The following is a 112,435-nucleotide window of genomic DNA, read 5'->3' on the forward strand; positions in this document are numbered from 1 at the left end:
TCTCTCTCTCTCTCTCTCTCTCTCTCTCTCTCTCTCTCTCTCTCTCTGCTCCTCAAAATTCCACTTTAATTGCTTTCTTGTCGTAAAAATCAGGAAGCATTAAAAGCTATAGAGAGTCGGAAGTGTGAGCAAATATTTGAGATAAAGTGGTCGAAATAGGGAAAATCACAATTAAAGCTGTTTATCATTGATTGAATTTACGTACACGCATGCAAATGCTATGGGGTGCTTGATTATTATCGTTTTGAAAGCATAGACCTATAATACAGCATTGCATGAAAGCCAAATAACCGCCATGACATAGTAACATAGTGGCTTTGAATAAATGAATGCGTCGAAGTTAACAGAAAATGATTTATTCTGTGTTTTACATTATTTGCATTTGTAAAGAGAAACGGAGAAAACAAAACACACTATGGACAATGTGTGTGTTTGGGCGCGTGAGACGACAATGTAAATATGAAGTGATTGTCAACAGACTTATACTAACCAGATGCTATGAAAATTAAATAACTGTGAGAGATCTGAATGGCTGATTCAATTTCACCGGAACTCAATACATCTCTTCTCTCTTATCATCCGAGTATTATTCTCTTTTTTAATCTATTCGCAATACACACGCCAATTGTTCAAATAAAATAGTTCAGTTATATAAATGCAAATAAAATTGGATAATGGATTTTTGCGTGTTAACAAAACAAAAGAATCGCAAATAAAAATCGTTAAAACTTTTAACGCCATTCATTTGCCAATGGCAATGGCATTATCGGTGTTGATAAGCATCTGCTCTTGAATGACAATGAAATAAAATGCTGTCAGTTAAACCAAAGGAATGTATAATTAAAATTTTCTGTGAAAATACTGTAGATTTACCGCATAGAATCTCTACAGAGAAATACCAATTTCTTGATAATTGCAAACAAAGATTGAATTATACAAGAGAAAAGTATATCTCGTGGCTATTGATATTTGCAATTAAAGTGGAATTGGAAAAGTTGCAGTTTGCTTAGTACTTTGTAGACCTGTATATCGGCGAGAACCAATCATCTACAAAGCAAAATACAACAACAACTATGAACCAAATAACGTTTCGTTGACTGTAGTAAATTGATGTGTTTCACGGAAAATAGAGTTTTCGATTAGCCATCTTGTAGCAGAATAAACTCAAGCAAACAATCATCGAAATCACCATAAAACATCTAACTACTCTACCTGTTAAACAATATGACACGTTCACAACAGTTTATCAACCTGTCCATGTTGTGGTCAGATGTGTTGACCGATACTCAGGTAGCTACCGTGTATTATCTCCGCTTGAACTAGGTTCAACGAATAAAATTACAATTTTGAAAGGGAAGATAGTTGGCATCAACTAAAGCGCAGCCCATTATACCGGTGTGTATTGTTTGAGGGCAAAATGAGTCTATTGTCGTTGATTTTATGCTCGATTTTGCTTTGTTCAGCATATTCGATCAATTTGGGCATTTCAAAGTAGAGCCATCGACACGCGCACAGAAATTCACGTTATATCAAGTGTATCAAGCGTCGATTTATTGCTTGTTGATCAACAATGACTCTGCACAAATACAATAAATTATACAAACAGTCCAATGAAAATTCTGGAATGATTTCTTACGTCTCCCCATCCGCAATAGCTCCTTTATTCTCACTCGTAGTTTTTTTTATTCATGCATGCGATTCAATTACGACCAGGGTATTTCATTTAGTTGGCGTGATCCTCACAGTGGCGGAAAGGAAGAAAAAAAAAATGTTCAAAAGTAAACACAACTAAGCACATGCACGAAACCGATCGAAAATAAAACAATCGTAAAAACGTTTAGCTTGTTCTTCTTTATCTTCGTTTTCGCCACGTTCGATTGTACGCTTCCCTATTTTCTGCTGTGTATGTGAAACGTTGTGGAAAAAACGTAAACACAATGTAGGAGCAGAGTGTAAAGAAATGTATCGCGTTGCCGTAGCCAAAGCGACAAAAGAAACAGCTCATCTTTGTATTGAGCAATCTCCGTGGATAATAAAATAAATAAAAAGGAAGCATGAAATGCGAACGGGAAACAATTTCATAGTGTATTTTTCGATTTGATTCCTCCATTTCTCCGCCTCATCGTTCATCGCCTTCGGATTTCACTTTGCAAACGATTTCTTTTTTTTTGTTTCACTTTTCTTTCTTCTTTTCATCTCTCACTCTCTCGTTCTCATTCTCTTTTTCTGTGGGCTTCATTCCATTGTGCTTTTGTTTTGTTTTATTGCCATGATGTGAATTGCCTTTTAAGCAGAATCACATCATCATGTTGTCCGTGCTAAAATAGTGTGTGTGTGCACATTTTCGTTTCGGCGCTCTCTTTTTTCATATGAACCCAACAAAAAACCACATCAAACCAAACGTATCACACGTTAGACGTATTTATTCTCGATAAATAGCTCATGTATAACGACAATGACTGGCTTTTGCACACATAAACTCAAGTTTCGCACCATATCGGGTGTTGGATTTGTGGTCGCACTGGATACTGGTCGCACACACATATTTTTATAAATGGAAAATGATGGAAAAACCAACTTTTCCTCTGCACGCAACGTATATAAATTTAATGTTTCAAACTGCAGCAAACCATTTCGAATTCCATTACGTTGAGTATGTGTGTGGACTGTGTATGTGCGGCAATGTGCACACAATACATATTTTCTCATCAAACTCGACGGCCATCGGTCTTGTTGATTTAAAACCGTTTGAACTATCGGCAAATTTAAACTCGTCAAATAAATAACATTGATTATTACTTCTCTTTTTGTGTTTTCGCGTGTGTTTGAATGTGTTGACAGAAGTCAACGATGATGATGACAGCAATGCAGTTGCTTTGCGATATACCACTTGGGATCCAAAACATCATTTTTCTTCACCAAATCACACTCAAAAGTTGAAAACAATTTATGATCGAATAAGAAACGACTTTAAGCTTATGCTCTTAGTTTAGTATTTCGGTGCACATTTTTGCGGTAGAAAGTCATTGTATGGCCATCAATTTCTTGGAAACTATCTGGGAATTTTACCATTGCTATCCAGTAAGAACTGTGCAGTTTCAATTCAAAATGAAAACAGAGCACAGTATTACAGTATACGTTGTCGATTATAGCATTGTCGACAAATAAAATAGCAAAATCACATAAATTGAAATCCAACCAACCATAAATATTAGGTTTGCAAAAAAATTCAACGAACGCAGGCGTTTTGCACCACATGTGTATGCGTGCAAATTGTTGGAAGAGGAATTATTTTGATTTTAACATCAATTTCAATTTTACATTTTAGAAACTTCTAGAAACAACATTAATTCGATTTCTAAATGCTTTGTTAGTATGTAAATTGAATTCAAGAAACTTAAAAATATCGAATTAATTTTCGGATTTTGAAGCATTTACTTCCCAAATATACTATAAATTGTCCGTCCTGCTATGTTTGATACAAACATCCATAACTGAAAATTTGATTTTCCAAATATAGTTGAATTCTGATAAAGTTGAAAATCAATAATTTTACACAATGGGTTGAAATTTGTTTCATTGTATGTTTCACCCCAAGCACTCAATTTGCACTGTTCACCTGGGGCATTCGCACCGTGCGTCAGTTACGAAAACACGAAACAGAATACGGAACGAGACACGAAGAAAGTAGTGTATGTGCGTATACGCTTCATTCCTTGCGTCTTATTCGTTATTCTCCTTTTTCAGCTGTTTGCATGGCAAAGGCTGCTACACTAGCGTAACGCTACATAACAAAAAGATGAAAAAAGGGAATAAAGAATAAGACGCAAGGCACGAAGCGTATATGCAAATACACTAATTTCTTCGTGTCTCGCTCCGTATTCTGTTTCGTTTTTTCGTAACTGACGCACGGTGCAAATGCCCCGTGCGAACAGTGCAATTTGAGTGCTTGGGACGTTAGTAGATTATATAGGAAAGTTTTGTGTAAATTGAAAGCGATTTATAGTCAGGCATCGTATCAAAAATCGAAAAAGCTTATGCGATATTCTTTATTTCATCGATAAGTTTCCACTTTTTTGATGTATTGGGTTTCAAGGATTCCATTTTTCGGAATTTTCTGCAAAATTCCATAAAAAAATTTCAACTTAATTCTACACTATTATATAAGTTTTCATCGCTTTATGAAGGTTTAGAAGAAATTTCTTTGATTTCAGAGTAATAGAAAAACAAAAAATCACATCGATTGAATTTCCAACTATTTTTCTTTGAATACTAATTTCAACAAAAATCATACATCATTGACGCACGATATTCAAACTGAGTTAAAAGAACAGTCGCTTAGGTTTGGCGACAATACATATTTACTTGAACTTTTCCAAGAGAAACGCACAAAACTTACTCAACGCTATTCTTGTTACGTCTATTCTCTAAAATTTCATTGTATAACCACCAATGTGCGTATAAATGTTTGACTTCGTTGCGGCTGTTGGCATTGTTTTTCGAACAATGTTCATTGCATGTGCTTCAAGTTTCATTCCATATTTATAACATGTTTCTGTTTTTTACCACATCATATACCTTCCTATTTAAAATGCATTGTAGTATTTAGTTACATCATTCAGAGGTGTGTTTGATTCTCTCTCTCAATCTCGTCCATTATCTGAATCTTTATTCAATCGAATATCTCTCTCTCTCTTTCTCTTTGTGTGTGTATGTGTGTGTGTATTTGCACAAAGTTCCGTAAGTTGTTTCCTCCACTGTATGTTCGCCTGCAGTCATCGTTTTTTCATGTAATGTTACCATGTCGTTTCTATAAATTATATATAATAGCGAACGGAATTGTAACCAGTTGGTAAAAGTTCCATCGGAAGTTTTTACTTTGTCTTGTATATTTTCTTGTCACTCTCAAACTAAGTGTAGTACAATGGCAATTTTGGTTCCTTCACTTTCATGTATATCCATTTTGTGTGATCGGAATGTCTGAAAGCGCCAATTTGCGGAATTTGTTTTTATTTAGCTTGCAAAATGCGGATGCTAATAAAATGAGCAAAATATTTCTCTTTCACTTTTTCAACCCCGTCCATTTGAAAACCATTCAGTTGATCAATATTAAAAATTCGTATAGCGAGATATTGCTATACTATTATTTTTCGAAATTTTCAGTTGAGGTAAAAAAATTAATTGAATGCAATCCGTTCAATGGCCATTCGTAATTATCGCCGCATATTGAATTGCAAAAGAGCGAACGAATTTGCATACAATTCAATGGAAAGAAAAAGTTAATTTCAATTCCAAATAGTCTCTCAACAGCAAACGAGCAAAAACAATGGCAACAAACCGATCGATATCTCATATCATTTAAATTGTGTATTTCAAATGATTCATCTGGTCTAATGACTTGAAAAAACATTTACGATATTGGACTGATAGATGATATAAAAAAATCCATTGAAATGAGATGGAATACATAACGTCTGAAAATGCATTCCACGTTTTTTCGTGTAGCCAAAGCTCTTGTGTCATCGAATGACAGTCATCTATGGCTATGTCTTGTGGGTTCTTCTTATTAAGAGGTTTTACCAATGGTAAATAGTTTCAATCAATTTCTCTGTTATTTTAAGTTAAACATTGTCATTGCTCAAAAATGAAGAATGATAGGGCGATAGATATTTGATACGTTAAGAAGTACGGATATCCGTCGCGCAAATGATAATCTAATTATATTAAAATTAAACTACTATCATATTAATCATGAATTCGATTTTTTTTTATTAAAATTTACACAGTCACATATTTTTTAAATGGAAATATGTAATATCATTTTGAAACTGAATTGGCAGATACAGAAATGTCTGTAGTTGCTGAGCTTTCAGCAATTGCTGCTGGGTCTAATGCAGATGAAGATGCAGACGAAGATGCAGATGAAGATGCAGATGAAGATGCTCCAGCTACATTGAAATTGTTGTTAAAATCATTATTGGATGCCAATCCTCTGAACATTGGACTGTTCAATTGCTGCAAAAATCCATTTGATTGTCCAAGACTCGATGCTCCACTACTTGCACTACTAACAGCCTGACTTCCACTGTTTGACCCGATATTTCCACCAACAAAACCGCTTTGGTTAATTATTCCGCTTCCAGACAAACCATTTACTCCAATTGATGTAACACCGTTTGATGAAGCGACTGCGTTCAAAATACTGTTAAGAACAATAGAAATGTCTACATTTCCGGTTGTGGAATGCAAATGTTTCAGAATATACGATAAATCGATCGATTGATCCAATTGTGATAGTTGCATTTTGTTAAAATTAACTGAAGAACCATATGAATCTGAAACGGCTTGCAAAGCAGTGCGCACTGTAGGATTTGATAATCTGGACATTGCATTGCTGAGTGTAAAAGCGTTAACTGAGGCACCAGCTGGGAACAAACCATTGATCATACTGCTTGCGCTGCTACTAGCGCTGCTCGATGCTTGGCCACCTACATTTCCGTTGAAAAGTCCGCCTTGTGCGTTTATACCATTTGTATTTTGTCCAAATCTTGATGTGAATCCCCTAAATGAAGGTAGTACTGAACTTAAAACACCAGCAAGTGATACACTTCCGCTTGAAGTACGTAATTGACTCAACAGAGATGAAACATCGCATGACTGATCCAATTGTGTCATTGGCATTTTACTAAAATCAGTTTGAGCGCCAGCTACATTTGAAATCGATTGTAAAACAGTTCGTAGTGTGGGGTTGGGCAAAGCAGATACGGAGCTCCTAAGTGCTGTAGCATTGATGGAATCAACATTCGGAAACAAAGAGCTGATCATACTACTAAAGCCGCCACTACTACCGCCTGTTGTTTGGCTACCTACATTACCGTTGAAAAGTCCGCCTTGTGCGTTTATACCATTTGTATTTTGTCCAAATCTTGATGTGAATCCACTAAATGAAGGTAATACTGAACTTAAAACTCCAGAAAGTGACACACTTCCGCTTGAAGAACGTAATTGACTCAACAGAGATGATACATCTAATGACTGATCCAATTGTGTCATTGGCATTTTAGTAAAATCAGTTTGAGCGCCAGCTACATTTGAAATCGATTGTAAAACAGTTCGTAGTGTAGGGTTTGGTAGAGTAGATATTGCACTGCTGAGTGTTCTAGCATCGACGGAAACAACATTCGAGAACAAAGCGCTGATCATACTACTAAAACCTCCGCTACTACCGCCTGTTGCTTGGCCACCTTCATTTCCGTTCCAAAGTCCACCTTGTACATTCATTCCATTTGTATTTTGTCCAGGAAAATCAACGTTGAAATCACCACCTTGTGCGTTTATACCATTTGGATTTTGTCCAATTCTTGATGTCAATCCACTTAACGAAGGTAATACAGAGTTTAAAATACCAGAGAGTGATACGCTTCCCCTTGAAGAACTCAATCGCTTTAAAATGGGTGACAAATCGAACGATTGATCTAGTTGTGACATTGGCATTTGGCTGAAGTCAAAAGGTGACTTGGCAACTTTTCCAATCGATTGAAGAACATCGCGTATTGTTGGATTTGATAAACCAAGCAATTCATTGCTGAGTGTTGAAGAGTCGACTGATTCGACGTTTGGAAATAGTCCATTTACTAAATTACTAACACTTCCAGCAGCATTCGATACCTGTCCGCCAAGATTGTCAAGGATATTTCTACCACCACCGAAGATTGAACCACCGTTTTGTCCAGTTCCTTGAATTCTGCTTGTGATTAAGGGAAGTGGTAACCCATTGAAGAAATTGGTTACGCCACCGATTCCAGGAATCGAAAAGCCATTACTGGATACAGTGCCGTGAACGCCTGAAATTGAATCGCCGGAATTGCTGTTTTGTCCCATTCCAAATGTGCCACCATTATTATTAAAGCCTGGCAAAAATCTACCAAAACGTCCAAAAGGACTTCCACCTTGACCGCCCAGGTTGCTATTTAGATTTCCACCTTGGTTCATCAATCCGTTAATGATTGAGCCTCCACTTTGTCCGATTCTTGATGTGATACCACCTAAAGATGGTAATAATGAGTCAACAATCTTTGAAATACGAATATTACCGCCTGAAGAACGCAATCGATTCAAAACAGATGAGTCAACGGGTTGATCTAATTGAGGTATTGGCATTCTACTAAAATCAGCCGAGGAACCAATACTATTTCTAATCGTTTGTAACAAAGTACGCACTGTTGGGGTTGATGTACCAGAGATTGAATTTGTAAGTGTTGATGCATCGATTGAAGCTCCGCTCGGGAACATTCCGCCAATCACACTACTAATACTTCCTCCGGGCATTTGAGTGCCTGAAATGCCGTTTAGTCCGATTCCAAGAGTGCCACCATCACTACTGAAGCCTGGCATTAAATTACCAAGATTTCCAAATATTTGACCACCAAATCCGGGTAGTCCAAATGAGGATCTTGCGCTGTGGGAAGAATCTCCAGAAATGCGATTTCCAATATCGGAAATCCCATGTCCAACTCTGGATCTGACTGCCTGAAAAATGTGTTGAATATTTCCGAACAAACCATTATGGTCACTGCCATTTGGTGAATCATTACTTGATGTTGAGAAAATGTTATTTATGATATTTGAAACTGGTACATTTCCATTTCCACTTAAGTTTCTTAGTTGTTTCAAAATAGTTGGAGCGTCTGGTGCCAATTCCTCTAAATGTGGCAAATTTGTGGGCAAATTAACTGCGTAATTTGCTGTGTCACCAATCAATTGTAACAACATTCGATTTGTGAAAGGTGTTTTGAAGCGCGAAATTGCTTTGGAAAGCGATGAAACATCAACGGAGAGGTCACTTGGAAATACATCATTGAACAAATTACTAGCACCAGCAGGATCGACACCAAGACTTGGACCAAATTGTTGCAAAACCGATAGTATGTCAACGTTCTTTTCAGTAATCAAGTTTGCAATATCCTTGGGAGAAATTTGACCACAGGTATCGAAACAGCTATTTCGTGAAGATGCCGAACCGATGACAAACACGAAAAATAAAGCCAGAACGTACTTCATTTTTCTTCTTTTGTCAAACACAAAAATTGAATAAATTTCTACTTTTCTTTGAAATAATCTGTACAAATTCTTCAATTCAACTGATGCTTTCTTCTAAATTAATCCCCGTATTTATACGATTTCGAATGAGATAAAATCATTTAGGCGACATGGAGCGAATTATATTTGAGCATTACCAATTGATCAAATATTTTCTTGGTTTCATAGAATTCTATTGTTGTCCAAGTCGTGTGAAATTCTTGTTGATTTAAAGTCGTAGGTAATTCAATTTATGCAGAAATACAGAATTCCTAAAAAAGAAAAATAAACACCTTCTGTTGTCTCTGCAACAATAAACTCCGCAGTAGAATTGTAAAATGTAATAATTGGCCAAATTTTTAAATTCTAATCATATAGATTTTAACAATGTAAATAGGTGATACTATATTTGTACACGATTCGTTTGAATAAGGCGGATATTTGTTTGAATCGATTCTTTGAAATCGAAAGCATATGTTCCTCTTCTTCAAATTTTGAATCTAATGGATTTGAGCAGAACTGTTTCTTTCACATTGCTTGCATAAAATTGCCAAATGCTATTTTATGATTGGATTTTGTTCGTTTTTTCGTTCGATTCACAAACATTTTTTTGAATTTATTCATAATCATCATGAAAACACAAATATATATTGTGTGTGTGTTAATGTGTGTGTGTGTCAGTGAAAAATTCTCAATTTTCAGGCCCAATTTTCCATATATATTTGAACTTTGCGGTTAATGCTGTCAGAGAGTAATCGATTTTTATGTACTCAGAGTGTGAATAGTTCAGCACTTTGATTGAGGTAGATTTATTACTATATATGTTTTACAGAACGCAATTTGTAATACAAATGAAGACTCAGTCGGTTTTTTGTGCACAATATTTTGCGTGGAGTTTTATTTGAACAAATATTTGTCTAAAAGAGAATCAAAATAAACGACTTTTTGTCAAACATTCGCATTTTTTACTGACAGTACAATTGTTCCGACGTTACTATAGTCCAGTAATGTGCGAGCTACATTGTACAGGGGGGGGGGTTGATTTTTCAAAAACTAAAAATTCTCTCATCTGAACAACAAATTTCGTTTCTTTTTTTTTTTTTTGCACTTCACTTTTTTGGCGAAAATTCCTAGCAAATCGAAAGAATTTTCTCCGCGCAAAACCTCAGGAAATTACAATAAAATCGTTTTTTTTTTTTGGAAGTCACTTTTTGAGGCGAAAAGCCCTAGCGAATCGGAAGAATTTTCTCAGCCAAACAAAGTGAAGAGCTAAAAAAAAGGTCTTCACTTTTTTCGTGAAAAACCCTAGCAAATTCGAATAATTTAAGAAAAAAAAATTCTCATCCAAATCACAGGGGGGGGGTAAACCCCCCCTACCCCCCTTCGCACATTACTGCTATAGTCATAATCAGTTGCTATGTTTCGACTCTGTAATAATAACAGCTACAATGGCGCTAACTGCGTCAATAAGGCTGTTCAATTAATAAAAAGTTTTGAATTCCAAACAAAGAGTTTGCTATTGATTCTCTTTGAAAAAAAAAAATCATATAAAAAGAGCAACAAAATTATCAGGTATTTGTCTTACTGTAAGTTATTACTGCGCATTATCATTTGATTTCAAATCATACTGTTATATGATAGAGTTTTGACTGTCCAATAAACACTGTAACTGTAAAACCATAGGACGAGCCTAAAAGTGTCTTTTACATGTATTTATATGCAAACGTCATTCTCTGAACTTTAGAAGAATCCCCCTACACTAATGTAAGAGGAACTAGAAGAAATGGTGAGGAACTAGAAGAAATGGTTTGTGCATTGGATAAATTTCCACTATTGTATATTAAATAAGACATGAACCACCACACATTTTCATTAGTTCGATGTTTATAGGATAGATACAGCGCCATTCAATGTCTGACAACTATACTTGTCCTATGTGTAAAACAAATAAGTTATTTTGTTTATAGGTAAATATTCTCGATAATAATCGATCAAATAAATCTATTTGAATATCATTGTATTTAAATAAACTGGTTGTTGTTGTAATTAATTGATTATACTTGTACTTGTATTTAGTCAATTGGATAAAATGATTGTGAGAGTATACATCTATTGAATATATCGAGAAGAGAGTATGTTATTCAGCGATTATAGCTGAGTAATGTCTGAATAAAAACATACTCTCCTCTCGATATTTTCAATAAACTTAAAGTGTATTACCCGAGTGAAAAATGGCATTGAATTTTTCAATGCGTAGTGTCAAACGGCATTTAAGCAATAAATCGAGACCGCATGGTCCGTGCGCACGTTGAGTGCATACACCACATCGCTATAGCCATGCGGTGTCGATTTATTGCTTAAATGCCGTTTGACACTATGCATTGAAAAATTCAATGCCATTTTTCACTCGGGTACATTATGGATAAGAAAATGACATATATATTTTTTTTTATTTGCTAAAGAATTTGATAAAAAAAACAATGCATATTAGATTTAGATTCTTTCCACTTCTTTTCGCTGGAATAACTGTATAGGCAATTATATATTTTATTTGTAACCTTTATATTGAAATCGTATGTTTAAATGATTTCATGAAATCAATAATGACGGGCGTAAGTGTTCTATTTTTATTGATGTTACAATGGAAAAATCTGTTTGCATTGTGCGTGTCTGTTTGGACTTCCATTAATGTGAAGAAAATTTTGTTTAAATAAATTTGTCACGTACACCATTTTTAGGCAGCACAATATTTAGATTTTACCAGATCGTTCAATTCGAACAAATACTACAAAGTTATACAGAATTATTTATTTTTATTATTTATCATATGAATATTTGATCATTTACATTCCAACTTTAATGATAAAATATAATTTTATAGCTTTAAAAGGTCGTATTTTAAAAACATGTTACCGAGTGTCATTTAAAATAAATCCCCCGAGGATATATTGATTTGAAGATTACCCATCCCATAATTCACTTGTCCTTAATAAACAAAAGACCTTATTTGCTGTCCACAGAGACGGTCCCTTTCATGTGCCAAATGGAATTAACTTTTTCCATTTTAATATTTTTCAAGTGAATGTCAATGGTACTTTTAAAAAAATCCACACCACCATTAAGATCAGGAGGCTTGATCATGCTCCATATAACAAATGAAATTGTTCTTTTCTTTTTTCTTCATTAGTTAAATTGTATTATGTTCGTTAGCTTTTTTCCAGTAAAAATGAAAGTTTGAACATGAAAAACCTTTTTATACCCACATCCATATATTCATTACGTTCAATAGATACAATGAAATAACTACTTGTTCTCGCATTTATCAATTCCACACAACATAAATCTACGTATATACATATTTAATCAAATTAAACATTGGCATATCAATATCAGAATGCATTGTGATACAAAACGCATCACTGACCTACTCTACATACTTTTCTTCGTTTTTATCTGTATCGCTGTGATGTTCTCCTTCCATCTCTCGGAAATACGACGGATTGTTCTACAATTACGAGGATAGTGATGTGAGTCTGTACGATACAAATACGCCGCTCTTGTAATCTGTATCACTGTTTGATATACATGCATATATACACACACACGGGGTGCTTTAATGCATTCCGTTACATATTTGCTCTCTTTTTCTGCTCTAGTGAAGGCAATTCACCATCAAGTGGAGGAATACTATATCTTACTTAAGTGAATTTGAATTTGGCATGTTATTTACGTTTTTCATTTGTTCAATATTGAGTTAAAGTGATTCTTTTCTGGATTCATTTCTATATATGAAACGTGAATATTTTATGCGCATGACTGTTGACCACATTTTTGAAATCGACGATAGCAACATAGTCGTCCCTTTCGATCTTTGTATTGAATTTCTCGTATATGTTGTAAGAAACGTGACGTGATTCCAGTCATTTCCCCGCCGCATTATGACTTTACCGAATATGTTCACGTTGATAACTTCTCCACATTGGAGATGGATAATCCAGTTGCCGCAATTTCAGGGGTTGGCATTCCAATGGATTTCAAACACAAAATTCATACATCGCATAAAGTTACACATTTGTAACCGTTCACGCTGCTTGATTCCGTTCAGTTGTATCTTGGCACTTGAAAAAGGCGAATGCAAAAGAATTCATCGTCCGCAAAGGCCACCTTAACTGACGGATCAACTTGAAAATTCAAACAGAGTGGAAGGTTCAGTTTAGAATGTTGTTTTAGTTCCATTGAATAGCTCTTTAGTTACTGTGACTTTGTCTACAAAACCAAAGAAAACAAAAATTATCAATCTCTTTATCTGTCTATTTCGATCAAAATAAACCCAGACAATTGACATGTGAATGTAAACTTTGTGTTTGAATAGTGAAACGCACGAACTCAAATATTTGTTTTATTTTTTCTTCGAAAAGATATACACACCCAAAAAAATACAAGTCTGCCGTAAATGTGTGATTTGTAAATCAAACTGTAAACACCAAAGCCTACCAGTAGATAAGTTAGAGAATAAAAAAACGAAACATTTTAATGCGCAAAGAAAAGGGTTAAATTGTGTCGAGTGTGAAAATACAGTGTGTATTAAGTGATAAGAAAAATACATTTTGCGTGCATTTTCAAGCATATCGTAAATAAAATAGACCATTTCCTTAACAAAACAATTGCATTCGAATTGGTTTGAACAAAATAAAGTAGAAAACATCTACTTTGACGATTAAGAAAATAATTCAAAGGAAGAGTGTTTCGCATTCTACGTGATATGATTAAAATTCCGGGGGAATCGAAAATAATAATTTTTGTTGTTGTGCGTGTGTGACTGAACTGGTGACAATTTTTTTGCATTAAATTATAATCGTTGAGGCAGAACTTTTGTTGTGTTTCTACGCGAAAAAAAAGGGATCGATTTTTGCCTGACTAGAATATTATGCTTTTTGACTGTCTTGAATTTATGCGCACTGGATGTCAATGAATGAGCATTCATTCAAACGAATAACACAGCAGAAGGTTTGAATCACGTCATCGATATATGTATGATTTCATATTGTTCTTTCTTTTTGTCGTATTTCTGTGTGAGGGTGTGTGAACATATCCGGTGCCATTAACCCCAAGTGACACAATAAGCAAGAACAATAAATAACCAGAAAGACAATAGACAACCAAAATGAACATTTTTGTGATTGTGAAATGAATAGGAAAGAGCTGAAACAGTAACGTATCTAATGAAAATCGGTAACGCACGTGAACTGTATGCACTGGTTGCTGTGTCTGTTGTTGAAAATCTTCAGATCCATTGTGTCATTTCCTATTGCCAACGGCAGCGGTAATAATAGCAAACAGAAACAATATACAGCTCTTGCTCTCACTGTTTGCTCTGGTCAAATATCATATATATTTTTTTGGTGTTATGGATAATTCCATGATTTTAATGGATTAAATACAAAGCTTATGGTTTATGGATTAATTAGAAGCAGAGTTCAGGCCACAATTTAAGTACTTCTGGTAGATATATTCGTGGGGAAATTTTACGATATTAAACCATAAGTGTGCAAACAATTCAGTGGCTGACCCTTTTGTGTACGTGAATGCCAACCACTAATTTCAGCTTTGTTCGATTCATTGCTTGCATCATTTACTCGAACATCTACAACTGGCATCCATTGACTATATTTAGCCATTCGATTAAAACATCATTGTTGAGCGAAGTAAAAAATAGACTATTTGCTGGGCCAACATTGATACCAATTACTTTTTGATCTATTACAACGAAATTGAATCTATAGCAGAAAATAGATTTTATACTGCCAGCGAATAACGTAAAAGTAAGTAACATTTCACAATTTTTTATGAACAAAAAATCATTTATTTTTTTTGTACAAAACTTTCCTTCATTAATTTGTAATGTTGTGAATTTTAATTTGATTTATATTTCATTTAAAAGAATATTCTCTTTCATGTAAGTACTACGTGTAACGAAACTGAAAACCGTAAATAAAACGATAAATTCTTGTTAAATAGCTCGAAGAGCTGTTACGGAGCTTTTAGATAAGATTGAACGAGAGTATCGATCGTAAAAAAAGTTTTAACTATTTTAAACGGATGAGAGGGGGACTTTCGCATTGCTTCCATTTCGATTGGAATTAAAATGTCCACAAACTTCGTGCGAGCGAATGAAACAGAAGCCGAAACAGAGAGATAGTAAGACATGCGAGCAATGCTTGCATGAGCGCGTAAACACAGCTATAAACGTTTTGCAATTAACCTAGCTTCTCAAATAAAATAGCGGTTTCATGTAATGTATCATTTAATCATAAACTTGAATTCGACAGACGTGTCTTTGATTTGAATCGGTTTGCCTGAAAAATAATACGAATTCACCCTGAACACATTACCAATCCCTTCGACAAATTCCACGAGGCTATTGCCTTCAGGCACACACACAAACTTTACACTTTCTCTCACCGAAAAAAAAATACTTCAACATTAAAACCGCTTTTCATTTTATTACGGAACGAAAATGTTTACGACAAAAAATAATGTTCCGTTTGCCAGAGTTTTACTTTTCATTTTATAACGATGACGATATAAATTCACTTCTTCCGTTTTATATTTTGAATTTATTTATTTATCGCTGTGATACTTTTTGAAATGACTCACGATCTGAATTATACTTCTGACATAATTTTAATTCATTTGCCTAGCTCGTTCCAATAAATGTGTGTTGGTAGCGAGTTGTTGTAATTTCACTTATTAAAATCACTCATATTTTCTGGAATTATTTAGGGGTTAAAATCTCCAATTTTGAAAAGTTAAATAAATGTTCATCCATCGATAAGATCTCGGTCTCTGGGCTGTGAAAAAGTGTAGCTCATGAAAAATGCAAATATAGAAGAATGGAACATCGCAAGTTAATAATGCATAGTATACATCATTTGTGTACAGAATGATTGATTGACAATCAAATTACAGTGTGTACTCTCTCGGTTAGACTATCATTACAAAAATCAATGTATTGCTTATCAAAGTAGCTGTCACTTAATAAATAAAATCACAGGTTTCGTTTGAACGATGAAGTGTGCCTATTGTGTTTGCCTTTCGAATTAACTATGGATGAATAAAAAAAGAGAAAAAAATGCGCAGCACCATCACCATTGCCATCACAATGATTTTTCGGGTAGTTACAATGTAACAACAATTCATATTTGTTTCCATGCAAACGAATTGATATATGATAGAAAACAATCGAATGACGGCTAGCAAAATGCCGTCTCATAGTCAATTGAAAGATTGATGGTTTATTGAAATCGGTTTGCCATCAATATATAGAAATACCTATGCTGTATGTGGCATTTTCATCCACGCGATGTCTAATTGCAAAAGGAAATGTATCTACATGGCCTTGATAAGCGTGCGCTTTGCTTCGTTTAACTTAAGCAAACCCAATCGCTGATGTCAAAAAAACTCCTTAATATAGCAATTCTATCGAACCATTTTCCAACGAAACCAGTGTTTAGTCTCATGGTTGTTCGTTGTTTGGGTAAACAAAACGTGCGTATATTAATTTTAGACATGCTCATTAAATGCTCGCATTGTTCGTAACCGCGGAAGCAATATTGCATGTCAGAATAGACCGATTATATGGGATTATGTTTGGTATGCGAACAGAGCAACACATCACATTCATCAATAGCATTCATTTCAATGGAATCGTACATTAATTATAATATACTCTCCTTGTCTCACTCACTCAATCTGCGTAGGCACTCGTTCAATCATAGGCCAATGTTTTGTCAAAAATTCGACAATGTTGGCCATTTGGTCATGATTTATGAATTGATGACTTAATGCGTTATTGATTATATACGGAAATTTTTTGACAATATTTTCCTGACCCCAAAAAATTGTTGTCCCATGATAAATGAATTTTTGCCAATGCCATTTGCAATTCAAATTATTTTCAAAATAGTACACATTTTGTCCGCAAAAATCGTGAAATCCGATTTTCAATATCAAACCCGTTTTCTGATTGGCAAGGATACGTGAAGTGCGTGTGCCGGAAAATCAAATTCAATGAAATATATCATCGTTTTCACCAAGAATTATGGACAAATTATACATGTTAGTTTACTAGGCTGCTCTGCGCCTTTTTCCCTCTTTCGCTATTGTTTATGTCAAAGTATTTGAATATCTGTTTCATCGGATGAAATTCAATTTCTTTGCATACTCGTTCATTACATTGCCATTCTACATCAATGTCAACGGCATATGACGAAAATTTTCATGAAAAATATTATTTTATATGTTCGGATATCGCACAAAAGGATGATAACTTCAAAAATTGAACGCTATGATTTATGAATTCCGGGAATGATGCAACACTTTTTCGATTTGAGTCAAATAAATAGTAAACGATTTCACGCTATTTCACCCATTGACCTGTGTTGATAACGATTTAATTCATCTAGACGCTTTTTAAAGCCTTTTGTTAACGTTGTTGACAGCGTAATCGCCTTTTGTGAAAGCATGTTCAATAGAAGCGTAAAAATCACCCTAAAAAAATCGAAGAGAAAAAATCTTGAAAAATAGTTGAAGAGACGGAAATTTGTAGACATAGACTTCCATTTTTTTCTTGCATATAACATAAGCCTTTTTTTAATTGTACAGGCATTTGATAGATTAACAATTTATCAATATTTGTTGTCTATAAAATTGAATTTTTAATGATATTCTGTCGAGTCACTCAAATAACAGTGATTTTGTTATAATAACAAGTTGTTTGTTATCAACACCTCACAGTCTGTTGCAATTTAAAATAATAAAAAAATCGTCTACGGACGTCATGTTGTTAATAGTTCTCGCCTTTGGAAATAAAAACTTTTCACTTGAGAGCGACGTACCTCTAAATATATGCATGGAAATGGTAACGAATTTCAAGTGAGAAACAAACAGTTCTTAAAAGGAAATTCGATAATGAAAAACCATTTACCAATGGCCTATGTATTGATTATGATCATAGATTTTTGACGAAAAATGTTTTATAATTCAATCATTTGAATAAGGTTTTAAAGTTTGTAAAATGATTTGTTTGTTTAATGTTTGTTTGTGACACAACACAAGTTTGATTTCAAGTCGGTATTTTCCAACTAGTAAAAGTTTTCCCAAACCAACGAAGAAAACCGTTCGAATTTGAGTTCATTTCCCTGCAATTTAGTAACATTTCCGTTAAATTATGATTTCCCTTGCATGCCACACGCAAGATAAAAGTGTTGCTTGCGTGTTTTTAATATTATTTTTTTCCGAAAAAGTCTAAACAGATAAATTAAAATGATTGATCTGAAATAGAAAGGTTATTTCCAAATGATGGATACGCTTCGGTGCCTGTTATTTCCTTTTTAAATGGGGTAAAATAGCGGTAATTCGCCCAATTTGTTCAATCGACCGATTCAATTTTGGTATTTGTGATTCTGTGATTTCTCTTTCACTCATCTATAATAAATAAATTAAGTTCCAAACACGGTTTGTTGTTTCTAAACTGAAAACATTATCAAATTGAATTCAAGCAATGGTCATTCATATAAAACTGAGCTTATGGCACTTTTTTAGTCAAACTCACATGCTAATATTAACTGATTGTTGATTGTTTAAAACATCGCAACACCGTTCTCCCCAAAAATTTTCCTTCATAGTCAAGTCATGAGATTAAGAATCATATGAAGCTAATATTGAAAAGTTGTTCAAACAAAGTTGCTTTTAGCGCAAAAAAAATCTTGCAGCCCGAAACGTTTCTAGAAGAATCACAAAGATTTATATAAATATTTGTGAATGTCACTAGACTCTTCTTGATGATGCTTGCGAAAGTTCGATGAAAAATATTTAAATTTTTCTTCTTTTTCTCTGAAACATTGTTTGTTTAAAATATTGTCGGTTGTTTGACGACGGAAAAAAGTTGCACATATAAATCTAATTACTGCCATTGAAAGTTTTCAATCGGCTTTTAAACGCGATACAGCCACCAGATGGGCTATTGAAAAGGTAAAAAAGCTGCTTAATTAAATTACAAATAACGGTTGAATTGTTTTAATCCATTATTTATTCAAAGTTGACAGCAAGTGGACCAGAAATTTCATGAATTATATGTTTAAAATGTGGAAAAATATTCAAACAAACACAATTTATGCCGTATATATTTTCTGCATGCATGCTTTGGAGTTTGATTTGGAATCGTCAGCTGAGCGCCCCCGTTAATTTCAAAGCATTTTTCTCTCGATGATCGGATTGTTTTTAGGTATTTGAACGCAGCAATTCTTTTAAGCTGAGAATTATGAATGGAATAAATTTTTCGTGAAAAATCTCGGATAAAACTGAATAAAATTTAATGCATGTCTCGATCTAAATGATTCGTTTGATACCGAAATGATGTGGATAAATACTCATGTACTGTGCAAATTCAAGCAATGTCAGTGGAAAATGTGTGTTGCCTTCGAAAACGATGTGAATAAATAAAGTATTTCGTGAGTTTGAAATGTTGATTTCAAAATAATTTGGTGCTTCATTTAATTTTATTATCGTTGCGCATTCATGTGGAGATGAAAATCTTCACTTTGCGTCGAAATCTATCAAGTAAATAATTTTAATATGAAATATTTAACATCTTAAGTAGAGTGTGTGTACTGAGTATAAGTTGTGGAATGAATCGCAGTCCGATACTTACTCATTCTTTACATTTATCTTTGGCAAGTTTAGTCCGACCCACAATCTGCGAAGCGCATTGCTGACGAAATGTTTCAATTTTATCTGCACGACTTACTGAAGAATTTCTTGAAGCTGATGAATTTGGTTGTGCAAAAATTCGCACTGTCATGATTTATTTGCTCTTTTTTTATTCTCTACACTTCACTACTTCTTTTACATTTGCCAACTGGAGAGAGAGAGAGAGAGAGAGAGAGAGAGAAACGAGATATGCTCACGATATTTAAACAGCTTTAATGGCATTTGCAAAAGTTTTCGTCCATCTTGAATTTTGAGCGAATTTGCGCAACATTGCGGCGGCCATCCAAGCTTCATTTCATTTATGAATCGTTGTAAATGTAGCATTGGCGAAATGCTTAAAACTAATTAAAAATCTTGCCAAATCCAATTTATACAAATGACATTTTTGATGATGTTTTTAGTTAAATGTTGCAATGAACTCTCTCTCTCTCTCTCTTTTGTTTTGCTTGACAGGAATTTCCAATTAAGCTACCAAAGATTTTCATCTTTTTCGTTCGGTACAAAATTAACATTGACTTGAATTGTTATGAGCATTGAGCAACGCTGAAAAATGTCGAACACAACATAGTACTGGGAGAAGAAGAAAAATTGAGAAGTTAATACAAATGGTATGATTGTGGGATCAGGTGGTGTTGGTCGCTTATGTTACGCTCAATGCTGTAACGGCAATGCGTATAATAATAATTAAAACGATTTGATTGCTTAAAACGTTCAATATTCGGTGCCGAATTTATTTTGAAATCAATGGATCTCTTCTCGGTAACATGGATCTTGTGATGAAAGCAATGAAAACAATTTAATCACCACTGTCACTGTGAAAACATTATTTCAAATTTAAATACATTACAAACTTTTCAACAAAATTTTCTCCAGATTGATTTTCTTCATTTTGTTTTTCATAAAATTTCAGGTTGAACATCATTCATGGCATCGGAGCATCAAAGCAAATACTGAACACGTCAACACAACCGAATTATAATGAATCGGCCAACAACTTCATAAATGTCATAATTTAAGCCACAGAATCGTTTTGGAAACGCCGCAGCATTTAATGTGGCTGTGATTTGTGGCAAACATTTCCAAGTTGGTTTGCAACAAAACGACAAACGGTATACCAATAAATTTGAACAAACAGTTTCTGTTTGTGACAAAATATCATTCGTTGTCTGTTTAATATGATTAGTTGCAAAGACTCAAGTTACCTATAAAGCGGATGCGAAGAACAGAGATAGAATTATAGCCGCAGATTTATTTGCTACATTTGAATTGCTGTGTAAAGAGCTGTCGAAAGAGATATAGAGTGAAAATAGCAATTTCACATAAATGTTACAGAAGTGAAGGCATCAACGTAAACCGAATGCGGTTAAATTCCTCTGACGATTCGAATATACATCAAAATACCACAGGTCAAGTGATACACGACACAGATAAATAAAGGGAGGAACATTGCGAGAGCAATAGAAACATATAAACATTGTTCGTCGAAGTCGAAGCAAAACCGACCACTCCGAAATTAAACAACAATTGCTCATTTTGGTGAGTGGGTGTCTTAATTAGACAGCTCACAAAAGTCACTGTGCACATTTTGCAACATTGGTGGATAATAAAGAATTCATAAAACGCAATTCACATCGGTATTTTGCCATCAAACAAAATATTTGTAAGTTTGAACGTGCAGAATTTTTGGGAAAAAAACTATAGAAACAACGTTCTGCTTCATTTTGTGAACCTGTCAAATGTGACTTTTAGCATTTTGCGATAAATTCGAACGGAATGGAACGAGAATCAGTATATTCAAAGTATTTTATATGTTTTTGGTGGAAAATATGAAATACTCTATTATAACGCAACCAAACTATAGCCATTTCAAATCACACAAACTACTTTATATGCAAACTGCGTCTGAAATAAATAACAAATAGACACACACAAGTTTGTAGACAGACATAAGCTACCCGCTCTCGACTGGACGCAGTTGCAATATTTTTTAATAGACAATTTTCAAACGAAAATTATTTAAAAAAAAACCGTACATATTCAACAAACAACGACATCATGTGTTTCCCAGCGATTGTGTCGTCCATTCTACTGCTGGCGCTTTTTATTGGTAAGTTTTGCATCCGCTTTTATCCCACTTGATTTTATGTTGTTATTTTTTTCTCTCTGAAGTTCTTGTTGTTATATTGCTGTGAGGACAGAATATAGAATTTCATGGATAGCTAGTAGTAGTTTTTTATATCACATTGTTTTGCCATACTGGTTAAATGAATTGAATACACTTTTTTGTGCTTCATTACTGCTGAGTGGACATGAAATTAAAACAAAAAAACAAGCAACAAATGTAAATCAATCGGAATTTACATCGGATTAAATTGAAAACAATATTGCGATTTAAATGAATGACTTTTAGTGCCTAAGTTTTTTTATGCGACCTAGTTAAACAAGCATTTATTGAAAGAAAAAAAAACAACTACCCTTCAGCACAAATTCCCTTTGATCCTACTAAATTTTTGCGAATAATTCTATTAAACCGTATGTACATACCATCAGAATGAAAGAGGGGGACAAAAACAGGAAAGAAAAAAAATCATCCGAGTAGATAAATGAATTCAATAGTGCTTTCTAGAATGTTCGAATTTTAAATTGATACAAGCGACTCGTTGAAAATTTATGTCGACAAATATTATGTTAGAAACACTTAACTCTGATTAAATTCTTTGTATTTTCTTTATTTGATAGTGCGTTATGTGTATGAAGCTTTCATCGTGAATGTGTTTCATTAAAATGTTACGTCGTTTCAAAGCTCCGCTTGGGTCAATGCTCGAGATTGTAACAAGTCTCAGGTGGTGCCATTCCAGATATGGGTCTCTTTTGCGTGAACAAAAAAAAACAGACATGATTTTTTTTTGCCCCAAAATAAGCCTACCTTCCTGCTGCGTAACCCATCAGTTATGCGACGCAACAGAGTTTCAATTAGGGACAAATCGAAAAAATGTAAAATTGCAACCAAGCGAAACCTTTTTTAGTGTCTGAATAGCAAATGTTGTGGCCCAAGTCAAGCGACAACGACCATTTACGCGTAATCTACCATCAAATAGAAACTGGTAACATTCAATGTAATATGATAATTTTTCGAATGGGCGGCCGAAAAATGTGCATGGTGACAGTTAGCGTTTGAAATAATTAAAAGCGATAAATTAAATTCCAGAATTTCTTACTTCCGTATCCGAGTGGCGCTAACTGTTTTTTTTTTTGTTCTTGAGAGCACTTCGCTTATTTCTTTTCCAGTGTTGATGAGTGTTGAATTAATCCGAAGTCGCTCTCTCTCTTTGGTCACCTTCCGCATTGAAAGAAAAGAAAAGTTTTACCATACTTTTGATGCATTCGGAGTGCCTTTGAATCAATTGACGGTAATGAGCAAACACGTCATCCGGAACGTGTTTACCGAAAAATATGCTTGAAGTACTTGTACATGTAAATTCAGGCCGCAATAGACATGTTGAAAAATTTCCGCCTCAACGGAACAGCGGGATATGAATGTAATCAAATATTTAATTAATCCCATAATGGGCCAACAACGAATTTAACGAAGCGATACCACGAAATGCCCTGCCTCCATCTCGATCGTTTCATTTATAGACATTTCATTACCACGCATTCCGACTTACAAAACGACCGTAGAAAAAAAAGCACAACAATGATGATGAGCATAAAAATTATATAAATTTTTGTTCAGCTCCATTTTTTTCCTTTCTGCGAAACGTTGCGAAGTGACACATACGCTCACGCATTCAAATTGTCGCAGGTTTTGTAAAGTTCGTAAAGGGCAAATATCAAAGAACGACAAAACTGTGAATATTCAATGACTTTGCTGTTATGCAAGTCTAGCGTTGTCTTCTTCACGAATAAGAAGAAGTAGAAACGAGAAAGAATTAGCAACATAAAGTCGCAGATGAAAGAAGAGCAAACGCAAACACAGAAAGACAAACAGAGAGGGAGCGAGAGAGGAATAAGGCGATAAAAAATGTATAAAACGCCTTAAATTAACATTAACGTAACAAAATGCGACACGAGTTATTTGTAACGATATTTAAATTAGGCTCGTTTTTTTATTTCCTAAGTTCACTGTACTTGGCCTTGCTGTCGAATTATTCCATCCTGTTTTTATTCGATTTATATTTTGCGATTGTGCGAATCTTCAACGCAATCCGATAACGTTTGAAATTCGCGTGTTTCATTGTGATGACTTGAATATTTTGGAAAATGAGAAAATTCAAAAAGGGAAAAGTGAGTAAATGCGACGATTTTACAATTTTAAAATGCTTTGTTGACACTTGTCATTGAATGGCATAAAAAATTACACTGATGCTATTGAATGACAGGATTTTTCCATTTCATCCATTTCATTTTTTTGCTGCTCCTTTTCTTTGCAATGCCAAAGTAAAACCATTTTGTCGTGCATGCATGTGTGCGTGTGCAGAAGCAGATGTTGTTAATGCGTGAATTTGAGAAGATGTCTCAGCAGATTTTTCCAGGTATTCATTATTTCGAAATATGTGAGTCTGCAGACACCGGAATATTGTTTTCTACATTACACGAGTTTTGTCAATATCCTCTATAATCGATGAATCAAGAGATACGTTCACAGTTTTTTTCTCGTTTCTTTTTTTTTGTTGTTGAAAAAACATTGAAATTATTTTATATGTATAAAAATAAACTAAAAAAGTCTTTGTGCGTGTGTGTGTTTTTGTATGGCAACTTAAACTTTTTCCATTAACATGCGCAAATTTTGTTTTTCGAAACAGAATGCAGTGAAGGAAATTCATTTCCGCTCGACTGCATTCATCTGAATTTCTCGTCAACAACAGAAATATCGCCATAGAAACAAGACTAATTCGAAGGTTACATTTTGCCATTTGCATTTGTACATATATAATTCATTCTCAAAACAAAACTTTTTTGTCGATTCATTTAAAGGAAGCCATCTCGATACAATTACCGTTTCTTTTTTTACCTTTCGGTTATCCGATATAATCGAAGCGTGTGAAAATTGTTGTTATTCGATAATAATTTTGCAACGATAATTCTTTTTCAATTTAACAAGCAAACGGAATTGTTATACGCCAAATAGAATAGAAGAAAATTCGAATAATTTTGAGTAAATCATTGAGTCGAATGAGATGAAAAAGAAACTTTGTTGCAACAGCAAAATTGAATTTGAGTTAAAGGATGAGAAATTGTTGTTTGCTAAGCTTTGAGCTTATGTATCCTTTTCGAAATTCAATTACTTATTATCGAAAAGCATCTTCATTTCAACCATGAAATGGTGTTCATATTATTCGCAAAGTATGGCCATTGAAAGCGAACAACAAAGAAAGAAAAAAACGAGCTATCCAAAAACTTTCAAACATTGAATAGTGCCATTTGGAAGCATTCTAATCCAATGATATTGAAAGATGCGTGATTGATGTATGGAAAAGACTTATGAGTCTCTAGGGATAAATTGTAAAAATGTGCCACCAGTTTTTCAACATCGATGATTTTGTGAATGCGTGTGTACCCGTCCGAAAAACGGTATCTCCTTTTACAACACAAGCGTAAAGGGCTAACAACAATTGAAATCCGTTAAAAAAGACTTGGCTCATTTCAAATAACAATGACTTGTTTTTATTTTCGGTCTCGAGAACAATGGAATCAAACAAACAACAACACTTTAAATGGATTTGCATAAAGAAAAATGTTGGTCTGAACTTTTTTTTTATTTGGTTTCATTCAAGTTATCTTTTCGCTTTGCAGTTGGCCTGTGTTTACAATGTATAGTGATGATGTTTTGATGCTTTTTTTTCACGCAATACTTAAGCACCAACAGAATCATAATAGCATTAAAATGTGAATTTTCAGTTTAAGTTGTGGTCACAAATGATCGAATTCTATTTTAATCATTTTTTTGTACTGAAGAATTATTTAGCGTCAAAATTTTTATGGCCTGGAAAAACGAAATAATAATAATGATTTGAGATACAGAGTCAAATATTTCAACAAAATGGTGTCGATAGAGAAAGGAAGAGTGGAAGCGGTGAAAGTGTGTAACACACACTCCTTCTCTGTATATTGTGGGATTTGTGGACCGAAAAATTCGAAACTCGTGAAAAAACAAGTAATAAAATTCCAGTCATTTCCAGACATGAATTATGCGATTTGCCTAACTTTATATTGGGCCCGCAGCTACTTTATAAATGTTACGTGAGTATGTGTGAGTTTCATATCAAGAATGGAAAATTTACTCCTCCGCAAAGCGAAAACTGTAACTGATACTGAGTGAATTGCCAGATTTTACTCCTTTTTTTCGGGAGCAGATGGAGGTGCTGGTAAATTATTTTCGGTGCTTGATTTTCACTTAAAAGTTACAACATTGAATAACAGCACGTTTATAGATTTTATGGACATGGTGTGTATACATAACGATATGGTGTTATGCGTATTATTGACATATTATAGTATAATGTGGCAAGTAGATCCCAGGTGGTTTTTATTCGAAACTTAATGCTTGTGCTGCCGCAACAGATCGAAAATTTATTTATACTACGAATGAGAATGGCACATTGTATATCTTTGGTGTGACAGGCCTTTGGATGGTTGCCTTTCGGTGTCTGTGCATAGGTCAAATGTGTTACATACTATAACAAGGCGTGCGCAAGAATGAGACGGTCCTTAAACCAAATTCAAACTAGAAAGTATTTAATAAATTTTTTGATGGGTTTTCACACTTGCACAAGTTCAAAGAAGTTGAGCAATTTTAGTGTACCACGCCGTAATATTTGGCACATAATATCTCAACAGAATTTGACTCCATAATAAATGCATATCGTCATTATAGACTACGGATACATAAATACGCCATAATAATTTCATGTTAAAATCATTTTATTAGCTATAATATTATATTATGTGATATGGATGCGTAAAGGCATCAGCGATTTGGATTGAAAACAAGCGGGGGAGCTATAGTGGTAATACCATATAAGGGAAAAGTTTTTTTTCTTTTTAACAGCGCTTAAATCGCTGTTAGAATATCGATTCAAGATTAAAATCTATCATTGATATGAAAATGAGTGTTGAGAATAGGGAGTGGCTCTTCATTTTATCAAGCTAATAATAATAATTGGCGAGTTGAAAGCATACAACCAAGGTCATAAAAGATCATCAATATCACATCATCACAGTTAACCATTGAAAAGTTGCCATTGTATTTGTTGTACGCTTCCGAGTATTTTTGTAGTTTTCATTTCGTTCGATTCTATCAGCACTTACTACCATTATTATTACTATTATTACATCGTTTGCTTGACGTCAATGTCATCATAATCGTTGTATTTTATAACCGCACTTTGTCATCGATCGTCAAAAAGTTCAGAGTTGACGAGCCAATGGTTTATAACTTATCGTCGTATCGATTCATCGCTCACATCGACTAATACATATTTTGTGTTTTGACAAAGTCATTTATAATTTTATTAAGGAGTAAACTATATGTAGTATGTGATGTGCTTACATACATTTAGATATATTCGTACTCGTTTGCTCATTCAGTCTCGCTTTACTCGCTCGTTCAGTCAGTTTGTTCACTAGAATTGACTGTGTGTCTCAATTTATTTGCATGCATGAGTTACCATGCATACATACAACATAATTTCATTCTCGTTTCTTCGTTATGAGCACGTTCACACTGACGAACGTCATACACAGCATACCAAATTTTCACACAAGCTCCAGCACTCATGCATAGAACAAATTGAATTTATGATGTTTTGCGCTTCAGGTACTATCCCATTTTTTTCGCACTTTTCACTCACTATATCATTTAAATTGGAACATTTTTTTAGTGAAACACACATAACAGAAACAACACACCAATATTTTTGACGATTCCAAAAAATGAAACACAAACTCTATTAATGACATCTCATTGTTAACTTTCCTTTAGGGAAAAAATGAAATCCAAATTATACCCATTTTCGCACGCAACCACACATTTATGCTTGTAAATTATGTTTGAAATTGAAAATAATTTTAAGAAACGAGCCATTGAATATAAGCGCAAGATGCTCAGCCCATGTGTGAGCAAAACTGTTTCGGGATTTTATTACTTTGACACATACACACACATGCTGAAAGCCTTTTAGCACTTCATTGACGACTACCAAAAATTATCCTTTTATCGTTCGAACGCAATGTTGCTAGGCAAACTAGAGCTCGTCAAAGCTCATTAGGCTCCAGGCCAGAAAATGTTCATGCATGAAAACAGATTTTAGTCGGCTGTTAAAATATCCTTACACTTTTCAGTGTGTTTTTGTAATACGGTAACATTTTGTAAATCATCTTGCAAAACATGTATCAAGTTGGGTCAGTTTTACGAAGGGATTCCATCATTTCAGCTATGTTGATCAATTTTGGTTATTATCTGTGTTTTGTCTCGTTTTAATCGTATTACGATACATGTTGTTTGATATAAAGACATGTTGATCAATCGGCTTAAAATTATACGGTATGACTAGCATGAAAATCTCATATCGTCTTGTCTACTTACATGAGTCGATGACTTCATTTGAATGTGACATACATCATTTTTCAAAAAATCTCCCAACTAATACCACTTCTATTCTGTGTTGATATTTTTCATGGCATTTGATTGTGTCTAATCCGTTTTAGAACTTCCTATTGGTCAGCAATATAAACAACAATACCACTGCTGATGGTTTTCTCCATGACCAATCCACATGAATGGCTCGATATGGATACAAAACAGTAATTAATTCGGTTAATGTTAATACAGCCTGTTTGTGTATTTGTGCGTTTGCAATTCTTTACATTGTTACAGCATTGTTCGATGCTTTTGTTCTCAACTGGATTACTGGCAAATTTACTATGTCAACCATAATGCCACGAAATCAGTTTTAAGGGTATTATGTAATGCGCCAAAATCACAAGTTCAATGTTGAAATGCTTCCTGTTAATGCAAATCTGATTATAGCCAGCAGTGCGACACACAAGGGCCTCATTTGACGCCACCAAATGGCGTTCACTTTCTTATTTTCATTCTCATATTATTTTCTATCCGATGCTCTTTCGGATTTTTCGCTTTTATATATGTTCTTGCAATCAAACACGTCTTTTCCTTCTCTTACTTTCTCTCTGTGTCTCAGTGGGAGTGAATTCAGTCCATAGAAAAGCAATTTAATGACAACGTACATTTACTGTACGAACCATGACCGCACTAAATTCAAATTCAATTGGTCGGAAATTTTATTTTCCGGCTTCTTTTAGTAAAGCGTTACGATATTGATAGCTTTTAAGTCATTACCGTTTGTGATTTACAAGCGAAATAAAAGGATGAATAAAAAGCGAAATGAGCGTGCAAAGCAACGTAGAAGTACATATTGACGAAATGAAACGATTGAATATATTTGAAACTTTGTATGCATTCATGCGTGTCATTCGGTCATAGGAAAAAGTTTTCGGGACAGTGCTCGTCCATGCTTGGCTAGGTCATTTTCACTGAACTGCGAAAATGAAAATTCTATTTTCTTCCTTCGTTGAATAATTCTTTCATAATCTTTATACGTTTATTCAATGGCCTTGTAACACGCGCACCATAAATAATTTGTAGTAAACAAAGTGAAAGAAATCACAAATTTCATGCTTATTCGTTGTGTGCGCGCGAGAAAACTTGATTAAAAAGCAACGCATAATTTTTTAAGTGACAAAGTTTATTTCTGCAACGTGAATCGCATTTGAAACCATTAAATTCAGTTTTATCCATATTTTCCACATGTTGACATACATATTCAAATGCGAAATATACAGCAAGTTTTATTTGTTAATAACTAACTTTGTGAATTCGTTTAATTCGGATTTCGAAGTAGCCAAAGGATATTATACATCTGAGAGAAAGTGTGGCATACACAAAAAAGGGAGTGAAAAAGCGATGAAAAGAAAACTGCGCCACATAAATTATACAGTGGAACAATCCCATAAAATAAAATGAACAACTATGATGCGGGAAAAAAAAAACAACTGGCGATAGAGAAAAAATACCGAAGAATAAGAAGAATTATGATGCTTTCAGGCTGCGACACAGTGTAGACAAGCAGCCAACAGGCTTGTTGGCATCCGAGAAATTTAATTTACTGAACCGTTGTAAAAATCAAGAGCGGCTAAAAGCGCATTAAAACATTTGCATAATAAAATGCTTTCTCTCTTTCGTTCACTGACTACACTGTTATAGTGCTGTTTGCTGTCGTTTCTGTCTACTAGGAGTATCTTATTTTCAATGTTTAAATAGTTTAAAATCGTGACAGCATATTCAAAGTCAAAAATAAGAGCATCGAAAGAGGAATTAACAAGAAACACACAATCGAATGAATTTCCCAGTATAAAAAAATCCAGAATTTTGTCTCTACTTTTATTCAGCTTGTTCTCATTGCGATTCGTTCTCGTCTTTTTAATTCGTTTGAATGAACCGCAGAGCGGACATAAAACGGAGTATCGAACACAACTGGATATGCTGAAAAAAACGTTGGAACAATCCGGTTGGAAAAAATTGCGAGCCGGAAGTTGTATTGTATCATTTGAAGTAAATCATTCTGGATAATGTTTAATGTTTATCAACAACAAAAAAGAAAAGAGTGGATTTGGCATGTTAAACAAAAAAAACACAGCTAAATAATAAATGTCCAATGAAATGAATATTTATTTGGCCGCCAAATTTTAGCGTATTTGAATAAAAGCGTATGCACTCATAACATTTGAAACTGTCCCCAAAATAATAAAAAAATCAGTCTTTCGTACATGTTTCAATATACTAAACATTATATTTTCTCATGTATTCTGTGTGCACTTTCATTTTTTGAGATCTTTTGACATTTCATCGCATAGTTCCTCGAAATTCCAAAACGCCCATTCTACAAAATTTGGGTGACCTTCAAAAGTGCATCCTATTTTTGCGACCGATGCAGAGTCAATTTTGAAATTGAAAGAGGTGAAAAATCAAAATATATTCTCAAGACGATAACTAGAAAGAAGAATGAAAAAAAGAAGATTCAATTGATATCGTGCATTTTTATATAAAACTTCATTTTGTAAAAAAAATGTCCAAATGTTGGTGAAATTTTTAATTTTAATAACTATCACATTCTGACTGTTTTCGATAATTCTATAGGATGGTTGCAAATCTTCATATATTTTTGGTGGTGATATATTGGGGGTTTTGTAGATCACAATTTTTCTGTTTTTTGTGATTAGCCTTGTCTGAGTTCGGTTCCATCACAAGCATTGTAATAAAAAAGAGCACTGAACCTAAGATAAACATTGAATAGTTAAGAAAAAATTCTTTTGAAATTAATTCCACTAAATACTTACTAAGAAAGTAGAAACATTCAGTCGGGTTATGTCGCGCAAATTTTTCACAACGTTGACAGCATAATCAGGCTTGTGTATGCTATTGAACATGAACCACACTGATTTGATAATTTTGAAAAGTCAGAAAGGTATACTTGGCCAGTTTTTAGTCTAAAATAACAATTTGTGCTCGGCAAAAAAAACTGAATGCCATTGTGATTAGGCTTGCCGGATTTTGTTCCTCTCTAAGACTTTATTTGACTGAATGAATGAATATAATGAAATATGAATAAACTAACAACATAATAAATCAGTACTGCCTATTTCCACTCACAAACCTTGCGCTCGTTTTGTGATGACATTATGTCAGCTCCCATTTGCATAAGAGACACGACATTGTCAAATGTGAAATAGAGAGTAACCAAATAGAGATATCAACCAAATAATTTTGTCGATTTCAACGAATAAAATGTATATGCATTGGTCGCATGGACAGCACGGACACGCATTGATTAGAGTGATATATTCACTTTCTAAAACTGTGTAACACTGTCTGTGTTATACCCATATCTTTATTTTTCGAGTTTTTGCGTTAAATATTTTAATATCAAAATATTCAATTATACTTTAAAAAATAAACACAAAATGAATAATACCTCTCAGACGTAACACATCAACTTGAACAAAGTTGAAAATTGTTATAAAAATGTGAGAAATCACTTGTTAATCAATTTGAGAATGAATAAAGAACGAAGTCCACGAATGTTAATTCCTGCTTTTATACATTTTTACGTATCGATTGCTTTTATAATGTTAATTAATGTCAATAAAACCCTAATGTTTTGTGTAAATATGAAGACTTATCGGATATTTATCAAAACTGTTCTAAAGTAGCACTTAGTAACTAACTCTGTGTGAAGCATTTGAAATACGATCAATTTTTCTATAGTTCTATTTAAAACTTGAATAGTTTCGAAAAAGCGACACATACATCGAATAATTAATATTGAAAGAATAAATTATTTGAAAATGACACCCAAACATACATTGCTAATATGATCCGACTTGCTCGTGTTAATTTGTCGACTTAATTACAGTCATATGATTACACATAAATATAGACTACTTATCAAAATAATAATAAAGAGCGTTCAAGATCAAATGCAAGAGGAAACAATGAGAGAAAAGATTCGTACGACTCGATATGATTGACAAAATCAAGAAGAATTCACCCATACAAATATAATCATTTTTATCATAAATAAAATATAATTAACTGTTTTCTGTTAACAAGACAATTGGCTTTCAATCGCATAAATACTTGTCGCAATGACGTTTCGATTTATTTTTAAATTGCAGCGAACACAAACTGTAGCGTGCAAAGGAGAAAGGGAACACGTCAGCCTCTGCGTCAGTAGAGCCTCAGAGCAAACGCACACAATGACATTAACACTGTCGCCAGTGCTATACACTGTTATATTGCTGTTCACTGTCATTTCTGTCTAATTTCAATGTTTAAATAGTTTAAAATCATAAGTCATCGAAAGAGAAATTAATAAAAAAACACACAATCGAATAAGTTTTCCAGTATAGAAGAATCCAGATTTTTTTCTTTTTACTTTCGGTAACGGTCGTTGCTATTCGTTCTCGTTCTTTAAAAAATCGTCTAAATAAACCGCGCAGAGAGGAAATAAAACTTAATATTGAAACGTTGAAATAATTCGGTTGGAAAAAGAAGTTGAACCGGAAATTGTGTTGTATCATTTGAAGTAAATCATTCGACCTTACGTTATCAACGAAAAAAGAAGAAAAAGAAATAGAATGTATTTGGCATGCTTTTTAATAAAAAAGAGAGACCTAAATCATAAATGTCCAAAGAAATGAATATTTATTAAGCGGTAGAATTTAGCATTGTTTAATGGAAAATCTATGAAACAAAGCGCAAGCACTCATAACATTTACTAGCTTAGTTCATTTTTTTAAATTCATCACAGAGCTCTAGCTTCGAAGTGAGCCAAGTTATTGAATGAATGAAATTTCATTTTGGGCCAATTCAATGTATAGCAAATATATAATATCGAATAAAAAATTCTCATTAGGAAAACTCGAAATTGCCACAAAGAAACGATTGAAAGCGAAAAAGTCGTGCGACGATAAAAACCAAAGTTACAAATGTAATGACCCAAATTTCGGGGGTAATGTCAAAAGTTTCCGTCTTCTTTAGTGTTGCGGAGCTAAAATGAACACGCGCACAAGTGTGCATAATAAACTACTTTGTTTTTTTCTTCTTCCAGCACCGAACAAACTCTCTCGTCTCCGATATGGCCATTGGCAAACAGTCATATTTTATAGTTATGACTCTTTGCAGCATTCGTTTCCATCTTTTCGTTTGGAAAATTTCGTTTCACATTCAAATCTTCTGCGGAACACCAAATGCTAGCTACGCCACATCCAACATCCAACTTTGCAACGTCACAAAAGGAAGAAAACTGCAAGTGAAAACCATGTTCTTGCTGTATGTTTGTTTTGGTCCTTTTTTCCGTTCTCTTTTCTCTATCTCAACAGAATGAGACACGCATACAAACGGAACATACATAATGCGATAAAAATATCAAAAACAATGGTTCTCTTATCAAGATTTCGTGCTTTTCTTTCCCTCTACGTGATTATGTGACAAACAAAAACGGGTCAGCAATTGAATAAGTCGCTTTTTATCTTTTCATATGAATCGAGTCTCCAAACAACCAACAAGAATACTTTGTATCGTTATTCGCACAAAAATGGAGTCGTTCACAATGAACGACTTTATACAGAGTTGTTTTGGAAATAGAAAGGAAGAAAAAAAAAACGAACCAATTGTGCAGAATAAACAAACGAGCAATATAACAGGAATACCAAATTTTCGGGCAAATACATCTGTAAGCGGCAGCAACATAGTACACTGTTAAGTCGCATAAATATATGAGCTTCCACAAAAACTGAACCAATTTTGCACAAAGATACAAACATTCGCATCGCCCGACTACTTGCGAGTATTGGTCAACAACCAGACAAAGTTTATGTTAATGAATAGATAAATCTTTGGGCTTGAATTGTTTTTTTCTTCTATTGCTTGGGTGTGGAAATTTTTCGGTTGAGAAAGTCATTCATAAAAAAAAATTGAGAGTGCGCATCGCATTCAACTGATTTCACAACATTATTAGTGTGTTTACATCGAATACAACTCAATTTATTTCTCCAGAAAAGCATAATAAACGTAATATAAAAAAACAAACACATTGCTCCATGTACGCGGCATGCAAATGTTGAGTGAATATATTCCAATGGCTATCACAATGTAAATAAAACTTTTCAACGGTAAACAAAGTTTTTAGCAGATGAATGATGTACAGTCACTTGCTTCGCTTATATATTTTGGCAAGTTTTGGTGTGGCTTTCTTTTCTTTTGCCATTCACGCTTCACGCTGTGCCGTTTGTTCAGTCGACAACAGATACAATTGCGGAATACCATATGCCAAAAGCGATACAAAGTCCTAGGATTATTATCATTGTCATAATGAGGACTCATTTTGAATCATCAAAACTTGACTGGTTTTGTCACTTATTGCCTTGTATTTGATTCTTATGGCAACAACATAGGAGTACGTGAAAATAAACATGACTTTCATGGCTTTTTTTGAATTTTTCCTTCTAATCAAATATATGGCACTTCTTTGGGGTGTAACCATTTTGATGTGGGGGAATGCGGTAATATTTCAGTCAAGCTAGAAAAAAAGCGGTAGCATGAAAAAAAAACTCCCCCACCTTTGTTTTCAATTCTTTCTAACATGCCGATGTCAATTTATACGCATCTTTACTCTGAGGGTGCCATATGTTAAAAACACTCATATGCACACAAAAAAAACAAAACAAGGGTAACATCTAGAACGGAAAAGAATTTAATCTGCTGAAACGAAGAAAAGTGAGGCAAAAACATAAGTAATAATCATATGAGGGCAATACAAAAACAACATTACCAACTCGAAAAAAAAAACAAAGTTTGTTTGGGGCTTGTGAGTTTTCTCGCTACACGAAATAGCGCGTAAACATTGTGCGAACATTTAACGCTCACATAAATTCACTGTTCGGCATTTCGAATATGAATATATAAGAATGTTGACGTACTTAGGGAAAGAAGATAGAACTAGCATCAAGTTCCTTGTTTTTCTAACAACAAGAAATACAAAAAATTTGAATTTTTGCCAATTCACTGTAAACATTTCAGCACTTTGATTGAACGAATACTACGCATAATTTTTAACGAAGTTTAAAATTTTTACTTTGTACAATATTAAAAACTTTGGAAAAGTTAAAAGTTTATGAATGATAATTATTGTTACTCTTTTAAATAATAATAAGAAAGAATACTTCGAGGAATAACTTCTGAGCTGATGTGTGCTTGTTTCACAATAGTGTTCTCATTTTCGGTGCATTACAATTTGTTTGGTATTTATTGAATAATCCAAAGCTTTCCATGAAAATGACACGATAAAGTTAGACAACACTATTTAAATTCTCTTCAGTAAAATGGTTGATATCTACCATTCTCGTATCATGTTAAAAACGAGACTAACAAACTTCGGAGATTCCTTGAATATTCAGTCATATTTATAGCATAGGCTTACCTTTATATTTCACAATTCGTTCCATGATATAAATTTTACAAATTCTCATATCGATCCAAAGAAATAGCATTTCTTTGGAAACCAAAGAACGTTCACTATTGCCAAAGCATACTTTTAATACAGTTCCATTCATTGAATATTTCCACAGAGAATAAATAAATATATTCAAACTTCGAGTTGTGAATATAAAAGTATGATTTTCTTTCTTCCGTTATTCAATTCGTATCCACAGATATGTGTGCAATTTGTAAAAGAAAAAAATCCTTTTATGTTCACCAGGAGAAAGAATGTCAACAACATATTTTTAAAAGAAACCTCTTTTCATCTTTGTGATAAACAATAAATACAAATAATCTTCTGTGAACGATGGTGACGCTATGGATTTAGAGAGAATGCACGAAAATGAAAAGATAGTCCAAAAAAAAATAAGTAGCTGCAATAACCGAAAATGAAAATTTCAACTGGGTTTGATTTATATGCGAGTATATTGTGCTCGTTAAGGGTGCCCTTCGTATAGTTTATATTCAACGATAAACACAATATGTTACAGCATATTTTGCTTACGCCTTGAATGTTGGAAGGCAACGCGACGACTAAATCTCATTGCAGTACATAAACAGAGTATTTGCGTGCAATTTCACGCACATATTTATCGTTGCCATTATTATTTCGCTTACCTTTTCGAGCCCAGAATGTTTCGGTCTAGCCACCGAAATTATAATAGACTATCAACATTTTCTGTGTATATTAGTTCCACAATCTACATCGTCAGCAAACTACCGTGGTTGCAAAAGAAAAAATACAATACGGACGTTATCTCGATCAAACTGGATGAAATGTGAAGCAACCAACAAATATTCGATTCAAATTGAATTGACTCGAGTCTTTATTATTATGACACATAGCACAAATCAACCGGAAATGTATAATTGAATTGAACATTGAAATTGAATCGTTTCATTCCCCGCTGTCACTCTCTGCGAGCGAATCATATAAAGCTGCATATGTGCAAAAAAAACAACTGAAATGGCCATTGCTAGTAGCTCCCTTTGCAATTGTATTTGGCTGCGAAAGCATTTTCGATTTATATATCTTGTGTACGATAGCAAGATAAAAAAAAGAACTCAGGGTGAAAATACCAATTCACACAGAATTTATTCTATTCAATTGCTTTCTAGATAACAAAAAAATTTGAAACGTATGGTACACGAAAAAAAAGCGCAATCGAACATAATTTGAAAAAGTTTATTTCATCGTGGATGTGCATTTGAAAACGTGCTTTGCCGTCGGTATCATGAAAATGATAATAATCGACTGAATATTTATGAACAGGAGCGCCATATTAGATTCATATTTTTACAAACTATATTGCAAGTGAACCCCATATGAAACTCATAGCGCTCGTTCGCTCGTGCGCTCACTTCACATATCATCAGTGATAATCAAACAAACACTCAAACACTGAAGCGCTTGAAAAGCGTTGCCGCAATCCTCACCGATCCTGGTCTATCTAACAGAGCTCATCATTGCAATGTACATTTTACGCAATTTCTGTCGTCGTATTTTCTTTTCTCATGTCGTCTCGATGTGTGAAATGTTATTTGTTATTTAGATGATTTTACAAACTCATACAAATGCGAATGAACTAGTATATTTGAATGTTTGTCGGGAAATTGCCTTTACAATTCAATCACACTCCACTTGATGCAAGCACACATTTTTTTTACAACAGTCATTTTGGTTTATTTTCATTTTTTTTCTCTCTTATTCTTTTGACGACGCCATTTTGATGCGAATTTAAAGTCTGATTTGTAATACTACTACTAGACAAAATTATTATCTCAATAGAATACATTTTCTATTCCAGTTGTTGGCAGAAACTATATTCAGACATTTTCATTTTTTGTCGACTGTGGACTAAAATCGATGTCGGTAGATGTCAAAAAGGGCTTTCGACAGCAAAACCAACTCTTTTTGTTCGTCGAACCCGTATTTATTGTTATTGCTTTTCAGCAATAGTTCCAATGGTGCTAAAGATGCGCATAAATATTACGATCTGTCTCATAAGAGCGATCCCTCACACCAAATGACCCGAAAATGCCTTTTAATAAAACGACATTCGCTACAACAGAATGACTATTTTGTTCAACGATTACTTTTATTGGTGATCGATCGAACGAACGAACAAAAAAAAATCAAATGCGAAACAAATGTGACAATCGACGATTAGCATTGTGGCCAATGCCCAACATGTTAAATCGGTCGCGTCAAAATCCTCATCGTCTGTGTATAACGTGACAAAAACACAAAAGCAAAATGAAAAATGTGGTAAATTATTGACGTCGAGACAAATTTATGCATGAATTTATCGTGTTTCAGGGAATGACATTATACATTTTACTTTCGATGCGTGTGTTTTTTCCTTCGTGTTCAGACTGAAAGCTATTTCTCAATAAAATAATTCGAATATTCAAATGACCCGGTCGTTTACGCACTCGTACAATAAAATAAAGAAGAACAATAGAGAGATATGCAAACGAATCAAGTTTTGGACAGCGAACACAGACACTCAATTGGAATGAAACATTTGCTGAGAAATCGAATGCCGACATCAACCGAATCACGTAGCCAAGTCAGGAAAGCCATGTTTGTCAAATGTTATCAGAAAACATATATCACAAACATTCTAATAGAAGATTTTGTTGAGTAAATAACACTGAAACACATCAATATGATATGGCTGAGCAAATGTGCATCAAGAGTTACAAATGAATTATTAACACATATGTATAAACATGACATGTGGAAGAACCGTAACATGAACACAGCAAGAGGCGAACAGAAACCGCACTTTATCTCAATCTAAGAACACGGCTCTTTTACCGGTTATGCATTCGAACATTTATAGCTATGAGGCGGTGGCAATCATTCGCTTTTTCATCCCATTCGCTTTGCTATTCATTTCTTTTGCCTTAGTTTGGCGCATGTTTTAGTAAAACATAACAAAACAGTTAAGATTTATTTTCAATTTAAACTGAAATATTCTGAAAAGTTACAATACTATTTGCTTTTATGTTTGGCATACAAAATTTAACTGTACAGTACTTTCATTTCACTTTGCTTTGTTTATTCGGCTGAGGATGAAAGAGAGAGAGAGAGAGAGAGGGAGAGTACAGTTATAGCCTACACACCCAGGTTACATTCCCTATCAAAAGGTTGATAGAGTCGACAACAAAAAGGATACGCCGTTCAAATAAATAAATCCATGCTCCTTTTTTCTGCTGTTTGATTTCTTTTTGAATATTTTTCGATCAAGACCACAGATAACGGAATGAAAAAAAAGTATTCCGCATGGCGTAACTGACAAATATAAAGCAAAAACGAAAATCCGTACTCTTCACCTCTCTCTCTATCTTTCTCTATTTCCAAAGAAACACGGTCATCGACATTCAATTTTTCTGTTTGTTCTCTTCCACTCAGAAATCGGTTTCAACACTGAATATTGTATGACGAAATGGTTTTTCTTCGTTAATTTCATACAAGAGGTTCATTTTTCGTTCAGTTCATACATTTCTGATTTTTCTTCTGCTCTCATTTCAATATTATAATCAGAATCGTGTATGAATGGATCATTCAAATAAATGCTTTCGTTTTATTCAAACAGTCGCTTCAGATTTGATATCAGCGCAATAAGACGAATGAATGCACCGACTTCTTTCTTTATCACAATCGGCATGACCGAAATTCCCATCGAAGTCCGTTTGAAGTTTCAATTTCATTTACTCACAAGAAAGGGAACGGCCTAAGAATAGAGAAGTCTGCTGAATATGATAAGAATTTCGTTTTCTATCCACCACTTAATGGCTGGTTCAATAATGTCTTTTGTGTAGTTTGATTGTGTGCTGTTTTTACACAATGTAGTTATTTTCAATGTAGTGACAAAAGGATCGACAAAAGAATCAAACCGAATAAATTGGAATGTTTTTCGCTTTTGTTATCGAAATGACTCCGTAATTACAATTGTCGATTGAATGAACCGATTCATTTCATTTCTATTTATTTTGGAGTTTATTGCTTGGCCATGAGCTCCTTTGGTTTCGTTCTCTGTATGTTTATTCTTATCAATTAAGTATGCGATTCGATCCGTCATACACCTATAAGCATAAATATTGTAAATGGTTATCGAAAGCTGTTTATTTGTTCAGTAATTATGTATGTGAAAAAGTCAATTTCTTGATGTATGATAACACAGCTGAAAAATTCGATTAAAATATAATTATATAGTAGACATTCGAATTTGTTGCTGTAGGTTGTCATTTTAGATCAGATACATAATATGTTTGTTGACAGAATTTTAATTAAAAGTTTTATAAATAGGTTTTTCAAAAACGGAAATTTAATTTTACGCCGATTGAAAAGTGGCATTTTCATCATTAAACACACGGAATATTCACAGCCATCAATTACATGAATGTTCTTCAATTAATTACCGTTAGGCCAAGATCGATCGATAAATAAAATAATCACATTAGTCGATGTCTAAGTTTTCCAATAAATCAAATCCATCGAAACGAACGTATAAATAATCAAATCCTTTACACATCATTTGCATTTATGTTGAAAATTTCGGCGAGCATATACACTTGTTACCGTACAGCAACATCTGGATAGAAAATTAGATGCTAATTTGTACCTATCAATTTGTTGTTAAGGCATGCGGCGCTACAACACAGATTATTACTATCGAATGTGTATTTTCTCTTTTGTTTGTTTTTCAAGCACTTGGTTCATCGAAAGCGAAATTGAACGGAAAGTAAAATGTTGTCAACGAATCAAACAATGTTTGGGTATATGTAGTATGACATGCTGATTCCTGCAGAGCCTCGCACGTCTACGTTTCGAATGTTGTGGTAAATAAACCAAAGAAAAAATGATGACGAAGCGAGACAAGACACGTTTCAACCCCAATGTAAAGATGCATGCAATTTATGTTCAATTTGTCGCTGAATATCATTTGGTATCGCGTATAAATTAAGAAAACACCAGAGAATACACGCATTTAATATTCAGTACATAAATAAGTGTTTGTTCGACGACCTGACGGTATGTCTAACAATGTCACACATAAGAATTTCGTCAACGATGTTGCTGCCGCTGCTTCTTTTGCCACTTACGACTTTCGGATTTGTGATTATTTACTTTGCTTTCAGATATAAATAATGATGAGAACGCGACCGAATTACATTTTTTATCACTTCCGATGTTTCTTTTCACATTTATTATAACGCACACTCACACCAAAGCGCCGACTTACCAATTCGCCTACATGAAACTTTTACTCATTGTTGTCGTCGTTATTCATAAAGTAATAAACATGCGTGCTTCTTTTCGATCATTACGAAGATGAAAGAAACACGACGCATGAATACATATTCACTGAAAGATAAAGAAAGAGTGTGCACGGTGTGAAGATGTTGTTATTTCACCTACAAAAATTATGCCTGGCAGCTAGTACTTTACAAGTACATTTCGAGTGCTTAGAAGCGTATACACAAAAGGAATATCAAACATTTTCATCTACCGATACGTAGCGATTGAAATCAACGCCGATAAATTCCGTTGTGCGAATTTTCATGTCAAATGTTTTCGCTTAAATTCGCAGTTCGATGCGTTGCTATTTTCTAAGCAAATTCACACATAGATAAATAGACCACAATTCTCATTAGAACTTAATTATAAATGTTTCACATGAATTTTGCTTTGGAATTTTTGCCATCACTTGAATATCTCGCGGCTAAATATCGAGTGAATTGAATATGAATAAAATGAGGTAAATTTCACTCTCAGACACATTTTGTCTGCGTGCTCATGAAATATAAGTTAGCATTTAAATATTTACGCATGAAATATACTCATACTCGTTGATCAACATACAATTTTTTTTTCTGGTAAATTTTACCGCCAGCAAAAAATGCATTAAAGGACAAAACCGTCTGAATCGTTGATGTTTTGGAAACTTTTTCTCAGATTTTCCCTTTGAAATCGTTTCGGTTCGTTTTCGGTGCAGAGTTTTTTCTTCTTCGCTCATTCGAAGTGAATGTACATTTTTGTACGCGAATTTTTGATTGGGTTTACCTTTCATTTGCCATTTATCTCGCGCGACGAAATTTGATTCATCTTCTTATTCTTGATAGCACATGCCTGTCGGTGTCAACATTAAGGCGAATATGAGTCTAACAAAATGTGCAAACCATAAAAAGAAACAGAAGAAGAGAAGCAAAAAAAATATATGCAAAACACCAGAGGGAAGAAAAACCCTTTGTGTCGGACACACATAATGAGACGAAATCCGAGAACATTTACCGATGAGCCTTCGTTTTGAGTTTAATGAATTTTAAGCCAAATTGATGTCATCCAAATTTCATTGGAAAATTCTTACGCTAGACACAACGATTGGGTTCAACAAAAAGAGTATTCAAAGGTTCTTATGTCAAGTTTCTTCAACAACATTCGATACAACAATAGACCGTTTTTTTTTTCTTTAAATTTTTATAAGTTATGACCTTTGATACCTACTAAAACTTACTAAATGAGAACGCTTTTGCATAGAAGACCCGAATCGTTCATTCAGACAGAAAGTCATCCAAAGTGAATTTGTGCGTTTGACAATGTAACTCTGGGAATTGAGTGCTTTCGTTTAATAATTTGCCTTCAAATGATTTACTCAAACATAATTTCCTGCCAAATCATTGGCAGACGAGACGAACATTTTGTAAAGCATAAAAAATGATAATTTAATGAAAAATAAAACATTGTAAATTGAACATGTGTACGTTGAGCATGTTCGATAAGTCTATGCATACGCCACGAAATGAAGAAAAAAAAAATAGCGGGGAGCACTTATCGTAATTGTGTATCATTTATATGAATTTCCGTTCTAAATTTTATTTAATGATGCGCTGGCTTTGTTATTGAGCGTGAGAAAACTCTCGAAACGTATACGTTCATTCCACGAACATTCATATTGTTCGTCGTATTAGATAGCTCTCGCATTTGGGCGAACGCTGCAAACGAATTGAAATGAACACAATTTTCCTTTTTAATTCAGCATTACCACGAATGCTACAAAATTGTGAGAAGAGCGTTCCTCGCAAAAGCGAACGATTTTTTTTTTCTCTTTATTTCCAGAATGAGTGAACATATTTTTACAAAGAGCGTATTTGCTGTATGGCGAAGAGAATATAAAGAAGCTTCTTTAAACCATATATGAACTGTTTTGAATGCGAAAAACATGAATCGCATCGATGCGTACAAATACACGACCAACAGAGCAACAGCATTATCATCGAAGCAAATGTTGAATTTGCGTTCGTTTTTTTTTCTTCGTTTGTTCAAAATAGAGTACTTTCGAACTCAAATGAGCAGAAATGAATTCATACCAACACTATTACCGAACGAACCACCTCATGCTCACCCGCAATAATTTTTATGATGTAAAAAGATGCAAAGCGAATTGAGGGGCTTCAAATAAAATGAAAAATTATTTAAAGTAGGTAAATGCCATTGACATTCATGTGCAGTGAGTCGATGTATTCCTTTTCTTTGGGAACTTTACGTTTGTTCATTTTATTGAGGGCACGCTATAATAAAAGAAATGAGACACACAGAATATATACTCGTGATGAAGCACGGTACTTAGACACAAAAAGAAGATTCTCTCAATCATCCAAATAAAAATAAAATCATTTTCATTTGATTGCACGTAATGCAAAATGTTATGTATATTCGGAATATTACAGTTCACCACTCGCACCGACGCATTTTCAAATGTGTGCAACTGAAAGTGAAGTGATTTCTTCTGTTATTTATTCACAAGCAACTCGCTTTGAATTAAATGATGCAAACGGAATTTTGAGATTTTTCGGTTGTATGTCTGAGTTTCTTTCGTCTTTTATTCATAATTTTTTTTCGGGAGATTTTATCTACTGTCTTCTAAATTTTATAGATCCAACTTTATAATCCATTGACTTGAAGTGATTCATCAGTGATGTTGAAAGTAGTGTGAGGGAGAAGAGATAAAAAAAATGTGTTGAAAAACACAACCCCCAACGGAATGGAATATAAAACTCTTTAGCTGACATCAAGATTGAAACTGTGAATCTAGTGTTGCGGTGCAAATCACACGCATACATAAAGTTATTCTTTGAATAATGCCATTCAGATGGATGCTCCAATAGAGCAATCCAATGCAGACAGTCTTAAGAAAGAATGAAAGAGAAAAATATAAAAAAACCAACATTTGTTCAATTGACCAAATCACAAATGGCATTCCATGCGTACACAGTTCTTTTGATGGTTTCGTAATGAAATTATCTTGTCAACAAAATGATTTACACGCATATTCATCATGTTTATTCGGGAGACTTTTATTGCATAAAATAAACTTAACGACTTAATCAAGACTGATGTTTTAGCAATTTTCCACGCAAATGTTTTTCGTCGCTCTCTGATTCATTTTCGTACAATTGTGTACGCAGTAAAAAAGCAACGATGATGATGACGACGTCAACGAAAACATGTAAAATAAGCAATATTTTCTTGGCATTGATGTTCATTCTGAAATTTCCATTTGATTAACATACTACACATTTTGCATTCAAATTGTGTGCATATCTCGTGGTACAATAACCATTTTCACCACTTTCACTCGCTTCGAAATGCAAATCAAAATGTTAAATATTATGAACATTTCGGCTACAATCGAAGACGGAATAGTTCGGTCTGTTGCGATTACGTTTAAGGTCATGGTCATATTTCGTCGAAGGCAATGTATTTCTACACACCATTAAATACGGTGGTGGTGGTCATTTAAATGCCAAAATTAATGTTAGGTTAGACGGTTGTGGTTCTACATATGTTTGTTTCGATTTAAGTGAATTCAAATTGAAATGTGCGTCTTAAGTAAAATATTACGGTATATGTGTTGGCCACACACGATATGGTGATGGCGGCGAATGTGTTAACATGTTCATTTTTGTGTCTTGATTTGCTCATGGCCGAATGGGCTATTTTTATTTTTGTCTAAGTGGACGAGCAATTACTCGGCCGTTGAGCCGTTAAAATATCGAAGAAAATACCAAAGAATGGTCATAATTAGATTCGCTGTGCGGGTTTCACAGCCACACAAATGCTCGATTGTGTTGTCTGCAAGCCATTTGATAAATAGACAGACGTAAATTAAAACATCAGCTCATGAAATTAATGACAAGACAAAAACGGAAGAGAATTATCCCAAATTGTTCAACGAATTGCTTCTGTTGTGATAGATAATGAGAATGAGAAAGAGATAGATAGGAAGATGGAATGTGGAGGTGATAGTGAACAAATGATCCGAAATGTATGAGCTTTTTCCTAGACTTTTTCCGTTTCACGTACGCAATGTTGCGGAATAATATATGGTGCGTCATTTCGGCAGGGTCAACATGAAACGAAGAAATAATACAAAACCAAATCGAAGCAAATTCGAAATGGAATGCCAAAACTAAGACAACAACGTAACGCACACATAAATATTTATTTTCTGAATTTCTGTTGTAATTGCTTCTCATTAGTAGATATAAGTGTATTATTCGACATCCAAACTACTATACAACTAGTACAAATATTATTCGCATTTTGTGTTATTTGAATACTGAATCATGAAATGTTCGGATGTAATTAATTCTGATGTTTTGAGGCGAACGCACTTGCACAACGAAAAAATTTTCGAACATATGCCCCAGTTACTCAAAATATTAACGAATTTATACAATAATATGATCACAATGATGCTTCCAATTTCAATCATTTAGTGTTGAGTGCATGAGTGTATGGCAGAGTAACCTATGAAGAGGATGTGTTTTGTGATTAACAATTGTTTGTACATGGAAACGTTGATTGTGTACATTTGAATATTGATTTTACCTTCAAATATGTTGATAAAATCATTTATTAAGCAATACATTGCAATGTTACTTTGCCAAGCATGCTCTGTTTTCAGTTAATACATATATCAAATCATAATGGAAAATTATTTGTAGATAGAAGGAAGTGCATCACTCATTCTGTCGTTTAACTTTTCTAATGATTGGGTTAGAATATACAAACTCGACATATATGTCGAGTCTATAAAAATGGAACAACTCCATACAAAATATGCTCAAATTTTAAATATCTTTCAATTTTAATGTGTAATTATTATTGTTGAGCTAATGAAACTTTAAAGCACGCGTGTACCTAAGTCAAAACCGAAAGGTTGAATTTAACAAATACCCTTCCCCTTAACATCTCATGAAACTTACACGCACTGTTTTTTTTTTTTTAACTACCCCATTAATGGAACCCACATATAAAAGTTATCATTCCCGAATTAAAGTTAAACTGCTAAATCTGTTATACATCTGTTAATTGAAGCGATTTATTATTCATGTGGGATTATTTAATTGTTTGATAATTTTCATTTAAATGCTTGATGTTAAATAAATAACGGAATTCATTAATTTTTTTTTGTCCACATTGATGATTTAAAATTTATTTGTTTATTTCTCTCTTTCATTAGGTATGGCAAGCACGATTCAACGCCCACGCGATGGATACAATACATTTACAGATGGCAGCACAACACAGCCACCGTTTAATTCATTTTTAAATCCAAAATGGAATGAACCATATTTTGACAACAGTGTACCGAATAATGTGACAGCATTGGTGGGAAAATCAGCGTATTTAAGCTGCCGAGTTCGGAATCTAGGCAATAAAACTGTATGTTAACAATTCTATAGCTGTGGTTTTTCTCGAATATGCACTATCTAAATATTTCGCTGTTTTTTGTTTAGCATTCGTTAGCAAAAAATACTAAATTTAAATATGGGCTTTCGCCCACGGGTAAAGTTTTTTTTTTCGAAATGTGATCACTTTCAATCAGACACATGCAGCCAAATTATTCATCAAAAAATTAAATTATTGATGAAATTTTTTTAATGGAATATTGGTTTTCATTTGATTATTTAAATATGGCTATGGTGCCCACATTAAAGAAAATATAATATATACAATTATATTTTGGTTCTTCAAAGAATTTACCAGTCAAAAGCGATTACAGTAAATATTATCAATTTCATTATCTGAGGTACCGATATATTAACAATAGTAGTACAATGTTAGTTTGTATAAAAGTGGAGATAGGGGTATACTGATTCATTCTCTTTTTTCTGGTTTTCATTATCAAAATTTCAGTTGAATCGTCTTCAATGGAGAGGCTTCAGTACTATTATGAAGTTGATTTTTTTTGTTGATATTTGTTCATTAACATATTTATCTATTAAATACGGCCAAACCACATCATGTGATATTCACCACTGCAAAGAAAACCATTAAAATGAAATGAATAATCAAAATATACTAGAGCAAAAAAATGTGACCACAGCCTAAAGTAGAAATTGTCACGAGAATGGGCGGTTTGTTGAATTGACACATTGCTACATTCGCAAGACTGATTTTTCCGCATTTTCATGCATTGCTTTTATGAACCAAAATGTTATTTTGTTTTTGGAAATTTCAAAAATGTTAGAAATGTCAGCATGGACCAAAAATCAATTTTTCAAACTACTCTTAAGAACTGTAGATTTTTCTATTTTTCTTTGCAAATACGATTTCAAGGCTTCGGGGTTGGTTTAATACCTTTACCTTACGTGAGCGAAAAGCTAAAAATGATATCATGACAATAAAAACTTCTTTATGTTGTGTGAACGCGATTATGCGTATGGGAATAACCACAGACATTTTGTTTGGTGTGACCGTGGGGGTTGTAGATAAATATTTATTAGAAATTCGTTAGTTGTTTTTCAACGACTGACCTCATCCACCATGATATTAATTACATAGCATAGTTGCTGATGTAAAATAAAAACCGAACATGTAATGTCACTGATATTTTTCACGACGAAACCTTTATAATTTGAACCCTTTTCATGTTTTGCTTTTGATATTATTACAAAGGCTCCATATTATTTATTAATAACACATTTATCTTTCCCTGCAATCAATTACAATGAATTTTTTTTCTTCGATATTTTCAATATTTGTATGTAAAATTTCTGTGAAACTTTCCTTTTTTCAAACGAACACATCATAATTATTCCAAAACTCTGACGGCTTTAATTCAATAAATAAATATTTATATAATAAAAGAAAATACAATTTTTTATGCAAAAAATAATATTTTGAGCTATTCCATTTTATACAATTGTAAATATCGGACCTCATGGGATATTAATATGCAAATAGAACATACATTTCACACGCATTAGTTGTTTGAATGCATCAACAGTCCTTTCTACATTCCACTTTATCTGTTAGTGCTGGCACAAAAAATCCATATGATATTGAATCATTCACAAAGTTTCCCTAAGTGTTTCAAAAAAAAAAAATAAGTTCGCTCTTTGTAATGAGCCACATTTCAAATCTCATTTTAACCTTATTTCCGTAATTGATGTTGTCTGTGCACAAATTTTAATCTATTCCGGTTCTCTTCTATATTCGATGTGAACACGACGCATTGCAAGCGCTTTTTAATCATTATTTCATTACAGGTTTCATTCATTCGACATAGAGACGTGCACATCCTTACAGTGGGGACGTATACCTATACAACAGATCAGCGCTTTCAAACAGCATACCATCGCGAAATCAACGAATGGACCATGCAAATTAAATGGGCTCAAAAGCGTGATGCTGGATACTATGAATGTCAAATTTCAACCATTCCAATCAAAAGCTATTCGGTGAAATTGAATGTAGTTGGTGAGTATGTTTTATCTCTCTAAAACATTTAATTTGGTATTTTTGGTTCGAGTAATTTTGGGTCGCTGTAACGTTTTGGTTGAACGGACACCAACACATGCAACTGTAGTATTCGGGTTAAAGGTTTCGGTAGCGAAAAAAAGGTGTGAACCGTTTGTTCAGAATGGAAACGCAAAAACGTGCATAATTTAATCAATTTGGTGTCATGATGAAATTTCAAAGTAAATTGTAGCCACAAATACGTATTTTCAAAGCCCATTCAAACGGAAGAGAATTTATTCGATTTGAACAGAATTTTTGCGATATCTTGCACATTACGAATGCAACGCTAATTACCTCATTAATTTGAATTGATGTCGAAAATATACGACAAATAGTGATACATCATGCGTAACTAGAATTTTCATTTATTTAAAAACATCGTGTCTGCGTGATAAATTGCGAATGAAATGCGATCTCATTTTTTCTACTCTTCTCTTGTTGCTATTGAATTAAATGTCATTTTCTGAAAATAGCTCATTTTAAAGTGACTATGTGTCACTTGAAATTAACGCTCGGGAAATTCAATGTGGTATTTGATGCATGTATGTTTGAAAAATTGAGTTTTCAAATCAAAATGAAATGAAATATCGCTTGATGAAATTGAATAATAAATGAATAAAATATTGAATTTTAATAATGTGGGAACAAACACGCTGCGCACGAAAGACCAAATGTCGACCAATGAAACAAATGAAATATATTTTTAAACAAACACACATAATTGAATTCAATAAAAAATATTGTGACTGTAATTTGAGCCGCACGGTATAGATTTACTATCGACTCAAGGCATCTCGAATTATTGAAGTGAAGACTGATTTCAAACATGGGTGTTTATTTGATTGCTTACTGCATGCTTTGCACACAATACCGCATAATTTAAAGGGTGCATCCATCAGTCATGCAATAGTGAATCAAATTACATAGGGCGTCCACATCAAGAGGCTATTAGATAAATTAACTACATAATTGGTTTGCTTTTCGTTTTTATGCTTCCTCTTGTTCTTCGAATACTACCCATTTTACAAAATAGAAATAAATAATATAATATGGACACTGGATCTTTATCAATCGACCAAAATGAACATGCGTCGTTAAAAGCAATAATCAACGACAAAGGAACTTCATGGAAGCTTATCTCTGAAACCGTATTAACTGAATGGATATACTGTTGCTACTGAAGTTATTCTATTTTTTAAAAAAACTAATTTCACGTACTTAACGGATTTGTAATGGTGCAAATTCCACATTTCATTTACAACATTAGCGTCATTTATACTGAAAAGAATTCCCAATTTCACGTATTCTGTCATTTACGTTAGTGGAAATGCCATACAACAATTGCGTATAAAAAAAACCATTATCCATGTAACAAAACTTTCATTTTCATTTCACGTGAATCCAGTTCGTTCGCATTATAATTTGAGAGCAGTGATAGACAGAAAAAATTGTGTTAAAGAGACTCTGTTCCATTTAAACGGGATTCAATTGTACCGTTCATTTAGTTTTTGCACTGTTTTATATGTCTTTCGAATAAGCTGACATATTTTAATATTGAATTGTCCTCATTTCGAGCATATTCTCTTTTTTTATGTTCTGTGCGATACTTTCTGAAATGAGCCGTAATGCTGTGACACACGAAAAAGAAGTGACTGCTTTGTCATATGCTGAGCAATCATAATGGAATTGAGGATGACGTCATGGTGAGTCTTTCATAAGAAATGGAAATGAAGAGAAGTGAAATGATCGATCAAATCCGTTGAGGTGTGAAATGTCTCCATGGGATTAGGCTTTTTGTCTTCAATTCTGCCACGGTTAAATGGAAAGTAGGGTTACCACATTCATGTTATGCGTACAGCCCCTGCTTTTAATAACGCTTTTATTGTTCTCTGGGGACTGAACCGAAAAAAAGGAAGCGAAATACAGAAATTTAAGAAAAACCAAAAGAAGTGTCAACTTGCATCCCCATATCACCAAATCAGCTGAGGCATTAAATATGATACCGTACAAGTTACCATAGCATTGAACGTTGAATTTCAAAACTTCATCATCACTAAGTGGTTTTATTCGATTTGAACGTGCAGTGGCGAAACACTTAAAATACTGCATTATATCCGGTTTTGTTAATAGAATCAATCAATGCCACAGCCAGGCATAAGTTTCTGTCATCGGGTTATTATGTCATGTCCTGAATTCCTTTTTTTTACTCAATCGAAAACCAATGTGGAAGAGTGATGATTCTATTCCGTACAAAACCATTTGAAAATGTCACATGTCTTTTTATAATTCCAAACGAAATGACATTTTTGCCACATTTAATTGCTATTCGAAAATAAAAAAAGCTAAAGGTGAAAATGAATGAAAAAATTCCATTTTGTGTTGGCCGCACTGAGATTTTGCATACAAGTTACCATTCATGATGACTCTTATGGCTTGGGAATTATTTTTAATACAACCCCTTCATTTTCAGTGTAATGTTTGCGTTGAACCACAAAAACCAGTGATGTATTTAAATTGTCAACACATTTCTCTCATCATTCGCTCTCTTGCTCACACTGTCTTCTTCATCTTTTGGCTATGGCTTTTGTAGCATTTTTTTCACAGTCGTTGTGCTCTAATTATAATTTTTTTCTCTCTCTCTGTGCATCTCCATTCTCTATGCACCATCAATTCGAACGTTTCCATTCACGAGGTGAGACATGCAAAACTGAACGCCGACAACACAGAGAGACGAACACAAACGTTTATTTTCCACATGAAAGAATCTTTTCCATGGCATTTTCTGTTTCCTCAAAATGTCATTGACTCTGGTTGCACGCTTCACAGCTTTATATTGCTTGTGCCGGCACACACGAACACACACTCACAGCAACATTGCATAATACCAAATGAACGAACGAACCCTTATCTTCTTCTAGTTTTTTTTTTAATTTGTTGTTTACCAAATACAACCATCAATGTAGAGCCATTGCACATGCACACAGTATGTGCCTGACATTATTCCGGGAATTCATTTACTTGTTCGTACCACATCGGCCATTTCTATTTTCTCAACTTGTGCATATTGAATGCACTTTTTGTTCCCGCACACTCTACATTCATTCACATATTTTTCCTTTTGTACGGATTTTATACAATATTCGGCTCACTTCACCACAGCATTCAAGCGCACATAGAAAATTGCATATGAAAACACAAAAAAAAAAAATCGAGAGAATAACAGTGCGACAGATAAAGCTCACAAATTCTTTAGTTAGTAATTATAAAACGAAGAAAACACGTGTCAAACAGAATGGAATAAACCTTCTTGTTAATGCAGATGGTGAAAAGAGAATTGTCGACAACTATTTTTTTTCTCTCTCTTCTCATTGGATCAAAGAACCTCATCAAAATAATGAGAATACAAAACATTACGAATGAATGTTTAATGAATGAAATGCAGGTTTTACCATTTAAAAATATATATATCCACATTTGAATTTTTTATATTAGACCAGACGTGTACTTTAAGTAGAGCACCAAGCTTATGCATTTATCCATTTTAAAATGCTGTTTTCAATGCTTGCTGCTCATTCTCCATTTGTTCGAGTTTTCAATGCATTGAGCTTAAATATAAGTGAGAAGATCTAATGAACCAATCATGAGGATATACGATGATTATCTGCTCTTATCAATGAGCGTGGTCTCCAAAAATGAAACTATAGGAAACGCCGCAAAAAGCACTTAATTTATCAAAGTAAATATTCACTCTGTTTTGCTGTTGCAACTTACATTTGGCTTTTGATTGTGTGATCTAATCACAGTCATTTTAATGCGTTTCGATTGGAAAAGTGACAAATTATTTACGAATAGTGAAATAGAACATTTTCCGTTTTTCAAAGTTCAATTCAAGATTGTTCTTATATTTTAGAAATCCCTTTTCTCCGATTTTCAAATCAAATCCACACTGAATATATCGTGATTCTCATTCGGTGATTTTCCATACATTCAATTTCACCATAAATTTGTATTGGATTGTACTGCATATCATTTAGTGTATTCGATTCGATGGTTGCGTACCGTTCGATGTGAATAAGATTAATGAGCTTCGTGCTCTGTTGTATGTGGAAAACAGATCGAATTACATCAGTAACAACTTCTGTGGTCTTTTCGAAATCTGAATGCATCACAAAAAGCGTTTATTTATTCTAAAAATATCCGTTTCACTGGAAGGGAGATTAATTCACCACAATTCGAAATGTGTTTGGTTGTCGATATCAATGAAACTTCGAATACATCCTGTACAATATCATCTAGATTTAGCATCAAAGTGATTTTATTTCTGTTTTGTTTATTTTGGTATTTTTTCTATGAATTCCATTTTGGCATTGCTATCCATCAAATCCGTTCGAAATTCACTTGATGATTTCTCTTTGTCAGTGTCGAAAACTAAACCAACGAAAAAATTGGAGTAAATGAAAACTAAGTAACATGGATTGTGTGTTTAGCTAATTTCTGTTTGTGAGTATTTGTGAAAAGTAAAACAAAAACCTCGTTTGTGAACTTGCTTTACGGTTTTCGTTTATTAAATTTGATTCAGACCCTTGAGCCACATAGTAGAGTGTGGCCGTCACCCGTCAGTTACACACACCGGCCATTTTAATCGACCATCGAATTCCACAAAATACAAAAACACATTCGAGTTTCATGTGAAACGATTTTAGTTAATCGATATTGTTTGGTTTCTCTCTCTCTCTCTCTCTCTCTCTCTCTCTCTTTCTCTTTATTTCGGTGTATTTGTTTTCATCACAAAAACTTTTTGTGGCATTCTCTTTTATTCTATTTACTCTCGCGACTATTGATTGTGCCTATAAAAGGAAAATGGGAAAATTGGCGAAAAAGTAGCGAGTATATGCGAATGGAATTGGAGATGAAAAAATCGACTGAATAAATCTCCTTCTCAATGCTTTGACGTTGGTTATTTATTGCGATGAGTAACTCTTCATTGTCTTTATTTTTCTTCTTTCTCCCTTTTTTTATTGTCTATCTCCGTTTCTTAGCTACAATTCATATGTTTTCTTCAGCCGTAAATCGATTTACTTTGTTCGATTCGCTTGCCTTGGCAATTTTGTTTATTCAACTGTTGTGCTCATGGGGGCGTGCGCCATCGACTTCAATGATGCTTATCTCCCTTGAATGTGCTTATTTTGATTTCATTTCGCGTGGACGACGAAATGAGATGTAAATAATAATAACGCTAGTCGCTTCATCGTACTTCAATTTTTCGCTCATTTTCAGGCACTTTTGCCATTTCAATTTTCATTAAATTTGCACAACCTGTTTCCCAGAGAGTGTGTCATCTCTCCCTCTCATTCATTCAAACCCACGCTTTTTTTCTCGATTTATTCTATTTTTCAAATCTAAATAAAGTTTACATTACACTCATTCTTTACACAAACTGCATTTCGAAGATATAGATTATATGTACAATGTTCATCTATATCTGCATATATAACAATAAACCAATCTATTGGAACATTGTACCAGGCAATTGTATTCCGGTGTTCCGCTTATAAAATGGAATTTATTTATAAATATAGAAAACGATTTCTGGCGCGAAAATACCTGTGCCAAGAATTTATTTAGAAAATCGTTTCGCTTTTTCATTGTATATTTGCGCGCAAAAAAAAAAATATTGCTACAACTCACTGACTGGATGGTTGGCTTTCAGACATTCTGAGAATACAAAATATCAAAATAGATACACTAGACGAAGGGAAAAAAATAAAAGAAGACATAGTATATGTTGAATTTGAATTTTATTAGGAGCTTGCGACTCACACAAAATACTGTATAAATTTGATCAGATGAAATGAAATAAGAGCAAGCAAATAAAAACGAAAGAATGAGAAACGAAGGATTTATTTGCATTTCACATTTTCCTCTCCTCCCACTGTGCACTCCTCGTTCACATGCGAATGCAATGGTTATTTCAAACGCGCTGGCATTCAATATACCACACGCTGCTCTTCAGCTACACCGTTCCACTCTCACCGGTGCGAACGACAATCACAATACAACGAAAGTAATGTCAGCAAATAAATTGAAGGTGAAATGCCAAAATGAGCGCAAAGAAGCAGAAGATGAATAAAAAAAACGAACTCCAAACACAATGATTGATTGGACTCGATTTGATTTCGATAAGTTCGTTTTTGTCCGCCACGTTCGCTTCATTGCCAGTGGAAATAAATCGACTATCTGATTTACATAAATGTCTGTTTCGTTCCAATGAATTTTGATTTTTCTCTACTCGTACAAAATGATGTGTTTAGATAGTGTATGTATGTGCAACTATACAGAGAAGTAAATATAATGCACACACTCAATCGAGCAGCAATCTCGATTCGGTATTTTTCTTTTTTTTTGCAATGCTCAGAAAATGATGGTACTACTGTGCACATTCCATAATCTTATTTTTCGTGGGCGTCTGTGAACTTACAATGGATGCTGCCATTCAATACAGTTGAAATTGAAGTGAATCAGCAGCGAGTACATAAAATGTTCACATTTTCTTGAAAATTGAGTTAGGTCCATACATATCGAACAAGCCCCTCTTCAAAACTTACATATAATAATTTTCATAATTTACGATTTTTTTCTTCTTTTTGTTGCAATGTGTGTTGTACAAATATTATTTGATGAATGAAACCTTTATTCGCTTGAAGCAGTGCACGTAGAAATTGCATTGATTTTATCGTCGAAGAAAAACCAAAAACCAGAAATATTTTCTTTTGAAACAAAACGAATGTATTTTTTATGGCTCGAAGTAAATTGTGTTATCGAAGGTTATTGATTTACTGGCAAAAAGCATTTATTATAGTTTTACATGGTAAGTTTATTCGGTATGGTCCAGAGGAAGAGCGGTAGAGAGGAGACATACAGCTTTCGGAAAAATATCCCGAAACCATCATTTAAAATAGCTGTGTAAAACCATTGCAAACAGAGACACAAGAGAAAAGAAGAGAGAGAGAGAGGGTAAAATTTCCAATTCCCGAACTTTTTGAAAACACGAAAGAAAACATTTTGTTTGAGTTTGTGTCGTATTTTTGTGTGTTGTTTTTGCTTTCTTTAATTTCAAGTTTTCGACGGAATTGGTGATGGGAAAAACACACACACATACACATGGAAGGAGAGATAAGCTAAAACATATCGACTGAGAATAAGTTTAACGTAAAGCTTGTGAGAGAGACAAAAAAGTGTACGTGAACAAACGGAAGTAAAATGCGATAGCAATGGAGAAAAAAAGCAAACTATGGCAACCGAATTACATTTTCTAATCGAAAAGTTTTCTGTCTTCCGTGTTTTTCACTTTATTCGTTTTTTTTTTTTTATTTGTTGTTTGAGGTTTTTACTTTACACTAAAACTACCTGGCTTCTGTGATTTTATGTTCGTCTTTCACATTCCATCAGTCAGGAGTTCATAATTTATGTATGGTGAAACACGCCTTGCGCTCCCACATTTTCCGCTGCCACCGTTACAGTCTCTCTTTAACACTTATATTTGATTTTTGTAAAATGTTCACTGCATTCGGGTTCTTCACTTGGCAAAATCACGCGCGTTTGCATGCAACCGATTTAGCAAATTGCACGAAGTGAAAAATTAAATCGATGAATGGTGGAGGAAGAAGAAGAAACAATTTTGCGGCAATTTCAACAAAAGCTTGCTAAAATTCAATTTAACAAAATCAAAAACTAACCGCAACATTAATTAATGTTATGTAGTTTTACATTAAACATATACAACGATTTTAATGCATAATACAAAGCATTGCATTCATACATAGTTCTCTTTAGCTGAATTTCATGTGTTTTCCATCGGAATTTCAAAAGCTTTGATGCATTTTCGAGGAATCGGGAATTTTCATCGACAGATGCGTCTATGCGGAAATGGTAAAACCAACAACTTCCCGGAAAAAAGGCATACAAATGAAATATTCCATACTAAATGCATGGGTATGATTGAATTTGAGGTATATGTAAGCTCGTTGAATATTTATGTCATTTACATCATTTTTCATATGAAACTAATGAACACAGATTCATGTTGATGAGATGAATGCACTTACACTGTTCAGCAATAAAATGATGATTTCTTTTATGATAGATGATGATTTGTTTCATAAAATGTTTGAAATGAATGCTCTTCGTGTTTTTTGCATAACTTTTCATAAATACTTTTGTTCGAACATAGTCGTGGGGGAATTTCAATCAGAAAACAAGAACCGTTCGTTCTTCATTAAATAATTCATGAAATCTTGTTTTTCTGTTGATTTTAGAGAAAATTTAATAATCTGAATTATTCACAGATTTGCTTAGTTTAAAAACATCGATTCACATCATCGAAAAAACAAAACAAATACGAATGGAAAACAAATTCGTGCTGGAAATAGAATAGTCGGTGAACGGTAAAAAACGAGAGTTTTATTTTTAAAAGGGAGATTATATTTTCATCTACTTGGAATTTTAGTCGTAAAAAAAATATTTAATAAAACATATTATGGTACGTCACGTATTTTTAAGAACGAACAGCCCAAAAAAAAACATAAATCCAAAACCAATATTTTTCATTGGACTTTGGTTTTCGATGGACATATTGAAATATTGTGCATGTTACTTACTTTCGTTTCTTTATTTGTTTCATCGTGTAATTTTTCTTTATTTGTTTCATTGTGTAATTTTGTACAAGAGATTCTCACACACTCATGTTTTTTCTTCTCGTTTTTTCTGTGCTTTTATATCGGTATGTGGCGGATGTTTTGGATTACAGAGCCAGCAGCTAGCATTCTGGGTGGGAATGATGATATGTATGTTGACAAAGGCAGCACAATAAACCTAACGTGTACGATTCGTTTTGGTCCCGAGCCGGGTCATATATTTTGGTATCATGAAAATAAGGTAAGCAATCGTTTGTCTACATTTTTACCCAACATTTTGGTTTTACATATTTTTCCATTGCAATTGACATTCATTCCCATTGTGGCATTACTTAATTTAGCACACACATAGTCGGAGCAATAATCTCTCGGCGTAATAACGAAAATATAACAACGGTACTGAAATTATTATCATCATTTGGTTGTTTGGTGCGCACGTATTATTCCGTGTGTGTGTGTGTGGTGCACCATCTTATATGAAATCAAAAACCAAGATACGAATATCAAGGCATTTACATTTATATGGCTGGATGATGAAACGACGGTAGAATTTCCAGTGACGTATCTGTAAATAGGATTAACTATTGGCCAGAGCTTGAATCATTGTCGTTGGGTAAGCACGAATGCTGTGAGGAAGCGAATGAAAGAGATTTGATGTGTTTGGTATATTCTTGTGGTCGAAAATCGTGTAAATTCGCTGAACACTATCGCCCCAATTTCAGTGGTGCGTGCAACTGAAATATGTGTAGGTGCGGTCGCATCGGATAAACACACAAGATTTTATTTATTTCGATTGCAAGTGGTAAATAACAATCACAGGTTTTAGTTTTGTTCGGTTTTCTTCTCGCTTCTTCGACTGATTCCATAATTTATATCGCAGTTTCGTTCTTTACTATCTATTTTCCTCTTTCTTTCTCTCCTTCTTTCTATCTCTCTTTATATTCTCCCTCCTTTTTCTAGTAAATTTCTGTGCGCTCCGCAGTGCACATGGAATTTCTTTTTCCATTTCAATGAATGAAAACCGCAACACATACATATCTGCACAGTATTTCAGTATCTGTTATTTCATTATGTGCTTTACTTGTTTCATATCCTGTTTATCCAATTTGGATCTGTCATTGGTCTGTGTGCTTACCGTCTTTGCCAATATTTATCCGATGCCGAAGCGTTTTTGGATTTCATGAGCAATTTTTCGATTTCTCGTATTAAAAATAAAAACATCGAAGCGAATAAAAATATCTATATATAGATTGAATCAATGAGGATGAGGATGACTCAATTGTCTGCGTGTATGTGGTAACGAACCAGAATTTATTTTCTGTCAAAAGACCTATTCGCAAGACTTAAAACCAGATACATGCCGCACAAACACACACACACATATATATCCCGGTGCCAATATGCCATATTATGTCATTTTATTGTGCATTTTGTTTCAACAAAGAGAAAAAAGCACAGAATGAACAATACTGTAGTCTATGCGCCCAAATATAAACGTTGATGATATTTTGCTCTCGCATTTAGCACGGAAAAGTCAATTTCGAATGCCTATTTATCGACCGGCAAATAGAACTTTACTGTCGGCAAACTTATATATGTTTGTCGATGTTATCATGAAAACCACATTAGGCAGAAAATATCTCTTGTGCACTACATACCATTTGATTTGATTTATTTTCGCCCACAATATAACACACTACACGCACACTTAGTGCTCTGCATCGAAGCAATAAATAAAACTTTGCCAACGATTTTGATGCTATATGGGGGCTTATCATCACTGTGGCTCGAGGTGCCAACAATACACACATATTCACATCAGCAAATGCGAATTAATCTCTTTCGTTCTCTTTCTCTATCTCGTTCAACTGTGCTTCAAGTGCTATATCCATCGTATATACGTATTGAAAATATCTAGTATTTAGATAGTATCCATTATTAGATCTAAAAGTACATATAATTTAAAGACATTTTATGAGATTCGATTTTCAGCAAATAAATCTCTTCTGCTTCCATTTGCGATTCGGTATGGATGCCGTACAATTTTGCGGAAAGGATTTTTTTTTTGCTTCGGAAGTTTTTGATATACGGAAGAATTTTTCAACTATCTCAATAACAAAACTATTAAACTTATATCAAATCTCAATTTTAATTGCGAATTCTTTTCTCGCTTAAATTAATTTTCGAATGATTGAAACACTTAAGTTTCATCTCTCGCGTTTTTTCTTCTCCATTGTTTTTTTTTTTTCTTCAAATATCAAAGTAAGAGAAAAAGTGCAATGCCAGCAATTAAGTCAGCTAATGAAAATTGCATCGTGAAATGAAATCGTACGAATGAAATGTTATTGCATGCGATAGTGAGATGAAAATTGTTTTTGTGAACTGCGATAAAGCGGGCAACATGCGCAAATATTCGAACAGAGAAGCGAGATTATTTTGCAGAAATTTTTTGTTTTTTTGTATGAGCTAGTTTTATCTGAAGTTTTGTGCGAATGATACACGTTATTCGGTTGATTTCTTTTCAATTTCAATCATATAATCAAGCGCATACCAGCGCACTAACTATCAAACGTTACAATATTCATTTTTTTTAAAAAAGAAAACACTTTTTCAAACTTTGTGTGCTTAAGAAATTGATGTGTGGTAGCTGGAAGATTCACCATGCACCGAGCGAACGAATTCTAAAGAGAACGAAAAAATGCACCAAACAAAAGACTAGACATGAAGAATGCGAACGGATAAACAACAAACGTAAAACGCGCTCATTTTTGTGTCATCATCAAAAGTTCCATAATTTTAAAGCATTAAACTTTATCTTTTATTCGCTAAGTTTACTTTATATTGTCATGTAATTCATTATCATTCTTCATAAGTAAGTGGATTTCTTTCGTTTGCTTGATGAAGATAATGCCTGATGATGATAAACTGCTTTCAAATGAACACTGACAAACGACTTTCTCTATCACTCTCACTTCACAACAATCGAAACTATGACAAGAGAAAATGGATGCCGGTGCAATAGCTATGCATTACATTGGTGTAGAGCATCTCAAGAAACCGCACAAAGACACGGTGTGTGATAGTCACTTCTTTCCATAGATTTGTATCGCATTTCGACCGATGTGCATAGCTCGACATCATCTGCGATATAACAAAGTTTGCCATACTGTCAGTGTGTAGAACAATCGTCGTTCTTCTGGGATGCATTAATTATTGTTGAACATTAATTTGTTTCAAAATTAAGTACATATTCTTCAATTTCTCATGCATGAACCCATTCTTCTTCTTATTGTCCTAACAAAACTTTGAACGTGCGCGCGCACATCACGGAAATGAGTGTATCGAGTGAAAATAGAAGAGTAGTAATTAGATATTTTTGTTGTTTTTATTCGCCTTATATTGATTTTACTATTTTAAATTCTTACGAATTTACAATCCAGATACTTGCTTTCGGAGCGTTTACGCACCATCATCAATATAAGGCGAATAACAACAACAAAAATATCTAATTGTTAAGGATTTTACGACAGTTCATTCAATAAATTAATAGTAAAAGAGTAGTATATTTGGAAAAAAAAATCAGAATGGGATCGCTCAATGAAGAACTTATATTTTTCACTTCATTTTTGCAACGGTATTAATTTTGAAAAATGTTGTAAACCATTTGCCCAACATTACCGTTCATTATATATGTTATAAAAGGTGGAGCACTTTTTGTGCGTTGTACTTGTGCCATGCTGTGCAATTTTTTTTATTGCTGATTTCATCATATATAAAATGAAGAGTTGATGTTTTTTTATTATTTTTATTATTTCACCTCTCGCACTTAATATCTTTTGGGTTTCTGTGTGTGAATATTATCCAATATTTCATATAAAATATAAACATACAATATAAAGTGCTGTTCCTGCAGTATGCACTTTTTCATGTTTAGTGCATGGCCACATTTTAAATGGCAAATGAAAAAAAAGTCGAAAGAGTTAAAGGGTTGGAAATATTATACACACTTTTGCCTGATGTACGTTAGCACAAGTGTATATGTACTTGAGCTTGGGTGTATTTTGAGGTATTGTGTCAATGTTTGATATTTCTGCAGAATTAAATTGAAAATTTATGATCAACAGGGAGGGAGGGAGAGAGAGGAAGAGAGCGAGGAAAATGCATCGAGATGTTCTTATGTACATTGGTCGGTGATAACGATATCATAAAATAATTATAATTCAATGCATGGAAATATTTTCAAAAGCTCTCGATATACATTGTACATTCTCTTTCCCCTTGGCTGTTGGATTTTTCCCATCAAACAAATTGTAAATGTGCATTGTAAAAGAGTCGTGTCACCAATAATTCTATATTGGAAAGTTAATAAACAGGCAATATGAAGCAAATGAAATATTTAAACAACTGATCGAAACATAAATTAATCTCACTATGCATTCGAACAGTGCGGTCACTGCAGATGATCTATAAAAAAGAAACAAAATATGATTGATTTCTATATTTGATGGGACATATTCCAACTGTGTTGGCTGGTACGACTATTCTCTAATTTGCTGTACTAGTATAACCGAAAATAATTGTTGGTTCTATTTTCAGTCTTTCGACATCATTTACCTTTGCACATTTCAAATAAATAAATTTGTCTATTTATAAATTTAATTAAAATCTGCGAATGGTTTTAACATTTTGCGCATTGTTAAAATTCATTGCAACCCATTAAAATTGCATTTTACACAGAAGCTTGCGGTCTGTTAATGCTGTTGACAGCTGATGCCTTTTTTTCCCTTTCGACTGATACAATACGTATTGAAATGCGATTCGAACCGTTATTCATATAGCTCTATGGTAAATTAATTTTTAATGCACACCCACAAAAGACTTCGACATTCGAGTTTAATGAAATTTGATGTGAATTTAATTATGAAATTGATGTTTTTTTTGTCAATTGTTATTTTCATTTTAAATGGAATTTATTTCATTGTTTCTGAATTGTATGAATATATTAATTGACAAAATTGCCAATCGGTTTATTGTATTCGTCCATTATTTTTTTCTGTACATGCTATCAATTCGATGAATAGTTTTATAATGATTAAATGTTATTTGTTGAATGTCATACTTTAATTTCAACGTTGATAAAGTTACATGCTTCCTTTGAATGAAATAAATTAGTCAAATTAAAGAAATGCTAAAATAAAGAGACAACATAGCTCGTTAGATATTTTAATGGCAAATTGACAATGTATATGTGTTTGTAGCAAATAAATTGCTTAGTACCTTATTGCAATGGCCAAGCATTGGTGGTAGCTTTAGTGTTCATTGCAAAACGTCCCATTTTTCTTGTAAGTACCCCTTGATCTTGTTTAACTTTCGCTTGACTTGAAATTAAACGATGTGAAATACTCAAGAGACATGCTTTGTTATCTTTTGCAACGGTTGTGTGGTTTACGATAACATGTACACACAAGAAACGTTACACCATATCAAAAACTTTTGCTTCGCAACGGTCCTGCCAACTACGAAAAGACTTTCAACCAAGGAGTGCATGAGACACACACACACACACTATACAGTTTTCAGTATAAAAATTTCGTTCGTCATCTTTTCCACATAGATTACAAAGTCTTTTACTTGCATAATTATCATTTATTTTATGTGTATGCACTAATATTGTTGCCAATAAACTCAAGCTCATTGAGCACGAATTGCGTAAAATGGCAATGTATTTATACATATATGAATAGATACGCATCAAATGAAAGAGAAAGAGTATGTGGAGAGCACACACGTATACACAGACAAACGAGCGAGAGAGAAAAAGCGAGAAGACAATTGTTGCAAATCGACGTAAAAGGCAGCGATGTTACAAAGTGACAAAGTTTCTTTGTCATTTCACTTATCTATGACGCATCGTTTCTGTAACTACAAAGAAATACTCATGAGACATCCCTAGCATATTGTTATATCGGTTATCTCCCTTGTCGTGCATTTAATTTAGGGAATTAAATTCTTTGGTAATAATTCAAGTTGATTTGCTAAACTCTTATGCAACCTCATTAAAAACATAATTACTGCTGAATTCTAACGATGCAAAAATGCATGAAGCTCAATTGTTGTCTATATTACTTGCTCATTTCATATTAATACAATGCAAATGAGTAAGTTTAGTTGCACATTTTCATCGCTACCAAAAATTCATAAAACTTTTCTACAAACGAACGAACTTGGTTTTTTCGGAGCAAAGAAGAAAATGAAATAAAATATATTTTGAAAAAAAAAAAATGGTTCATTTAAAATTGATACACCTCAACTAAACTAACATGTGTTTGTGTTCGCTGAATTTCTAAACGAACGAGAACTATAAACCAAATATGATTTTCACCGAAGCGGTAAATGAACAAACCAAATGCACGAGCATAAACACACATACGATTTTTCTCTGTCAAGTGGTGGAAAACTTTTCGTAAATTCATGAATACATGTACAAGTTTTTGTTAGATGCGTTTGCCTCATGTGAATTCATTTAATATATCCACCCAAAAACTATTTCATATGCTCTGAATTTTTCCACACTTCGTCATATCGAAAGTGTTATAACTTTTTGTTAAAAAAAACGCCGTTTTTCCCTTGCCGTCGTATAGCGATGTGTTTTTCGTTATTTTTTGTAGCATGTCGTGCATGAAAGAGTGTGTAACAAAATCACAGAAATGAAGACGATGCGAACACTACGATGTGAATCTATTGACAATCTAATGTAAATCTAGTGATTTCAACTATGTCTCTTTACTCCAAAAATTTTGGGGTGCAATTGACACAATTTTTGTACAAAAAAAAATGACGAGTGAAAAATGAGATAGACGAGTGCTAACAGAGCTCTAGAGAGAGAGAAAGAGAGTAAAAAAAGGAAATAAAAAAACACCATGAATTCCATCAAAATTGTGTATAGTTGGAAATATAGTTAAATTTGATATTATATAATATTATTTGAGTTTCAACTTTAGCAATGCCATGTGATAGCATCTTTGCGACGAAAGCTGAAAAGTTTTCGGTTGCAAACTGAAATTCAATTAAGTTTAAATTGATTTGCCGACGGTAGAAGTTTTGCAAATCTGGCGGCTTCTGTAAATCTTATTTGTATATGACATACATAGCATGTATATGCAATGATATGGTATCTTGTGCTCATACCAGCTGATGATTTGATTTGTGAAGATGTGAAGTATTAAAATTTTAATAATAACAATAATAATCATTTTTGACTCGGCAATGTCATTCCATGTAGTACGATACGTGCAGCTAGATTTCATTATAACTTCAATCTCAATGACTTATATAATTACGTACAAGGTAAATTTTTCGCATAAAACCACACGAATGGGAAAATTAATTTTTCCACATTAAATTGTCTGATGAAATTACTATGAGGAAAGTGTTTCCGGCGATCATACATTTTTTACTGCTTGTGGTCATCATAATTTTATGATTCTCAATGGATGACAGTGGTCATACCCATCAATGCCAGAGGATATTTCATGATATCCATTCCTTTGCATTGTTCGAAAATCGATCGAAATTGGCAAAATAATGAATTAATGATGTGCCTCAAGCAATTTTTATCCAACTTCATCAAAAATGCATTTACCTGTTGATGTAAAAGCGTTTAAATATATAATGATTATTTAAAAATGTACGTGTTGTGTTAAAATTTAAGGTTTTGCCTCATTACTAACGAGGTAAATTATAATTACATTTTTTTCGTGATGATAAATGTTGCCCCCCTTTTTTACATGAAAATATTTTTGTAAAAAATATATTCCGTTTCAGATCAAGATTTTAACGTGATTTAAAACAGAGGTCGTGAAAATACATTTATTTTTTCACTATTGAATTGAAATGTGTATGAATATTCTGTAGTCAATGACAACGACAATAAAACATACTTCGCATTTCACTTGTCTACATTGAAATTTACATTTATTATTCGATATGGTAACTAAAAAGAGATAACGAGACAAAACCAATATAAAATATACGATTCAATCAAATATTTGAATAAAATACGAGCGAAATTGTTTTGTTGTATTCACTTCGAATTGATAAAATAAACATTTTCCTTGATCCGGTTTAGAGATAAATCTATGTACACACACTGTCTCTTTATGCACACAGAACGAGAGATTGCCAAATGGAACTAGCATTTCTGTTGTTTATAGTTCAAAATACAAGCATCAAAATGCAAACATTGACGAAAACGCAGAAACAACGTTTTATCTTTGAATTCGCATTTATTAAGAAATTATTGTTTGCACAAGTACATGGAATGTCATTTTACGGAAATGTAATTTACTTTGATAATAAAAACAAAAAAAAATAGATTTTGCTATAGAGAAAGAGTTAATAGTATGTATACATTCACTTATTTGCTCAGTAGTAACTCGTTCAATAAATTTATTTTATTTTGCTAAAATAAAGCTCCATTTGAATAAACAAACATGCAGCAGTGACGCCATGCCAATCCAAATAGAGTAAAATTGAATATGTTCATTTTTCATATTTAATTTCCTCGTGTTGTTGAGCTGTGGAAAATACGTATTTTTTTCTATTTCTGATGATGAATCTCATCGTTTTAGAATAAGTTCGTTTTGTTCTTTAATTTGCTTGATTCAATTTTTCTACGTTATTATTGACTTTGTAGATCCGACAGTTTATCTATTATCCCTAAATCCAATCTCAGTTGGAAATAAAACAATTCGGAAGCACACTTCATTTATCTTTATATTGGATTCTCTACATTTTCAATCTCCGGCAATATTATTGAATCGCACTGTTCTATTGAAAAATCATATTGAAAACATTTTGAGCAACATGGCATTTACAAAAAGAGCTAATATTTCACTCACATTTTATTACCAGCTTGAAATAACATTTCAAATTTTTCTCGTAATTAGTAAGATTGTGGATAGACAGACAGAGAGATAGAAAAGAATATTTTCTCACAAATATCTAATATCATACTTAAGAATTAAATTACTGTTATTGAGCTGGGTGATTCCAACAAAAAAAAATGCATGTTCATTGTTTACTTTCGAATGAAATACAATATTGTATAATGTATGTTTATATCGTTGAATATTTTTATACAGGAAATCAATTACGATTCGCCACGAGGTCGTGTTGCGATGAAAACACATTCTAGCGAATGGACAACATCATATTTATTAATCCATGGAGCAGATATCACAGATTCTGGAGTCTACGTTTGTGCGCCGACTAGTGGTGGACGGGCCAGCATCAAAGTGCACGTTTTCCTTCATGGTAATTTTCATCATCAACCAAATGCCCTAAATGTTTATTCATCATGTGATATAATATGTATATTCAATGATTTCTAGGCGAACGACCAGAGGCAATGCAAACGGGCACATCGACTTACATAGCAAATAACATAAAGCAAACTATTTTGATTAGCATCATCATTAGCACATACAATATATTCCAAAATTTCTACACCAGCATACTATTCTCGAGGCGAATACCAAACGAAATAACATGACATACGATGACCGTTGTACCGAAAATTCTCGCACATACATCATCGGCATTGCGGCTACCATATGAGATGTATGCCTATCAACGGTGATAGAATTGGCATTTGGAATTTTCTCGTACTTGATTGAAATTATGCGATTTTACCTTTTTTCAGCTCCGTTGAAATTCTAATTTCCTTTTCAATTTCGTTGAAATGTTAAAACAGAAACGAGGAAATATTTGACGGCACAAAATTGCGGATAATAAACGCATCGAGAATAGTTGACAGTTTAAGCGCGAAATATTTGTCACTTGTGGTCTCCTTATTTATGAATCTTTTACTGTTGTCACTGTACAACACAATTCCGCAACAACATTTCTATTACGAGTTGCAAGCTTGACACATTTGTAAATAGTTAATTTAACTTGAATACGTGTTAATAACAGAAACCAACCACAACCAAACACATTTAGTCTATTTGTAGTTATATAATATATTAATGAAATTAAAAATTTATCTCTATATATGATGTTCAACACTCATATGACGTGTTTATCAAATCAAAGTATTAGCAGAGACACAAAAAATGCAGTTTCACCCCCTTAAAAACAAACAATGTTAAGCATATTTATTACAATTGAATGTTTGAATGTAGCCATACAACGTATACAACACAATAGATGTAACATAAAATGAAATTCCATAAAAAAGCATCACAGTAATAAAAATGATCTTTGTCCATGTACGATATAATATACGTATATATCTATACAAATTATATATATAAAGAAGTTGCGTTTCAATTGGCCAAACTTTGTACATTTAAGCACGCTTATTACAATTCATTATGATAGAACAAAGAAGTGCAATTATGTATTATGCGGATGAATAGAGATGATTCTTGGCTCAATATCACACAAAATGGTTTGTATTATATTCATTGTGTAAGTATTTTATGTATAGAATATTCGTTCGTTCATTGTTCTATTATAGAAATCTGTGAGAATCTTTGCAAGAAAATGACATTGTTTATTTACTTTTGCTGTACATTTGGACGATATCAAAAACGGTATTCGGTTTCATTCGAAGGGTTTCTTTTTCATTTGAACTTTACACCACATTCCGAACACAATTAACAAAATTTCACAATTGTCCTCTTCTGTTATGTAGTCCGGAAATTGAGGGAAAAAAAACTGAAATCAAATTACTCAGCGATATGGTAAAGTTTGTGGCAAGGATAATGAAAGATACTGCTTGTGTCATGAATGCACAATGAAGGTGCAATCTGTGCAGAAAATGAATTCCATTCAATTCGGTGTACCGCATAGTACAAAATTGGGAGATTACAAATAAAGTTACACTACTTGTAGTCTGTACACGTTTCCTTGCATTCATCTACCTGGAATGAATAATTTTTCATTCAAATATCTTAATACATTTCACATTCTGTTTGTCATTCGATGGGTTGGGCCATTTCTCTTCATTGCAATCGTTTAATAGTATGAACGCTGAATTTTTAATACATAATTGACCACAACATTTATTCAGATGCGGATCATTTCTCAACAAAGGCAAATGATATGTTTTGAAATGATGTAATGTCTGTTTCTGGCATATGATTTACATTTTCTCCTTTGAAATGATTTTCTCTTTAATCCCGTCTGAACGGGACACAACAACACGATGACTACATTTTAAACATAAACTCTTAGCATACCACATTGTTATTAATATTTAACACATGCATTCAACTCAATTGGCTTGCACATATACATACACAATGTGTGTACCGCACACATGTGATGGAATTCAAAAGCGGTTAATTCTTTGATGCCTGCACTGAATTAAACATGAAGAATATTATTTGGTCTATAGAACCATCGCCTCCATCGTATCCACTTTGTTCACGGGTTTCTTTTTTTTCTTCAATGACACACAAGCTCGTCCATCAAACGTGGATAACAACATAATCGACATTAAATGATCCAAGAATGGAATCCAATCTATTTTCTTTGCCATATCATTGAATGCATGTCCTGCATGTAATTTTTTCGCATTTATGAATAGGAGCTGGCAGAGAGATAAAAAACCAATAAAAAAAATACATAGTACCAACCATAGGTGTTGTTCTTGTTGGTGGTGTTTTTTTCCCAGTGATATGCAATTTAAAAAGGCCAGAGCCAATGAAAGAGGGCATTTGTATGAGGTTCATGCACAAAGCAAAGAAAATCAAACACATTCACCGTGCATGAATGTGATCTAAAAAAAAGGTGTAATAACGATGGGCGAATAAGCTATTCAACTTTCACTAAACCCATTCCGATTCATATCGAAACATGAGTGGAGACTGCGTTTAATAGCATATTTGCTGCTTTTGCACATACATAAGGGAAATTGAGAGCTGCCTTCACTCATATCACCTAATTGTTTGCAAAAAGAGTTTTTTTTCCTTTTTATCTTTACAAGTTTTCGTTGCAAACTAACAAAATACGGGAAAAAAGACGATCTGATGGACGAGCTACATCGACCGATGAATGAGTTACTTTTTTAAGAATTTATTAAATGTGTACCACATTGCTTCGAGGAGATTGTTGAAAACTTAGCTATTTTTCAAAATATACATTTTTAATTTTATTTTAATTTAACCATCAGAAATAATGGGAAAAATATATATTTTTTTAAAAGAATAATGATTTTTTCTCATTGAAATTCCTTTATTCATTTTTATTCAAAGAAATCCACTTTGAACGGTTACTCGCACGCTTTGCTTCGGTCGATGATATCTTATATCTTATCTTATCTTTGACGAATATATCTCATCTTATCTAGATAACTAAGTTTTCTTTCGATATCTTGGTGGTATCTTTAGATCTTTTTAAGATATTTTGAGATTTTTACGAAAAAATTCAAAAAAATTTGAAAAATATATCTTATCTGCTTATAAAATTATTTATATGAAAAGATAATGAAATTATCTAGATACTTTTGAGTATCTAAAGTCCAAAATTTTTGTGATTTTTTCTGCGTAAAAATATCTTTGAAAGTATCTAAGATACACCCAAGATATTATCTTATCTTTGCGTTTTTTTAAGATAAGATATGGTATCTTACCTAGATAAATTTTTTGCCAAACTAAAAAAATCTCATCTTATCTAGATACCAAAAATTTTACAATTACCCAACACTGCACCCTCTATCAAAAAGACGCACTGTAAATGTGGTCTTTAGTGTTATCTCACATGTAAATTGTCAACTCCATTCATTTGATTCTAAATATGACTTTTGCGATAATTTTAATACTATAACACAATATAGTTTTCAGTTATAAAATATAGAGAAATATAAGGCGAACATTTAGTTTCGATCTTTGAAAACAAATTATTTTGAAAAATGTTGAATTTGCAATAATGCAATATTTTTCTATTCATATCACATACAGGGTGTCTCATATATCAGGCTCACTATGAAGGAGTGAAAATTTCTAAAAACCCTTCGTGGGGTATGTTGGGGGTAAAAAATAGAAAATTTCTATCGGAGCAGAATTTTGAATTTTTCCCCAGGGGGGTTGGGGGTGACCCCAATTTTACAAAACTTCATCTGATCAAAAAATAATGTACTACAAAGTTGTTCAGAATGACGAGAGAAATTTTTTGTGGCCCCTGCCCTCCAAGTCCCCCACCCCTTAAGGGGGTCGGGGGGTCAAAAACCCCCAAGATGTGATTTTTTTGACCTGAAACCCAAAAATTCGGAATCAGCATGAAAAATTACCTTAGAATCTATAATTTTCTCATGCACGTTTTTTCACAAATTTTGGACCAAAAAAGTGTAAAATCGACTTTGTAAGATTTGAGGAGCCAATTACTATTTATTTCGACAAAATACTCAGCACGATCAGAGCTGAAAAATTTTGTAAGATAGTATGCGCACATGAAAACATATTTTACATACGACGTACGCAACACAATGTACATTAGAAATATGAGATTTATATGAATAATTATTATATTTTTATTGATATTGAAAACAACAAATATTACACTATTAAGAATTATAAAAGTCTCAAATGCGCATTACGGTGTCCCTTCTCGAACTTTTTCAAAGTTTCTCCCTTTTTGAAATGATCTTATATTATTATAAAAAATAAAAAAAATAAATGAAATAAAAGACATTTTCTGCATCATTCAAATGTATTTTTTAAATGTTTTTAATCGAGGTTTTTTATTTCATTTAAGGCCATTTAAAATATACAAATATGTTTTGATAGTAGATTTCAATATTTAGTTAATTATCTTAACTGTTTTTTTATTTCTAACGATGATACAGAACATTACACACAGAAAAATTTGCAATGAAAACTAGATGACATGCCTTCCAAAATTCGGAACTAGTTAACAATCCGTCTAAAATTGTATGTGTCCATGTATTTTTCGTACAAAATATCGTTTTGTGTATTCTCTTTTGTGCAGGTTTTCTTCGTTTATGAAGTAAATTTTATGAAGTTTGCGATTTGATGCTATTTGACTTCTTCTTGTTTTTGTTAATTAAGGTTTTACTACATAAATATATTGGAACTTTTGTGGAAAAATAATAGAAAATGAGAAAAGATTCGTAGAATTATATTTCCTAAAGGAGTTGGTGAAAAAGTGAGTCTAATGTCAAATTTAAATATGCATTTTAATGCGAGTAAAAGAGACAACCATATAGATTTCACCAACTCCTTTCTATCAGAGCAGATTTTTGAAAAAATCCACCAGCAGAAAACAAAGTCGACATTTATACTTCCAATAGTGGTCCTATTATATGAGACACGCTGTATTTATGAATTCCAATTCCGGTATTTCGAAAATTCACGTGCTGCAAGGAGAATTCGGAATAAAGTCAAATTTTATCCATGTCATTCGTTTTACAAGTTTTATAAAAAAAAAATCCATCTACACGCGTATAATCTGATATGGAATGAGTTTTGGAGTTTTTAGTGTTCGTGCCGTAAGTTGGGTTGTAAACAAAGCACCGAAGCAGAGATAAAAACAATAAATCAACTTCGACGAAAACTATTACACTGGCGTTATTACTGCTGCAGCAGCAACAACAAAAGATTGGAATAATCAATAAAAATCATTAATTTTCGGAGCGGGAAATTCATTTTCTTTGGAAATATTTTCGGCATAAAGATTTCGCAATAATATGCTGCAAGTCGATATTACATAAGCACGTAAAGTACTCTCACTTCACTTCAATTGCACATAGCATGCGCTCGATTTGACCAATTTTGTTCGCTACATTTTTACCATTTGTTCTTCTTCCATCGAAAATCTTCTAGATTCTTTTAGAGACTTGCATTACTTACTTTATTCCAAGAATGTTTCCCATCTTCTTTTTTTCGAGGAAAGTTTGAAGTTTGCACTACTTGATACCGAAAATTGTTGCAAAAGAAACGAATTTCTAAGCGAAAGAAAAATAAGCGAAAAAATAGAGGGGGGAAAAGGGCGAAAATGAAATGCAGTCTCATGTAATTTTATTGCAAATAGTTTTTTTCTTTTCGCTCGCTTTGTATGCGCGTGTTGGTCTTTAATGTACGATGTGCGACAACGAAAAGCAAATGGGTGAAAAAAAAACAAAAATCTTCACTACTAGTTCGTCGTTGCAAATAAAAAAAATTTCGGAATTGACTAGTTTTTTTTATAAACGACCATATTGCAATCGTTCATTGTGATTGCACCAAAATAATATCAAAATTTTTGGAATCTCAGCCAAACCATTTTATTTTCACCCTCAAATGTCCATAAAGATCTAACGGAAATGGACATGCTATTAAAAAGAAGCGCAAAGCGATTCATGAAAAAAAGCACATGTTTAGTTCACAAGTTTACACGGAAGCGGTAAGGTAAATAGAAGCCATGAAACCTGACAACTCAACAAATAGTCCAAAGCGATGCTTTGAGTATCTCAAATAAAAATCAAATTAAATGAATTTCTGTTTGTCGAGAAAATTCCACAAGACAAAAATTTATTTCTTCAATTACAATAAACGAGGGAAAGATGAAAACGAACAGTAGTAACAATTTGCGAGCTGCTTTCTGGAAATAATAGGCGTTTCTTTCTGTTGTCTTTTTCTTAGTAATTTTTCTATGCACATTTTCCTAATATGGAGCCTAATCTATAGAGACTAGATGGCAGCACATTGCAGTTCTCATTTCATTTATATTGTCTTTTAAGTACTAATAGTAGTGTACTATTCGTGCTCTTCAGATGAGAAAAAAATGGAATGTGCTATATATAGATCAAAGTTATTTGTAATTTAAAGGAAATTGTTATCGAATGAGCAATTTGGCATAAAAGTGTTTTATGAAATTGTTGAGTTTGTAACGTAAACGATATTGATTGGATTTCCACGTGTATTTTCTACCGCAGAAAAAATATATAAGGAAGCCGACCATGGAAATGGAATGGTTATTCCGCATATTGATGTGCTGTGAATGCATTTCCCTGATATATACATTTATGCAAACGAAAATGCATGGAATTGTGCTTTTTTTGAAATATTTCCGGAGAAAATTGCATAGATATTCGATCGATTTTTCTACTTTGATGTGTTGTTCTGAAGCCAAATACCAACTACACAACAATTGCTTGTGCAAATATTTGGAATTTTCCAATATGAAATCTATGCATAAACTTCTATGCTAATGTTATTTTGGTTTTGGTACGTTATTCGTACGGAGAAATTGGAATGCAACAAATATATACGCAAAATTTGAGAATTGCATCTCCGATGGTTGTAAATCAAAATATTGCGATCCGTAAGCTATTACATGGCAAAGTATAAATTCGGTTGAATAGGTTATAGTAATTGTGTGAGAGAGATAGAAAAAAATCAAGCGAAAATGTATGACCTGAATTCTGAATTTGGATTTGGCACCAACAAAGTGGTACATAGTGCCATAGTTTCATGAATCAAATTGATCGTACATGTAATGTTCGTGAAAAACACCTTTCACATGACCACATTCATACAATTCATACTGCACTCGGACCATTCACACTGCCACTTTACGGGAATGTGTCGAGCTTGCAAAAAAAAAGTCGAAATGAACACCATCTACTCTCCTCTTCATCCCCCGCAAGCTCAATTTGATATTCATAGATTTTCTTCTCAATATTTCCAATCGAAATTAAATTCGATTTGCGATTAGTGAAACAACAATGATGATTCGTTTGTGTGTGTGTGTGTGTGTATGCATGTTGGATAGTATCGCAACATGAGTGTGGAAATTTTTTACCACAATTCGAACAAATATCGATTTACATATTTTCAAGTGTGTGAATAAAACATCGAACGAATTGGTAGCGGTAATACCCTTTTCGCTGTCCCTTCTTTCCTTATGCCGATATCTGCGTTGCAATTGAAACCAAATTATTATGAGGTCGACTTACGTAACGAATTGCCTTGAGGTCCAACGTTCAAATGACCGTGCAACACTCTCGACTCCAAGAGCTGTTGGCTAATAAATTTTTTGTTGAGCCTGTTTTCATTTTACATCGCCACAATTGACGTTTTGTTTCTTTTGCTTCGTTTGCTACTTTTTCCGCTTGCAATTACACAATTATCCATGCGATATGTACCTATGATTTCGAACGGCGATGCGTTGGTAATTCGATAAATATACGTTTGCCCATTTTGAACAAACATGAACACAAATACTGGAATGTTTCTGACATGTACCAGCATATAAGCGGCAAAAGTAACAGAAAAAAAAGCGGCCAACAATTTATGAGTGAGAAACCAGCAACCCCGAACAATTGTTTCATCATCAACATTCGTAGTTGCGATAAGAGTGGCTTCGATTTGGAAAAGAGACTTTGCTTGTATACACACATGATTTTGTTTTTGTGGGGCATAGAGAATTATGTGCAACAAGCGTATGTTCCCATGGCATCGAATCATTTATATAAAGAACTGACGTTCATGTGCGATACTTCGTTACAATTTACCGACATAAATGTAAATCTGTTGTCAGCAACAACCACTACTACCACCGGAGCTCGTTTAATATGTGAATTACTTAACGGTCGAAGAGTTGCACCGTTGCGATATCTAATAACGACCTTTTATTTTCAAAGCACCTAAATCGCACAATAGTTATGTATGTGTGCGCTTGAGCATAATCGGTTCGGTGCACAACGTATAATTGATAAATACCAGCGTTTAAATACAGCGATAATTCACGTGAAGAAGGAAATCTTGATAATAGAAATACTTATGCGCCAAATGATTGCCGAGAGTTGGTTATTTACAATTTTCTATAATCAAAAGAACACTAAATACGTTCACTGTGAACGAAGGTCTTTGGTGGCAACCTTTTCGGAAAGAGAAATGTTCAACGGTTGCACGTTTTTAATACTTGTCAATTTTGATGATGCGACATATGATGTTTGCTTGTATTGCGTTCCCATTTTGTAGACGAAGGTCCAAACGCGTGTACGATATTTTCGACTCTGACTTTTGGGTCGATTGAATTAACACAACCATTACCATCTTGAATCTTGAACTGATTGACTACCTGCTGAGTGACGCAAAATAAATGAATGTCTTCGTGTAATTGGATTGTTTTCATGCATTTTGCCTTTTCCTAATACAGTATACACCAGAACATGCAGGGCTTTTGTACTCGGCCCTGTCGTCAACACATTCCCAACATCAAAATTTAATACCGACTCTGGCATTGTACACATGCTCCAACATCCACTGTGTCGGGTGTCGGCCCTGCATTAGATTATGTCACCAATGGAACATGCTGGTTTGGATTTTTCTTTTTCTTCCACTATCTACTTTTATCACTGATTCAGTCAATGGACACAACGGCGTACGTGTGATTTTCTGGCGACAGGCACGCATTTTATATACCAGCAAGTCACGATTCAATACTCGTTTCAATTTATAAACAATGCGAGCACACAAGACTTCTGCTGTGCGTATTTTATCTATGTGCATCGTGCTTTCTTCAAAGTCAGTGCCCGTAAGATAGGAAACAAACATTAGTATAACTATGAGATTCATTAATAAATTAAGCAATGCAGAAAAGAGCATAATAGAAATCTCTCAGTATGCGAACAATTTTCGATGCAATCAACAACATTTGCATACACTTTAAACTGTATTTCGAAAGCCAAAACGAAATTAAATTCAAACCGATATACAAATAAAGTAGATGTGTGTGTGGAACAGAAAATTACGATAAAGACACAAAGTGGCATATATATGTATCGGTTGCTTTTACGATTCGAATTGCGTTTGGTGCCATATTTAGACAACATGTGTACTCACTTTAATATTTATGACATCGAACGACTGGTCAATGTGCTCTCACATGTTCAATGTTCAACTGCTTATTAGCTTAAGATCACCAAACAAACTGGTTTTTGTATCGTGTCTGTATATTTGCAATATTGTGAGCACGTACGTACGAAAAGCACCAACGAAAAGTTCAATGCAAGACATTTCAATCGGTTTTGAAGCGAATAAATTGAACGTCAAGTGCATTTCAGAAAATGTGCTCCGTTAAAGATTTCAGAAAGCATACAATACAACATTTCGACTTTCGTATTAAATTGAAACAACAACCAGAAGAGACAGTTGCGCTTCGTTTCGTTGATAATGCAAACAGTGTGTCATATGCAGTTGAAATCCGCATGCCAATAAAAATCAATGATTCTTAAGAGCTACAGCACTTGGTCGTGTGTGTATGTGTGCTTGTGTCTGCGTTACGTATGATTTGATTGCCTCATATCAGTTGCACTTCGAATTGGTTATGACAAATAAAATCGGACGACAATACAATCACTTAACTGTGACAGCGATTTGGTGCCATGTGACCATGCGACCATCGACTTATGTAGAATCTCAATTTCAACTATGTACCCGCATAAAATTGAAATGATATCGTCTTTCTTGATTCGATTAAGCCAATGTTGGATTTAGTTAGATCATTTTGTATAATCTTTTTATTAGTATTAGTTGTCTTGTTTCTCTTGCTCGGATATCATTTTCCGTCTCATTTTGAGTAAAGTGCAATAAATCAAAATGATTTTCGAGCTGTGACTCTCGATACGTGGAGATTGCTTTGCACCACTGAATAACATACAAACATAATATATATCTCGGTTGTTTGTTACAAGATTTTAAGACATAACCCAATGTGACTTTTTTTTAACTCAAGCTTTTTCATTATTATCCTTTCTACTTTACTCGCTGGAATGTTGTGACAATATAATATCAAGAAAGAAGAAACGATGATGTTACTAACACAGAGTCAATATTTTTCATTCGTATTTTTATTGATAAAATACTTGAACAGTGCGAGATCGGAGAGAGAAAGAGCGGCAACGACACAGCAATATCCATCATTTTCGTTTATAAATAACATCCAAATTATAACTCATAATGAATTTCATCTAGTCAAGGAAGAATAAATGGAGTTTTTGTCTAAACTATCACTACTGGGCTCTGCTTGAATGAAACCGACAAAAAGTCGACAAAAGATCGACTAAAAAGGAGAGTTGTGAGCAAAAAAAAAGAGAATTTGCTTCATTTGCATATAGCAAAACTCGTTTGTATCACTCTGTATCATTTTGTATATTCAGATCTTTTGATGTCTTTTTCGCTGTGTGTACACTCATAGCGATGAAGGACCGACATTGTTCGTTTTGATTACATTTCGAAGTTTGTTTACATATTTTTGTTATCGTATGTTTTTTTCGTTTCTTTTTTTTCGATTATTTCCTACCATCACTTGCTTTCTATATCACCTGTATATTTTTTTTGAGCTTCACGTTCCGAGCGACATCTCTATGTGCTTGGCATTGAACTCGCGATCCAAACGAGCACCAAAGGCAATTAAAACATTTTTTTTTTGGTGCGAAAAAGTCAAAAATGTCAACTGATTTTGTGTGAAGAAAAACCATGTGATATGCAACGTCCTCGCAGTTAATTTTGATGACACAAACTGTGCAAAGTAATTTCAATTTATTTTCCATCACAAATTCACTAAATACAAATAATAAATCGGTTTTTGTTCAATTTACACGGTATATCTTTATCGAGCGTAAAATGACAGACGTCACAACAAATGATTCCGTATTCAAACTTCAAACAATTAACATTATACACAAACTTTTTGTTCTAATTTTCATGAGCACATAGAGATGGCGCCATCATGCAGTTTTTTACATTATTTGCCATTGTAAGTGATGGTAGATTATTTCCCACGCTCTTCATCGCATTTCCTTCTTGAAATTCAAATTTCCAAACAAGAGTGCTCTGAGCGCATTATTTGCTGTCTTTTTTTATATTTTTTACTACATGATCCATATACGAAGACAATAAAGTAATACCATTTATCTTGTATTTTCACTGTCCGGACTAGTTCGAGCGAACGTCTCTTGATGATGCCATCATTGATGCTTTTGATTCTGTTACCAATGTTTGTCATTCTATGCTTTCTCCCCTTCTTCTTTTATCATGAATTGAAAAATATCGAATAAGCTAGAGAGTTTGTTATGCTCTCGAAATTGAATCGAAGTATTTTTTTTCTTCGTTTTGGTCATTTTTGGGTTTAACTTGAGTTCTTTCTTTCTTTTGGCTATTTCACTATGTGTCCTCCATTTACACACATGGGTATTACAAATCTGCGGAAAATTTATTAAAAGTTTTTTTCTTTATCTATGATATAAATATCTCTATCTCAGTATAAATAGTGAAAAGAAAAGGGAACAAAATTTTTCCACATATGAATCGATGAGAATGAATCTTGAACTTAGATTTGGTTTAAATTAGGCAACATTTGGGAGATTAAGCTTATTAGAGTTTTCCACTTAATCCGCCACACCGGTTACTTTACTAGAAGGTGCGCGCTATATCCGTGTGTATCTTATTGTATTCCTTATCAGACTATTTCTTAGTTTCTTCGTGCCCAATACCGGGTGCCGTATGGATTTTTGTCCTATATTTATTAGTACATATAAAATATGCAATGTTACCGCACAACACAGGATCATATCGTTCACTTAGCACTATGATCGTCCAGATTGTTATTCCTTGTTAGGAGTATGGTTATTATGCGCAACTCGTTTCAACCCCTACATATAAGCTAATTTGTTATGGTATAGTTCGGATGTGCAGTATATCTTATGATTATAGCTACACTCTCTGGATGTTCCTTGCAGACTAATAAAATTCCCGAATTTATTCTCAATGGTTCAAATAAATGGTAAAACTGTGAATGTTTCTGTTCAGAGAATACTGAATATTGAATGAAACTGAAGACATTCAGAATCATCTTGATAACGAAAAAACATTTTCAAAATATGAAAAATCTATAGTTGAAAACTGAAAAAAACTATAGAATTTCAATTGATTTTAATGTATGGCAAAAGATTTAACATTCAGTCGAATGCAATGAAAGCAAAGCTGAAAATTGTAGAGGTAACAGAACCACACATATTATTTGAGACGAAGATTTGCCATCACCATTCCGAAATTGCATAATGATTGAAACGAAGTGATGTACTTTTTTGTCTGTATGGTATTTCCGAACTCTATTCAATCCGAAAAATCCGTATTCGAACGATAGGATAATGCGCGCAATGTTAAAACAAACATTGAGAAAAAGCATTTTGTTTGACATCTGTATAAATGTCGCAAGCTTTTAAATTGGATTTTCTTGTGCAGAAATACAGGAAGAGAGAGAGAGAGTAAAGGAAGGAACGAGGTGCATCAAATGCAAATGCAAATACAAATTTTGACATCGCACAAGGCACTAAGTAGTTTTATTTAAATAAATGTTTTGATACGATTTCATTTTGAGCGCATTTCAACAAATCATTCTTGCTCAAGATACACACTACACAGGGAATATTCAAGCAAACAGGAGAAAATTCAGTTGAGTACATTGTACCATTTTGAATTTACTTTGAAGTTATCTTAGTTTTACCATGCGTTCACGTTGTTTGTTTAAGAGTTTTCGGTTACCCACATTTCTCTCTCACTCACTCGCCCCCTCCCTCGCCCTCTTTTCATTCACATTACACTATGCACATACATTTTTGTGCTTTTATTTGACTGTTTGAAGTTTTGAGATTTGATTTTTAGAGTTCGTCGCATGTCTTTTGCTATGATTGTGTATGTCGCGCGTCGTTATTCTCAGCGCTCAACAAATCAGAGCCCGTTCAATCGTTCGCGCTCACCAAATGCACACATACAATTACACTAAAAGTATATATACATTGAATCCTTTCATACGGTGTTTGTGTTTCTGGCTTTTAGTCAAGTTCAATTTGATTTTTAAATTAGAAATAACTTGTCGTTGCCGCCAGACATTCTTTTCTTTCCATTTAAAACGGTTCCTTTACGAATTTTCTTTTGTTTGCATTTCTAAAAATACACACACATACTCAAACATACATAAAAATATGGGAATACTTCTTAAATCAAGCACGTTCCTTATTGGCGCAAACGGAACGGGCAAAAGTGTGCAATGTTTTCCGATGAAAAATTCAATTCGATTGAATTTAAAATCAGCGATAAAATATAATGAGAATGGGTGACATAAAAGAACCATTGAAGGTTTTCGGATTCGGTCTTTGTGGTCCCTGGTTGTTGGTATCATTAGTATTTCGCATGAAATCGAGAATAACAGCTTCATGCAGTGAATGGGAAATAATATGTGTGTGGTATAAAAGAGTGAATTGTCGTCGACAATAACATTCGTTCAATTTTGCGAGTGCAAAGGCACATATAAATCGGTTTGAAACGACAAACATTCGTAACAGTAAAACAAGATTCTTGCCAATTCATCTTTTTAGTTGGCAAAGTGTAAGCGTGCCGTAAAGAATGGCGAATGTCATCACTACATGCTTATGCTCAAGTGTGACTTCGTGTTAAAGACGACGAAGGCGTCAACAAATACATTGCTTGTGATTTTTCTCGCTTTTGGATCGACACATCAAATGATTGCGATGAAATGTGTTTTTTTCCCAAATGTAACATTTTTTTTTTGTTTTGATTCAATGCGATTCCAGAAATAGCATAAAATCACAAAATTGAATCATTTTATGAATTTCGATTTGACTACTCGTCACTTCTAGATTCAACGACAAAATTAAACTTGAATTCCGTGCAAAATTTGTCGCACTGTGATTTTGCTCCTCCATATTGCCTATGTGCATAAGCTCTAGTAATCAATTGGCGCAAAATTTCACATTCCGACTGAATCCATTCGCATTTCAGGAAATTTACATTCAAAAACACTTGAACAGAATACACATACATTTATAATTATTACTATTTCAAATGGAATTGCATTTTTGGCAATAATAAAACGACAAGAATGTTTCAACAAAATTTACGAGTGCAATTTACAGCGCATTAACATCAAATTTTGCTATTTAGTCCGCAAAATTCACTTGAAGCTTAACATTCACTGCACAAATACGTCATTACTTATTTTTCGGTTCAACGGAAAAAATACTATAGTATCGACCCCATTTTCTCTCTCTCTCTCTGTGTGTGTGTCTCTCTGTGATGGTTTGAATTTCCATTTCCATTTCGGATCCAATTCGATGCAAACTCCAAAGATCTAATCGCATTTGAAACATTTAACGAACACACATAAATTACAAATCCATTCATTTTGACTAAACATCTAGCATGTAATTTAATATCCGATTAATTGCCGATTAAATTTCCTACATATTCAAATCCACCAATTTGAATAAATATATTATTGTGTAATAGTTTATTTGGATTTCGCCTCGTTTCGCTTCGTATCGTTCGTTGGCTAGCTCGCTCGCTCGCCCTTTTCGCTAACTGGATGCAATTGACTGCTTTTTCTCATCGTGTATTTCGTTCTACTTTTATCCATTGCCTTTTCTCTTCATTCATTTGCTGGTTGGCGGTGCAATTTTGCGTTGCACATTTATTCATTTGTGTGAGTGTGTGAACGCTCGTTTGTTTGCTAATTCAATGTGTTTTCCGATCGGTATTTAGCACGCTTAGCAAGTGCATCGATACAAGCGTGATAATTTAAATGAAAATGTATGACCGTAAATGTAAACTGTTTCGATATGAATGCGCGTCGCATCACAATCCCATAAATCGCACTTAGAGCAATGAAACCATTGCCGAGAGTGTATTTAATTCTGGCATTTTGAAATGGCAAACACACACATACATACACTAAATGCTAAAACCAAAAACATCATCTAACCGAGTCGTCTGTCGCTTATCTCAGTCAAACAATGTGTATAACATGCGACCGGATAATGGGGAAATGTGAAAATTTCACATCTCGTGATTTGAATCGAATTGACAAAGAAGTGGTGTACGGAAATTAATAGCATCACGTTTATTTAAATATATTATGCTTGGGATGCGATTGAATTGGATGGGGAAACGGAACAAAGTCACCATGCCGAACATGAACATCGATAAGAGAAATGTCAATCACTCAAGCTGAACATTCCGGTAGATCGATTAATTTTTAACACACGTGTAAGCACTGCATGTTTTCCATAGATGTTTCATTCAATTTTTTTTCCTTGTTTTCGTTGAAGCTTTTCATGCAGAAAAAATTAAAATAGAAACAAAATGAGTACGTAATAAAACGATAACTTTTTTCAGAATAAAATAACCAAAAATGGTTATGTTCACGTTCTATTTTATCTAAAAAATATAAATTTCACTGGCCGTTCTTGACCTGCCGCCATGCATTTGGTTCCTGAAGAAACCGGGGGTGTTTTTACTAATGTCAACGCTGTTTAGCACTATTGTACATAACAAACGAAGACCATATGTCGACAGCAGCTGAAATTTAATTTATACATGAATATTAAATCACAAGCTCGTCCTCACATGGTTGTGGTTTTAAAGAAGAGAACAACCTACATGAAAGCATGTGTTCGTGTTTAGAAATTTCGTGTTCGAGAGAGGGAGAACGAAAAAAAGGCGATAGAAGCAAATATTTAATTTAGGAACGCATTTAATCATGGCATTAGGCATTGAGCGCGTGCAATTGAGCATAAACTCAGCAAACATGAAAACGTATCCAGTAAAGTGACGTATATTGTCCGGAGTGATGGAAAATTTGTTTGTTGGAAAAGTTTTTGGATGGAAAAGTTTCGATGAATTTGATGGCAGCACTGTGGTACGGATAAAAATGAGCGTACGCAAAATTTCGTTTTTATTGACAATGTGGCATCCGAACAGAGTTATCATCATTTTGCATTGAGTTTTAAGTTTTAATTGCACTCTCACTGTGCTTCTGAAACACACTAACTCCTAAAGTATAAGACTTCAACACGTGCATAATTAATTAACAACACTTCGTACAAAACAAGCGTTACTATGTGTTGGTTTGTTGTTGTTTCCTTTCTGCAATACAAATGTTTCACAATTTGTTATATGAGCTCGAAAAATTGGTTTGGTTTGGTTTGGTTTTTGGCTTTGTACCGAGCACACATGTCATGTTGAAGTTTGTCTGACATTTTGACGATGTATATTTCAGGCATACGAAGATATTGTGACCAATGCAAAAAAGCAAATATGTAAACGAACGAACAAACAAAATGTAAAAATAGAATGCAGCCCACAAACGATTGTGCTTCGAAAGAAATGAGAAAGAATGGGAACAATTTGAGGGAGAGAAAGAGTTGAAAATGTATACATCAAAGTTTTTGAATTAAGACAGTTGTTTAATTTCACTGGCAAAACCACAAAACACAACGAAGAAAAGTGACAAACAAAATGAAAAATGTTGGTGTGTATATTAAATTATTACACAGTTAAATGACTTGAAAGATTCGAAGCTAATTCGGTCGAATGGTGGTACCGACAACGACAAAGAAGAAGAAGAAAAACACTTCTGTAACCAGAATCATTTCACTTGAGCTTCAAACATTTACAGCTCTCAACTAATGCGCTTTGTGGTTGAATTGCAATAATACAGGCAAGATGGCAAATATTTCCATGTGCTACATACAAGATACGCATCATACAGAAAACGAAAATGGATAGTGCAAAATGTGCATTGCACATCGAAAGCAGTTTGAACGTCGTGTCGTAATATGTTACATTGTTGATACAAGCAAATTATTTGTTAACACCAAATCACAAAGAAATGCCGAGACACATTCAGGCATCCCACAATGCCAAACAACAATTGAATAAAATTGAATTACTTCAATCTTTGCTATTTTCAGCATATTTACCTCCCCTCCCCCCAAAAAAAACTACTCTCATTTGACATGATTGCAAACATGTTGTGTTGCACACTGCTTTCAAACTCTTAACTATCACAGATTAAATAAGAACAATGCACTTTGCACAACTGGTAATCGGTTCGAAGGCAAAATGGGATAACACATCAATTTAACTGTGTGGCATAGAGGAATCAATTTAGTTTGCTTAGGTGACATTTTGTAAACAACTTGATCTTTAGATGATTGTGGCAATGTTTGCACGAATCATATTGCATTGGAATCATTGTTACCATCACCGATTCACTACAGTAAACAGTCTCAATCTCTCAGTCATACAAACGAAGATTTAAATATGCAAAGAGGGTGCGCATAATGCGAATGGATTTTATATGGGGGGGCCAAATGCTTTAATATTGTTTAATCCAAGAGATGACAATGTGCGTGCACAGTTATTTGCTGCTCTCCGTCAAGATTGGTGCACGCAAATTTATCCCGTTGAATAATGCATATTATTTTGAATAAAGTATGTTGTGACGATCAATGTTTTTCCTTTTTTCTCATTGCCATTGTTGTTATCAATGTGATGACATGAAATATATTTCAAAGACAGACAGACTTTAACGAATAACTTATTATGAACGCCCACCTTTTCAATCGGCTCGGCTTTTTATAGATTCAATCACATGAAACATGTGTGTGAATGTGACTCATTCGGTCTATTTTGCATAACAAAATATTTTACTGTTTGTCGTCGTAACCGCCGCCGCCGCCGATATTCTTATCAATTCTGTTCGGCCGTTTGCATGCGTTTAAACACACAACGCCAACAAATGAAAGAATAGAGAGGAATTTCCATGTTTTTTCTTCTCTTTTTTTGTAATACATACTAAATGCTGAATATGATATTAGTTTGACTGGTGCGATGAACTCGCCGGGATTTACTGCCTCATAAATTATAACCGGCGACAAAGAATAGATTGTACAAACATCGCTTTTCACACGGACCAAATTTATTTTAAACGATAAACGGTAAATCGAAATGCTTTGTTCGTTTGTCGTGTGTTTTTCAGTCACTCTGTCTCCATTCTATCGTTTTCTTTTGGTCCAGCATTACGCTTCACTTCCAAATCTGCAAGTTATATTTGGCGCTGAATTGAATTTTTGAATCTATGGCACACATAAATAGTTACAATAATTTGTTTTTCTTTTCTTTCTCCTGCCTGGTCGTATTCGGTGCGAAAATTTGCATTTTATGAAAAATCTCAGCGGACTTTAAAAGTCTTCCATTTCTTCGTTTTGGGAGCGGTCTCAGCTTGTAACCGAGACGGTAATGGAATGAGATTTTTTTTAACTAGTAGCTCTGTTCAATTCGATGTAGTTATTTTGCAAATATTTTGGTATAGAGCTTTAAATGGACACTTCTCTGGAGACTTTAAATTCGAAATCGACTGTGAAACCAATATCGTCAACGTTTATTTTTAAATGCTTTTTACACCGTGAGAAATATACGGCACAAGAAATGAAAAACAAAAGTTTACTCAATTGAAGCTTATGCACGAAAAGTTCAGGTTTTGCATTTGATTTCGTTTTGCGTCTGCTATTTATTTAACAGAAACATTGGGAAAAAGTGAGAAGGATAAAAACACTTTCATGTCATTTATTTGCCAAATCAGCAAAAGAATGTCCCGACTGAGTTTGCATCTCAAGTGTTTTTCTCCATTACCTTACTCTCTCTCTCTCTATTCCTTTCTGTCTTCATTTTTTTCGTCAGCAACAGAAGGCAAGAAATCTCAACTTCTACATATTTTGAAAAATATGGCTTTAATGAAAATTAAAGAAGAATATTTGATTTCATCTCTGTCATTGCAGCAAATATTTCATTTATTTTGCCATAGTACAAAATATCTCCCGACGCAATACATACGCGACGCTGTGCAGCATATTTCCGTGCAATTTCATTTTATTTGTTGTCAAATAAGCATTTAACTAAATATTTGTATAATTTGTAATCAGTTTAAAAGTTCATGCAGAAACAGAAGAGCGAAAATAAACGACGAGATGAAATCACCGTAAAAAGCAATCAACTACAACGTCCATGGCCGAACAAAGGTATTTTTTGTTCTGTGCCACTGTGCGACAAAGAAGTGGAACATTTAATTTAGTTTTTGTTTGCACAGGATAGTACGAAAAGTTTATTTTTTATTGTTTTTTTTTCGTTGCAATTGCATATATTAAAATGATTATTTAATATTCAAACATTAAGCGAATCTTTCCCGTTGATTTGGCACACTGAATTCAATCGAGTGTGAAAAGAAGCGCACACTTTTTGCACAAACTTTTAATTAATAATTATTATGGCTTTGAATGGGCGGGCGTCCATTCCAAACTTTGGGCCAGGTAATAGAGTTATAAATGAATTTTCGAAAGAAATCGAACGAACAATGTATACGTTAAACGGTGAAATGAAATAGAACGAGGAACAATGAGTACGACTTTTCCATCATCACAAACTCTTTAAAATAATCAAATCGAATGATCAGAATATAAATTGGTAATGGAAGATTTCATTGGAAGTTTATGAATTGAATGGCGCGGAAAATCATTTCGCACATAAAACGAACAAGAAGCCTAAAAAAATACATTTGCATTTTCTTCGAGTTATATGTCGAACATATAGATACGTACTGGTGCAAGCTTTTATTTATCATTCTATTTTTCGAATTAACTTTCAACAACTTTTCCAATTTTATTTCGAGATCTTGCATTTATGCGATGTTATTTTATTTTCGGTGTTGTTGTTCTTGTTGTTTTTGTTGAACATTCTACGAGAGTACACAATACGCATTCAACTTAATTAAGAAAACTTACAAAATACCCGTTCAAATTTAATTATCTCTTAACGTGTACTATACACATCATAAAATGTTATTTGATATCGTGAGCAAGTGATTCTTTGACTTATATCGTCAAAGGTGAATGACGAAACACGATGATGAGCAGCAACAACTTTTCAAAGTACATGCACACAAAGTTGACAGTACATACATTCAACTCAAAGAGAAAGAATATTGATAATTTTCAAAAGGGTAAAAAGTTATTTCTTCAAAAATGCTTACAGTTTACCCTTATCTACTTGAATCAATTATTGCTTCGGACCACGAAGTAATTGCCTTGGTTTATTAACTTGAATGTTGTTTACAAATTTCCGTATAAACACGTCAAAATTGAATGAACGAAAGACACCGGAAAAATGCGGAAAATGGCATGATATTTTCTATAATTTTCCACACTTATGAGATATATTTTCAAAGTAGAGAGATAGGTAAGATATGAACATACAAAATATGAAAGAGAAAGAGAGAGATAGAGAGTTAATTAAAGGCATGGGAATTTCCAATAAAATATTTGCAATTTGGGAGATTGTATAAATGTATAAAGCAAATGAATAGACATTGCAGTCGTTGCAACAAAAACATTACTTGTACATCAGAGACTTAAAATAAATATAGACGTAAATTTTACGTTAGTAAAAGATATTTCTCAGTATAATGTATGCAACGAAGAGCAAATTGTACAACGTAGAATTGTATTCGATTTTGGATTATCTTAAAGCAATAAATTAACTGTAAACATGAATGCGACACACAAGAAATTAGCCATGCGTTTTCGGAAAGGAAACAAGCAATTATTTGTCTAATTCGTATCGAAATTGACAGATAAGAATGTCCTTTGGCACAAAGGTAGCAGATACCTGCCAAACAATGCAATAAAAGCGACTAAATTCCATGTAATAAAATGTGGACCCTTTCACATCGGTCGTTCGATGTAGATTTAGATTAATGGTCCGATAAAATTCAATGAAATGAGCGATAGTCTTTAAATCTGAATCATCCCAAACGCTTTGGTCTTAAATGTGCAAATTGAAAGTGTTATCTCGATGGAAAGACATAACTACAAAGTGAAAGACCATAAAATTGGGTTGTGAACCCGTTGAGTGTGCATTGGCCAAAAATTGGATAGCACTTTACATTGGCTATATTCTAAGTGGCACCACTTAAGTTATACTCACGATTAGAATGTGATACAGATTGTAATCATCAATATGCTTATTCAAAAGATTCTCTTTCTACATAAAATGTGATTTTTTTTTATAAAAAATTATTATAGATGATGCATATAAAATTCACCTTGGATGGAATACAAACGAACCTCTACGGATGAATTACGTTTGAAACAACAGTCTAATCGTTTAATCTAAAATATTGGGGTCCATTGTGCGACAACGATTATCGTAAATATCAAACGATGTTTTAACAAACTAAAAATGTATAAGCATCGCAGCGCGACCAATTTTGCACAAGCAAAAATACAGCCGAAAATTATATTCAGTTTTTCACTTTCTCTTCCACTCTCGTTCTCGCCACATAAATCCAGCATATATAAATCCGAAAATCCGAACAAAATTCAGTGCTGGATTTCCATTTTATAATGAACCGTAATGTTTTCTTACAGATTGTTTTCATATAGATATTTTGCAAGTGTTTATTTGGTGTATCGAACATGGCAGGCGCCATACCGTATATTCATGTTCATGTTCAGTACTTATGTTATACAATTTGTCTTATACATTTTCCCTTCAAATAAATTGCACTAATAAACACTTTTATTTGAGTGAAAATATTAAAATAAATTGCGTCGAAGTTCGGTGTTTTAGAAGAAAGAGAGTAAGAAGGACAGAAAGTGAATGAACAAAACAGATAGCGAAAGGCGAGAAATTATCTCTGGAAAAAAACAACGAAGGACTGAAGTAAATGGCAAAGAACAAAATATGTTATCAGCTAATGGTAAGCTCGTCAGTTGATAATGCTGTGCAATTTATAACAAGAGCAACAGCCGCTGTCGCCGTTGCCGTCAGCCAACTCAATGGAAAAATCGACGGCAATTTCATTCTCGGAGCAATGTGAAATTCAGGAAAATCTTCGCATATATTCACATTTATACTCACAGCTTTAGTACTTAAAACAACATAACATATGCCTTTTTTGGTCTTTGTACTTCGATCTTCGTGCATTTTTTTTTTGTTCTTAATACTTTTACTCGACTCGGTTTTTCTCTCACATTTTCATTGCTGTGGAACGTTGAAGATGTTTTCGAATATTGTCGGAGCTAGAACCAAAATAAGAATATTTGGAAGTGATACACTTAAATCAAACAAAACAACAACAACAAAAAAATTGCTCGCATTTACAATGAATCATCGGCACTGATATTGCTGCTGTTGTCTAGAAAAAAGTCAATGGAAATGACAACGACAAAAGCAGCCGCAAAATTACAAATCGGAGTCAAAATAAAGAGAATATATGCTACATATACCAACTATACTAACTGACATAATGAAGAATAAAAAGGTGATGTACAGAAAATGGCATCATTATCTTGGGAAAAATGTGCGGCAAGTTCACTGTTTCGATCCCCCTTTTTTGCATGAAATTTTGAATGTAAAATGACACTATCTAGCGCCAACGCATTCTGGAATCAGAATCGATGCCAAAAACTGATGTCATTACATTTTTTTGCACTCATATCCTCTTCATTAAGTGACTCATGTGCTCGCTATGAAAATCCATTTCAGACTTTTTTTTTTGTTCTGCTTCTCCAAATTATCAAGATGTTTTCATTCAAAGATTCTTAAATTACATTTCATCTTTTGTTCCACTTCATTTTCTTCCATTTGCTCTTCCGTTTCGCATCGAATGTACAAAAGAAATGGTTAAAAGTGCAAATGAAAAGAAAATTACGACGAAAAGATGTTTAAGTGGCATTTGCACACATAACACAAAAAAAAAATGCTAATGTATGAACATGTGTTCACATCTGCAAAATCATCTGAAACAAATGAGCAATTTTATCTCATTTTCCATCTTGAAAAGAAAGAAAATGAACGTACACATTACCATCACTGGCATGATTTGACTAATGCCGGAAACGAAATTTGTCGTTGTCGCATGGAATCGGATATTCATCGTAATATGAATGATTTATGGTCGATGTGCACCGCAAAAAATACAAATTCTCTGTAATGATACGAACACATTTTGTGACAGCATTTTTCGTTTGTACAAATCAAAAGACACATACTTACATCAGATTGTTGTAGAAAGATATGCAACGATTGACAGTTGATCGGATTTCCCTTCGTTCGTTGCTATCAATTGATGCGTGTTAGCAATTGTTTTCATCCTTTTAAACGACAAATGATATTCGAATCGATTCTAAAACGCCTTCTAGCATTTATAAATCTACATAAGATTCACATAAGATGACAGCTGTGAATTCATCGTTAAAATTGCGTATTTCACAAAGTATTTGTTTGATTACGAAAAAGATCTGAATCTTTTGACTGTTTAACTCCTTCCATTTTGCGCATATTCTTCCAAATTTACATACATATATGACATACTTATTTAACTTTTTCCGAATATCCGTCACCATCATTATGTGCCCCGAATGGATTGGATTCAAGTCAACAGCAATCATAAATACTAGTAAACACTTTTTCATATTTAAATTCAATTTGAATCTCCCCCACGATTCGACGAGAAATAAAAATCATTCGCTTTAATGCGATGTTGAATTCACATAAGCAAATTATAGAAAATAAAAATTTAAAAATGTAGTACGGTTTAATGTAGCTTCCACAAAATTAAATGCAATGTATTAACGTGCATTTTTGAAATTCCACTTGTGCACGCTTTTAACTACACTCTTATGTTTTTCAGACTCCCAGATGGTATTTATTTCTACCTCAGGTGAAAAAAACAAGAGCGATTTTTTTATATTTACTTTTAATAATGCAGAAAATGTGTTATAGTTGAAATTTGGGAAAGAGTTCATTCAATTTTAGTATTGCATTTAATATAATATTCGTGGGAAAGTGTTTTTATTTATTCTGAGAATAAATACATTTTTTATTGTTTTAAAGAGATACTCCAATATCAGCTATTCAAACGCGGGCCAGATCAAATGAAATCGATTCTCTTTTTTTTAAAGCGCCCAAAACAAATTGAGGGCTAAACAATTTTCAAGCCATAATAAATCAAGTCATAATTGCAATACGAAAAAAGCGCGGCGTTTAAAAGAGTGGGAGGATAAAAAAAACGTCGAATGAATGTTTGGCTCTCTATGATAGCCATGGACGATGTGCTTTTTTGTATTTGTATATGTATATAATAAATGATTGAGGTAAAGGCTAAAAGCTGTTGCTGCTCGTAATTTGTTTGTTATTTTCGTTGCTAGCTGAGCTTTCTCTCTCATTCTTTCCTTCCGATTCACTTCCAAATACTTTTTTTCACTATGTTTTGTACAAACATATTTGTTTTTGGTGATTCTGCTGTACATTCACTTTGTACTGGCCTATATTTTGTTTTTGTTCGATACAAATTTTCTCGAAATGTTGTTTGTCATTCACTCTTTATTTCAATTTTACCAGTTTTTCAGCTTTCATTTCGGTTTGAACACGATTTAGAGCAGCATGGTTGAGAGCATGTGTATTTCTTACCCAGACAAGTTGATATTCTTCGGGCGATAAGCGCATTTCATGTATCGTTTTCAATAACCGAACCATAATTTATTACAAATTGGTTTTTTGTGTTGTTGTTACTGGGTCTCTGGCCAAAATGCTACTGCTATTTTCAGTGAATGCAATGATGTTGATTGTTTCTCTCTCTCTCTCTCTCTCTCTCTCTCTCATTCGGTTTTTTTGTGCTTCTGTTCAACGTGATTGAATATAAAAAAAAATCTAGAATAAAACGACAACCACTTTATAGCCCTTCTTGTGGATAATCGGTTGTAATACGGTCCCATTGTGTAGTGTGTTCATATCAAAGACCATTTCCACATTTTTTATACATGACAATATATTCGATACGGTTAAACAGCATTGCGTGGCATATGGATTACGTAGTGCATATTGAAGAAAATTGGATGAAACAAAATGAAAACATGCGAATGGAATATTGATTCGATTAGCCATTTCTTTAACAAATGATGGCCATAAAATTGTGATATTAACTGAGCCCGAGGACACCAATTCCATCAAAAAAATTCGAAAGTGAAACGGAACAAAAAAAGCAGAACTCAATTGAATCTAAGTGAAAAAGGACAACTATTCATACAGTGATAGAAGATCCGTAATTAAAGTTTAAATTATGTCAAAAAATTTTAAAATATAAAAATGCGAGATGGCAAAAAATTATATTTGAATTGAGAAATGTTGAAACGTATATCAAACAAACGAAAAAAAAATGACATGAACCTATCAGAGCAAGCACAGTTTGTTCTCGGCAATTCTCATCAAGATCTTTTCAGTTGTAAACACTGAAAATAAGGACTGATTCTATGGACAAAGCAAACATTTGAATGGAATCAGTGAAAGAGAGTTGCTTTGACTTATTGAAAAAGGAAAAAAAAATGTCAACAGGTAAAATTACTTTCATACTTTTTTTGCTGTGTATTAAACGAATTCGTAATTTTCGTTTTTTTCATCATCTCTCGTCCGTCGTTTCAATGACTATAATTACACTATTTGTGTACCCTTATCATTTCTTTATTATTATGAAAAAAGGCATCGCATTAAAATTGAGATCTGTAAAGGTTTCATGTAGAACTCATTAAGCGAAGCGTCGAGATTTTCCATTAAAATTGAACTAAATCGTTGAAATAGAGTTTTTTTTACATTGAAAACGTCCATTTCAGGCTTTTTAAAAAATTATGTACAGAGTATATTTCGATGAATTATTGCCGGAAATTCATCAGAAGACGTGGATTTCCCGTTGTTCTGTAAATTTCTGCGCATGCAAAAAATCAGCAAAAACGAGATTTTCTGAAAAGCTTTTAGATTAAAAGTTGTTCCGATTTATGGCCAGATTGTAAAAATGCAAAAACTACCAGTTACCGCAGTTTACGGTTTGTAAAGTAAAAAGTCAATGGAATATTTCAAAGAATTTCGTTATATAACAAGCTCCTACAATCGATTTGAATATTTTCGATAAGCTTGTACTTTTTTTCCAATAAAGTCACATTTTAAATATTAACAACTGTTCATTTTGAGATCTGAGTTCTACTTTTCAAATCTGTCAAAATGACGGCATATGGATATTGCTTATTTCTTATTATTAATAGTGTTCGACACAGTCAATCGGAAACCGAGTGCATTAACACAGTACATTGGCACTCCTTATGTTGATGATGTTGTTCGCTAGGATTGTGTCGTTCCTGCAGCTTGCATTTAAATCAATCAAAATGCCATCAAACTAGTAAAAACGTAACGGCAAAGTCAAAACCCTATGTTTATGTCATGCAGTTGTTCCGCATGTCAAGTTGATTGAACATTTTAACAGAGAACAATTTAACCCACTGTTGACATCAAACAAATAATATTATTGCTACACACTGCTTGTGTATGAAGAAAGATATAAAACATTACCGGTGGCGTTTATTTTGTGTTAAAGAGTTCCGCCATGCGATATCGATATAATTTTAGTATGTGCGGTAAAAAAAAAATGTTCCGGTTATGACACTGAAATTGTATGCAACAAAATATCACTAGCCCAATGAAGCGATGAGTTTATGTTTCCATGCGCACACCGCAACGTAACAAGAGGTAAAAAAACGCTATTTCATATATCCATCAATTTTCGATGTTATTGTATAAATTACATGCTGTCAATCGGAAATGGAAATGTTCACACGCAACGTCAATCCAATTACGCGAGGCTTTTGATGATTAGTAAGCATACTCGAACTACGATTGTCATATAAAGCGTGAAAAAAAGCAACAACCAGAAAAACCGGAGGCATCTAAATCAGTTTCAGAATGTTCCTGCAACATAAATAGTTTGAATTTAATTTGTCGGGATGTTGTGGCATTGTTATCGATGGGTTTCAGAGAGAACGAGAGAGAGAGAGTGAGAGCGAAAGGGAGAGGAGAGAGAGAGTGAAAATCACAACGAGATGCATAGACACAATGTTCGTATTGTTCGCAATCGCGTTTATATCATCGATTTATTTTTGCATGTTGCGGTTCCTGTTCGGTTTTACAGACGTTTAACCATTTACACAATATCGACGATAACGACAACATTCCCGCACCGTCGACGACACCTCACCGATGATCGTAAATATTTCGTGTTTAAAAATGAGCGAAAAGAAAACAGGAAAAATTCACGCAGAGAGAGAGAGAATGGAATAGAAAAGCGTTGCAAAAGCAAACCTGATCGTTATCGTATATCGGAAGCCCGGGTAATTGTGTGCAATGAATAAAACTTTGTTTGAAGCACTCGTTATCGATTTCACGATAAAATGAGCATTCATTGCAATCACTTCGCAGTTTTTAAAATAGATTTTTTTTCACTCCGTATTTTTGTTGGAAGTGTTGTCGTTTCCGTGCCACATTCCGTCTCTTGAAATATGATGAATAACATTCGAACCGGCAAAAAAATAAAAGCATTTACACTATTGAAATTAGAAATGCATTCCAGGTATTCGAACAATTTGAATCGTTTAACCAAATGGAAATATGCTTAAGACTTCACTTTACTTGGCAATTTACTATATAACAGCATATTCTTGATAATATAAAACGATACAATGTTTACATTTTTTTTCGCTTTCTTTTCTCGCCGATCAAAGAAAGATTGTAAAGAAGAAAAAAAATAGAGAAAGGGTACACAAAGAAAAAAAGCTGCTACCGGAATAACTGATGCAATCACAAAATTGAGCATGAAAGTAAACTCCCAAATGCAAATCGATTAAAACATAACTGTTTTCTCGCACCGATGACGCTCACAATCGAAATTCATTTCGAATTGACAAAATTGCACGAGAGTTTTGTCCAAGAATTTATAGCCAGCAATTTTCCATTGGCCAATGTAATAAAATGATTGTTTGTGAATGTGTGTAAATGTCGTGAATGGAAAACCGATGAAATGTTTGCAGTGAATTGGACAAATGAAAAGAAGCGCATCCCCAACGCAAAATACACGAACACATGTATTAAATTCAACGCCAATACCTGAATAAGAGCTTTGCTACATAGATTAAATTGAACACGAATTTAATTACGTAACATGAGTAATAATTGCATATCATACACAATTGTTGGAATGCAGAGAATTCAACCAATGAATTCACCGCATTCTAAATGATTCATTTCAAAGGATGTCCGAGCCAAAACTTCGTCAAATTTTCAATATTCCAACCTTTGTTAATTCAATTCACCAAAATATTTCGAATGATTTTATTGAGCTGAATGGAAATCAGCTTAAATTGTTTACGACCACTAAAGCTCGAATACTATCAAAGATTCGGTATGAATTGATTGCTTTGATAAATGGGGTATCAACCGAACTTTATCACAGCAATACAGTGATGGTTTCTCGTTAGCCAGCATTGTCTTAGCCTTGGCTTACACCAACAACTGGTGTATGCCAATCGTTAGCCAGCTATCTGTGTGACTACGTACGATTCTCACTGACGTTTATGAGTGACATACAACTCAGTGTATATATGTATGTATTAGTGCTGGTCTACACATTCGTTAGCCAGTGTATACATTTGTGGCAAATTAGCCAGCTAATGTGCCCATCACTGCAGCAATATTTATTGATTTAAATGGAATAGCTGTGTTTAACTATTCCATTCATAGGCGAAATTTATTTATGGTCTATCGAAATAGAACTGAAAAATATTCCGAATACTGGAATTTTTTATGGTAATCAAACAGAGAGTCAAAAGTTGAGCACATTTTAATTTAATGCCCATTTTCTACAGGTCCACAAGAACACCCGAAAATATAAAGCTATAAGTGATTTTAGCATTTTAGATCAGTTTTCATTTTAACAAGAAACGTTTTACATTTCATGTTTGTCAGTAAATCAATTGAAAGCAAGAAGATGATTGATGACATAATTATGAATTGTTGGTCAGAATGTGAGTAGGAGCGCTCACATTGAAGAACACTGAGGAGCAGAGCTACCCTTCAAAATATTAAATGTTAAACGCGTTATAGTACAGTAGTCACATGCCGACTCACAAGTTAAGAGATGGTCGAATTAGTTTTAAGAGAAGAACAACACTCATGTAAAATAAGTTAAACCGAACACAAATTACATATGCATATTATTTATTTCTCTCTCGAACAAAATATTTTCACAATATATATTTCATTTTGTGATCTTTTTAGAATTAATTAAGATTAAGAATTAGATTTCAAAGATGTTTTCCTTCTGGAAATTTCAGTTTATAAAGATGTCAGAAGTGACTGAGTTATCATTCTTCCCAATAAGATTCGATTCGTCGGATTTGTAATTATTGTCCAATGAGTTCCATTTACAGGAATGACGTGCAAGCTTGGAAGATTGTAAATATCCCATCCACTTTTTGGACGATTAAAAATGTCATCATTATATTTTGTAATTAATTTATCCAAGTAATCATTACCAATAAGTGGCCGGCCAAATTCCGTTGCCTTAAATAGGTTTACTGTAGTCGATAGTGGATTTATATTGTATACTTTGCATATAGCAAGGGGGGTTGACGTATATGAGATTGGAGACTTTTTTTTGCGAATCTCGCTAATGAGCGCCATCTGATTTTAGTGTGAATTAGATGCAAAAATCAAATTTATTTCAATAATTTGGAATGTATTTGAATGTTATAGTTTCAACACAAAAATTGTATTAAAAATCATTCAAGTAAATCAAATTGAAATTAAATCAATTAAAAATCATTGTACACACACATAAAGCATATAAAATAATACAACTAAATTATAAATACTCACACCATTCTATGGGAACCTAACAAAATCGTATTATTTCAAATTAGAATTATTTTTATTTCATATAAATGATTCTATTTATTTTTTCAAATTCATTCTATTAGAATTATAAATAAATAAATTTCTATTTATTACAGAAAATAATGATTCATTATTAATGAAACAGAAAAAATTCTCCACAATGTGAAAATACGAAGTTACGTATATATTATGACAGCTGTGGTTACGTATACGTCGACATTAATAATCTGTCAAAACCGTAAACACATTATTTTCATAACGCAATTTTGCGATAGTTCCTATTAGTTGAAAAAAATTAAATTTTTGTGTGCAAACTGTAAGTTATTTTGTGATTTTATTGTGTTTAGATTGAATACGATTTCATAAATTTTTGAAAAGTGATTTTACAGTAACAAGAAATGTAAAGCAGAGAGAAAAAAACCAATAAATGAGTTTAGAACGTTTAGAATCATATGCACATTTTCGTGATATTCTAACCTCAATCGCTCTTTACTCTCAGTTTTACATTCTTTATATCAACAATTATTTTATAATTTAAACAGGAAACGCAAAATGGTTTAGTGCGATGTATGCCAGCAGAATATTTCGGGAAACATTTACAAGCACAAAAGAGTTGAGCACAGTTGGGATCGAGGTGGTATTAAATTGATTAAACAGGAAGATAAAACTCTGATCGAAGCTATACAAAACGAAAAAACATTCGTTGGACCTTCGCTGTTATATTTGAAACGTCTCGCAAATTATGCGGTAACACAAAATTTTCAAGCCACATTTTTTGGAGTCGACTCACCAAAACCAGAACTTGTCATTACAACGGGTACAATTGCAGAGAATGAAAATACAATCCCGGAGATGTCTGATGTTGATACACCTGAGCATTAGTTCTCTCGCAAAATATGCGTAAATTACTTACTTTTATGTTTAATTAAATAAATATAAATGATTGGAAAATGTCTCTTAGCTACATATTGATATCAAACAAAAATAAAAACACTATACTACTAAAACACTGCTGAATTTCAATTTATTCATTTGGATTTATTTATGGTTCTCATATATTTGGCGTTCTTCACAATCCATGCTTGTAAAAATATAAAAAATTGTGAATTCAATGAATATTTCAACCCGCTTGAAAGCGAACAAATGAAAAGAGATTTGTTTCCATTTTTTACATAAAAAATTAATATTTATTCATGGTATTTAATTATAAATGTAATTGGTCGCATTTTGCGTGAAAAAATGAACATATTCATAAACTAAATATTGAATAGCGATCGTAGTTCATTGACCGATTTGGCCATAGAGTTGATCCACAATTTCAGCCAAATTTCTTTCATTCTCTGCAATTGTACCCGTTGTAATGACAAGTTCTGGTTTTGGTGAGTCGACTCCAAAAAATGTGGCTTGAAAATTTTGTGTTACCGCATAATTTGCGAGACGTTTCAAATATAACAGCGAAGGTCCAACGAATGTTTTTTCGTTTTGTATAGCTTCGATCAGAGTTTTATCTTCCTGTTTAATCAATTTAATACCACCTCGATCCCAACTGTGCTCAACTCTTTTGTGCTTGTAAATGTTTCCCGAAATATTCTGCTGGCATACATCGCACTAAACCATTTTGCGTTTCCTGTTTAAATTATAAAATAATTGTTGATATAAAGAATGTAAAACTGAGAGTAAAGAGCGATTGAGGTTAGAATATCACGAAAATGTGCATATGATTCTAAACGTTCTAAACTCATTTATTGGTTTTTTTCTCTCTGCTTTACATTTCTTGTTACTGTAAAATCACTTTTCAAAAATTTATGAAATCGTATTCAATCTAAACACAATAAAATCACAAAATAACTTACAGTTTGCACACAAAAATTTAATTTTTTTCAACTAATAGGAACTATCGCAAAATTGCGTTATGAAAATAATGTGTTTACGGTTTTGACAGATTATTAATGTCAACGTATACGTATACGTAAACACTTTCTCCACATTGTGGAGAAAAAAAACAGATATGTGGCATACCAAGAGATGGTGTTGTATGTTATGAATCTTTTTTCATTGTTTGACATCAGGGGGGGTTGGCATATAGTTTTGTAGTGAATTCGTTGTTTACATAACAATGCTTCCCATTTGATATCATCATTTTTCAAATCAAAATTCTTTTGTTTAACTTCTTCGATAGCTTCATTCAGAGACAATTTAAAGAGATGATCCCACCACTCTGTATCATTCAATGATTTGAAAAATGGAGATTTCAGTACGATAAAGCTCAAAAACAACTCGGTTTCATTGTACGGAATATATGCGTAGGGGGGATACGTATCAATTAAACCCGTAAATGAAACAGGATAGCCACTGTTTATAAGTTGATTTGCTATTTCATAGGCAAGAATACCTCCAGAGGAGTAACCAACTATAGCGCAAGGGCCATTCGGCTGTACTCTCTTTATTAGCGGAATCATTGTATTGGCCATTTCTTCAAGGGATGATGGCTGCTCTTTGTCTGGTGACGACCACGGTAACACATAAACAGGAACACTTTTATCAATCTCGTGTGCTAGTTCAAAAGCATAAGAAATGTCTCCATAACCATCTGGTAAGAAAAATATGGGTATCTGATCTCCAAGATGACGAACTTGAATAGCTCCATCACAATACAGTTTGTTAGGAGAGTTAGTTATTCTCTCTGCCAAGTCTTTGAGTATTGGGAAGGCAAACAAACCACGTGCATCAATGTGTATATCATAGTGCTTTTTTGCCAGGTTGGAAAATTTCATCACCATCAATGAATGCCCGCCCAATACAAAGAAATTGTCATGTCGACTAATGCGCTGAATACTCAACAGTTCACTCCAGATTGCGGCTAGTTTTTCTTCAATTTCGCCTTGCGGTTCTTCATATAGTTGACGAGCAAATGCTCCATCTTCCGGTGCTGGAAGTGCACGTCGGTCTAGCTTGCCATTTGGTGTGAGTGGTAATGATGATAGACACACATATGCCGCCGGCACCATATAATCAGGCAATAGAGATGCCAAATATGTACGCAGATTGCTAGCGAGTGATGCAACTGGATCGGCAACTACATAGGCAACAAGAAGGGAATCACTATCGGGCCCGGCCTTCCACGGCTGTACAACCGCTTCGCGTACGAAAGGATGTTCCTCTAAATGGGTCTCAATTTCGCTGGGCTCTATTCGAAAACCACGGATTTTAACCTGTTGATCAGTGCGTCCCATATAGACTAAATTACCGTCAGGCATATAACGGGCACGATCACCGGTTCGGTACATGCGTTCCAATGGATTTTCACTGAATGGATCGGGAAGAAATCGTTCAGCTGAAAGTTCGGGTTGATTGAGATAGCCACGAGCTACACCAGCACCTCCAATATATAGTTCTCCTACGGCTCCCAACGGCACCGGATCACCATGTAAATCCAGCACATAAATGCGGGTATTGGCAATGGGACGACCTATCGTTTCAATTATAACATTGCTGCGTTCATATTTATGCCAAGTTGTATAAGTCGTTTCCGTTGGTCCATAGATATTACATAGTTTATCGATTCCCGTATGGCTGAAAATGCGGTTGATTAATCGAACGTTTAGTGGTTCTCCTGCCAAATTTAGGTTACGAAGCGAAGATGGTAAAGTGCCAGCATTTAATATAGCCGTCATTGCAGAAGGCACTGTATTAAATAGGGATATATTTGACGGTATTTGTGTGATCGCGAGTGCATCTTCGACGATTTGTAACGTCTTTCCCATTGATAATGGCGCAAAACATTCAAAAATGGATACATCAAAAGCAATAGATGTTGAAAACAGGGTATGTTCTAAATCTTCGGTTGTGAACGCTTCCTTACTCCAGTAAAGGAGATTTGTTATATTCCTATGTTCAATCATCACACCTTTCGGTGTTCCAGTCGAACCGGATGTATATAACACATACGCTAAATGAGAAAAAGTGAGCCCCAGTTTGATCGAATCCGGATTTTCGACCGAAAGGCCATCAAGAAATACTTTATCCAAGTCTAGCACTGGCACCTGATGGACACCAAGTGCTTTCTGACCAGTGCTATCTGCTAATACACACATTGGATTGACATCATTCAAAATATTCGTTAGCCGTTGACTGGAGTAGGCCACATCGAGCGGTACATTGGAAGCACCGGCTTTAAGAATACCGAGAAGGGCAGCAATCATTTTCGTGTTACGCTTAACGCAAATTGCAATTCGATCATCAGGTTTGACGCCTAGCCTAATCATATAATGTGCCAATCTATTTGCTTGAGCATTGAGTTCACCATAACTCAAAGTTTCCCCCTTGCACTGTACGGCAATTATATGTCTGTTGCGCACTACTTGCTCTTCAAATAACTCGTGAAGGCAACGAACAGATGGATAATTGACTGTCGTTTGGTTCCAACTATGCAACAACAACCTACGTTCTTCATGTGGCATCACTGTTAATGACCGCACCGATTTCTCTGGTGCGTTTGTTAATGCATCAGCAAGTGAGAAAAGGACCTGTTGCATATAACCACAAATTCGTACCGATAATATCGGCGACAAGACTTGAGCGGTTAAAACCAGCGAATCGCTGTCGTCATCAACTGACAACGTTATTGGATAATTTGTTCGGTCCTCGGCGCCCAGAAAAGTGACCCCATGCATCGACGTAGTGACCTTCCAGCTGGGCTGATTATGACGATAATTTAATAGTGCATTGAAAAGTGGCAATGTTGTTGACACACCGCTACAACGTTGTGCCATTGGAAGCGATGCATGTTCATGTTCTAGCAATGCACTCAAACGTGAGTGAGTATGACGCACGGCGCTCTCTACTGTTCTATCACCCATATCCAGCCTAATTGGTAGCGTGTTTACCAAAAGTCCCATTGTGTTGTCATTCCCTCCGGAATGTAAACGACCGAATAGTACGGTGCCGAAGACAACTGTATTGTGTCCACTGGATTTGGCAAGTACTTGTGCCCAAGCCAAATGGCAAAGGCTGGCCAAGCTAACATGTAAATGACGTGCATGCTCCCGTAACTGATTATTAAGCTCCTGTGGTAGCTTCAGATGTGTTTCATCGATCGTAGTCCGGTCGCCATGAATGTCGATCAGACCAAACGGTAGGGTTGGTGTATCAACGTCAGCAAGCATTTCTTCAAAGAACTTAGTGTATTCGGCTTGGCTGACTCGTAGTCGAGCTTGAGCCACTAATTTGCGGAATGGTGTGGGTGTTGTCAACTTATCACTCTGTCCACCGATGATGGCCTGCATTTCTAAATTCAGTGTTTCTAGTGTTGTGTGGTCACTGATTAAATGGTGCAAGAGAATCACCGCCACCCAATTCTCTTCAGACGTTTGAGCCGCAAACACACGCAGCAATGGTGCTTGGGACAGATCTAGTTTGTAGTGACATGGATTAAATCGGTTACTTAATTGTTCTAGAGCCCGCTCATTGCTTTCATTGAGTGTGACTTCTGTGAGTATTGAAGGAACCTGACGCAAAACGATTTGAACCGGTTCACTGAGTCCTTCCCAGATGAAGGCGGTACGCAAAATATCATGTCGTTTAATCACTTGTTGCAAAGCGGCTGCATAACGTTCAATTGCTTCTCGGTTACTAAAATGTAGACGATTAACTGATAAGTACGAGTCGCCATGCTCAGCCATCATATGATGAAACAAGATGCCTTCTTGTAATGGTGTTAACCCATAAATATCTTGAATATTGGCTATACCACCCGGTACCTGTGCTACTAGAAATTCAATCTCCGATTGAGATAAGCTAATAAGTGGTATCATATCTGGAGTAATCGTCGTGCTGTCTCCATTAATCAGATTGGGTGGGATACTAAACGACTGATGTTTGCCGAGAGTCTCAGCTAGTGTGACTAAGTTGGGAGCATCAAATATTTTCTTCACGCTGGTATCTAATCCGGCTTTCTGTAATTGTGCTAACATTTGTACAATCAGCAAAGAATGCCCGCCCAACGCAAAGAAATTGTCATTTCGACTGATTCGCTCAATACCCAACAATTCACTCCAGATTGTGGCCAATTTTTTTTCCACTTCGCCTCGCGGTTCTTCATATAGTTGACGAGCAAATGCTTCATCGTCCGGTGCTGGAAGTGCACGTCGGTCTAGCTTGCCATTTGGTGTGAGTGGTAATGATGATAGACACACATATGCTGCTGGCATCATATAATCAGGCAATATAGATGCCAAATATGTACGTAGATTATTGGCGAGTGATGCATCTGGTTCAGCCACTATATAGGCCACCAGACGGGTATCACTATCAATCCCGTTCTGCCATGGCTGTACAACAGCTTCGCGCACTGAAGGATGTTCCATTAAACGGGCCTCAATTTCGCCGGGTTCAATTCGAAAACCACGGATTTTAACCTGTTGGTCAATGCGTCCCAGATATACCAAATTTCCATCAGGTAGATAACGTGCCAGATCACCAGTGCGATACATGCGTGTTGTTGGATTTTCACTAAATGGATCGGACAAAAAGCGTTCGGCAGTAAGCTTAGGTCGGTTTATGTAGCCACGGGTCACACCAACACCACTAATATACAACTCTCCTTCTGCTCCCAATGGCACTGGTTCACTTTGTGCATCTAAGAGGTAAATACGGTTGTTAGATATTGGTCGACCGATTGGTATTGTATGGCTTTCAAAATCAATTGGACACGACCAAGTGGTCACACCTATGGTTGCCTCAGTTGGACCATAGCCGTTGAAAACTGCACTGTGCATAACGGCAGTTTTTAGCAACGATAACGACGGAGTTTCGCCACCAAAAATCAAAACCTCCAACCCAATTAAATCGATTAGATTTTGTGTGTTTTGGAACAAGGCCGGTGGTAAAATCGCATGGGTAATGTTTTTGGCATTCATATAACTAATCAATGAATTGTCCATTCGACGGACTTCTTCATTTGGTATGCAAAGACAGGCTCCGCTTGTTAAAGCTGTTACGATTTCGCAAACACTGGAGTCAAAACAGCAAGAAGCAAACTGTAAAATGCGGCTCTTCAGAGTTACACCAAAAATGAAAGTTTGATTCTGAACCAAATTGAGCAGAGACTGATGCTCTACCATCACCCCTTTCGGTCTTCCGGTAGAACCAGAAGTGTAAATTATGTATGCCAAATGAGATGAAGTAAGACCGAGCTTAGAGAAATTCGGGTTATCACTCGACAGGCCATCGGGTAACATATGGTCCAAATTTATCACAGACACATGATGATCTCCAAGTGCTTTTTGGCCAGTGGCATCTGCCAACAAACACAATGGATCGGCGTCCCTCAGAATATTTGTTAGCCGTTCACTAGTGTATTCCGGATCGAGTGGCACATAAGCGCCGCCAGCTTTCAAAATACCTAATATAGCTACAATCATTTTGTAGCTGCGCTTAACGCAAAATGCAATACGATCATCTGGCTTAATACCTCTTGCGATCAAGCAGTGTGCTAGTTGATTTGATTGTGTATTGAGTTCTTCGTAGCTCAAAGTTTCTCCTTCACATTCGACTGCAATCGCTGAACCATTACACCTGACTTGTTCTTCGAACAACTGATGGATGCAGTTTTTAGCAGGATAAATTACGTCACTCTGGTTCCAGATATTGAGAAGAAGTTCCCGCTCAGCTTTGGGTAGCAAATTAAGTTTGCCAACGGGTTTCTGTGATTGATCTATGCTATGAGCAGATGTAAGTAAAATTAACAAACGCGATGATATACGATTTACTTCCTCCTCTAATATCTTATTAATATCATAGATCCAACGGAAGGAGTCATTATTTTTGTTAATCTGAAGCGTGAGCAAACTGCCGTAGGCATCTTTCGAGAGACATTCTTCTTGGGTGTTGATTAGGGACACAGCTATTTCCCAAGGTCTATCACTGCGCATGTCATTTGAAAAACATGTAGCATGTCGAAAAATCAAATCTGACAAGCATGGTAAGTTGTCAACCATTCCCTTTAAATCTCTTTCTATATTTGCCACAACGCTTGAAAAGGTATCACTCAAATCGATGGATGTCGAAAATGGTACAGTTTTAGCAAAGATCCGTGCTGCCAATACATCATCATTTTGGTAAATTCCATTTGATTCAGTTGCATCCCATCCGATCTGTAATTGTGATATTTGTGTATTTCGAGCAATGTAAATGAGCCATGCGGCAAAAAGCTCTATTGCACTGAATCCTACGGATGATAAACTTTGAAAATCAGATGTGGCCCAGACAGGTGGTAGATTGGCATTATTTTGCACAATTGAAAGTCTACATAGTTCAAAGTTGGCAAGGCAATGAGACCAATAGGGATTTGAACGCATGACCTGTGCATATGTTCCGCCTAAAAATTTGGCTTGCTCAGGCGTTATAACTGGTAGTTGATCACCTGCGAAAAGATGACATTGGTTTGCAAGTATCCGGGCTGATATGGCTCGCCCACTTTCATCAAAGAAATCACTAATTTCAACAACTCCATCTGCAACAACAACGTGCCAAGCATTTTCGTCAATTGCCAATAATGTTCCTGATGCTTCCGTGTCTGCATCTATATCATTTACGCGTTTCAGCTCACTGATGATCACTACTCGATCAACAAGAAGTACTTTTGATGTTGCAAACGGATTGGCACCACTTCCTGCCCACGTTTTAGCATTCACGAGACGTACTAGTGAATCGGTACATCGACTCCACTGCAGAAATCCAGATGCAATTGGCATTCTTCGAATTGCATAAAAGCTCTCATTTAGCTCGTTCGTGGAGACAGCACGACATCGTTCATTAAGTGTGGCTACTGTGGTATTCGGATCACTAACAACTACAGCCAAAATAAAATTCAAACGATCTTTTAAAGCAATAAGTTGTTCTTTTGAATGACATTCTTGAATGTCATCAAACATGATATCAAGACGACCATTTGACCGATCAGTCCAGAATGTTATTTGTAATTCATTGCTATCGATGTTTGCACCTAAATAAGATGAACAGTTACAATCTTCAAGTTCTTCTCCATGATCGAAAAGCATTACATTAACGAGAGGGCCAAAGGTTTTGTTTGAACTATATTCAGCATATCGTCGAATTCCATCGATGCGATAGCGTTGATGTACAAGGACTGATTTTATTTCTTGAGCAACACGCATTAGAACTTCTTTGAGTGTAGCATCCTCAGGGATTCGCAGTAGCAATGGCACGATATTTGATGTCATACCGAGTTCTTGTCTCAAATACGTTCCGCGCACCGGTAAGCTGATACTTACATATTCATTTCCATGTAGACTTCGAAACAATAGTTTTGATACACCAATGTAGAGAATGGCTTCTGGAATATTCATTTCTGCTGCTATCTTTTGAAGTTTTTGGCGTTCGCTGATACTCAATGACTGTGTATAACGATAAGTGATTACGTTGAATGGAAAATGTACATTTCGCTGTGTGTAAGCATGGTGCTTAAATGACTGCACTTGATGTTTCCAAAAAATTTCGTCTTGTTCATGCTCTGCTGAAGCATTATAGGTAAGGTCTGCTTGAGCGAGTGCATCAAAATGTAATTCCGGCAACATAACGAATGGTTTACCTTGAGTTAAATTATTATAGGCGGTAGTGATCATGGATTCCAATTTGGCCCAAGATCTTCCATCAATAAGACTGTGATGAAACTGTGCATACAGTACGTGTGTGTTGTTCTCGACAATGTACAAAGTGAATTCATACAGTTTATCATTGGTTATGATACAGGGCTGACTTGCGGCTTCTTTCATTCTTCTGAATGCCTCTTCAAGCGGCTTCAAATGTGTGCTAACATCAATTGTTCCCATTATTTGTTGAATGCTACGATCGTAGATCTGCCAGAGCTCTCCATCTGAGAAATCGAACCGTGTTTGCAATAGTGGAATTTCCAAAGTACATTTTTTGATCACATCAGCTAGAACTTCGAGATCCAGTGGTCCACAGATGACTTGGTAAAACCATATGCTGCATCTAGTACTAGGTTGCATTTGTTGAATAAAAAACATCTCGCGCTGGGCACGCGTCGTGATACTTCGCACTAATGAAACATCTGGGAAAATGAGCTCACCATTAGATAGGTTCTCCATCGTAATTTTTATAATGGTGACTTTCAACTTATCCGCTTTACACTGTATAAATTCTGAAAAACTAATGCCAGAGATCATGTATTGAATATATGTGAAAACGGTGTTGGAATATATAATTTTTTAGTGAAAAAATAACATATGCAAAGTTTCAGAGCATTCCAATATCATACAAAAAATTTGATTTTTGCAATTAATTGTATGAAAAGTGTCGAAAATTTATTTTATCGCAAAAATAACTATTTTCAAATATGTTATCAAACTAGATCTGACGGCCTTAGAAGAAAACAATAACATACAGAACATGCTGCAAATAATACTAATACAAATTTTATGAGAGCAAAAACCAAATATATAAAGATACAGCGCAAAAGGCAAATGCAAAGCCAGCCGACTTACATAAGAAACACATGTAAGTAGGCAGGTTTTGCATTTGCCTTTTGCGCTGTCTCTTTATATATTTGGTTTTTGCTCTCATAAAATTTGTATTAGTATTATTTGCAACATGTTCTGTATGTTATTGTTCTCTTCTAAGGCCGTCATCTATCATGAAATAATAAAAAATATTTCAACTCCCACCCATGCAAGAAATTTTTCTTTTTAAATTAAGTGCTTTGGAAAATTAGAACTCTTTCGCAGCCCTAGTGTGGGAAAGATATTTTCTTTTAAAAGAGAAAATTATTTACTACCAATATTTTTTTTAATCATCAAAGTTTTTTATTTAAAAATTCAGAAATATTTGAATGCACCGCTGTTATACAAATTATCTCAAAAAACACAAATACTTCAAACACTTACTTCGTTCTGTGTTTGATACTTCACAATGAATTTGTTTGGAATAAAAGAATTAATCACAATATGAAGAATCGTAAGTAAAAATCAAACAATTTTATATCTGAAAAGAGAATGAATAAAAAGAATTTTGGTATTGCTCCTTTTATACATTTCATTATCGAGTGATAATTGTTATCTGGAAGATATATTGTCTTATCGTTTTATTCTCAATGTGCTTTTGAAATTTTATGACAAAAGGCAACATACGTAAAAGAATTGACGTAAAAGAAGTGACTGACGGACTGGTTAGCTGCAATCAAGTGAAAATAAATTTTTTTAACTGTAGGAGGGATTTTGAAAAATATCCGTCAATTCAAAAGTGAAGACCTTTTGTCGACTTTCGAGCAATTGTTTTTGTTGGAAATCATTTTTTAGGAGTGGAATGAAAAACCCTTTATTAGAATGGCGCAGGCTGTGTGTTCGTACTGATTTCAGCAGGCACCGATATTTCTGTGCATCCACGATATGTGGTGCATAGTATGCTGAAAGCAGTGCAAACACAATACGTGTTCGTTATACATCGATGCGATGTATAACACATGCAGCAAAAAATAATTTTTGAATACGGAAATACCGTATCACCCATTGATTTGTTAATATAAACAATATGCTAAAATCAATAGGTTTTTTATAAAACATTTTCTGCTGTTCGAATGCGTTGTACACAAATAGCGCCTATGAATAGGAGCTGCAAAGCTATAACTGTAGCCAAAATAATTCACTGGTCACTTTTTTGCACACGGGAAATGTTTGCAAAAAACCTTTTCTCTCAGACATCAACCTCACTGAAAATTAAATACTGAATTTTATAACTTTATAGATGAAGCTCTTAATAAACACAAAAAAAAATCGAGCATTTTCTATCTTGTTTGGGCCAAAATGTAAACTCTTTGAAGGGCGATTCACCAAAATAAATCATATAAGGTCCATAATTTTTAATATTTATTGCATTCATTCAATAAAAAAGGGAAAGAGCAATAGCTGCATAAAAAATGTTTTTAATGATAAATAATTTCAATTCAAGTATTTTGCTTGATGAAGCTTCAACATTTTCGGTTTGTTTGCGACTCAAAAAACGTAATAGCTATCAATTTGAAACCCTTTTTTCGGATTTCTGAGCCCAATCCACAGAAAATATATTTTTCTCTTTGGAAAATTCATCCTGCAAAATTATTTTTCTTGTAAATACATTTTCAAACGAAAACTCTAATTCATGTTCCACGATTTTGATTAAAATGGCTCAGTTTGTAGCTAATTGCTCTTTTGAAATAAATGTATAGCCGAAATACTGTAAAAAGGTATTCTTTTTATAATAAAACAATCCGGATTAAATATTACCAAATGATTTGATTAAGATGTATCAGCCGGCATTCATACAAATACTATATGTCTTTGTCTATACTTCCGTTCCCCGTGGTTATAAATATTACAAACCAACACTACATTAACTACATCGCTTTTGGTAATCAGATTTTGAAAAAAATAACAAAGTATTTTCTACATTTTAAACTATTCCAAACATTTTGCGAAAGCAGAACGTTTTGTTTTTTCTTATGTGAATTCAGCAGAAATATTGAGTGTTACCAGTGAGAAAAGGTATTTGCACTTAATCCGGTAGACTGAACAAATATTCGCTGAAGAAATAGGTTTTTTGGTCTGTAGACACCAATTCATAAAATAAAGAAGAAAACACTTCAAATTTCCAAAGAAAATACTTTTTCGTAAAGTTTTCTCCTTCTTTTCGTGCATTTCGCATGTTAAATACATTTAAATCATATTGAGAATTTATAAAATGTCATTTTGTATACGTTGTTTTTCAATTTCACAATGCAACTTCCTGTTTGTCACTAAAAATGCTTATGTTAAATATGTGGCTGAAAAACTGTCGAGATCATTTTGAGAAATCTACGAAAATCAACAACTAATAAATTTGCAACGAGTGAAGTCACACTTTTGGCAAACATTATTTTGTTTGCATGTGTTACAAAACAAATTATCTGAAAACACGCCACTGTGTGACATAAACTTTATTTCGGTCATTAAATGAAATATGCAAGAAGTACAAGGAGTCAAAGAATTTTTTAGTAAGTTTCACTTCATAAGAATGTGCACCGGAAGCCGAAAAAAAATCAAAATTGTGGCTCGTCTAATAGTTTCTTTGCACGAGCGCTTCGATAATGTGGTGTGAAATTCTATGACGGAAAGCTAACGTAAGTATTGAAATGGCGTAATCATTAACACACTTAATCCCTTAACAACTGGCAGATGTACTTAGATAAGACCATGCTCAAACAAATACCGAATTTGGAAAAGAAAAACATTATATTTAGGACTGCGAATAAAATATTTATTTGAATAAAACAAAGAACTATTAATTTTGCATTATTAAATAGTAGTAAGGAAAGTTCCGGTTGATAAAGCCAGTAAGTAAACAAACTATAATGTGAATGTACGATTGTTACAACTTTGTGATCGATGTTAGAACGTCGAAAGAGAAAAGTTCATTTTCAGTTCGCAATATGGTCAAAATTGTATGAATGAGAGAGTGTCTCAGTTTTTATTATGTTCAGCACATTTCTATTGGACTGTATAGTGGACTGAATGCGGAAGGTCATGTTGTTGTGCGCGAACATCAAAACCAATCGAATATGTCGAAACATGAGGTCGGTTATCAATTCACAAAACAACCGCAACCACTGGAAAGTTACTTGAAGAACGACAAAGTAAAGGACAGAATAAATATTTTCGTTCGTTTGAAATCAAAACCCAACATCAATATTGACAGTAAACTTTTATGTACCCTTAGGTTCAAAAGCTGCTTGATTGTTTGTCATTTCTACTTATAGTGGACACACTCACTCACTCATACGAAAATTCAGTTACGAAATAGAAAAATAAACACGTATATATGTGTAGCGCCAAGTGTAGCGCAGTAGCGATGATACATAGTCATATGTGTCATGTTGAAGCATTCCCTTTCTGTGGCCATGATTCTCTTTTTTTGCATCACATCATAAAGTTTTCAGCAACAATGACCACTACAAACGTCACATATGTCACACAACTTTTCGATAATTTCATCCGGAATTATGAGATGCCTTCAAGTGAATAAAAGTTGAGAATGGATATAAAAAAAATCCATTCATTTTTTTCAAATATATGATAAGAGCCATTATAATACGATTTTCAGAATATATAACCAAGTAAATATACTTCCGTATATTTAGAATTTTTTCTTAATTTGTTTTGACAATCAACTTTCGTATCGATATATCTTTGTGGCTAAAATACGCAAATAACACCATGTCACATTGGTTATGAATAGGTTTTGTTTTTATTTTTGTTACCAGTTTGGCGATAAGCGAAATAAATTCGGTCAATTTTGATGACTCTCGAAAAATTGTGTTGAGTTGCTATTTTTAGTCATTCCACGATTTCTTTAGTCATACTCATCATCGAGTAGTGATAACCAATTATAAATATGATTTTACACACGAGCATAGGGGTGGGGTATCCAGCTGAATAATTTGTTTTGCTTGATGTGTTCATGTTCATTTGGAAGTGTTAAATTTTGCAACTTGTGACGGAGTGCCACAACAACTTTAATTAACATTGAAATCAGAAGACTAGAGATAGAAAAAGAATTCAAAGCAGACCAAGCAATAAATTGAATCAGTTGTCCATTACAAAATTTTGACCCCTGGATTGGATTTCAGTTCTCTGTTAGATAGTTTGTTCCAGCTCATTTGTTTGCAAAAGTTTTTCACATAGCACCTTTCCCAAGTGAAGCTATGCATCAATTCCAACATACAGGCAATTATTAACCAGTAAACAAAACGGAAGTAGACAAACTCGGATTGTTTTTCTTCGTTTTATTTTTGTGTGTTTTCCGAACAAAATGTTCAGACGTATAAACATGCACAAACATATCTGGCTTTATGCCGTTACAACAATTTGCCATTTGCTATGTGCACCGAACCCCATTCCAAATTGAACATGAAGTGAAATTTATTGTGTCAGATTCAAAAAGTATATTGTTCGAGCAAATTCGAAAATTCGGGTCAAATGGAATATGTTTGAGCTTTCAATAAGAATGTTTTGACCATCGCGCTGCATTCAACTGATCTGAGAAATGTTCTTCATTCATTGTTTCACTGCACAACCATTGGCCATTGAGCAGATGCAGTAATGCCGCTCTGTTCACACAATGCAGATATCTGACCACAACTTTTCTTGCACGAAACCAAAAATTCTATTATTATCAATTCAAACAATTGATTATCCCATCTCTCGCGCTCTCTATCTCTCTCTCTCTCTCTCTCTCTCTCTCTCTCTCTCTCTCTCTCTCT

General features: G+C 34.1%; 1 protein-coding gene and 1 long non-coding RNA gene across 2 annotated transcripts; one reads left to right on the forward strand and one right to left on the reverse strand.

Annotated features, from left to right (window-relative positions):
• The first annotated feature begins 13,201 nt into the window (after nucleotides 1-13,201).
• Nucleotides 13,202-67,801, forward strand: LOC116343027 (hemicentin-1-like). The gene is made up of 7 exons (XM_031770896.1): nucleotides 13,202-14,900; nucleotides 20,759-21,955; nucleotides 46,507-46,709; nucleotides 48,539-48,749; nucleotides 57,598-57,725; nucleotides 66,628-66,799; nucleotides 66,877-67,801. The coding sequence occupies exons 2-7, from the start codon at nucleotides 21,904-21,906 to the stop codon at nucleotides 67,035-67,037; spliced, it is 927 nt and encodes a 308-aa protein (XP_031626756.1). The 5' UTR covers nucleotides 13,202-14,900; nucleotides 20,759-21,903; the 3' UTR covers nucleotides 67,038-67,801.
• A 29,092-nt stretch (nucleotides 67,802-96,893) lies between these two features.
• On the reverse strand, nucleotides 96,894-99,106 carry LOC116343034. Its single transcript, XR_004201284.1, has 4 exons — nucleotides 98,979-99,106; nucleotides 97,240-98,752; nucleotides 97,108-97,123; nucleotides 96,894-96,912 (listed from the first exon to the last, which is right to left on the reverse strand). It is a non-coding gene; the product is annotated as an uncharacterized LOC116343034 (long non-coding RNA).
• Between the last annotated feature and the right edge of the window lie 13,329 nt (nucleotides 99,107-112,435).

This window comes from Contarinia nasturtii, unplaced genomic scaffold (assembly GCF_009176525.2).
Source record: "Contarinia nasturtii isolate CC-2019 unplaced genomic scaffold, AAFC_CNas_1.1 Cnas_scaffold_928, whole genome shotgun sequence".
Lineage (NCBI taxonomy): Eukaryota > Metazoa > Arthropoda > Insecta > Diptera > Cecidomyiidae > Contarinia > Contarinia nasturtii.

Bases quoted from the DNA above. Each gene is read 5' to 3' on its own strand.
- LOC116343027 (XM_031770896.1), top strand. From the start codon at position 21,904: ATGTGTTTCCCAGCGATTGTGTCGTCCATTCTACTGCTGGCGCTTTTT. The intron at 21,956-46,506 runs GTAAGTTTTGCA...CTCTTTCATTAG, and splicing joins ACTGCTGGCGCTTTTTATTG to GTATGGCAAGCACGATTCAA. The intron at 48,750-57,597 runs GTGAGTATGTTT...TTTGGATTACAG, and splicing joins GGTGAAATTGAATGTAGTTG to AGCCAGCAGCTAGCATTCTG.